Source organism: Cricetulus griseus, chromosome 9 (genome assembly GCF_003668045.3).
Source record: "Cricetulus griseus strain 17A/GY chromosome 9, alternate assembly CriGri-PICRH-1.0, whole genome shotgun sequence".
Taxonomy (NCBI): Eukaryota; Metazoa; Chordata; class Mammalia; order Rodentia; family Cricetidae; genus Cricetulus; species Cricetulus griseus.
The window spans coordinates 26261483-26405661 of record NC_048602.1 but is presented as its reverse complement, the minus strand read 5'-3'; the positions used below and the strand labels follow the sequence as shown (position 1 = coordinate 26405661).

General features: G+C 39.4%; 4 protein-coding genes across 5 annotated transcripts in view; 1 reads left to right on the top strand and 3 right to left on the bottom strand.

The window, feature by feature from the left end:
* LOC100753974 (binder of sperm protein homolog 2) overlaps nt 1-8605 on the bottom strand; it is a 15688-nt gene extending 7083 nt beyond the window's left edge. The window contains exons 1-5 of the mRNA XM_035449188.1: nt 8547-8605; nt 8249-8322; nt 4596-4628; nt 1505-1645; nt 1147-1294 (exon numbers count right to left, since the gene is read on the bottom strand). Coding sequence (XP_035305079.1) covers nt 1147-1294; nt 1505-1645; nt 4596-4628; nt 8249-8322; nt 8547-8605 — 455 coding nt within the window. The remainder of the gene's footprint in view (nt 1-1146; nt 1295-1504; nt 1646-4595; nt 4629-8248; nt 8323-8546) is intronic.
* A 25770-nt stretch (nt 8606-34375) lies between these two features.
* LOC100753164 (bile salt sulfotransferase 1-like) lies at nt 34376-63791 on the top strand. 2 transcript variants are annotated; one of them, XM_027431295.2, is made up of 6 exons: nt 34376-34508; nt 36014-36222; nt 37847-37973; nt 53504-53598; nt 59294-59471; nt 63679-63791. In XM_027431295.2, the coding sequence occupies exons 1-6, from the start codon at nt 34376-34378 to the stop codon at nt 63789-63791; spliced, it is 855 nt and encodes a 284-aa protein (XP_027287096.2). The 2 variants fall into 2 exon arrangements, with proteins under 2 accessions (XP_027287096.2, XP_035305439.1); XM_035449548.1 differs by lacking the exons at nt 53504-53598; nt 59294-59471.
* A 13543-nt stretch (nt 63792-77334) lies between these two features.
* Nucleotides 77335-93215, bottom strand: LOC100752864 (bile salt sulfotransferase 1-like). The gene is made up of 6 exons (XM_027431294.2): nt 93083-93215; nt 91364-91572; nt 89609-89735; nt 85954-86048; nt 80257-80434; nt 77335-77447 (listed from the first exon to the last, which is right to left on the bottom strand). The coding sequence occupies exons 1-6, from the start codon at nt 93213-93215 to the stop codon at nt 77335-77337; spliced, it is 855 nt and encodes a 284-aa protein (XP_027287095.1).
* Nucleotides 93216-111199: 17984 nt separating this feature from the next.
* On the bottom strand, nt 111200-131460 carry LOC113837373 (bile salt sulfotransferase 1-like). Its single transcript, XM_027431293.2, has 6 exons — nt 131328-131460; nt 129609-129817; nt 127858-127984; nt 124206-124300; nt 114126-114303; nt 111200-111312 (listed from the first exon to the last, which is right to left on the bottom strand). Exons 1-6 carry the CDS (start codon nt 131458-131460, stop codon nt 111200-111202), a joined length of 855 nt encoding a protein of 284 aa, XP_027287094.1.
* Nucleotides 131461-144179: the final 12719 nt, after the last annotated feature.

Here is a 144179-nt window from a genome sequence, read left to right as displayed (position 1 = left end):
AATGAATGTCTCAGTCTTCTCTACCGCCCCCAGATCAATATCACATGTGTCTCCTTCCTTAATGGTCTTTTTTTTTTTCTTTCTAAGGAGCGGTCAGAATAGCATGAATCCATGGGGCAGGAGATGTGGCTTAAGAAGACTACATGCATTCCTGATCATAAAAACTGAATATACATTATTTTTATAACAAAATAACTTACGCAGTACACTGTTTGAAAGACATTTAATTCAATGTTCAGTTAAGTTTGTTTTAATCAGAAATCTCATCTGTGGATTCAACCCGTGGTGACAAAGGGGAAAGCAGATTCAATTATATTTTAAAGGCCCCCAAATTGTGTGTGTCTGTGTAGATGCGTGGGAAGATACAAACACCTGTGGAAGGGAGTTCCAGGGGAGGAGAACATAAAGAATGCTGACGTTTCTCTCGTCGTGTGCTGCCTCAGTATTTCAATGGGTATTTATCTTATACTTATTTTGTGACTCAAAACAAGTTTTAAAACAGCAAAGCGATGCATGTATTATGAAATGGCTAATTAGGAATCATTGTTTTTGCGACTATGTTTGGAATCACCTGGGAGATACACTTTCAGGCATGTCAGAAAAGGCTTAACTGAGGAGCAAAAAACTCACCTGAATGTGGGCAACAACAGCTCTTGGACTGAGGCCTCGGACAACATAACGGAAAAAGGAGGAAGCCTGCTGAGTTCTCAATATATATATATAATTGAGCTGTCCTATGCTCACATTATGACACCTTCCACACATCAAAACGTGAACCAAAGTAAACCCTTCCCTCCTTTGTTGAGTTGCTTTCCTTGGTGTTTTTTTTTTACAGCAATGACAAAAGGAACACACAAGATTAATAATCATTAGAGAGCACGTAAAAAGACACCAGCACGTCAGATTTTCCAGTCATCCAATATACACTTGTTCTGGTTGTCTGTATTTGCGTTACAAAGCCAAGCTGAATATTTCTAGCCAGCATCATGTAGCCTGATAAATTCGCTGTACTCAACAGGATGCACTTCACAGGAAATGACTAGGTCACAGCCAGGAGATCTAGATCTCGGCTCCTCATCCGTCAACCTAGTGCTTTGCTCCTTTCATAGCTTATGGGATGCTGACCCGCCTCTCCCACCATCTTACTTGTGAGGAGAACATTGCTTCCACTTTCTATCTTTGTTGTAGTTGTTGGTCAACGAACACCAACTCCGATTCAAAATGTAGCCTTCCTTGGTGCATTCATTGACAGTCTTTTTTCTGAATTGGAAAGGGAAGACACACATTGGAGGATCTGCAGAGAAGATGCATAAAGGATGCATTAAAAACACTGTGCTCAAATCAATCCCTGTGGAGAAAACATTCAGGATTGTCCTATCAGATTGTTTTCAGGTTCTTCAAATTACACAGAGAAGACAATATCTGAACTCAGTTCTTTCTGAGATTCAAAATCTTTCTTCTCTTGGCCCCTGTAATCTGATATGTACCCTTGTAGGACTCTTACCCAGGGCTGTGCAGTAACGCCACCTTCCTTGGAACTGAAAATCAAGGGAACACCAATCAAAGTCACTGTAGTCGGAGATACAACTGTAGTGGAATTCACCACCATAGATGAATGGAAAGACACAGTTAGCAATAGAAATTTCTGGAAAAGAGAATGATTTCAGAATACAAAATAAGATCATATTGGAAAATGACTTTCAGGTTGTTTGTTCTTGAGGTTGATCTTACTCTGTAACCTAGATAGACTTCAAACTCACTCTACATCTGAGGCTTGCTTGTAGCTCATGCTAGTCCCCCTGTCTCAGCTTTCTAAATGTTGTGATTTCAAGCTTTAGCTATCATTCATGACTCAGACTTGACTTTGGGATGTCTATTTTGGGGACAGGATAGCAGTTGTTGTCTCATCATCACCACATATACCCAAAGCTGGTGTCTCTTGCTGCCTTTCATGATTCTGACACAAAATATCTTCAAAATCTCCAAGGGAGCCTCATTTTGTCCCAGAGATGGGTTCAGGTTGGAGAAGCTGGCTTCCTTAATGAAAGTACTTTAGCAGTGAGGGACCCCATTTGTCAGAGTTTATACTCTGATGAGAGTTCCTCTTACCCTCTGTGTTGACTAGCTTTTGTCAGCTTGACACAAACCTAGAGTCACCTGGAAAGATGGAATCCCAACCAAGGAATTTTCTCTGTCTGACTGGCTTGTGTGCATATCTGTAGGGCATTTTCTTGACTGATGATTGATGTAGGGGGCTTATTCCACTGTGGATGGTGTCATCCCTGGGAAGGTGGTCCTGTTTTGTGTAAGAAAGCAAGATGAACAAGCGATGGAGAGCAAGTCAATGGGCAGAATCCCTTCATGTTACTGTCCTCTGCCCCTGCTTGAGTTCCTGCCCCAGTTTTCCTTTTTCCTCAGTGATGGCTTATGATTGCTAAGTGTTATCATAGTAACCAGAAGTAATTAGAATAGAAATTGGTACGGGAGTGGGGTATTGCTTAAAAAGGACTTGATTGTGCTGTTCTTTCTTTTTTCCGTTCAGTCACACCTTTTAAAATTATAGATTCAATGACATAAATACTTAGGATGAAACATAACAGCAAGTTAGACTTCAGGTCACCTCAAGAAAGATAATGACTAAATAGTTGTGGCAAGAAATATAGAAATCCTTGTTAGAAACAAGTATAGATAGCCAATGACCTTTCTGGTTTCACTTCTAGGAATCAGCCCAAGGTAAACTTTCCCCAGAGAGTTGAACTTTCACTCAGGTGTAGGAATGCTTCATATGGTGTTCTTTTTTTTTTTTTTAATATCCTTCTCCCATACATTACATCCCATCTGCACTTTCCTTCCCTGAGTGTTTTGTTCTTTGGGAAGACTACAAAGGTGCTGGGGAGCTTTGGACTGGAAGCAGCATTCTTCCATCATTACTGCCTCTGTTCCTGCACAAGTTCCTTCCCTGACTTCCTTCAATGATGGGCCATGATTGGTAAGTGTAAGCCCCAAACCACCATTTCTTTCCTAAGTTGGTTTAGGTAGTGTTTTATCACAGCAACAGACAGCCAGTAGGACATATATATTTTCCTCTGTCCTGAAAAAAATAAATCTCCAAATCATCTCTCAAAGATCTCATTGCCATTCACATGTTTCTTCTTATTCTCCATCCTCTCTCTTCATCCCCCTCCTCCTCCTCCTCCTCCTACTTGTGCATTTTTCTTTGCTCTGCCTCAGCAATGACTTCTCCTCAGCTGTGACTTCTCCCAACATATTGCTCCATGCTGAAGGGCTCACTTCTAAGCACCAACCCAACCCCACTGATTAACTACGTGCATTCTCCTGTTCTTAGAATAAGAAATAGCTTCAGGTGACTTATGTTCTGACTAACTATACTTCACAATACTTATACATTAAAACCACACATTATGTTTGCATGCCTTATAATTCACGTTTGTAATAATATTAATTGCCTCAATTTAGCCACCCATGGTGTGAACCTACATCCATACATTGTGTTTAGCTTCCTACATATACAATTATTGTCAGTGAAAAAGGGAAAAACAAAGTGCAGAAACTTACATCGTCTTTTCTTAGTGCTAATGGAGAAGGGAGTGTTTTCTTGAGTGACTAAGAGTTGATTACTAAACTGAATCTTTTTTTTTTTGATGCAAACTACATGAGGCTTTATTATAGTTGTTTAACAAGCTAACCCCATGTTAGTTCAGGCCATCCATCTATCAACATGGTGGATGGCTAGGAAAGACAGCTCGAAGTGTCTGCATAGAGATCTTATAGGGCACTGTAAGGGGAGTGTCTAGGAGTATGCACAGGCTCAGGATTGGTTTGCCTCTAGGCTTGGAGGGTTTGCCCTGTGTTGATTGGTCAACTGGTTGTTATGACCCATAGGCCCTCCCAAGGTGGTTGCTATGCTCTGCGTGTCATTGCTGTGCACTTGTCCATAAAGCACACCCAGAGCCATAAAGCATTGCACCACCAGCTAACTTCTGATTGGTTCCTTGACACAAGGCAGGCATCTGACCTCTTAGTGACCAAGGCAACGTCCGACAAGCTCGTGTTCGGCTGTTATGGCTGCCAAAACGGGGAGCTGGTCCCTACAAGGGATGGTGATGCTTCCAGAAGTTCCTCTATTGTACAGGGTTGTTTTGGCTATCCTGGGTCTTTTGTTTCTCCATATAAAGTTGAGAATTGTTCTTTCAAGGCCAGTGAAGAATTGTGTTGGGATTTTGATGGGAATTGCATTGAATCTGTAGATTGCTTTTGGCAAGATTGCCATTTTTACTATGTTGATCCTGCCTATCCAAGAGCATGGGAGATCTTTACATTTTCTGGTATCTTCTTTAATTTCTTTCTTTAGAGACTCAAAATTCTTATGGTACAGGTCTTTCACTTTTTTGGTTAGTCTAAACTGAATCTTTAATGTCTAGTTTTTCTGCTGTAACCCAGAGGAACCCTTCATATCAGAACATAATACAAGAAAAATTATACAACAGAAAAGGGTGAGAACTTTAAAAAGATCTAATTCCTTTTAAGGAGTGGAGGCTAACATCTGAGATTCTGCCGAGCATTGGTTGTCTTACCTTGTTTTGGAGGATGTAAATGAGAGACCAATTCTGGAAGACAGAAGGAATGGGAAAAATGTAAGTCACCTCTTAAAACACTGTACACCCCCCAGCACTCAGAAGGCAGAGGCAGGTGGATCTCTGTGAGTTCGAGACCAGCCTGGTCTACAAGAGTTAGTTCCAGGACAGACTCCAAAGCCACAGAGAAACCTGTCTCGGGGAAAAAAAAACCCACTGCACACCCAGAATAACTATTAAATTCACATCAACATTCTTCAATGTTACATCAAGTTGGGGTTGCATGTCTACTTAGGAAATGTCACATCAAGCTATGAAAAGCCAGGAAGCCCTACCCATCAGATTGAGTTCTTACTCTTCCAAATGTCTTCTCTGGAGTAGGTTAGAGTCATCCACAATATTAAGTACAATTCAGATTCTATTTACTTATTGTTGTTCAGCTTTCAGCTCAGAAAATAGTCTCTGAAGGACAATGATATTTATTGGGGATTTGTAGAACATTGCACTGGGATTACTGGTGTCATAGTAAATGTTAGCCATATGTAAGGGACCTGGGGCAAGGAGAAAAAGTGAGGGGAAAAGTAAAGAGGGTTTTCAGGTAAATTTGGATTGGAATTGTCTTCAGTCACTCATGACCAGGCTGGTGACAACTCAAAAATTCACCAGACACTTGTGGGAAAGTGTGATTGACAGCCCATTTCTATATGAGTATGTATATATCCTTTGGGTACCAATCTGGTATTGAAATTATTTCACTTGTGGGGAAAATGGATTAAGCAATCCCATACTTCAACCAAAAGTACTGATTTTTCTCTCATATGTGGATCATATATATATTATATTTGTCACATTGGATCCACAATTGTGAAACAGAGGGAGATGGATGTTTGTGCTTGTGTATCTTTCTACTTTTATGCAGTTCATAACCCAAACCAATAAATTGGTGCCATCTACTTCATGGGTGTGTCCTATTTCAAATAATCTAATCAAGTAATTTCTCATAAGCATCCCTAGAAACTAATATAATCTAGATAGTTCCTCATAGATATGCCCACAGTGTTGTCTCCTATGTGACTGCAGATCTTGTCAAGTTTACTAACATAATTAATCATCACACAGATTATATGTGACATGAAATCAGAAAGCTGTCTATTCAGGGGAGGAAGGAGATCTACAGAAGAAAGCAGAGGGACATAGAAGACTAGTGATGGAAAAGGATCAATAAAAGCCAAGGATGCATGAAACTCCATAGCGAGAAGACAGGGAAAATGAAACTCCACACCAGCAAGATCTGAAAAGCACAACACAGAGGAGGAAGAGACAGACCTAAACATCTACTTATGTTCGAGACCCTTAAAGAGAAAACAAGAAAATCCCTTAAATAAACAGAAGCAAAAACAAACAAAAGAAGAATAAACAATTCTCTTAAAGAATCTAAAGGAAGCCAAGAAAAAACAACTGAACAAGTGAAGGAAGCACTCGAAACAGTTCAAGGCATGAAAGCTGAGATAGAAACAATAAAGAAAACACAAAAGGAGGCAATGCTGGAAATAGAAAGGCTGGATAAACGATCAGGAACTAAAGATGTGAGGATAACCAATAGATGGAAGGGAGAATCTCAGTAGTTGAAGACCCTCTAGAGGATATATAGTCATTGACCAAAGAAAATCTCAAGTTCAACAAATCCTTAACACAAAATATCCAGGAAAATGAAACTCTATAGAGAGTGGGTAGACATTTGTCAAATTATCTAGCTGACTTCATATTTCACAATACTTACACATTAAAACCAGTCGTTATGTTTAAATGCCTTATAAATAGTATCTCATACAAATTCATATTAGAGAAATTCTGTAGTGAATTAAAACCGTTATTTTGCACGCTAATTATAGAACTAATCAAAAGAATCCAGGTAACCAGGCTATTTCCCCACTGGATCTGAACAGTGTGAACTTGAGAATTTCGGGGGAAACACAAGAAAGACACAATAAAATCACGTGACCATCTTGACCAAAATGAGTGAAACCCACTTCTTAACCTCTTATATTTTTTATCTTGCACTTTCCCTTACACGAAATTTGTTGGGATATGCCGTCATATGATTGGCCTCCTTACTGACTTCACTCTAACTTGGATTATTCTTAGTTCCTTTAAACCATTGGCACCAATGAGAATCGAAATTTTATCTAAGAGCTGAGAATATGTCTCAGTTGATTGAGTGCTTGCAGAGCATGCACAAAGGAGCCCTGGATTTGATCCCAACAACACATAAACAGAGCACTCAGGAGGTAGAAGCTGGAAAATCAGGAGTTCACGGCTATCTTTGTTCACATAGTGAGCAGGAGATCTCCTTGGACTACATGGGACTTCTTTAAAACATAATACTACAAGAACGAAACATTCTAACTCTCTCTTCATGAGACACAAAGTACTCTGTGCTCTGTATTTTTCAAGCTGTCATGCACAAAAAGCCCAACTTTCTTGAGGGCTCTGCATTTCTGTAGACACAGTGCAAGATGCTGGCCATCTGAGAGACTCCTCTTCCTTCCTGATTAGCCCTCACACTACACTTCCAGATGAGAACCCTTGTTCTAGATTGAAGTTACTTGTCTCCTGAGGATACCATTCATACGGTTCAAATTCCAAGAGACATAAAAGGAATCAACATGACATTTCTCCCCACCAAACCTGACCCCAGTCACCCTGCTATCTGCCCTATAGGTAGCCCATGTTTTTTTTTCTACTTTAAAAAAATTTAATGATTTACAATCATTTTACATATCAACCCCCCCATTCCCTCTCCTTCCCATCCTCCCAAGTTCCCTACCTACTCCTCCAACCCACCCCCTTTCACTCCCCAGGGATGGTGAGGCCTTCCATGGGGGAGAATCAGAAAAGTCTGACTCATCATTTGGGGGAGGGCCTATGTCCTCCTCTGTGTATCTGGGGTGAAATAGTATCACTCCATAGTGAATGGGTTCCCAAAGTTCGTTTGTGTACTAGGGATAAGTATGGTTCCACTGTTAGAGGACTTATAGACTGCCCAGGCCTCCTAACTGGCTCCCACATTCAGAGAGTTTGGTTTGGTCCAATGCTGGTTCCCCAACCTTACGATTGGGGTTCATGTGCTCTCACTAGGTCAGGTCAACTGTTTCTGCAGGTTTCTCCAGCATGGTCTTGACTCCTTTGCTCATCCCTCTTCCCTTTCTACAGCTGGATTCCAGGAGTTTGGCTCAGTGCTAGCCCACGTTCTGTGTGTTTGAAATTTCCAGACACTTTAAGTGAACAGCCATCTGAGAAGGCATTAATAAATTAACCTGGTGAAAATATTAGCTGAAACCATATACTATTTATTTTGGGCCTTGCTTCTTTAACAACAAACTTTGCAGAAATTTCTAGATCTAGTATTCCTCCTTCATGAAAATTTCTATTGCCGTGTAAGTACTGAGACCCAGGCTCCTTCACAGATAAAGTCACCTGTTCTGGGCTCACTCAACCAAGGAGGGGAAGAATAACAGTCGAATCCATGGTTCTCTGCTCTCCATTAGGTAGACTGAAAAAGCTGTCTTGGACAGCTGATCGCCAGCCTTTCTGAATCGTCACTTGCTCTGGAATCTCCCCCTTCAACTCTCACCCCTTCTTTTTCACCTCACCTGCATTCAGTCCATGCATGCAGACAGCTAGCGACACCCAGCCCACAAAATGTCTCATCACCTCCAGTTGCCTGCTGATGGCACACACAGGAGCAAACCTGGCCTTTGACTTTATACTCTCCCTTATGCTCCTCCTACTCTGTCTGCTCACACACACACTTCCTCCACAGCAAAGTCCCTTTGTCCTAAATGGCATAGAGTGATTCAACATCCATCTTAGAATGCTCCGTGGTGTCATTCTAAAAATGTTGTCTTTTTTTGCGGGGGGTGGGGGAGTGGGGGTGGGGCTGGATTTCACTTCGCTAACATGACAGCCAATCTGAAAAACTTTGACTTGTTATCTTGTATCGCTATCATTTTCTCTTTGAGACATGGATAGTAAAGTGATACCCATCTATTCATTTGAAAGTATTGACTTTGTGCAATTATGGAACAACTCATTGCATAGGCATAGAAAACAAGGAGATAGCAACCCAGAAGACAAAATCAATTTTCGTTTTTAATCTTTGCCATCTGAGTGACTCTGGAGAGTTGCTTTTGCATCTGGAGGCTAATTGGGGAGAGAAATGAGTACTGTTTGAAGTTAATAATTTTCCTTCATATCATAGCACAGTTTTGAATCAGAACTGTCACAATTCAAAACACACATTCTCCTCTCTCTCTCTCTCTCTCTCTCTCTCCCTCTTCCACTCCCTCTCTCTCCCTCTCTCCTCTCTCTCTTCCTCTCTCTCCCTCTGTCATCCTCTCCCTCCCCCTCTCTCCCTCCCTTCTCCCTCCCTCTCTTTCTCTCCCTCTCCCTCCCTCCCTCTCTCTCCCTCTCTTTCTCTCCCTCTCTCTCCTCCCCCCTCTCTCCCTCCCTCACCCTCTGTCTCTCCCACTGTTACCCCCTCTCTCTCCTCTCTCTCCCTTTCTCTCCCTCTCTCTCCCTCTCTTTCCCTCTCTCACCCTCTCTCTCCTCCCTCCTCTCTCCCTCTCTCACCCTCTGTCTCTCCCACTGTTACCCTCTCTCTCTTCTCTCTCTCTCCCTCTCTCTCCTCTCCCTCCCCCTCTCTCTCCCTCTCTTTCTCTCCCTCTCTCTCTCCCTTTCTCTCTCCCTCTCTTTCTCTCCCTCTCACCCTCTGTCTCTCCCACTGTTACCCCCTCTCTCTCTCCTCTCTCTCTCCTCTCTCTCACTCTCTCTCCTCTCTATCTCTCCCTCTCTCTCCCCCTCCCTCTCTCTCCTCCCCCCCTCTCTCACTTCTGGGAATGAAACGTCCCCTTTTCACACTTCTCATTAGTAGATTGAAATTTGTGGCTGTGAGTTAGCTCAATCTTGAATTATTTATAAGCCTCTTTCCTGCTTGCTGAAGAACATTCTTCTAATCTTCTTTACTGTGCTCATAACTTTTCCCTGTGACAGGGCAGATATGCTCCTGAATATTCATAAAATTATGGAAATTATGATAAACATGTACATAGTGAGTGAGGAGTGGCCTCAAAATTTGCCTTGTGCTACATGCTAAAGGACATTTTGATCAGAGACCAGAACATCTCACCCTCTGGAAAGACTGTGACAAATATCAGATAGAACCCATTATTCCTGTCTTGCTCAACTGAATAGTTATTATGTCCTGAGGCTCTTGTCAGGTTACTAAAGATAATTTTTCCCATTTTCTCAGAGCCAAGGCTGGTACTTTATCAACAGTGCTAGGTAGATTGAAGCAGGTTTGGAAGAGATGATTTTTTTTTTTACTCAATATCACTCTATCATCAGCAACCTCTTCCTGACATAGTCTTTTGAAAAAATAACTTTTCTATTTTAAAATGGACACATTCAGCAGCAAACATGGAAAACAAAGAAAAAGTCAAAGGAAACAGGACAATAAGTCAACTTAAATCTTGCTACACAGAGACAGCATCCATTATGCTTGGCAAGGTCTTTTGCTACTTTTTTCCATGTGTATTTCTCTTATGTTGCTTGATTAAAAATTGTATCGCATTCTGCTTGCAACTCTGTATGGGTTTTTTTCTCACCTAATGGAATGCGAGGCACCTGGCCCACATCAACAAAGATTCTGTGGAACATCTGAAAACATCAAAGTGTGTAATTCTTAACCCTTGAATGCTGCCTTGGTGTGCTCCAGTGGAGATTCAGCCCCCTTGGCAGTAGCTTCATCAAGACCCAAACACCATTCTTTGTATCCTCAGTGGAGGAGCCTCCTCTTTGGAATGTGAAGCTGATGATGTCAAGTGTGTCCTTGACCTTCCAGGTAGGATGCAGAGTTGACCTTCCGGGTAGGATGCAGAGTGCTTCTATTTTCTCAGACTTCTTCCTGATAAGGGTGATCAAACAGCGATATCCAAGATTTATTACTAAGGAATCTGGTTTATTTGCAATTGTTTATGCTTTTATTCAGGTTGGGAGAAAAATTTTACTTGAGTTAAAAAAAAACCTACAAAATGGCAGAGCTGAACTTAAATTCCAAAGCATCTTTATGAATACTACATTTTCAGATCCAAGAAAATGGGCAGTGTGATTCTGATACACATAGAAGGTATAAAGGTTGAATTTTATGTGGAACACAAAAATGAAGAGGCATTGCCATGCACTTGGATTTTACACTTTATTTAAAAGATGGTGGTCTAGACATCGCATGCCCCATCCAACCCACTGAAATCCCAGAGTCCTGGAGGCAGCCTCCCCACATGCCAAAACATCCATCACTGAACCTACTGGGAGAGATGAGTGCCTAGGCCCTGCCCTCACACTAGAACCTCCTTAAAATTAATCAAAGGAGATAAAGAAGGTCATTTCATATTCATCACAGGAAAAATCCATCAAGATGAAGTCTCAAAACTGAACATCTATGTCCCAAATACAAGCACACCAACATTTGTAAAAGAAACATTACTAAAACTTCAATCATACATAAAACCCCACACACTAATAGTGGGGGACTTCAATGCCCCATTGTCACCAGAGGACAGGACTACAGGACAGAAATTTAACAGATAAATAAATGAACTAACAGAAGTTACAACTTAATTGGGTTTAACAGACATCTATAGAACATTTCATCCAAACTCAAAAGAATATACCTTCTTCTTAGTACCCCATGTAACCTTCTCTAAAACTGACCACTTGCTTGGTAACAAAGCAAATCTCAACATATACAAAAAATTGAAATAACCCCCTATATCTTATCAGATCACCATGGTTTAAAGCCAGAATTAAGCAACACTAATTATGGAAACCCTAAAAACTCATGGAAATTGAATAATGCTCAATTGCATCACCTCTGGGTCAGGAAGAAATAAAGAAAGAAATTAAAAACTTGCTAGAATTCAATGAAAATGAAAGCAAAATACCTAAGCTCATGGGACACTTTGAAAACAGTGTTAAGAGGAAAGTTCATAGCATTAAGTGCTTACAGAAAGAAGCTGAGAGCTCCCACACTATTGAGTTAACAGTATACCTGAAAGCTTAGAACAAAAAGAGGCAAACTCACCCAGGAGGAGTAGACACTAGCAAATAATCAAATTGAGGGCCGAAATCAATAAAATATAAACAAAGAGAACAATAGAAAGAATTGACAAAGCAAAGAGTTGGTACTTTGAGAAAATCAACAAAATAGACAAACCCTTATCCAAGCTAACCAAGTCAGAAAGAGAATATCCAAATTAACAAAATCAGAAATGAAAGGGGGGACATAACAACAGACACTGAGGAAATCCAGAGAATTATCAGGTCAAACAATGAAAGACTGTACTCCACAAAGTTGGAAAATCTAAAAGAAATGAACAATTTTTTTGGACAGGTAACACATACCAAAATTAAATCGAGACCAGGAAAACAAATTAAATAGATCTATAACCCTATGGAAATAGAAGCAGTCATTAAAAGTCTCCCAACCAAAAATAAAAGCCAAAGGCCAGGTGGTTTCAGTGCAGAATTCTACCAGCACTTCAAAGAAAAGCTAATACCTATACTCCTCAAACTGTTTCACACAATAGAAGCAGAAAGAACATTGCCAAACTCCTTTTAGGAGACTACAGTAACCCTGATACCCCAAACACACAAAGATGCAACAAAGAAATAGAACTACAGACAAATCTCCCTCAATGAACATTGATAGAAAAAAATCTCAATAAAATACTGGCAAACCAAATCCAAGAACACATCAGAAAAATCATCCACCATGGTCATGTAGATTTCATCTCAGAGATGCAGGCTTGGTACAATATACAAAAATGTAATGTACCATATAATGTAATCCACCATATAAACAAACTGAAAGAAAAAAAGGATAATTTCACTAGATGTTGAAAAATCCTTCTACAAAATCCAACACCCCTTCATCATAACAGTCCTGGAGAGATCAGAGATACAAGGAACATATCTAAACATAATAAAGACAATATATAGCAAGCTGACAGTCAACATCAAACTAAATGGAGAAAAACTGAAAGCCATTCCACTAAATAAGGGAAAAGACAAGACTGTCCACTCTCTCCTTATCTATTCAATATAGTAGTACAAATTCTATCTAGAGCAATAAGACAACAAAAGGAGATCAAGGGGATACTAATTAGAAAGGAAGAAGTCAAATTATATTATTTGCAGATGATATGATAGTATGCATAAATGACCCAGTGACCCCCAAAACACTACTGGGGAACTCCTACAGCTGATAAACACCTTCAGCAATGTGGCAGAATAGAAGGTTAACTACAAAAATCAGTAGCCCTCGTATATACAAATGATAAAGGGGCCGAGAAAGAAATCAGAAAAAACATCACTCTTTGCAATAGTCAAAAATATAAACTATCTTGGGCTAACATAAAATACACAGGAGAAAGACCTGTACAACAAGAACTTTAAGTTCCTAAAGAAATAAATTGAAGAGGATATCAAAAATGGAAAGATCCCCCATGCTCTTGTATAGGTAGGGTCAACATAATAAAAGTAGCAATCCTACCAAAAGCAATCTACTTATTCAATGCAATCTTCATCAAAATTCCAGCACAATTCTTCACAGACCTTGAAAGAGCAATACTCCACTTCATTTGGCAAAGCAGAAGACCCCAGGATAGCCAAAACAACCCTGTACAATAAAGGAACTACCAGAGGCATCACTGTTCCTGACTTTAAGCTTTACTATAGAGCTATAGTCATGAAAACAGCTTAGTATTGGCATAAAAACAGACAGATAGACCAACGGAATTGAATCGAAGACCCTGATATTAATCCACACACTTATGAACACCAGATTTTTGACAAAAAAGCTAAAAGTATGCAATGGAAAAAAAGAAAGCCTCTTCAACAAACAGTGATGACATAACTAGAAGCTAACAAGCACAAGACTGCAGATAGATCTATATCTGTTTCCATGGACAAAACTTAAGTCCAAATGGATCAAAGACCTCAACATAAATCCAGCCACCCTGAACCTCTTAGAAGAGAAAGTGGGAAGTACTCTTGAACTAATTGGTACAGAAGACAACTTCCTGAACATTACACCTATAGCACAGACACTGAAATTGACAATTAATAAATGGGACCTCCCGAAACTGAGAAACTTCTGCAAGGTAAAGAACACAGTCAACAATACAAAATGGCAGCCCACAGAATGGGAAGAGATCTTCACCAACCCCACTTCTGACAGAGGACTGATTTCCACAATATACAAAGAACTCAAGAAGCCTGTCACCAAAACACCAAATAATCCAATTAAAAAGTGGGGCGCAGAACTAAATAGAGAATTCTCAATAGAGGAATCTCAAATGGCTGAAAGGCACTTAAGAAATTGCTCAAATCCTTAGCCATTAGGGAAACGCAAATCAAAACAATCTTGCACTTGTTGATTGGCTAAAATAAAAAAACACCAAGGACAGTTTTTGCTGAAGAGGATGTGGAGAAAGGGGAACATCCCTTCACTTCTGATGGGAGTGTAAAGTTGTTCAGCCACTTTGGAAATCAGTATGGCAGTTTCTCAGGAAAATAGGAATCAGTCTACCTCAAGATCTAGCAATTCCACTCTTAGGCATAAACCCAAAGGATGCATATTCATACAACAAGGACATCTGTTCATCTATGTTCATAGCAGCATTATTTGTAATAACCATAACCTGGAAGCAATCTAGATGCTCCTCAACAGATGAATGGATAAAGAAAATGTGGTACATTTACACAATGGAGCACTACTCAGCAGAAAAATAATGCAATCTTGAAATTTGCAGGCAAATGGATGGAACTAGAAGAAACCATTCTGAGTGAGATAACCCAGTCACAAAAAGAGAAACATGGTATGTACTCACTCTATTAGACATAGAGCAAAAGATTACCAGCATACAATCCACACCTCCAGAGAAGTTAGGAAATATGGAGACATACATAGTTCCCGCAGAGAAGGGAAAAGGCACAAGTGCTCCTGAACATATTGGGAGCATCAGGAGAGGGGGAAGGAGGTAGGAAAAAGAGGAGGGAGAAGAGAGAGGAGAACATGATACATTAGGAAGATTGAGTTGGGGGATGAATAGAGGAGAGCAAGCAAAGAGATAACTTAATAGAGGGACTCATTATAGGTTTAAAGAGAAATCTGGCCCTAGGGAAATGTCCATTGACCCACAAGGATGACCTTTAACTAGGAATCTAAGCAACAGTGGAGAGGCTACCTTAAATGCCCTTCTCATATAATGAGATTGATGACTATCTTAAATGCCATCCTAGAGCCTTCATCCAGTAGCTGATGGGAGCATTAGCAGAGATCCACAGCCAAGCAATGAGCCTAACTCCTGGAATCCAGTTGCAGAGAGGGAGGAGTGACAAACAACAGGGTCAAAACCCTGCTGAGGTATAGGAATCTGGTCTGTGGACCTAAAATGGTAGCCATACCTTTTTGTGTTGCTTAAGGCAGACAGAGGCAGAAAGAGAGGAGCTTGAGGTGTGGCTTTCTTTGGTGTGCTTTTTCTTTTGTTGGGTCAGTGGATCTGGTAGGAAGATCAGGGAAATGTTCCGGCGGTTCTTTGTATTTTTCTGTTTCATCATAAATACCCATTTATGATGTCCAGTGAGATAATTATATCCTTGCCTTCACTGGGGAAACCCACAGAAATAGTTGACCTAAACAAGTGGGAGCTTAAGGACCCCAGATTGACCAGTATAGGTCAGAACCACGTCCCTGAACGTGGGTGTCAGTTGGGTGACCAGGGAAGTCTATGGGACCTCTGGCAGTGGAACCAGTATTTATCCCTAGTGCATGGACTTTGGGAGCCCATTCCCTATGGAGGGCTAATCTCTCAGCCCAGATACATGGGGGAGGGCCTAGGCCCTGCCCCAAATGATGTGACAGACTTTGATGATCCTCCATGGGAGGCCTCACACTCCCTGGGGAGTGGATGGGGGTGGTGGTGAAGGACATGGAAGGACATGAGGGAGAGAAAACTTGGATTGGTATGTAAAATAAGATTGTTTTTAATTTAAATAAAAAGATGAACAACAACAACAACAACAAAGCTGAAACACTGATGCGTTCAATGTCCAATCTATCAAACTATGTAGAGAGAGCTAACATCTAAATTCTGTTCCTACCTCTTACATTATGAGTCTTACAATCATCTGTAACTCCAGCCTTCATTTATGGGGTGAATTGACAGTATTATGGACCTCACAAATTGCATTTACAACACACTGATTTGTTACATGCTATCTGTTTGGAGCCTGAATCTCACTTCTTGTGACATCTTTGTTTTCTACCCTGAGAATCTTGGGTCTTTTCCAGCCAGTATCTTACATTCCTTAGCTGGTCATGTCTAAGATTGCTCTGTTATTAGCAACAATTGCATGAATCAAAATGAGAAACATGAAGATCGTACACATACTATGGAGAAATAAGGTACCAGAATTAATCTCTGTATGTCACTTTCAATAGTAAATTTGAATGTCCGAAAACATCCAGTTCAAGACTATGGTTTCTTGTTTGCCCTAATTGGATTCTCCTGGACTGGGGGATTTCGCACAGGTGAACCTGCTTCAGCAGGCCAATACATCCACATTCTACCGACATCGAAATGCTAGTCCTGCCACAGGGAGGGGTGAGTGTGGGCCTGTCTCTGACCACCTTCAACCTGCCCTTCTTGGAGTCTCCTGGCCTGGGGACTGCATGCAGGTGGGCCTGCCCCTGCAGACCAAGCCATCCAGAGTCTGCCTACATCTCAATGCTAGTACTGCCTGCACCAACCAGGAGAGTCATCAGAGTACTGGACCTGCTTGCACCCACCAGAAGAGAACCTTGGACCTGTATCCACCAGGAGAGGGAGAGACCCCACCTGCACCCACTGGAAGTAGGGATGCAATGACGACAATATAAAAACACATTCAACAACAAAAAGACAAATATGATGCCACCAGAGTCAAGGGGTTCTACACCACCAAGACCTGAACATCCCAACCCAGATGAGGCAGAAGAGAACGACCTTAAAAACAACTTTGTGAAGATGATAGAGACCCTCAAAAATGAAATGAGAAAATCATTTAAAGAAATGGAAAACAAACAAACAAACAAACAAACACCCCCCCCCGAAAAATGAAATGGAAGAAAAAACAAACAAAAACTCAGGAAATGGAGGAACAGACAAACCAAAAAATGCAAGAAATCAACAAAGGCAGCAAGGAAAGCCAGGAAGAAAAAAACAACCAAACAAGTGAAGGAAACAATTCAAACAGTTCAAGGCTTGAAAGGTGAAATAGAGACAATAAAAAACCATGGTCTGAGGGAATACTGGAAACAGAAAATCAAGGTAAACAATCAGGAACTACAGATGCAAGCATAACCAACAGAACACAAGAGATGGAAGAAAGAATCTCAGGCATTGAAGATAATAGATTCATCGACCAAAGAAAATCTTAAGTCCAACAAATCCCTAACACAAAATATCCAGGAAATATGGGACACCGTGAAAAGGCCAAACCTAAGAATAAGAGGTATAGAAGGTGAAGAAACCCACCTTAAAGGTGCAGAAAACATATTCAACAAAATCATAGAAGAAAACTATCCTAATCTAAAGAAAGACATGCCGATGAAAGTAAAAGAAGCTTACAGAATACCAAATAGAGTGGACTATAAAAAGTCCCCTCGCCACATAATAAAACACCAAACATGCAGAATAAAGAAAGAATATTAAGAGCAGCAAAGGAAAAAGGCCAAGTAACATATAAAGTCAAATCGATCAGAATTACACCTGACTTCTCCATGGAAACTCTGAAAGCCGCAAGGATCTGGATAGATATTCTACCAACTCTAAGAGAACACAGATGCCAGCCTAGACTACTATATCCAGCAACGCTTTCAATCAATATAAGTGGAGAAAACAAGATTTAAACAATATGTAACCACTAATCAGCCCAGTGGAGAAGCTACCTTAAATACCCTTCCCTTATAATGAGATTGATGACTACCTAATATGCCATCCTGGAGCCTTCATCCAGTAGCTGAAGGAAGCATTAACAGAGACCCACAGCTAAGCACTGAGCTGAACTCTAGGAATCTAGTTGCAGAGAGAGGGAGGAGTGATGAGCAAAGGATCATGACCAGGCTGGAGAAACCCACAGAAACAGCTAACCTGAACATGGGGTTGCTCATGGACCCCAGACTGACATCTGGGAAACCAGCATAGGACCGAACCAGCCTCCCTGAGCATGGTGTCAGTTAGGTGGCCTGGGCAGTCTATGGGGCCTCTGGTAGTGGATCAGTATTTATCCCTAGTATAGGAATGGACTTTGGGAGCCAATTCCACATAGAGGGATACTTTCTCAGCCTAAACACACTGGGGAGGGTCTAGGTCCTGCCCCGAATGATGTGACAGACTTTGATGATTCTCCATGGAAGGCCTCACCCTCCCTGGGGAGCAGAAAGGGGATGGGATAGGGAGTCAGTAGGGGGCATGGAAGGGTGGGAGGGAGAAGGAACTTCGATTGATAAGTAAAATAAAGCTGTTTCTAATTTAAATTATATATATATATATATATATATATATATATATATATATATATATATATATAGTCTACCCTTGTCAAAAGTTATCTCCAGAGGAAGTCTCTCTCTCTCTTTTTGTTTTGAGAATCAAGACCACCCTGGAATGATAATGTATACAAGAATGTAACAAGACACTAGGGAAATGTCTGGAGAGCTACAAAGATGACACCAATGAACAATCTAAGCGACAGTGGAGAGGCTACCTTAAATGCCCTCTTCTGATAATGAGATTGATGACTGACTTATATGCCTTCATCGTATAGCCTTCATCCAGCAGCTGGTGGAAGTAGAAGCTGACACCCACAGCTAAACCTTGAACTGAACTGAAATCCAGATGCAGAGAAGGAGGACAGATGAGCACAGGGGACCATACCAGGCTGGTGAAACCCACAGAAACAGCTGACCTGAAGAAGGGAGAGCTCTTGGTCCCCAGACTGATACCTGGGAATGTGGGTGTCAGTGAGGAGACCTTGGAAATCTATGGGGCCCCTTGTAGTGGATAAGTAGTTATCCCCAGCATAAGAATGGACTCTGGGAGCCCATCCCACATGAAGGGATATTCCCTGAGCCTAGACACAAGGGGGTTGGCCTAGGCCCTATCCCAAAGGATATGACAGACTTTGAAGATCCCCTACGGGAGGCCTCACCCTTCCTGGGGAGCAGAAAGGGTACAGGATAGGTAGGGTGTTAGTTGGGGGGGCAGGAGAGGAGGGGAGAGAGCGGGACCTGGGATTAACATGTAAAATAATCTTTCTAATTAAAATAAAAAAGAATGTAACAATACTTCATGCCTTATAAAAGCTATGGGGTGTTCATGGTTGCCAGGGGACCTCTTTGAGAAGGCTGCTGTCAGTGATTGGAACAATTTCTCATGTCCTCATCAATGCTGCTGCCACTGGTTGTCCTATGTGCTCAGGCCTTTTTAAGATGTTAGCTATCGTCCTTAAACCAGCCACCCTGATATCTCCCCAGGCTTTCTCCCATCCTAATCAGGCCTGGGAGAATATCTGGGACGGTGCTGGCTAGTTGGGCCCCAGCTTCAGCAACCACTGGTCCATATTCATCAAGAAAAGCCGAAGACCCATTTCAATCTGCATTAATTGAAGACACAAAAGACTCTCCTGCAGTGATAAAATGCAATGATTCTCAACCTTAAAGCTGTGACTCTTTCATTTCATTCCTCATGTTGTGGGGTTCCCCCCAACACTAAAATTACCTTGGTTGCTACTTTGTAACTGCAGATTTGCTACAGTCATGAATCCTGGTGCAAATATGTCTTCTGATGGCCTTAGTCTACCCATACGAAGTTGTTGGTTGGCCCCCCTCCCACAAAAGGTCACAGCCCACAGGTTTTGAATTCTGGGAGAGGAAACTGGTAATAACAGCTGAGCATTGTTGTGCTCAGCAGTTTCTACAGCTGAGTCAGACTGTTAATCTCTTTTCTGCCTTGGAAGCTTGCATAGAAACTTTTAATATTTTGAAAACCAATTCTCTGGGAGGAGGTTTCCAGGTCAGTACTGGTTCCATTCCTCTAAATCCTGTGTACAAATGTATGTAATAGCATGACTGTAATCCCAGAGGTTTGGCAGTGGAAACCAGAGAGTTAGAAATTCAAGGTTTATCCCTTGAATATACTGATTTTGACATGGGGCTACATGAGACTGTCACAAACTCCACACAAAGCAGTTATATTTTAAAAACACCCCCTTTAAAATTTATTCATGTCTAGAGAGATAACTAAGACCATTTTTGGAGAATAGAACAAATAAATTAACAGAAACAATAAACATTTATTTTATGAGATCTTTTATTGTTGTATTAGTATATTTTTTCTTTTAAAAAGTAAATTTTTTTCATTTTATTTTCCTAGAAAAGATCTCATGCAGCTCAGACTTGCCACAAACTCACCCTGAAGGTGAGGATAACTTTGAACTCCTAACCACCCTGTTTTCACCTGCCTCTATTTGCCAAGTGCTAGGATCACAATAATACACCTCGGGAAATTGTGTCTGGTTTTACAGAGTTTGTATTTTGTGTCATATATCCACTAAGGTACAACACTTTCCCAACTACTTGATTTTTATCTTTAATTTCTGTTTATTAATAATTTAGTGTACACAATTACCATACAGAAAAGTTTGACTTACTGAAAAAAAGGATCAGGGTGTGGTCACACATGACTTTAATTTCAGCATCTGTGAGGCAGAATCAGATGGATTTCTGTGTGTTGAAGGATAATATGGTATGCATTGTTAGCTCCATGCCATTCAGGGCTATGTGGTGAAAGCCTGTTTAAATACAACAAGAACAAAGCATGCAAAGTAATGCTTTCCATTATGGTATTTTCTTATTATTTTCTCATTTACTTACCTTTATTTTATATGCAGTAGTGTAAAGGTGTCAGATCCCTTGTAACTGGAGTTACAGAGAGTTGTGAGCTGCCATGTCAATTCTGGGACTTGAACCCAGGTCCTCTGGAAGAGCATTTTGTGCTCTTAACTGCTAAACCATCCCCAGCTCCTCATCATGGTATTTTCCTACTTAGTCCCTACTGACTCCTCCTCCTGCTTCTTCCTACTGACTCCTTCCTCCCCATAGACCTCTTCCTGCTTGCCTTGCACACATCTGTCTGCAGTCACTTCTAAGGCTTCACTTTCATTATGCCCACATCCAGGTTGTATTTTTATTGATTTATTGAAGATGGCTGAGGACTGGACCCTGGGTCTTATGTGTTGGTCTCAGTTGCCATACCTCTGTGGTACACCTCCAATCCTGGATACTTTTCTTCTCAAAGTTTTCATATTATAATATAATCACATAATATCCCCCTTTCCCTTCCTCTGTCAAAGCTCTCTCTTATACCACTCCTTGATGGTTTTCAAATTCATAGCTTTTTCTTTTTATTCTCATTTTTAAAAATTTAAATTAGAAACAAGATCGTTTTACAGGCCAATCCCAGTTCCCTCTCCCTCCTCTCCTCCCCTGCCCCTCACTAACACCCTACCTATCCAATACCATTTCTGCTCCCCAGGGAGGGTGAGACCTTCCATGGGGCTCTTCAGAGTCTGTCGTATCCTTTGGGATAGGGTCTAGGCCCTCCCCCATGTGTCTAAGCTCAGGGAGTATCCCTCTATGTGGAATGGGCTCCCAAAGTCCATTTCTAAACTAGGGATGAGTCCTGATCATCCCGATAGATTTCCGAGGCCTCCTCACTGACACCCACATCCATGGGGTATGAATCAGTCCCATGCTGGTTTCCCAGCTATCAGTCTGGGGACCAAGAGCTCCCCCTTGTTCAGGTCAGCTGTTTCTGTGGGTTTCACGAACCTCGTCTTGACCCCTTTGCTCATCACTCCTCCTTCTCTGCATCTGGGTTCCAGTTCAATTCAGTGTTTTTATTTAGCTGTGGGTGTCTGCTTCTACTTCCACCAGCTGCTGGATGAAGGCTCTAGGATGGCATATAAGGTAGTCATCAATCTCATTATCAGGGGAGGGCATTTAAGGGAGCCTCTCCACTGTTGCTTAGATTGTTAGTTGGTGTCATCTTGTAGCTCTCCGGACATTTCCCTAATGCCTGATTTCTCTTTAAACCTATAATGGCTCCCTCTCTTTTGTTATCTCTTATCTTGCTCTCCTCTATTCTTCCCCCTACACAACCTTCCTGCTTCCTTATGTTTTCCTCATCCCTCCTCTTCTCCCCTTCTCATTCTCCTAGCTCCATCTCTCCTTACCCATGCAGGAATTGTTTGGTAGATATATCAGTTGGTTCTGGGATCCACAGCTCTACATTTTGTGTGGTTGTGGTTTTCTGTAATGGTCTCAGTCTATTTTTAAGGGAAGTTTCATTGATGGTGGTGTGGGCTAAATTTTTTTCTGTATGCATAGCAACAAACATTTATAGAGTAGTTGGGGATTATGTTGGTTTAGTAACTATTGGTTGTAGTCTCCCCTCCAAGATCCATGACTTCACCAGCCCTGGGTAATAGGCTGCGATCCAGTACCTAGCATGATTTCTCACTTTTATTGATCATAAGTCAAATTAGAGAGCTGTTGATTAACACCCATGTATGCGTGTTACTACTCCCTTAAAGTTATCATGTCCTGCCACTGTCATGGTGCACAGGTATTCAGGTAGGTAGGACACTTTGTGGCTTCCCTTCTTTGGAAGCTTGCACAGCTCCCTTTTGGCACAATTAAAGCTAGTCCTTATGGAGGATTCTTTCACATAAGCTTGTGACTTCTGAGCTATGTGTCTGGATTGCATGATGTCTTCAGCAGTCAGGACTTACTTTCTACCCGGGTGGGTTGTTGCTGCAAATAAAGGCAGCAGGAATACCTTATAAGTTTTAGAGGACTCTCAGACAACTCTGTCCAACAACTCAAAAAGAAGACTTCTAATGTCTGGTGTTTGGGTTTTTATGTCAGATAGTCTACGGTACTTTTGTGGAGCATTGTCAGCCCAGGTAGGAAATTTTCATTGAAAATATATATGTATATGTGTTATATGTTGATTGTCTTACAACATTTTTATACATAATCTTAATTTATTATCGTATCTCTTTCTTTTATACTTATTTACACTAATTAGAACACACCCCTGTTTTCCCTATTTTCTGATTCAGATTACTTATAACATGGTATTTATATTAATTTTAATTTAAAAGTTATGTTTATTCATCAAACACTGATATATTTAATAATAATATCAATTTGGGGAAAAGATTCCCAGTATTTTAAAATTCCTCTTCTGGGACAGTATGTCAGTATTTCCAGGAATTCTCATAAATTTCAAAATTTGGATTATTATTTTTTACTGTTTATTTATTTATATTTATTATGTATAGTGTTCTGCCCAGTCCAGAAGAGGGTACCAGGTTACATTACAGACGGTTGTGAGCCACCATGTGGTTGCTGGGAATTGAACTCAGGACCTCTGGAAGAGCAGTGAGTGCTCTTAACCTCTGAGCCATCTCTCCAGCCCTAAAATTTGGGTTATTTTAAACTTATTTCTAACAGGCTTCATGCTCTATTGTCTCAATAGGTAAAATTGTTTAAGGAATAAAATATACTGAAACTGCAAAGACGGTTAAGAGTTTTAGGGAAGTTTGATGCTTTTCCAATGGACCCGAGTTAAATAACCAGCATCCAGGAGGGGCATCTCACAACCTTCTATAAGAACAGGGTGACTTAAATGCCCTTCCTCTATAATGTGACCGATGACTACCTTAAATGCCATTACAGAGCCTTCATCTAGTAGCTGATGGAAACAGAAGCAGAGATCCACATCTAAGAACGGAGCCAAGCTCCTGGAATCCAGTTATAGAGAGGGAGGAGTGATGAGCAAAGGGGTCAAGACCATGATGGGGAAACCCACAGAAACAGCTGACCTCAGCAAGTGGGAGCTCACGACCCCAGACTGACAGCTGGGGAAACAGCATAGGACCAAACCAGGTCCCCTGAATGCAGGTGTCATTTGGGGGGCTTGGGCAGTCTATGGGGCGTCTGGCAGTGGAGCCAGTATTTTTCCCTAGTTCACAAATGGGCTTTGGGCATCCATTCCCTATGGAGGGATACTCGCTCAGCCTAGATACATGGTTAAGGGCCTAGGTCCTGTCCCTAATGATATGACAGACTTTGATGATCCCTCATGGGAGGCCTCCCCCTTCCTGCTAAGTGGATGGTGGTGGGATGGGGGGGGGCGGTTGGTGAGGGTAATGGGAGAATGGGAGGAAGAGAGACTGGTTTTGGTATGTAAAATAAGATTGTTTTTAATTTAAATAAAAATTAATTAAAAAAATAGCCATGCCTAGTGGCCCATTACTTTATTCCAAGTAGTTAGAATGCTGAGGCACCCTGGTCTTCATGGAGATTTTTTTCACCAGCCAGAGTTAAGTAATCAGTCCTTGTCTCAAGAAAACATTTAACAAAACACAAAACCCAAGGAACAGAATATATTCTCTGCAGTGAAGAGAGCACATCTAACTAAAATACATAAAACGAAAGGAAACCGACAGACTAAGGATGCTGTGAAGATCATACCTAAGCTTAGGATTCTAGATAAAGAGAATATCCATGCTGTGAATGTTTAATAAGAAAGGGGTTAAGGGTCAGAGGAAAATGACAAGAAACCATCGGCTGAACAATTAATTTCCAAAAGTGCATATAGCGTATCTGAAATTGTTCGCGGTGATGAAGCGAATATGAAATCACAGCTACTGTGGATCCGTTCAGGAGGTCAGGTAGTCAAAGTCTGTCATTGATCTGTGATCTCTAGGACCAATCCCATACTGACGTGCTCTAACTGCGGGGGGAGGAAGAATTATTCTCTTTTGGGGATGTGACCACCGTTAGGATTTCCGTGCTTCACCACACTCACACACATTTGAGCAGCACTCTCTGGCTTTAGTGGGTAATCTAAGAAAGGCATGAAGTTGGGAGGGTCCTGGTGCTGCCCAGTGCTGTCCACTCATCAACGCTGGCTATTTGCACACATTCGCCTGTGCTAACTTGCAAAAACAACATCCAAGCTGGGCTTGCTGACTATTGAACTATTGATAGTCCTTCGTATTTGGAGAGTTTGGGAACCTCACCTGGGTATCGAAACACTCCTGCCAGCCACTTGTATACAAATCTGCCCTAGTTGGAAACGGTTTTGGGATCTCCAAGAACGGCTGGAGGGTAGTTTGGGGAGGACTAGAGAGAAAGGCCTCCATCTGAGCAACCACGGAGAAACCATTATCCACTTAGGATGAAGAATTGGTGTGAGGATGCTTTTGGTTGACCCGGTCTTCTCTCGGCAAGCCTTCACTGGGCCTCTGTGTGCAAGCCCAATAAAACACGGGTACTTTAAGGGCAACTTTGGTGAATTCAAGCTTTGGGTTTTTTAAGCGGGAGAGTTGGCTCAGGAGTTAGTAACACTGGATGCTCTTCCAGAGGAGCTAGGGATCTGCTGCCATCTTCTGGCCTCTGCAGGCAATGCATGCATGTGGCGCACAGATTAAAAACACCTTCACGTACCATAAAAATAAAATACCAACATCTTCCCTCACCTTTTTTTAAATTGGAACCCTGCAAGGATGGGTAAGCGATTCCTAGCTCCACCTGCCCTGTTGAAAATACTTGCAAATGGTGAACACGTAGGGGTGAGCTTGAAGGGGAAGATGATGACTAGATACGATTTCATTTTCTTCTGTGCATGTATGCAAGTTTGAAAAAAAAAGCACTTAAAAAGAATTACAACTATGCACTGCGAGAGAAGAAGAAGAATGTAAACTTCCAATTCTGTCACGAAAGCTGGCTTTGGAGTCTATTTGCTCTCCCTGGGATCCTGTGTTCCCCCCACAAGACTAGCATTGTGGCAGGTCTTAGGAAGATTTCTTATGTCTCTTCCACTCCATCCGATTTTATCCCCTTTGAAATCAGTGCCTTTGGCATGTTTCTAGGGAACTAATTTCCTAAGCTGAGAAGGTGCACAAGCAGATGGTTAAGAGTGTGGGGATTCTTGCAGCCAGGCCTAATGACCCGAGATCAATCAACAGAAACAGGAGGGCCCAATTCCTAAACATCTTGCTTTGACGCTCACATGCCTCCTATAGCAAGTTAAAAAAGTTAAAAATAACAAAACCAGTGCCACATCCAAGGTCATGGAATTCATCCAAAGATATTTATATTTACTTTTGATTTAATTAAATTTTTAGATCATCCTTGACTTGAAATCACAGCCATCTACCTAATTCTACATTTTTTTTTTTTGCTGCAAACTGCATGAGGCTTTATTATTGTTTAATGAGCTAACCCCATGTTAGCTCAGGTCTTTCACCCACCTGCCATGGCAGATGGCTAGCAAAGACAGCTTGAAGGGGCTGCAGAGAGATCTTATAGGGTACCCTAAGGGGAGTGTCTAGGGGTACGCACAGGCTCAGGATTGGTGTGCCTCCAGGCTTGGAGGGCTTGCCCTGTGTTGATTGGCCAATTGGTTGTTTTGGCCGATAGGCCCTCCCAGGGTGGTTGCTATGCTCTGTGCGTTATTGCTGTGCACTTGTCGGTAAAGCACACCCAGAGCCGTAAAGCATAGCGCCACCAGCTAACTTCTGATTGGTTCCTTGCCATGAGGCAGGGATCTGACTTTCTAGTGACTAGGACAAGGTCAGACAAGCACGTGTTCAGCTGTTAAGCCTGCCGACAGGGGCAGGTATCTGACCTTAGTGACTAAGACAAGGTCAGACAAGCTGTTATGGCTGCTGAAATGGGGAGCTGGTCCCTTCATTCCCCCATTTTTTTTTGAAATTCCAATCATGGAATTGCTGTCTTGCATCCACATGCAAGGGAGTCCCTCCTGACTTGGCATTTTAACCAGGGAAAATGGGCAGTGAATTCTTTGCCATGCTACTTCCTGCTGACTTTGGGACAAAGTTAGGGACCCCAGAAGGTTGAAATGCTAGTCAGAAGCAAAAAAGGAATTTAGGCAATGGGGAATCCATCAAGGGCTTTTGGCAGACTCTGTTGCAGAGACAGGGGGTGTCCACATCAGCTGGACTGGTTCACATGCACAGCAAGTCCAGGGCTCGAAGTATACTTAGAACAGCCTGTAGTCAGCAGCTGATACTCAGATGTCTGCCAGAAGCAGAAACCTGTTTAAGACATGTTTAAACTAGGAACAGAGGTTAAAACTTATTTACTGAAGCCCACAGTGCAGAAAAAGCAGATATCTGGATATCTGTTCTAACAGCAGGAACATATTTATAACTTGAGTCCTAGCAAAAACTACAGATTTGGGCTATAAGCATGTACATTTTTCTTCTATCCAGAGAGCCAGGTATGGATTGGACAGAGGTGCCTTTGGCCTGATGAAAAGACCTTTAAGTTTGTACTTAGATGACAACCAAAATAAACCTAAAAACCTTGAACTTGTGCCTGAACAGTATATAGTCACTACTTTATCATCTAACATGCTAACTATAGTCTATAGTGGATCTGACTGCCTGATGCTGTCAAGTTGACAACCATTAATACTTCAGAGATCTGAGAAGGGTATATTTTATCCAAATCTACTAAAAAGTGACAGAAGCCAGTTAGAAGCCAGTCCTTATACAGTTGGCCACACCCAAGTCTCTCTATTATTGCTGGAGGCAGGTGTCTCAAAGACCAGCAATCTTCGCCAGGCCTACAAGGTGAGAGGTTTTTTTCCTCTCTGTGGAAGAGGGACATGGAAAAGATTGACCTTGTTTTGTCTAGGCAAAAGGGGGTGCAATCAATTTTCCAGTGTCCAGAAGCTCTGTCCACAGTCTCGGCCAGGTCCTGGCAGGTGGCAGGTATCACATCTGAGCATCTCTTTCCTTCACTGGTCCAGGTGCAGGAACTGGGGTGCCTCATAATCTTCTTTGGAGACTTTGGGTCACCGTCAGGATCTGGCAGTCTGTCCGATATTATAAACTTTAAAGATAACAATTTAAATGCCATATTCTGCAGGTCTCTGAAGCATTAGAGGTCTGTCTGTCTGTTTTAGTTACTTGCCCTAAGCACACAAGAAGCATACAGGTGGCTAAGTAAGGTCTTATTTCTGTAGTTAATTTTCAGCCTGACTGTAACTGGTTTTAACTTATTAAAATATTTGAAACTTAGCACAGTTGAATTTAAAACTGATAGAGTTACCTTATATTCCTTAAACAGTAGCTACATGTACTACTGCTTTGCTTAAACTTAACTTCTTTCTGAGACAGGATTTTTCTGTGGCTTTGGAGCCTGTCCTGGAATTCGCTCTGCCAACCAGACTGGCCTTGAACTCACAAAGATCCACCCGCCTCTGCCTCCAAGTGGAGGGATTAAAGGTGTGTGCCACCAATGCCCTAAACTTAACTTCTGAAAACGTAAACTGTAACATCTTATAATAGATTAGCATCTTTTATAAAATAAAAACTTTACATTGTCAGGCTTTGCTTAAAAATAATTCTAAATTGAAGCTCTTTAAGTACAAACATTAATAAAAACAAACATTTTAAAAAACTGGTTTTAAAAAGAAATTTAAATTCCCTTAATGTCTTTCTGTAATATATAGAAGCATTAACATTTTAAATCTTAACTGAAAAGCTTGTTTCTAAGATGGTACCTCTAATTTCCATGTGGTCATCTTTAGTCAAGATGGTAGTTTAAGTATCTTTTTTTAACTTTAGCAAAATCGCTACCAGTCATTTTGTGCCACGTGGCTGGCTACAAAATGGTGGTGACCCTCACCACTTATTTTAGCTACATGCTTGTAACAGAACTTAGGTTATGCCAGGAAACAGAACATTTTAAAACAAGTATACATAATTTACTTGAGAAATAAACAGGACTTTTTAAACAAAATTAACTTAATATGGTTAAAATTTTAACTTATATTACCAGTTTTTAAAATTTACTATTTGTAGACATGAGAAACCATAACAAACAGTTTACATTTTTCTCTTTTAACAACCTTTTCTCTGACCTTCTACAACTTGTTTTAACCCTCTATAACTTTCTATATACCTTTGGTTTATTCCTCTGATTTTCTTAGACATTCTTAGACAAATTTCTCTTTCCCTTTCTCTCTTTATTACTTTAGTAATTCTCTCTCATTTCCCAGTCAACATAAAAATTCTTATCAAAGTCCCTTTTATAGTTTTTAATAACTTTAAGTCCATTTTTTAGAAGTCCGGATCAGGCCAGATAAGTTCATATGCCCCAGCTCCATGTGCTCAAGGCAGAGACGGGGGTGGGGTGGGGGTGGGGGGGACATGGCCAGGCAGATGGTGGCCTTGCAGCCATGTTCCCCCAGAGCAGGGAAACTCCTGCTGTCCCATGGCAGGACAGCAGTTGGGGCAGAGACAGCCCCTCTTCACATGCCTCACAGACCGGCAGGTGAAGACAGAAAAACAGACTCACATCGGCCAGACTCAGCCGTGAGGGCTGCAGCAGTGGTTGGAGTTCAGAGTAGCAGCCTCAGGGGACTCGGCCGCAACACAGCAGATAACACAGATAACAAACCTGCCCAGTCCAACCCTACAAGCCTTACAGAAAACCGTACAGAAACAAAGACTGGAGAAGAAAATTACCTAGTGTGGCGCCACGTGACTCAACAAAATGGGGTGTCGTGGTGGATCCTGAATTGAAAACCAACGATGAAAATCCGGGGAAGGGGGTGGTTAGGATGGAGACAGACACAAACAACAAAAAAAGGACAGACACAAGAGACAGGACAAACCACTTGGCAGACCAAATTACAGACACAGACATGGCACCAAACCAGAATTACAAACAACCCTTGGACTTTTGTCCAGGGTGGAACCAAGGGTTCCAGAAACATGTCTGTTTCTGGGCACGCCTGCTTTCCCTATGGTCCAAATCAAATGACACTCGGACTTTCGTCCAGGGTGTGGCTTCAGGGTCACTGTACACATCTGTTTCCCCCCCGAGGTTCAAATCACAAATCCAAATAACAAATATAAGTCCTGAGCTGGCACAGATCAAATTCAAGTCATGCCACCAAACCAACAAAACAGCAAGAGACATACAGAACATTGAACATATAAGTTGCGAGCTCAAATCATCTTACCTCCAAGATCGAATCCACTCAGGTGAGGGGTGGTCGCAAATCCAGGACGAGCCCCCAAATATTAGACCCCCCAGAAAACTCAGGCCTCCGGGGTCCCAGCCCAGGACTGTGGTCACCCCAATCACCAGGCAGATTTGAAAACTTGCTGCAAACTGCATGAGGCTTTATTGTTGTTTAACGAGCTAACTCCGTGTTAGCTTGGGTCTTTCACCCACCGCCGTGGCAGATGGCTAGCAAAGACCTAATTCTACATTCTTAATGCTAGGATTGAAAGCATGCACCACCACAACTGGCAAAATTGAATATTAAAAACAATGCATTCTAGTGGGTATTAGACATAGAGCAAAAGACAACCAGCCTACAACCCACAACTTGAGAGAAGCTAGAAAGCAAGGAGGACCCTAAGAGAGACATACATCAACACCCGGAGAAAAGGAGAAGGACAAGATCTCCTGAGCAAATTGGGAGAAGGGGGAGGGGAGGAAAGTATGAGGAGGGGAGAACACGAGGGATCAGGAAGACTGAGTCAGGGGAAGAATAGAGAAAGAGAGCAAAAAAAGAGATACCTGGATAAAGGGAGCCATTATAGGTTTAAAGAGAAATCTGGCCCCAGGGAAGTGTTCAGAGATCCACAAGGATGACCCCAACTAAGAATCTAAGCAACATTGGAGAGGCAACCTTAAATGCCCTTCCTTGATAATGAGATTGATGACTACCTAATATGCCATCCTAGAGCCTTCATCCAGTAGCTGATGGAAGCAGAAACAGAGACCACCCACAAACACTGAGACAGATTCTGGAATCCAGTTACAGAGAGGGAGGAGAGATGAGTAAAGGGGTCAAGACCATGCTGGGGGAACCCACACAAACAGCTGACCTGACCAAGTGGAAGTTCACAGACCCCAGTCTCACATCTGGGGAAACAGCATAGGACAAAACCAGGCTCCCTGAATGTGGGTGTCAGTTGGGAGGCCAGGGCAGTCAATGGGGCTTCTGGCAATGGAACCAGTATTTATCCCTAGTGCATGGACTTTTGGAGCCTGTTCCCTATGGAGGGCTAATCTCTCAGCCTAGATACATGGGAAGTGCCTAGATCCTGCCCCAAATGATGTGACAGACTTTGATGATCCCCAATGGGATGCCTCACATTCCCTGGGGAGTGGATGGGGGGTGGGTTGGGGGGTTCGTGGGGGGCATAGAAAGACAGTAGTAGGGAGAGAGAACTGGGGTTGACATGCAAAATAAGGTTGTTTTTACTTCAAATAAAAAGTTTATGCATTTTATTGATTTACTTTGTGTATGGATGCACCCTGAGTTCAGAGACATGTGCTGCTATACCCAAATATAGTCCTTGTAAAGTTGAGTCAAGTCTGTTTGAACTTTGAACTCATCTAGGGCTATAAGGGCCAGGTTTGTGGAGCTTTGCACTTAGAAAAATTACTAACAGTGTGCCTATGTTGAACATCTACATGTGCATTCCTTTCTTTAAAGTGGAGTATCTTATGACCCAAACTATTCTTCTCTCCATTTTCAGTCTATTATTTTCTCTGCATCCTATAGACTCTTCTGCATGACCCTGGCTGTATTCTCCCTCACACCTACAATGAAAACCTTTCCCTCTACCGTACCTAGTTCCCATTTTATGTGTCTTGTGACTGAAGTCCAGTAGAAACATATAGGAGGCCACTTACAAGGGACTCATTTCCCCTTGATTGAACCAAGCTGTTGATTTGACTCTTTTAAGATATGTATGGTATCAATCGTTTGTTTCCACTGGCTTTTGCCACCCACTGTCTTCAATTCCAAATCCTAGAGTCTGCCTCCTTAACTGATTCTTCCTTCCACCTGCGCTAACAATTTTTCTCTTCCTGGCCTACTGGGTAAGTATCGTCTTGGCCTCTCTGTCTACTGGAGCCTCTCATTCCCTCCTGGGTACCTGTCACTGTCACACAACTCTTGGTCTCTCTGTCTCCTGAAGCCTGATAACTTCCATGGGTAACCACCTGGGAATCTCTCTACTAAGACACAGCTCTCTCCCTCTATTTGAACTCTCACTTCCCCAGAAGCCTCCTCCAGTTCACCCCTGCAGATATTTTAAACTTTCCGCTACTCTCCTCTACTTGGTCAGTATCAGACTGAAGCTGCCTTCTTTGTCTCTGTTGTTGTACTACTACAAAAGCCACACTGGTATACCAGAAAGTTCCTTTCACTCTACTGTGTCCCTATCACACGGAAAGGGAGACATCCTCTGTAATTTGGGACATTTGTCTTTGATAAATTTCTCAATCAACTTGGGGATACCCGGATAACTTAACCTTTGGCTTAGTTTGGATAGAGATTTGTCTCTCTTGTTGATTTTCTCGAAAAACCAACTCTTTGTTTAATTGAGTCTTTGTAATGTTTTCCCTGTTTCTACTTTATTGATGTCAGCCCTCCCTCAGTTTGATTATTCCCTGGCATCTACTTCTCTGGGGTGAGTTTGCTTCTTTTTACTGTAGAGCTTTCAGTTGTGCTGTTAATTCTCTAGTGTGACTCTTCTCCAGTTTCTTCATGTGGGCACTTAGTGCAATGAACTTTCCTCTGTAACTGGACTCATAATGGGATTTCCCCTTCTGAAGCAGATGACTATGTCTTTATCTCTGATCACAAACTTATTATGAGTGTCTTCATTTTTTTTAAACCCTCAAGCAAGGAAAGGTATTCTTTCATACCAATGATATTATAACATCGCGAAGTGCTCTTTGTGGGTAATGTTAGGATTACAGCTTTAGCAACCTATTCAGGTTATAGCATCTCTTTAGATGTGTAGAAGTAAAATTTTGGGTATTAGATTTCCATATGGCTTTTAAAAAATGTTTAGCAATAATTATTGGAAGTACTAGGCATATATATATATATGTAGAGAATCATATTTTATCATATATATGTAAATCCCATGTAGTATACGTATATGTGTATATATTAACATGTATTTCAAAGGTATTATGACATTTATATTGATAATATTCCCACTGTTTGCCATGAACTTTATAGGAAAATGCCGGTACCATGCATGAGAAACCTCCTGACAAGTTGTTGGTCAGGATAGTTCAAGAGACCTCCAAAACAATATCAGCTATTTCTGCCCGTGATTGTCACAGAGCTTGAAGACTCGACTCTGTTGCAGAAGCCACAATACAATTCAGACTCAGAATTTGGAGGAATTGAACAGAAATTTACCTAGTGCCTATTCCATGAGAAGTGGATTTAATAAAGTGAAAAATTGAAAAGGGAAAGGAACAATCACTTGACCTATGTAGAGGTGCTATCAATGAACCACAACAAAAACTGGACTGGAAAGATATTCACAAGGGTGCAGTAGTGGGCCTTCCACTTTGGGGCTTGCAAGTGCTGTCTAATTGGACTAAGACCTACTCACCAAAAGGGAAGCCATGCCTGGCACTGTAAACATTCTAATGATGGTTTCTTAAACTAGTACACTTTCTAGCTGTTTTCTAAATGCTTATCTTTACACACACAGGTAAATATAGTTCTTGGCCCTCATCAAAGAAACTCCTTTTTTTTTGCAATATATGGAGACTATCACAGAATCTCACAACTGGTCACAATGCAGAGAATAATTGCCTGAATGGTGCCCAACCCCAACTGATACATTCACAATGGATTCGTTCAACAGAAAGCTTAGGAAAAATCAAAGAGGAGTTGAAGAAAGACCCCCAAGGCATAGAATCCTTGCTGTCAATGTATATCCCCTAAACATGACAGGGAAATACACCTATTAGCTTGCAATAGTATTTTACACTAACGAACCAGCAAAATGGAACTTAGAAGGATGAGCAAATTCTACACCCCTAGAAGAAGGAATGTGGCAAGGCACTGGCTGCCAAAAGACAAGGGATCATCTGCCTTGGGGGGGGGATCGCATATTGCTTGTCCAACCACAAGTGCTCAGCTCAGAATACATTCACATACACACAGAGCTGAATGGACTCTGTAGGTTATATGTACATGGGATCATGTACAAGTATCAATGAAAATTAAAGCAGAGATCATAAATGTGTGAAAGGGAGGCAGGCATTGTTAGGTTAGAGGAAGAATGGGAGTCACACAGTGTACCTAAGGCTCTATGACCACTACTCTTATAAAAGAATTGCACGTGTTAAAATTTTGTATGATCTCTGCTATTTTATGCACATTTCCTACCATTCTGAAAGCTAAATTACATTAGAAAACATTTTAAATTATGCCAAATTTCTATGTCCAAGTGCTTGGAACTGAGTTGCTAGTTTGAGGTTATGAACTCAATCTCACAAATGCTGTGGAATGATCTCTGAAAGAGTTCACAGTTGCCAAATACAACAACCTTTGACTGGTTGTTTCAAAGTCCATTTCTCCCTACCAGTAGCTAGTTTAACAATGAACTATGGAGTGTTAAAAATTTCTTTTGGCTGCACTATAAATTTTACCACTTTGATTTGCTACAAGTGGAGCAGTTGGCTACAGCTGGAATCTTTTAACAGTACCTACAAAGAGCTCCTTTCCATGTCAGGCTACTATTGGTTTGAAGGAATACCTTTCCCTAGTAGAGGGTTTCAAAAAGAAATAATTGAAGAAGTTCGTGATAAGTTTGTGATAGGAGATGAAGACATAATCATACTGGCTTATCCTAAATCAGGTAAGGACCATCAGGAAAGGTGATCCTAAATTGTAGGAGGCAGGTTAAGGCTTTGATTCTCATTCATTTGGGTGATAAATGGGATGCCCTCTGTATCTGATGTTTAAAATGCTCTGTGAGCATGGAGAGTTCTATGTAAGTGCATTTCCACTCAAACAAAGACGTTTTGACTGGTCTGTGTGCGGGGAGGATAAGTTAAGGCAAAATAGCAATGGCAGTGATCCAAACACAGACTGTGACATTGTTGTGTCTCTGCGTGGAAGAGAGAATGGAAGAGAGAGTGGAAGAGGGAGGATGATAAGAGTAAACAGAAGAAATAGCATCAAGAGAAATGGGATGGATGAAAAAATATGGGGAGGAGAGGACACTGTCAGGTAGAAGAACTACCATGAACCTTGTCCAGGTAGTGGACACTCTGACAACACAAGAAAGCAAAAAAGGCATCATGGGTGTTGGGAAAGAGCTGTTGGATGGGTGGCAGAGGCACTGAACATTAGATAAGTATTAGGTTGCTGTGTAGTATGAATAACAAAAACCCAGAGACAGATATTGGGGTTCAAGCTGAAGATCAGAAAGGCAAAGCAGCCAGCTAGCAGCTCTTACCTCTACCAAGGCTGAAATGAAGATCCTGTCTTCCCTTTGACTGGAAACTGAATCTTTATGAGACCCTTTGCCTTTTCCTTATATACCTTGGTAGCGCTGGGCCTAAAGTTGTGAGCTCTGTTATTTTTTTTAGACTGATTCACTCTAGTGTGGCACAGGGTGGTCTTGGACTCACAGAGATGCATTTACCTCTGACTTCAGGGTCCTGGGATTAAAGGTGTGTACCACCACTTCCTGGCATCTATGGCTAACTAGTGTGGTTTGATTTACCTTTTGATCCCCAGTCAAGCTTTATTAGTTATAATCAATATATTGCCACATTGCTGACATCAAAAGTTTAATAACATGGAAAAGCCAAGGACATTGGAATGCATGAAAAACATTTGGACATAAGCCCAGAGAAAGAAGCTAGAGAATTATCCATTGACAAATGAGTATGTAAAGAGAAATACAAGTGTGTGTGGTAACTAGACTCAACAGGATTTATTTACCTGAAAGAGAAACAGTACTCACACATTCACCGCAGCATGAGTGTATCTCAACAGCATTTTATTTAATAAATGGAGCCAGTCTCAAGGACAGATTCTATGATTGCACTGCTGGGAAATATCTGAGATAGTTGAATTCCCTGCACCAGAATGTAGAATGATCATGGCCCAGGATGGAGGGAAAATCAATAGGCTGGTGGAGTGCGTTGAGTATAGATCCTCTGCTTTTCCCATTAAAGCATTGGGAATGTAGAGGATAAATATACTTTGTACTACACCAGTGGACACTGTGAACACCACATGTTTGTGTCCTTGAAAGCATCTGCTCTATAAATTGTATGGGCATATATTCTACTTGAAGTTTTTCACAAGTACTTTTCAAGTGAGTTACCATATCTTTTCCTTCTTGTACAGGGACTAACTGGCTGATTCAGATTGTCTGCTTGATTCAGACCAAGGGGAATCCAGAATGGGTCCAATCTGTTCCTACCTGGAAACGCTCACCCTGGATAGAAAGTAATGGAGGATTTCAAAATTTAACCAATAAGGAGAGGCCGTATCAGATTTCCTCCCACCTTCCCTTCCATCTTTTTCCCAGATCGTTCTTCAGTTCCAAGGCCAAGGTCAGTGTTTATTGGTTGAGAAATCTTGACCAAATGCTCATTGAACTTATTCTACAATGGAGCCCCAGAGCTCTGCCTGAAGTGCAGTCTGATCTGTTTGTGGGGGTTGTGGGAGGGAATCCAGGATTCTCATGCACTAGGTGATGCCTATGTGTCCCCTCCTCAGATTACATCAGAGGACCAGGATGTCAACCACCACATAGTGATCCTGGCCTGATATATGAGATGAAGTTAAATATCAACAAGAGCATTCAGGAAACTATATGTACAAGCCAAGCAGAGTTCAAACTCTCATGTACAGTTAATACTACTCTTTTGCTGTCATCAAAGTCAATTAGCTAATTTTGGTTTTACATAAATCCCATGGCTATTGGGTGAATCACTCAAGGCAGAGTTGCTCATAGGGGAAGCAGGCAGAACAGCACCGATGGTTTAGCTCAAAGGACATGGGTCATCTGGATTCACTGTGACTTGCTGTGTCTACCTGTCCACTGAGAACAGTAGCTACAAGAATCACCTATGTCACTGATAGATGATCCCCAGTGGGATTAGAGCTAGCCAGATTCTGATCTATCTTGGCATCTTGTTAGTAAGAAAGTTCTCTGCAAATGCATCCACCCCAGAACCTAAAAATATTTTATGCTTAAACTACAAAGGCAAACTTAGAGAAATTATCTCTCTTGAAATTATCACAATCAAGTTGTGTCCTGTACGTCTGTCTTATCTGGATTTGGCAAACTCTTAGCTGGAGAAATTGAGGCCCAAGGACATGAATTCTAGAATAATGTCACAAAAAGCATTGGTACAAATTATAGATCTTATTGTATAAAATTATTATTTATTTTCAATTCATTTATTTAATTTTTGAGATTATAATTACACACATCATTTATCGTTCCTCTTCCTCCCTCCAAGTTTACCCACATGCCCCTCCTTTGTCTCTTGTAAATGTATGGTCTCTTCTTTCATTAATTGCTGTTACCTTTACATGATCTACATATTTCTCAATACGTAAATACAATTTGCTTGGTCTGTACAAGGTTACTTGCATATAGGTTTTGAGGTCTGAGGATTTAACACTGTATAACCCATTGCTATGCTTTTCACAGGGGATGCCAATTCCTCTGAATACATTTCTTCATTCCCTGAATGTCTTGGTGTTCACCATTTGGCAAGGATGCACTGGCTTTATGCTCTGTACTGTTACTCTTTTGAGAGTTATGTTTGATAGTCACACTCACAGAAACCGATTGGCTTGCCATATTGCAGCACTCATCGTCCTGTGTAAACAAGGTGTCCTTTCACAGCAGATGCAAGGTCTTTCATTCTGCAAGATATTAATCTTCACACCTATAGAATCAGATGTGGAGTTTTGTTACAGTTGTTTTGTTTTTACAGTATTAGTGATCTCAATATTTTTTGCTGTTTTATTTTTGTGAATCAAAATTGTTTAAAATGATTCTGACTATAAATGTTTTGTACTTACATATATATTTTGTCCATATAAAATAATAAGTGTTTTTAGAAACCCCTTGGACATTTGATTGACATTTCATGTAACTTGTGCTAGTTAGAATGTGGGGAATGTCCATACTGACTTTTATGTACATGTTTTTCATTTAAGATAATATATGTCATCAGAAATCCCAGAGATGTCCTTGTGTCTGGTTATTTTTTCTGGTATAAGACAAACCTTTTCAAGAATCCAGATTCACTGGCAACTTATTTTGATTGGTTTCTCAAAGGAAATGGTGAGTGTTCTGTTTAATATAGGTGTTTGGGAGGCTCAGAGATATTTTTAAGATAAGGTGAGATACAGCTTAAGCTGGTCTTGAATACTCTATAAAGTCAGGGATGACCTCTTGTTATTCTGAATGTCTCTCTTGAGTTCTTGGACTATAAATACCTACTATCATGTGCTTTTAGCCTAATGTTGGGGCTCAAGCTCATAATATCAACAATGTTATCTAACTTGGCTATATTCCTAGACTTTAATACATTCTGTAGTCTTCACTTGGTTCCTTATTATCTCTCTATATTTCACCAGTCTGTGGCTCCAAGGCTCATGACCATTTTGAATGTAATATTGAAGTCATCCTGTTCTCACACACCACTGCATAACAGGGCACAGTCCACAACTTACCCATGACACACCATCCTGGCAACAATGGTGCACCTGGTCTTCCCAGTAATCATTTGTGGTATTAAATGAGAAATTCTCCAAATAGACACTAAAATTTGAACATTTGTTTCCTTCTTGATGACACTGTTTCAGAAGATTTATGAAGCACAACCCTGTAGGATAAAGTATATAATTGAGTGTGGGCTTTGAGAGGTTTTTAATTATTTTTAATTAAATTCATACATTTATTTTATATCCTGACCACAGTTTTCTCTCTCCCCTCATACCATTCCTTCCTTCCCACCTTCATTTCCATCCCACTCCCAATTAACTCATCTGTTTCTGTTCAGAATGGGCATCGACAAAGTATGACATACCAAGTTCAAGTAGGAATAATCTCCTCTGCTCATATTAAGGCTTGTCAATGCAACCTATTATGAGAGTAATAGGCTCCCAAAAGTCAATCAAAGCAATATGGGCAGGCCTTGTTTCCACCACCAGGAGTCCCACAGGTAGATCAAGCTACACAACAGTCACACATCTGTAGAGACCCTAAGTCAGTTCTGTGCAGACTCCTTAGCTGTTGTCAGTCCAAAGGCTTTGAGCTCCTATGTGCTCATGTAATTTATAGTTGTGGATTTTTGTGAGATGACCTTGACCCATGAGGATCATATAATCCTTTATCTGTCTCTTTAATGGCTGTCCTTGAGCTAGGCCTAGTGCTTGTTCTCTGTATCTTTTTCTGTCAGTCACTGGATGAAGGCTCTCTGTTGACAATGTAGGTATTGCCAATGTGATTGCAGGAGATGGACTGTTAAGGCTACCTATGCACCATTGGTTACAGTCTTAGCTTGAGTGATCCTTGTACATTCATGGGACTTTCCCTTGCACCAGGTTTCTACCTGACTCAAAATGCCCCCCCCATCAAGATATCTCTTTCATTCCACCCCCTCCATCCATGCCCTCAACATAATCTGCCATATCCACATCCACACCAGCCCCTAGGCAATCCAGGAGATGAGATCTGTTTCATTTTCCTTTCCCAGACATAACCATGGATCCTGTCCTTCTTTGGGCACTCCTTACTTAACCTCTCTGTGGATGTGTATTGTAGCATGGTTATATTTTCCATATATTTATTGTCCACTTATGCATGAGTACATATCATGTTTGTCTTTCTGCATCTGATTTACCTGACTCAGGATGATTTTTTTCTAGTTTCCACCCATTTTCCTTCGAATTTCCTGATGTCATTATTTTTAACAGCTGAGTAATACTCCATTGTGCAAATGTACCTCCTTTCATTTATCCATTCTTTGGTTGAGGGTCCCATAAGATGTTTCCATATTCTGGCTATTATGAACAACACTGCTATGAACATAGTTCAACAATTGTCCTTTTGGAAAGATTGAACATCCTTTGAGTATATGCCCAAGAGTTGTATTGCTGGGTCTTGCAGTAGATTAGTTCTCAGTTGCAAGTGGAGTTCTTAATTGGTCTAAGTAATAAAACCAGGAGTCAAATATAGAGGAAAATGCTGAAAGAAAAGAGAGAAGGAGCAAACTACTGCTACACCTTACCTCCTTAGCATCTCAGCAGAGAAGAGAGTGAGTTCCTATTTCTCCCTGCTTATATTTTGTTTCTCCTGGTTAGCTCACTTCCTGTCTGTCTTTCTAGACCTCCAGACCTCTATGGTTAGCTAGTGGCAGCTCCATTCTTTGACCTTCAGACAGGCTTTATTTGTACAAGAAAGATATCACCATATGCAGTTTTCTGAGAAAACACCATGTTGCTTTCCAAAGTGGCTGTACAAATTCCCACTACCACCATCAATGGAGGAATGTCCTTTTATATTCACATCAAAAGTTTACATTCATTTTTCCCCAGATTTTTTAAAATTTGAATTAGAAACAAGATTGTTTTACATGACAATCCCAATTCCCTTCTCCCTCCCCTCCTCCCTCACCACCCCCTCCCCCAGCTAAAACCCTACCTATCACATATCCTTACTGCTCCCCAGGGAGGGTGAGGCCTTCTATAGGGTGTCATCAGAGTCTATCGTATCCTTTGGGTTAGGGCCTAGGCCCACCCCCATGTGTCTTGGCTCAGGGAGTATTCTTCTATGTGGAATGGGCTCCCAAAGTCCACACCTATGCTAGGGATAAGTACTGAACTTATCCCTACGCAGGTCCTGTAGATTTCTGAGGTTTCCTCACTGGAACCCATGTAAAAGTTTATATTCTTAAGTCACTTCCAGTTTCTTCTCTGCTTCCTACTTGTAGGTAAAGAGATGGACTCTCAGATTCCTGCTGGGTAGCCCTGACTACCATTTGCTGCCTTTGCTTCCTTTCTCATCATTAATTTTTATTTCTCTAGAATAATAATCCAAAATTCAGCTCTCTCGCTCTCTCAATTACTTATGTTGTCTTTGTTCATGACGTTTTATTTCAGCAACATAAAAATAACAAATGTAAGTTTCTTCCTACCACATTTCTCATTTGTGTATTTTCTTGGTCTTTTTTCATTGGCTTCTCATACACTAGCCTGACTGCTCACCATTTTGTTAAGATGCATCTTTCCAAATATTGTAAATCTTATTTTCTTCTTTGTCAAAAATATTTTCATAGAAAAAGATTCCTTGAACTTTATAATTAGCTTAACTTTTATTGAGATATAATAGTTATATGTAATAAAAAGTTTCATTCTTACTCTAAGGGATAAATGGACCCCAGGAATGGGAAGTGGCATGAACTCCCGAGCTAATTGAGAGCATGAGGGTAGGGGAGTGGGTGCTGCCACAATAAGAGCACAAGAAGAAGAGGAGAGGAGAAGAAATGGAGGAGCAGATATATTGAGTTGGGGGAAGAATAGAGGAGAGAGAGCAGGATGAGAGATACCATATCAGAGGGAGCCACTATAGGTCTGAGAAGAGATCTGGAACTAGGAAGATCTCCAGAGACCTACAAGGATGACACGATCTGACAGTCCAGGCAGTGGACGAGAGGATGGCCTAGAAGCCCTTCCCCTAGAATGAGATTGATGACTACTCTCTATGCTATCCTAGAGTCCTCATCCAGTGGCTGATGGAAGCAGAGACAGACATCCACAGAAATACACTGAGCTGAAATCTGGAACCTAGTTGAAGAGAGGGAGGAATGAAGAACGAAGGGGTCTGTACCAGGTTGGAGAAACCCACAGAAACAGTTGGCCTGAAAAAGGGAAAGCATATCGACCCCAGACGCTTTTTGGGAGGCCAGTACGGAACTAATCCAGCCCCCTGATCATGGATGCCAATGGGGAGGCCACTGCACTCCAGGGAGCCTCTGGAGGTGGACTGGCGTTTTTGCCCTGGTGTGTGTGGGGGACTTCGAGAGCCCATCCCACTTGAAGGGATGCATTCTGTCTCTGAACACATGGGGAGGGACCTAGGCCCAGCACAGGAAGATTTGGTGGACTTGGTGGAGCCCCGGCTGGGGGCCCTACCCTGCCTGGGGAGTGGTGGGTGGATGGGGTGGGGGGTAGGTTGGAGGTGGGGGAGAAGGAATGGGGGTGAGGGGAGGGAGAGGGGAATTACATGTGAAACAAGCCTGTTCCCTAACTTGAATTAATAATAATAATAATAATAATAATAATAATAATAATAATAATAATAGAGAAAAAAAGAAGACTATTTTAAAACAGGAAAAAAAATGTTTCATTCTTACATATATAGTCAACCACCAGGAGCAATCTGGATTTTCTGAGAGAATATACAATCCACTAAAAAAAGTTCCATTCTGATTTGGTATTTTTATCACATTAACAGCTCACTAACCTTTCTAGTTTGTTGCCCTTCTTGTTGATCCTTTTCCTCTTCCTAACTAGTTCTGCTGTATTCTTCCATGTCCTATTTCTTCATGTGTGTGTTTGTGCACCAGTGACGTCTATTGAGATTGCTTACTGGAGGACATGGAAGGAGTCATTTACAGGGACATTGACACCTTACTAGTAGGTACTCTCCTGAAAATAAATCTCTCCTTCCATCAGCAACCACTAACTACCTCTGGACCCTGGAAGGAAGGATCTCCTGAGTCCTGTACCCTAAGTACTGTTAACTGCTTATAAAGCCACAGCAAAGGGTGGTTGCTTACAAGTCCCTCCTATCTGCTTGATAGAGTATTTTAGGGCCCATTCTTGTGTAGGTCTTGTGCAGTAATTACAGCTACTATGAGTTAAAGGTGTTGTATTCATGTAATGGCTAGAAGACAACATTCCACCCCATCTTTAGGTTTTATATAATTTCTGTACCTTCTTCCTCTGTGTTTTTAAAGTATATGGTATTCTAGATGTCTCAGGGTGAACACTGAAAAGGCACTTTATTCTCAGCATTTTGGCCAGTTTTGAGTCCCCAAAATTACCTCTTCTCACTACAAGAAGAAACTTCTTTGACTAAGAAGACAGTAGTGATATATAAGGATGAAAATAGCTGTTTAGATGATAATATGATGTGCACATCAAGTTCATTTAGCAGAACAACAGTGATGTTTTCAACACAAGGATCTGTTCCCTCCCCAGCATGTGTAGTTCACCAAGTAGACTGAATCAGCTTTGAATTCTTCTCAATCCGAAAACAATTGGTTACCCTGATATCACAATTCCCATTACTTCATTGGTGATCTTATCTTGTAAGGCTGCTTAAAGTAAAGGAAGAGTGTCCACAGCTGAGTAATACTGTTGATGACAATCTCCCACTATCAGACTGCATGACACTTTCTGGTCCTATGAGAGCTATTCCGCAGAAAAGCATATTTCAAGCCAATTCACAGCTTGTTTCATTATGTACTGTGACAATTGTTTAAAGACGTCTTTAGAAATAGGTTCTTACCAGCTAGTTTTGGGGGCAATGGACAACAGCAACAATTGCCAGGTTATTTGGATACGGAGGCCTTTTCTAGGCAACAACTCCTAAGGGGGTATTTCAGCACTAGCAATGAAGTTTTAATATAATATCCTATGATTTCTTGGAGCAGTATTGTACTATGACAAACTTTTCAATATTTTAATGAGCTTTCAAACTAATGAGTTTCCATAGGAATTTTTATATATTCTTATTTTTGGTTAATTTTATTCCTCATCCTTTGATTCCATCTTCACATTAACGCACTCAATCTTATATTCCCTCCCTTCACATTTATAGTCTAGGTCTTCCGGAGCCTATACCTGTGAGAAGGAGTGGACTGGGAATGGACTAGGGAGGAGAGGATGGTGGATTGGAGGAGGCAAGGGGAGTGGGAGGAGGAGAAGGGTGTGAGGGGTGAGAGGGAGACTGTAGTTGGATTGTAAAATGAAATCAAAAAATAAAAAAAAGGAAAAAAGGATGTCATTAGCTGTGATTCCATCTCAAAATGAACTTCCTACTTTTCCTCTACTAGTTTCAGAGATTTTTGGTCTTCTATTGAGGGTCTTGATGCATTTGGGATTAGTGTGAATGCCAGTAGCCCCCCTCTGTGTTATGAGTGATTAAGATCTAAATTAATTCTACTAAACATAGTTATCCAGTTTCCAAAGCACCATTTACTGAAAATGTTGTCTTACTTCCAATGTAGAATTTTGCATTTTGTAAAAAATCAGGTGCCTGTAGTTACATGAACTAATAAATGTCTTGGTTTTCTAGTCCATGAATCTACTTATGATTTGTATCAGTGCAGTGCTGGCTTTTATTACTATGTCTCTGAATTATAATTTGAAATAGGATACTAAAGCCAAATGCAATGGAGTCAGAACTAGATTGACAACAGGTAGTTTATTAAAGGGATAGTATTCACGCAAGGGCCAGTGACTAGGATTACACTGGAGCCGGAGTGACCAGCAGATGTACACTCAGCCAGGCAGGAGAGAGAAAAAATGGCTGTGTGCATGCCTCTCTGCTACTTAAACCCTTGTTACGTGGTCAATGTCCAAGTGGGCGTGGTCAGCGGCACCTGTGGCCAGCCCCAAGCAGATGTGGTCAGCAGTACCTCTAAACAGGATTACTCCCTACAATGTACTGTTTTTTTCAAGGATTGGTTTGAGTATTTGGGAGGTGTACTTTCATTTGAATTTATTCTTTGGAAATGTCATACTTTCTATAAATTACATTCTGATTGTTGAAACCTTTCACCCTCTCAAATCACCCTCTCGTGTCTTCTAACCCCCATTTCCTACAATTTTCTTTTAAAACTTTATGTATGTTTATGTGTGACCCATTTAATTGAATCCAGATTAGGATCACCTGTGGGATTGTGGGTTTTGTACTACCCATTGAAACCTAGTTCTCACTTCCAGGGAATAGTAGGGTCCCATGAGTGTTCTCCCCAACCCATGATGCAGCACTGGTGGGTTAGTATTCTGTAGGCTCATTGCAGGCAGCCTCAGTTATTGTAAGATTACGCTACACTTACCCTATTGTGTGCACATGTCGTCATTTTCCAGGTCTTCCCTTCCTCTTTCCACCTTCTGCATTCTTTCTATTCCATCTCTTGTTCTTTTTCCAAAGCCTTATGGTTAAACATTACCTAGTTTATTTGATGTCTCTTTGATTTCTTAATGTAGGTACATTGACCTTTAAACATATCACTTATGAGTGGTTACATTGCGTCTCACAGATTGCAGGATGTAAAATATAATTTTCATTTTATTGTAGGAGTCTTTCTACTCTTTATTTATTTTTTGTTTTCTCAAGACAGGGTTTCTCTGTGGCTTTGGAGGCTGTCTTTGAACTAGCTATTGTAGACCAGGCTGGTGTCAATCTCACAGAGATCCTTGTGCCTCTGCCTCCAGAGTGCTGGGATTAAAGGCGTGCGCCACCAATGCCCGGCTGTTCTACTCTTTATTTCATCAGACTCATTCATCAATAAATTGTGAGTTGTTTAATCTCCATAAGTTTGTTCACCTTCTAAAGTTTCTCTTGTTGTTTATTTGTAGTATTTAATTGCTGTCAGATAGAATGTAAGAAATTATTTCAATTTCCCATTATTTGTTGAGATATTCTTTATGTCCTAATATATGACCAATATATTATATTTTAGAGAAAGTTCCATGGGATGCTGAGACCAAAGACTTTCTGCAGTGTTTGGATACAATATTCTACAGATGTCTTTTAAGGCCATTTTACCTGAGATTTCATTTAATTCTTTTTAATTTCAACTGGGGTGATGTGTTAAAGTTCAGGGCAAGACTACTATAACATCTGGTGCTAACCAATGGCTTTTCTATATGTAATATTTTCTATGTCAAACTGTGTGCACCTGTGTGTGAAACTGTACAATTCTCCCATGCATGGTTGCCCTCATCAGTAGGAAGTAATATTTATCATTTCTCAAAAGATTTGGTTTCAAATCTATTTTGTCAGATAAGATTAGCAACACTCTTATGTTTTCTAGCTCCATTTGCTGTGAGCTTTTTTCCCTCATTTTGTTGTAAGGTTCCATTTGTCTTTTATGACTAAGCTCACCAAATATATAGCTCCTATATTTTGATTTCAGTCTTCTACTATGTGATTTTAATTAAGAATTTTTCATCATTAATATTCAGTCACTACTGAAAGGTGTCAAGTTTGTTCTTATCATTTGGATGACTTTGGCAAGAATCTCAAGGTGTTTTCTTGTTTAACTGTTTCTAATTTGCTCTCCATGATAAAACTCTCTTCCAAAAGCATTGTAGGAGAAGAAAGTGTTTATTTGGTTATACTTCCTTTTTTCCATTAAAAAATTTATTTAATTCTATGTTCCAACTACAGTTCTAACTCACATTCCTACCCCTGGCCTCTTCCTGCTCCCACTAATATAGGTCTAGCATACACTAGTTTACTTCTCACAAGTAAGGGCTACTATGAGGACATCATAGTTTGACACAATATGTTGGGGTAGAGTCATTCCCCTCTCCCATGCATTAACACTGCGCATGGCATCTTACCATAGGGAATTGGCTCCAAAAAACTAGCTCATGAACTAGGATTATATCACGGTCCTACTGCTACTGAGCATGACATCCCACCCTGGGGATTTCCAAGATTCACAACTGTCTCCCACAAATTGAGGGTCTTGTTCAGTCTCCTGGAGTCTCCACAGCTGTAAGTCTAGAGGTCATGAGTTTCCACCAGCTTGCTTCAGCTGTCTCTGTAAATTTCTCCATCATGATCTTGACCCCCCTCACACAAATATTACCTCCTCCATCACTTTGCCTGGATTCTCAGAACTCAGACTCACTTTTGGTTGTGAATTTCTGCATCTGGTTTCATCAGTTACTGGTTGAGAGTTCTATGATGATAGTTGGGGTATTCATCAATCTGATTACAGGGGTAGGCCAAGTCAGACATCCTATCTACTGTTGTTAGCATTCTGAGCGGGGGTCCTCCTTGTGGATTCTTGGGAGTTACCCTATCACCAGGTTTCTCCCTAAGCCCATAGTGGCTCTCTCTTTTAAGATATCTCTTCATTGCTCTTCCATTGCATCCCTCTCCGCCTAGGCAATCTCATTCCCTGGTGTTCTTATCCACCCCCCTGCCACTTATCGCCTCATGCCCACTGTTTGCCCCATAGATATCATCTAATTTCCATTTAAAGGGTGATCCATGCATCTCTCTTAGGGTCCTCCTTGTTACATAGCTTCTCTGGAGCTATGGATTTTTCTCTGGTTATCCTTTGCTTTGTATCTAATATGCACTTATGAATGAATGTTTTCTGTGTTTGTCTTTCTGAATCTGGGTTACCTCACTCAGGATGTTTTTTTTTCTAGTTATGTCCATTTGCCTGAAATTATCATGACATCATCATTTATTACCACTGAGTAGTACTCCATTGTATAAATATACCACATTTTCCTTATCCATTCTTCATTTAAGGGGCATTCAGGTTGTTTCCAGATTTTGGTTATTATAAATAAATGCTGCTAAGAACATTGTTGAGCAAGTGTCCCTGTGGTATGGTTGAGCATCCATTGGATAAATTCACACGAGTGGTTTGCTGGGTCTTGAGGTAAATTGATTCCCAATTTTCTTAGAAACTGCCATACTGGTCTTATATTTATAAAGTGGTCTCCCATGCCAATGCATTTCAGACTGCTTCCCACTTTCTCCTCCATCAGGTTCCACTTAGATTTGAATGTTTCTGAATGGCAGTGGATATGGGTATATTTGCAATCTTCTGCATGTTAACATCCAGTTATGCCACCACTACTCGTTAAAGATGTTTTCCTTTGTCCATTTTTTTTTTACCATTTTGACTGCTTGTAAAAAATCAGGTGTTCATAGATGCATGGATCAGGGTCTCCAATTTGAATTAATTGTCTCTGTGCCAATATCAAGCATTTTTATTATAGCTGTACAGTAGCATTTGCAGTCAAGAGTGGTGATGCATCCAGAACTTCCTTTATTGTAGAGGATTACTTTAATTATTGTGGGTTTTATTGTTTAACCACATGAACTTGAGTATTTTTTTTTTAAGATTTCTGAAGAATTGTGTTTGGATTTTCATGAGGACTGCATTGATTCTGTAGATTGCTTTTGGTTGGATTGCCATTTTTTTTTTATTATATTATTCCTACCTATACAAGATCATTGGAAATTTTTCCATTTCTGATATACTCTTCAATTTCTTGCTTTAGGGACTTAAAATTCTTGTCATACAGGTCTTTCACTTGTTTGGTTAGTATTATCCCAAGATATTTTATAATTGTAACTATTGTAAAGGGTGAGCTTTCCCTGATTTCTTACTCAGGGAAGAAATAATTTGCATATGTGAGCACTATTGATTTTTTGAGTTAATCTTGTATCTGGCCATATTACTGATGGTGTTTATCAGCTGTAGAAGTTCCTAGGTAGAGGTTTTGAATCATTTATGTACGTTATCTTCTCTCTCTCTCTCTCTCTCTCTCTCTCTCTCTCTCTCTCTCTCTCTCTTTGGTTTTTCGAGACAGGGTTTCTCTGTGTAGCTTTGAGTGCCTATCCTGGCACTCACTCTGGAGACCAGGCTGGCCTTGAACTCACAGAAATTCACCTGCCGCTGCATCCCAAGGGGTTTAAAGGCTTGTGCCACCAGCGCCAGGCTATGTATATTATCTTATCATTTACAAATAGTTAAAGTTTGACTTCTTCCTTTCCAATTTCTATCGTCTTGATATCCTTTTTTTGTAATTTTTGCTGTAGCTAGAATTTTGACTATAATATTCAATAGAAAACGAGAGAGTAGACAGACTTATGTTCTTCCTGGTTTTATTGAAATCACATTGAGTGTCTCTCTATGTACTTTGATGTTGACTCTTGGATTGCTATATATTGCCTTTATTATGTTTAGTAATGTTCTTGTATCTTTGATCTCACCAAGACCTTTATCATGAAGGAGTGTTGGAATTTGTCAAAGGCTTTTTCAGAATCTAATGAAATGATAATATGATTTTTCTTTCATTTTGTTTATATGATGGATTACACTGACAAATTTCCATCCATTGAACCAACCCTGCATCTCTGAGATGAAGCCAACTTGGTCATGGTGAATGATTATTTTGATGTGTTCTTGGATTTGGTTTCAGTATTTTATTGAGTATTTTTGCATCAGTGTTCATGTGGGAGATTACTATGCAGTTCTCTTTCTTTTTGCATCTTTGTGTGGTTTGGGTATCAGGGTTACTGTAGCCTCATAAAAGGAGTTTGGCAATGTTCTTTCTGTTTCTATTGTGTGGAACAGTTTCAGAAGTATCGGTATTAGCTCTACTATGAAGTTCTGGTAGAATCCTGGGCCAAAAGCATCTGGCCCTGGGCGTTTTTTTTTTTGGTTGGAAGAATTTTGATGACAGGTTCTATTTCCTTATGGTTTACAGGTCTATTTAAGTTGTTTATCAGGTCTTTATTTAATTTTAGTATGTGGTACATATCCAGAAAAATGTACATTTCTCTTAGATTTTTCAATTTTGTGGATTACAGGTTTTCAAAGTATGACCTGGTGATTGCCTGGATTTCCTCAGTATCTGTTGTTATGGCTCCCTTTTCATTTCTGATTTTGTTACTTTTGATATTCTCTCCATGCCTTTATCTTAGTTTGGAGAAGTGTTTGTCTATCTTGCTGATTTTCTTAAAGAAATTCCTTGTTTTATTGATTCTTTGTATTGTTCTCTTTAATTCTATTTTATTGACTTCAGACCTCAATGTGATTATTTCATGTCACCTACTCCTCTGGGAGAGTTTGCTTCTTTTTGTTTTAGAGATTTCAGGTGTTCTCTTAATTTGATAGTGTGGGATTTCTCTAATTTCTTTATATAGGTGTTTAGAGCTATGGAGTTTCCTCTTAGCATTGCATCCATAGTGTCCCACAAGTTTGGCTATGTTTTACATTCATTCTCATTGAATTCTATGACATCTTTAATTTTTCTTTATTTCTTCCTTGACCCGGGGGTGATTAAGTTGGGCATTATTCAGTTCCATGAGTTTGTGGCTTTCTGGACTTTGTGTTGTTGTTAATTTTAAGCCATGGCTATCTGATAAGATACTGGGGGGTTATTCCAATTTTTCTGTATTTGTTGAGATTTGCTTTGTAACTGACTATGTGGTCAGTGTTAGAGAACATTCCATGAGAAGAAGGCATATTCTTTTGTGTTTGGGTGGAATGTTCTATAGATGTATGTTAATCCCATTTGAGTCATAACATATGTTAGATCCCTTATTTCTCTCTTAATTTTCTGTCTGGCAGACCTGTCCCCCACTGAGAGTGGGGTGTTAAAGCCTCCCACTCTTAGGGTGTGGGGCTGGATGTGCGATTTAAACTTTTACAATATTTTTTTTATGAATGTGGGTGCCCTTGTATTTGGGACACATGTTGAGGATTGAGACTTCTTCCTGGATTTCTCCTGTGATGAATATGAAATATCCTTCATCAACTCTTTTGATTACCTTTAGTTTGAAGTCCATTTTGTTAGATATTAGGATAGCTACACCAGCTTGCTTCTTAGGTCCCTTTGATTTGAAATTCTTTCCTATTCCTTTATTATAATGAAATGTCTGCCTTTGAAGTTGAGGTGGGTGTCTTGTATGGAGCAGAAGTTTGGATCTTGTTTTTTTAATCCATTTTGTTAGCTTGTGTTTTTTTAATAGGTGAGAAGCATACATTGGTTTTAAGGGATCTTGATGACCAGTGATTGTTTATTCTGCTATTTCTTGATGGTAGTGGTGTGTGTGTGTGTGTGTGTGTGTGTGTGTGTGTGTGTCTGTCTGTCTGTGTGTGTGTGTGTGTGTGTGTGTGTGTGTGTGTTTCATTTTCTTAGAATTTGCTGGTGTGTGATCATTTATTGCCTTGCTTTCCTGCATATATCTAACCACCTTGGGTTGAAGTTTTCCTCCCATTGCTTTGTAGGCCTGGATTTGTAGATAGATATTATTTAAAACTGGTTTTGTCATGGAGTATATTGTTTTCTCTATCTATGGTAATTGAAAGTTTTTCTGGATATGGTAGTCTGGGTTGGCATACATGCTCTCTTTGAGTCTGCATAATGTGAGTCCAGGACCTTCTAGCTTTCAGAGTCTCCACTGAGAATTTGGGTGTTATGTGTTACTTGAATTTTTTCCTTTGCAACTCTTAATATTCTTTCTTAATTCTGTATATTTTCTGTCTTGATTATTATGGGGTTGGAGGAAATTTTTTGGTCCAGTGTATTTGGTGTTCATAACATTCTTTTATCTTCATAAGAATTTCCTTGTTTAGGTTGGGAAAGATTTCTTCTATGATGTTGTTGAATATGTTTTCTGTGCTTTTGAGTTGGTATTCTTCTCCTTTTTCTCTCCCTATTATTCTTAGGTTTGGTCTTTGTGTTTCTCTCCTGCCAGTTTCAATGTACTTTCTTTTTTAGTTATCTTATTATGTGGGGACATTCTTTTCTGGTCTTGTTTATGTGATGTCTTAAATCCCTCCTGTATCTGAATTGGCATCTGTTCTGGCAATGCCCACTTATGGGAAAATGGATTATTTTGTTTATAACTCTTGTTTCAATGTATTTTTGATGAGAAGTCTTGGCAGGTGGTTAAAGCAAATGATCACAGTAAAGAGCAGAAAGAAAATTATGTCTACCCTTGCTTTGTTGCCCCCAATATCTTTCTCTTTCTTCATGCTTTCCTGGACTCCCATGTGTAGTGACTGTTGCTGCCCACAATGTGATTCATTATTGGTTAACCATCCAGACAATATTTGAGTGATGTGCCCATGGGTGATATGATCCAATGATTCATTAAAATCTCTTCCAAGGTTATTATAGGTTGCACACCTTTAGTGTATTTAAATCACCTTCTCTCTCTGTTGTTCTTTAATTTTTACACTTTATATACCCCAACAAAATCTTTCTGGCAATACAAAAATTAAGATGTGGTGTCATTCTATTTTTCAAGTAAATGATTATAATGAGTGTAGGGAGACATTGTAGCCCCACCTCCTAGTAGCCCCTACAGGTGTGCCTGGCCACGCCCGTGAGGGTGTGGTCAGGGGAGGTCGAAGATGACTCGGAGAGAATTCTTCTTTTTTCCCTTCTTGTTTTTTATTAGTTCAAGTTAGGGAACAAGCTTCTTTCACATGTAAGTCCCTTCTCCCTCTCCCTCCCCTCACCCCCATCTCTCCTCCCCCACCCCAACCTACCCCACCCCATCCACCCACCACTCCCCAGGCAGGGTAGGGCCCTCAATGGGGGCTCTGCAAAGTCCACCAAATCTTCCTGTGCTGGTCCTGGGCCCTTCCCCATGTGTCCAGGGCCAGAGTGTAACCCTTCACGTGGGATGGGCTCTCAAAGTCCCTTCTTACACCAGGGAAAAATACTAATCCACTACCAGGGGCTTCCTGGAGTGCAGAGGCCTCCTAATTGACATCCATGTTCAGGGGTCTGGATCAGTCTTGTACTGGCCTCCCAGACAGCATCTGGGGTCTATGTGTGGGGAGAGAATTCTTAAGAGGCGACGAAGATGGGGATGCCCCTTCTCTCTGGCCACGCTAGCTTGCGGCCTCTGGGCACATTCTGGCTTGTGTTTGGGCTGGTGTTTATCTGAATAAAGAAATCTTAGCCTTACGGACTATGGATCATCTTTGTGCACACGTAGCACGCAATAAATGAGTATACATAAAACACATGGTTTCCATTTCCCTTACATGCCTAAACATCCTATTATAAACAAAAGACAAATTATCCCATAAACCCACATGTGATCATATCTAAACAACTTATTATAGATTGGTAGAGTATACAAAAGCAAGGTATTTTCTTAGCCAGTTCCTTAACTAGCAGGCTGCATTTTGCAGTTCCAAAGAAAGGATGAGTTACTTTATTTCTTATATTAAAAGATAATCTTGGAAGAAAAATTTAAAGAATCACAAATCTGAACTTTTATATATGAAAACCACTCATTCATCTCTAGTTTAAATCCTCAAGATGCATACCTATACACCCTGTTCTTCAACAGATTTTTACATCAGGAAGCTGATGGCAGAAATATGAACAAGGAATTGAACAACCTATTTGATCCTCAACCCATCCTTATAAGAAAGGCACATTAGCTAATAATACCTGAGCTACTTTGTTCTTGTTCCATCGAATCAATGAGTCCCTCACTTAGCTGTGTGCCTTTCTAAACTTGGACTATTTCTCCAGGTTTTTCACCTCAAAGCTATTAACAATTACATTTTAACCTAAACTTAAGTGATATTTATAGTTTAATTTTAGCTATGATGCATACTGAAAACCACGAACACATCTCTCAACATTAAGATTAAAAAAAAAAAAACTTGGATAACCTAGTGATTGGGTCACAATTGTTTTCTGAATCATTAACCTAAGCCACAGTCTATATGTCTCCTCAAGAGAAAAGGACCCTGTGACATTTCCTTAGTTTTATTTTATAGCTTCTTTAGTACCTGCTGTATCACAGGCAGGGGAAAACCATATATTGCTTTTACCTATATTAGCTTTTCCATTAAGTTTTGCTTCCTGGTTGACCACTATCCTGAAATTTTATTGCCACCTGATGATTCTGTGACATGGCCAACAGCAAAATGTCACATAAATACTGGTTTGAGTTTTCCTAGTAAAACTATCTGCTATTTGTAGAAAAGTGAAGACTATCAGGCAGACCTCACTTTCATTTTTTATAATCAACTCCTTCTTTCTCCTTTCACACAGTGCCATATGGATCATGGTTTGAGCACACTCGTGGCTGGCTGTCCATGAGAGGAAGTGAAAACTTCCTGCTGCTGAGTTATGAAGGCATGAAAAAGGTAACTGCCATTCTTACAGCAACCACACAGCCTCTTACCAGCTCACTCCATGCAGCACCCCACATTCCTCCGTATCCCCATTCCACATTCTTTGTTAGGGTTAGGCTCATGGAGAGCTAAAAGTGAGATTATGCCCTATGTCCTCTTTTGACCTGCATCTGACATTTCCTAGCCAGCCTACTTGTCCACCACCATTTTTCATACACTACTCCTTCCTTAGTTATGGTAGAATAGCTCACACGTGTACTACAGATTTTCTTACGTCATTTTTTATTTGAATTAGAATCAAGATTGTTTTACATGACAATCCCAGTTCCCTTCTCCCTCCTGTCTTAACCTACCACCCTCAACTAAAACACTATCTATCACATATCCTTTCTTCTATTCTTCCCCTGACTCAAACTTTCTGCTCCCTCATGACCTCTGCATCCTTCCTCTTCTTCCCTTCTCATTCTCGTAGCTCCCTCCCCCCTCTTCTCGTGCTCCCAATTTGCTCAGGGGATCTTGACCCTTTCCCCTTCTCCAGGGGACCATGTGTGTCTCTCTTAGGGTCTTCCTTGTTTACTAGCTTCTCTGGCAGTGTGAATTGTAGGCTGGTAATCCTTTACTCTATGTCTAAAATCCACATACGAGTGAGTACATACAATTCCTGTCTTTTTGTGCCTGGGCTACTTTGCTCAGAATGGTTTCATCTAGTTCTATACATTTTCCTGCAAATTTCAAGATTCCATTGTTTTTTTTTCCCACGGAGTAGTACTCCTTTGTGTAAATGTACCACATTTTCTCTATCCATTCTTGAGTTGAGGGGCATCTAGGTTGTGTGCTGCTATGAACATGGTTGAACAGATGTCCTTGTTGTATGAATGTGCTTGTTTTGGGTATATGCCTAAGAGTGGAATTGCTGGATCTTGTGGTAGACTCATTCCCATTTACTTGAGGAGTCACCACACTGATTTCCAAAGTGGCTGTACAAGTTGGCACTCCCACTGGTGGTGGAGAAGTGTTCCTTTTTCTCCAATCCTCTCCAGCATAAACTGTCATTGGTGTTTTTTGATTTTGACCATTCTGACAGGAGTAAGATGGTATTTCAGAGTTGTTTTGATTTGCATTTCCCTGATGGCTAAGGATGCTGAACACTTTCTTATGTGTCTTTCAGCCATTTTAGATTCCTCTATTGAGAATTGTCTATTTAGTTCTGTACCCCACTTTTTAATTGGATTGTTTGGTGTTTTGGTGACTAGCTTTTTGAGATCTTTGTATATTTTGGAGATCAGCCCTCTGTCAGATGTGGGGTTGGTGAATATCTTTTCCCAGTCTGTGGGCTGCAGTTTTGTCTTGCTGACTGTGTCCTTTGCCTTACAGAAGCTTCTCAGTTTCAGGAAATAGACTTTGGTTTCTGATAATTGTGCATTCTTTGTTTTTGTTTTTATTTTTCTTATTATACTTTTAGTATTTAAAACAATTTTCGAAATTTAATCTTATTATGCTTGTATTATTTCCCTCCCATGATTCTTTCCACATCTTATCCCCCTCCTTACCCACCTACCTATAAATTCTTTCTCAACAAACATAAATACAAACTAATAAAAATAACCCTGCCCAAAATAGTAAAACACTGAAACAGACAAAGTTAAGACACGGAACTGTAACCAAGTAAAACGACACAGGCGGGAGGGAGCTAGGAGAATGAGAAGGGGAGAAGAGGAAGGGTGAGGAGGACATGAGGGAGCAGAAAGGTTGAGTCAGGGGAAGAGTAGAAGAAAACAAGAAAGGAGATATCATAATAGAGGGAGACATTTTAGGTTTACAGAGAAATCAAGCACTAGGGAAATGTCTGTAGATCTACAAAGATGACACCAGCTAACAATCTAAGCAACAGAGGAGAGGCTACTTTAAATACCCTCCCCTGATAATGAGACTGATGACTGACTTATATGCCACCCATTAGCCCTCATCCAGCAGCTGGTGGAAGTAGAAGCAGACACCCACAACTAATCACTGAACTGAACTGGAATCCAGATGCAGAGAAAGATGAGTGAAGAGCAAAGGGGTCCAGACCAGGCTGGTGAAACCCATATAAACAGCTGACCTGAACATTGGTTAACTCTTGGTCCCCAGACTGATAGCTGGGATACCAGCATGGGACTGATCCAGACCCCAGGAACATGGATTTCATTGAGGAACCTCGGAAATCTACGGGACCTCCTGTAGTAGTTCAGTACTTATCCCTAGCATAGGTGTGGACTTTGGGAGCCCATTCCACATAGAGGAATACTCCCTGAGCCAAGACGCCGGTGGTGGGCCTAGACCCAATCCCACAGGATATGATAGACTCTGATGACCCCCTTTGGAAGGCCTCACCCTCTCTGGGGAGCAGAAAGGATATGTGATAGGTAGGGTTTTAGTTGGGTGTGTGGTAGGGGAGGATGGGAGGGAGAGGGAACTGGGATTGACATGTAAAATAATCTTGTTTATAATTCAAATAAAAAACAGTAAAACAAGAAAAAAACAAAACAAACAACAAACAAAAAAACGACTCAGGCACACAAAATTGTGGAGTGTATTATATGTTGGACAAATAACCCTGACCATAAAGACTTCCCTGGAATTGTTGATATATCCAGGGTAACTGCATTGGAGAAAACTGATTTTTCCTCTCCCAGATGGTGTAATGACAGTTCAGATGTTAGTCTTTATCCTAATGGCTGTATTTTCATTCATTCATTTTAAAAATTATAGCAAAATAAGATAAAATATGATGAAACAATATTATCACCTCAAAGTTAGACAAGACAAACCTTCAGAAACATAACAGCACAAGAAATGGCACAAGTAGAGAACCACATGTTCACACATTCAAGAAGCCCATAAAACACTAAGCTGCAAGTCCTAATTTATAAGCAGAGAAGTGGTACAGGCTGGCGTGGCACTGTGCAGACTGCTCCAGACTGTGGGTTCATACTAGCTTTTCTCATGGAGATGTGGAGGACCTTGTTTCTTTGGTTTCATTCCTCCTCTCTCACCCTTATACTTTTTCTTTTTCTAAAGAGTTTTCTGTACTCTAAAGGGAAGGATTTGATGGGGACACACCATTAAGGACTGGTGGTTCAAAAGTATCTCACTGTGTGTACTGTCTTCTTGTGAGTCTCTATATTTGTTCCCAGATGCTTTGGGAGAAAACTTCTCTGATGATGGCTGAATAAGCACTAATCTGAGTTTAGCAGAATATCATTAGGACCACATTGTCACTAATTTTTGAGGCCAGTATTATTTGGCTTTAATCGAGGTTCCCAGTCTATCTAGTCTCTGGTCACCAAGGCAGTGTCAAGTATGTGTTCCATCTTGGGGAGTGAGCCTTAAGTAAAATCAGTTATTGGTTGGTTACTCCAGTGAGTTTCGTTCCTAGTATATCTTGCATGAACTACACCATTGTAGAGCAAAGGATTTGTGGCTGGCTTCATGTTTACATTTCTCTTTTGATAGTGTGCAGAGTACCTTCCTTTAACAAAGGGGCTAAAAGTAGGGGTGAAGGCTGGATTCAGGCACAAGCTCATCATCTCCATTTGAAAGAGTATGCAGGTGTTGTATTTAACAATGGGGCCTTGCTGTCAGTTTCTGTAGAACAACCTGTAGTCTTAGCAACAACCTGTGTTGTTTAGAGCTTCTCATGTGATACATTTGGCCAACATCTCAATTAGCTGTTCCCAATCTCAATACTGGAAATATACTTTGGTGACAGGAGATGGCCATTTGGGACACCATCTCCCCCATTAAGTTATATTACTTAGATTGCCTTTACATGTGTGCATGTGTGTATATACACGTATATAAGAAATTTCTTCTATATTAGGTTGTATGTATGTTCCCTCAAATAGTCCCCTTAACTATCTCTCTCCATATATGCTCCCTCAATCTCTCTTATTTCCACCTCCTTATTTGATCTTCCTATTCCAGCCCTTGCCAATCCTTCAATAACTTTTCCTCTGCATTAGGTTTTTAATTATTGTGAGCTGAGGGGACATTTTTCCCTATCCAGTCTATTTGGTGGTTTTTAGATTCTTCAAGAGATTTATTTATTTCTTGAATGTTTTTTTTTGTTTGTTTTTCTTCTATTTCTTTAAGGGATTTTCCCATTTCCTCTTTAAGGGTCTCTATCAACTTCATGAAGTAGTTTTTATGGTCCATCTCTTCTTCTTCCTCTGTGTTGAGCTTTTCAGGTCTTGCGGGTGTGGAGTCCCTAGATTCTGGTGGCGTCACATGGGTGTTTCTGTTGTTGAGTGTGTTCTTATTCTGTCTTTTTCCCATCTCTTCTTCCAGTGGGTGCAGATGGGGCCTCTCTATCTCTTTTTGTCACCCAGTGGCATACATTGGCCAAAACTTCAGTATCTGCAACTCTGGATGGTCTGGCCTCTCCTCGTATTCTCCTCACTCAAACAGAGGGTGGAGGGCAGAGGACAGAGGGGAGGGCAAGAGTGAAGTATTTCCAGACTCAGGGAGAGGTCCTTCCTATCTGGGCGGGTCCACTCTATGCCAGGAGTAGGCCCAGAAAGAACCAAGGAGGGGATGATGGCAAAAGTTGGGGCAGGGGCAGAGCCCACACTTACCTCAAACAGAGGGTGGAGGGTGGAGGGTGGAGGGGAACTATTTGGTGTTCTGTATGCTGCTTTTACTTTGATTGGCATCTCCTCCTTTAGGTTAGGACATTTTTATCCTTGTTGAAAATATTTTCTGTGCCATAGACCTGTGTTTTACTTCTTCTTTCTCTATTCCTCTTATTAGGCTTGGGGTTTTCATAGTGTCCCAGTAATCGTGAATGTTTTTGACAGGATTTTTTTGGATTTCACATTTTATTTGACAAATGTATATATTTCTTCTATGTTGTCTTAAATGCCTGTGATTCTGTTGTCAATCGTTTATATTCAGTTCATAAACATGAGATTTGTGCTTCCATTTCTAGTTCCTAAAATTTTCCTTAGTGGATTTCCTCCAGTTTGCATTTTTTTTTATTAAGTGAGGCTACTTAATAAATTTTTCAGGTAAAATGCTTTTCTGGATATAGAAAGATGACACTTATGAATAGAAATGGGATAGAGGGCATAATAAGGTCCACAACAGGGAAGAGTGCAGAGTTTCCCACAGGTTTCACTTAGTAACCTGTGAATGGAACCACGACTGATGACGTACAACAGCATAAGGTTTGATGTAAATCTGCTGATGAGATTGAGGATTGGACTCTCAAGAATGGCAAGAGAGCTGAAGATCTGCAGTTAGCCTACTCTACCTGCTTTCCTAGCTAGAGCGGCCTGTGGGTTCTTAGGGAGTGTCTTCTGGAATTCAGGACTAGGACAAAGCAATGAGCAAGGAAAAGGAACTTTGGAGGTTAAAATCTATGTGAGCCACCTTAGACAGAGGAATTTGGGGGAGGCAGGCGACAGCAGATGTTTCATACAGAACCATAAAGGAAACCAGAAGTCCAGATTTGGGTGAGCAAATTGAGAGGCAAAGAACTGCATTTAGCCTCCCTGCTTCCATGCCCGGATTTACCTTTGGATTCCCAAGGAATGCTTTCTCATTTCATGGTGCAATTACTTTCTTCATGTCCCTTTTTCGTCATCCATCTATAGTTCCCATCTCTACATCTGTTCTCTCAGATGTTTCTTTTTCTTACCCACATATTTGTTTCTTCTTCATTTAGGACCCAAGGAGAACAATAGAGAAGATCTGTGACTTCCTAGGAAAGAAATTAGAGCCAGATGAGCTGGATATGGTCCTCAAGTACAGCTCCTTCCAAGCCATGAAAGAAAATAAAATGTCGAATTTTAGTCTCATCACAGACGATATTGCTCCTAATGGTTTACTCCTCATGCGAAAAGGTAAAGAAATTTTCTGCTTTCAAAATATGTCAGAACATTTGGATGGCTTTTTGTTCCAAGGAGACTCTAAGAAAGAGTTGGGAATGTTTCATAATTCATTGCATATCAAATCATAGTTTCTCAAAGACCTTATTGGGGAAATTTTCCATGGTGATCTTGTGGGCTTCAAGAACTCTGAAAAAAAAAGATTTGTTCTGGGAGAGAACTTAAGGAATGTAGAGGGTCATGTCCAATATTTTCAATGATAAACAAAATGGTAGACATATTGCAATGAGGCTTTGTAAGATTCCCTGTATCTTAGACCTCAACTGAAGAGAAAATGTTTAATGCATGGGACTAAAGATATATTTGGGATGATAACCACAGAAAACACTTCCTTTTACAGCTGGAAAAGATGAACATGTCAAAGATTGCTGACCTACACTATAAAGACTAAGTGAAATTTTCACCAGTGTTAGAATACGATGGTGTTGGCCAACCTAAATTTGTGTTGCTTCAGGCTCAGGGCTATTCTCTTTTTTTTTCTGAATTGTCTCTCCTGGAATGGGAATATCTATCTTATCTATCTGTGCTCCCTCTCTGTTCTGGGAACAGACCGTGGTTGTGATTTCATAACTGTAATATTGAGAAATTATGTTACCAGAATGAAGAATACACACCTGGAGTATTACCTGAACTTAATTAGTGAATACATGTTGGTATAGGACTCGGGGTTGAAGAAGAAATGAATCAGATGTCGTGTCTTTTTGGATGAATAAAGAAGTTGGGCATAGAGGCAGGATGTGGAGAGATATGGATTTAATTTTCTTCTCTCAATCATTTACATGTTTCAGGCTTAACTTTCACTCCTTCTCCACCATATTAGGCCATAGGATGTAAAGACATGAAGAGTATAAATTGAAGTAAGTAATTTAAAGCTGTCAGCCAGTTACATTTAATACAATACTATTGATATCCACATGAGGAAGTTTGGACTCAAATTTGTGCACACATACATGTCACCTCAAGAATATGTTCATTTGTACACTAAGGACTGAGGCCTCTGGAAGAATCCACTTCTGTTGACAGATAACCTCGTTTGTGCCAGACTCTGTGGAGACAGAGTTATCTGCACTAGATCTGATGGTCTCACTATGAAGAGCAGTTGCCCATTATTGGATAGCTTGTAAGGAATCAGAAATTGGCAGGAGTAAAAAAGTATGGGTTCATAAAAGGCTGTAATGAAATGCTAAAATGAGTGAAGTGACTTGTTTAATAGGAAATATATGGAAAGTAAGAAGCAAAAGTTTTATCAGAGACATACAGAGGCAGATGCAGCAGAATTTAGGTCATGGATCCATGAGGGCAACTCTCATTATTTTCCAGCTAGATTCTTCCAGGATGAGACCACAATGGGATTTTAGTTTAATCTCTTTCAAAACACAGTATTTTTCATGTACCATATATGACAGGAAGATATATATATATATATATATATATATATATATATATATATATATATATTAGATATTAGATATGTCAAAAAAGTTGATCTGATTACATAAGTCATGTATGATTTAATTATCATAGTGATTATTATATGTGACATCCATTTCTTTTACATTTGAAGTAACTTATATTTTAGAGGATTATTTTCATTGTACTAAAACTCATAAGTCACGAGTCTCACTGGAAACCAGGTTATTGAAGGGAGAGGCCAACTTCATTACCCACCCAACCCTGATTCATGACTTCCTGATAGAGGATGCTGATATGGATATGCTGTGAAACACTTTTGAAAAAATAAAATGCTTGAGGATACTTTTAGTCCTTTCCAATCTTACATGATTGATTCCTTCTTTTCAGTATTGAAGGTATGAGAAGATCAACGTTTCATTCATTTCTTACCATTACATATTTAATTCCCTACATCATAATGCATGAAAAGCTGTGTTATGTGTTATGCAGAACTTAGCTGGGAGGCATTCTCTAGCTCTATTTTCCTTGTGTTTTAGTTACTTTCCTCAGGAAACAAGAAAAAATACCTTGTCTTGCCTCTCAAGAGTTACTTTTTATCTGGGAGTTGGTCATCTGGCTAGTAGGATGAATATGGTTTCAAGATTCATGTAATAATTTTCCACAAACAATTTTGATCATCACAATTACATATTTAGATACTGCAGAAAATGCAGACCAGAGAGATTGTCATCCCAATTCAGCTAATATTTAGTTGACAGAAATTTTATGATGACATTGTCACAATCAAGACGTGATAGGAAATTACTTCCCACAAACTTCAAATGTAGTGAACCTCATTAGTTCATGGTGCTGTTTCCTAGACAGAATGTTTGCGATATTAAGCATTTATACTCTTTCCCTGAGAAGACACTAATCTGAGACACAGAGGGAAGAAGACCTAGGTAGAAGTCCACTGTCTTAAGACCAAAAAAGAAAAGCCAGAGAAGGTCTGCACAACAAACTTTTGCGGGAACTAATGCCTCCCAAACTATGAGGAAGTTCCTTCCTTACAAAAGTTAAGTCACCATAAATTGGGTGTTTTTCTGTCCCTTGGCATACCAGAATTTGAGGAGATTTTATAAAGAAGGAATGGAGAGAAATACATGCTTGTATACTGCACAGGATTTTGACATAGTTGGAATTAGAACTTCATGTGTGGACCTGTAAAGACATGTTTCTGTCACAAGGACTGATGTAATTCAGTGGGCAGCCATATTGAATTTGCTGAGATTCTGTTGGCTTGGCTTCCAGTCTGTCTTGTCAGGATCCAGGCATGCTGTGAGAAACATTACCAAAATTTATTCTCATAACGAAGATAATAATAAAGCTGACTGTAGCAATGTATATTATAGTTTCTCAACAGATGACAATGATATAGTCATATCAATTGATGGTATTTTATTTGAATATGCTGTATCAATACTTACCATTTAATTATGAATACTTTATATTTTCTTTTATAACACCACTAGGGATTTGAAGTTAACTTAGATGATACAAAAGAAATGTAATGTGATAAGGAAAAGCATGACTTCTATTGTCAGTCTTTTTGGCTTCAAATCCACATCTGTCACTATCATTTTGTGTAACATCTTAAGGACTAATTTTCCTCATCAGCCAAGTGGGCAAAATGTTAGTTACTTCTTCACTCATTCACGAATGCTTTCAACAATTCCGTATTGTTTATGTGCTGTATTTCTGTTATGATTTGGTAATGAAGCCTTTGGTGTTATTTGAAACATTTTACTTTTTAAATTTATTAGATACATATTTCAGGTTTCTATACAAAAAGGAAATGTGCAAAAGTTTCATACCTATGATAGAAAATAATCATGGATCGGGGTTTCAGAGTTCTAGATGGAAGGAAGACAGGAAGAACAGATCACAGTGTCTTTAATAAGGGAAGAAAAATACAAGAAGTGACTGTATGGGTAACATCAACATTCTAGGGTAAAGAAACACACAGTTCAATGTGAGCAGTTAAACGATTTGACATCGCTATTGTCAAAACTAAAGAAATGCTAGATGGAGTGATGAGAACCAATGTATGATAAAAGGTATTGTAAAAAATATAACATGGATCTTCATGCATCACCAAAGACCATATTGACTGAAACAGATATATTTCCATGTTCTCAGCTGGCAGTAAATGTGCCTCCTGAATCTGATGGAAGGATCATATGAGTAGCCTAAATCTCACAACAGTGTGTATCTCCAGCTTCAAGGTATCTGATACCTCAGACCATCAGTGGAACCTGTATTCATGTGCACATATACACACCTAATTTAAATTAATGATAAGAGATTTTTCTTAATAGTTCTTTGCAAAACTTTTATGAGTAAAGACTAAAATGTAAAAAGAACAATCTGCTTGGATAATTGATACGAGAAACTCTGCTGGGTTGCATAGTGTGATGGTATCATATGTAAGGGGATGCAGGAGTCATCTGGACACATGAAAAGGTGAAGCCAGTTTTGATGCATAGTTGTATAGTTGATATGCTGGGGTAGAAGAAGGTAAGACATTATTTCCTCACAGGAAAGAGTCAGTTTGCATATTATTTCTAGGCATAAGATATTTTCTCCAGGAAGTCACTGGCAGTTCCACTATCAACTGTGTGGTCCTTGTTAAGCAGATGCTAAGAACATGTTAAGGAAGGGTTGAGATCAGTTTAAGATCAACATTAACCCATCTATGGTTATTTTCTAGGCACAACTGGGGACTGGAAGAATCACCTTACAGTAGCCCAAGCTGAAGCCTTCAATAAAGTATTCCAGGAAAAAATGGCCGGTTTTCCTCCAGGGCTTTTCCCATGGGAATGACTTCTTAAGACTTATGTATATAAACATTCAGGCTTACTTTCCTGCACTTGTAGATGTGAATGATGGCACATGGTCATAGAATAAATCCTGTTACTGAATTGTGGAGTTTTCTTTTATTTTTTTTAAAGATATTAATAGTAGCATTAGAAGTAGTGGTAGTAGTATGGAGCAATGGCAGTTCTAATGTGTGTATGTGCATGTGTGTGTATCTCTGTGTGTGTATGTCTTTGTGTGTGTATGTGTGTTTGTGTGTGTGTGTACATTTCTTCATGGGCCAGAAGAGTTCATTGGTTTCCATGGAGTTGCAGGTACATGTTTTGTAATGCTCCTGATTTGTGTTCAAGGAACTAAACTCAGATTCTCTACAAGGGTACTACAGTGCTCTAGAACTCTGAATTATCTCTCCAGCCCTGAAACCTAGAGTTTTGAGTTATAAAATAGTTGCTTATTTTAATACTGGTTTGGTATACTATCAGCTAACACTAATAGGCTTCATGGAATTTTAGCTTAAAAACATTCCTTGTAAGGACTGGCCCAGGATGATGTTGTGGAATTTGGGGAGCCCACGTGGAGGGCCCTACCTTCCATGGGGAGCAGAGGGGAGGGGGAGAGGGGACTAGTGGGGTGTTGGGGGACAGGAGAGAGAGGGAGAAGGGATTGACATGTGAAAAATAATTTTGTGAAAATTAAATAAATAAAAAACAGTCCTTGTAATATTTTAAATGTAAAAAGCAGTATGAGAAACTAAGTAATTTTTATTCTGTCACATTTGGGCAAAAGAAAGAAAGAAATTGTACTTAATTTATTGACCTTGAAACCATATTCAAATAACCTATGGTGTCAGACATTTATAATCTAACAATTCTGCTCAGAATTTTATACTTTTATTTCATGTTTTATTCTTTTTTGGTAAATTTCAGAGAGTGTATAAAATAATGGGCTTCAAACTGAAACTTCATTGCATAATACACATCATTGTAATTTAGTCAACTTTGCTTCTCTACTGCCTAGTCCTGTCCCTTTGCTTCTGTTAATAATTTTTTCTCCCACAAAGTCCTGGTCTGTTTGAATGTTATAGAGATGCACTTATATTTAAATCTGGATTTTCAGAATGGAGAAAGAATGCAATATGCTCTTTCTTTTTATGGTCAAGCAGGAATGTTTTTTCTGATTGATATGATGGAGAATACAGTTAGTACCATCTGGAAGAGTCCAGAGCAGGAAGAGAAAGTATTACATTGAACATGGCCCTCAGAAGATGTCAGGCAATGATGTAGGGGGCAAGAGAGGAGGACCAACAAAGAGAGAGCCTAGATAGATAGATAAATAAATAGACATAGGGAGAGAGAGGGTGTCCAAGAAGACCAAGAGAACCAAGAGGGTGCATCGTCAAACTGGCAAGGTATTATAGGAACCAGAAGCTGGGGAAGGGATCCCTGTGATCTGCAGAAGTTTAGGGTAGACCTGGGTGAGAAGAGCTGAAATTAACCAGCATACAGACCCCTATTCAGACTCAGTAGCAGGTACTTGTCCATGGAGCTTGGAGAACAGTATGCACTTTGGTATGGTAATAGGCCCCACAGTTAGCCATTTTCCCTGAGTTTCTTTGGGGCCTGGCAATACAGACTATTTGTTGATGAAAGGGCCAATGCAATCTATTCTGTGACTCCTTCACATCTAAAATTGAAATATTGTCTGGATTTGGGAATTTTGTAATGCTACAAAAAGGTTAGGTGGAAGGAAAGGAGTGTAGACTTCCCAGTAACTATCTGACCACTTGGTACTAGCAAAATGCAGGGAGCTTTAGAGCAGTCTGAAAATTGTGGTTAAAAACAAGGCTCGGGCCAGTTAGAAATTCCATTGGCAGCATCCAGTTTACATTACTTTTTACATATCTAGGGCTGACTTCGATTTGGAGCAGTTTACAATCTTTACATGATTAAAAAACTGATGGAGAGAAAAGGATGAAAGAAAGGCTATAATGTTTAGGAGCTTACTGGAAAATATTTTCCTTGTCTGTGCCCTTGAAACTTCCAGACCTGCACTCCTTGTAGTTGGTGTATGGATGTAGTCTAAGAGTAGGGGTAGCAGAGAGTTAAAGTGAGAAAGAATCCACTATACCCAGTAGGTAGGTGTGGAAGCTTAAGCAGCTGATTGACAGGATACATAACTGGTGTCTCTTTGACAGGTGACAGGTGGATCCAATCCTTGAAACTTACATAATTTTTTTAAGTTTACAAAGAGATAAATAATTTGGATATATAAGCATTGGGACTACTTATAAGCTGTACTGAAATTCTCACTGTAAAGGAAACAGTTAACAGGCATCTAAAGCAGCTATAGTGGACTGTAGTAGACTCATGCCTTAATGTCACAGCAAAAACTGTCCTTTTGGGTCAAAAGTACGAACATTTTTTCCTCTATCCAGAGGTATGGACATATAAAGATTAGAATGAGATGCTTTCAGCACAGTGAGAAGCACTTTAAATTGGTACCTTGAAAAGAACAAAAGGAATTTAAAAATTTTTGTGTTGCTGGCTTCTTTCTAGCCCGGTACTGCCACCATCCTCAGCCCCAAATAAAAACACAGAGACGTATAGTAATTATAAAACTGTTGGCTGAATGCTAGGGCTTCTTATTTGCTATCTCTGTCTTAATTATTAACCCATTTCTATTAATCTAAGTATTTCCATGTGGTCTTAGTAGAGAAGGGTCCAGACATCTAAGTCCTTTGGCAGTTACACTTTATCTCTTTGTGGCAGGCTTTTGCTGCCTACCTTTCCCAGAATTCTCCTCATCTCCTAGTTCTGCCTGTCTCCCTGCCTCTATTGGCCACAGTCTTTTATTCATCAATGAATAAGAGACACATATACAGAAGGACATTCCCCATCAATTCAAGCTTGTGACTATTATAATAGTTAATATTTTATCAGGGCTAGATCAACAGTTATTTAGAATTCCTTTGATTAATGCTAAAACTCTAAACCTTTAAAATCTTAGTATAATAATAGCATAGAAAGAAAGAAGGAAATATGAAACATTTCTCATTTTTCCATACCATTTACACTCCATAAATCACTTTCTTAGATGCTCTCAACTAAAGATGTCACATTCTCAGACCATTACAACTTGCATTTACACACTTGAATTTACTTCCTTAGACCATCTGCCTTACATATTGTTTCTGTTTCTGGGAAGAGATAATATAACCATGGCAAGTCTTAAAAGGGAAATCACTTATAGTTTCCTAAGTTTAGTCCATGATCATCACGGTGGGAAGCACAGAGGGACGCAGACAGAAATGGTGCTGGAGAAGCAGCTGAGAGTTCTCCATCTTGATCTGCAGGAAAGAGGAAGTAAACTGTCTCCCACCCTGGGCATATAAAATCTCAAAACCTCCCCTCATAGTGAAATACCTCCTTCAACAAAGCTACACTTCCTGATCCCTTCACTCTCTATAGGGAAAGTATTCTGAGGAGGTATCCTAGCCTGAAGGATGGAAAACTGCCAGGGGGAACTGATTCCTGTTGGTGCCTGTGCAAAATTTCAGCCCAACAGACAAACTAACTAGGCTCCAATGATAGCCTTCCTATGGGCAATATAATCTAACAACTTTGAACTGAATAAAACCAGAAGCCTTTCCACCAATAGAGTAAGTTCCACAACACAACATAATGAGAGGAACAAACCAGCAAGGAAGAGATATTAACAAACATTATTTTTGTTGCAGTTGTTGTTATTTTGTATTTTAAGTGTATTTTTTAAATTTCCTTTTGCATTCCAACCATATTTATCCCTCCAACCCCTCCTACTGCTCCTTTGCATTCCCCAAACAACCCTCCTCCACTCCTCCCAATCAGTAAGGGCTCCCATGACGGGTCAACAAAGCCTGGCCCATTAAACTGAGGCAGGACCAACACCCTCTCCCCATGCCTTAAGGCTGAGCATAGCATCCCAAAATAGGGAATAGGCTCCCACAAGCTAGCTCAAGCACCAAGGATAGATGTTCTTCCTACAGTCTAACTGATGTTATTGTATTTTTAATTTTTCATTTGTTTATGTCTCATTTTTAGGTTAGTATACAGACTGGTGCATTTCAGATGTTCTCAAACATGTGTGACACTGTTCTTTGTCTTTTGTATATTATTATCACCTTAAAAAATTTAAATTATGTGTGAGTTTGTTAGTGTGGGTTTATGTGCACATGAGTGAAGTGGCCATGGAGGGCGGAAGTGGTGATCATATCCCTCGTGGAGCTCTGGGAGATGTGATCAGCAGGAAAATCACCTGTGTTCATCCATTCTACTCATGGTCCTAGAAATCCAAGAGTTTACTCCCATGGACTCCAAATGAAAGTGGGGTATTCTTGGCTAACATAAACAAAGACTGCATCTATGAAAGCAGCCAGTGACCACACGCAGTAGGTCAGAAACAGGTGCATTCAGAAATATGTTTAGTCCACTGTTTCGAAAACTTGGAGCCTGAGGAAACAGCATGACAGGTAGAGAGAAAATATTAGGTACTATCCCTGATGCACAGGAAGTTTGGAACAAATTTGCAAATGCTGGGAAGACATTATGAGTAAAACCTGGAGATTATGGAACTATTCCATCTATTTTCTTCCTCCTAGGTTTCCCAGTAGAGGACATCACTTCAGTAGGATCACATCCCAGTATGCTTCCACATCCGCCAGTGCCTGGAGTTCTCCAAAAGATCCAGCCAATTCACGAAACTTAAGCCTCCATATTTTTCAGGTCCGCAGATTGCATTCGGATTTACAACTCTCTTCATATACACAATTGGAAACAGGCTTCCAGGTGCCTCCAGATCCTGCAAGGAAGTTAAGTCTGCATATGCCTCAAAGTGCCCTAATGCACTCAGGAGTTCCCATGCAATCAAGCCTCCAAAATCATCCATCCTATATAGGCTAACAGAGTGTTCATATATCACAAAGTCCCCTACTTCCTCAAGGAAATAAAATGCAAACAAGTTTCCAACGGATATTAGATCCTCAAAGTAGCCTATATCCCCAAGTGACTGCAGGACCATCACCAGAACCAAGACAACCAGTGCATCAAGGTCCTGCAACGATGGAAATGAGATTAGTGATTACAACAGATGCTCTCTTCTTGTGAGGGTTCCATAGGCTTGATGTTTTCTTCCGTCAATATGGTGACAAGCAAGTTTGCTGTGCAGCTACAAAGAACGAATGCAGAAGGCGCACCGTTTACTCCAAGGATCAAAAGCTGCTCCTCAAAGAACATTTTAGTCAATGCATGCACCCAAGCTTTGATCAACGCAAGGAGCTGGCACTCATGATTGGTGTTACTGAGGAAAGGATCCAGGTCTGTATTGCTCTTGTCCCTTTCTCAAACAGCAAAAATAGTTATGGTACCTGTAGGATTATCAGAATCCTACACCTGTGGTGATGCCTCAATGCTTGGGGCGCCTTGGGACAATTGTGGATGGTGGACTTATGTGCATCCCTGGCTGGGCCTGGATATTCATCTTCAATCTTGGTACCATTAAGGAGCTGCATTCTCATTTTGGCAGATTCTCAGGGACCCTACATAAGAGTCCCTTGTAAAACCCCAGACATTCTAGCTAAAGATTCCTTAGTCCTTTTGTGTCAGATAAAAAAGCATTCTACCCTCGTGCCTTCTTCTATAGCCTCAGGCATCTGTGTTTTTGTGGGTAGTTGCTAGGGACGAGGTTTCCATACAGCATGTTCAACTAGGCACACCAGTCTTCTTCTGACATCACATTTGTCTGTTCAGTGTTGGATCCCAGCCCCCATGGGGTCTTTGTGAGTTGCTTGTCAGCCAATAACCACAGGTGCATTCTGTGTTCTAGTCCTGGCTTACAGCCCCGGCCTCACCCCATTACACCTGGGAAAACATGAGCTCTTATTCCACAAGCTCTTTCACCTGGGGTTTTTCCACTGTGCTGTAAGTGTATATAAGGCTGCTCTCTCCCTGGAAAATGGCAGATGAATAAAGATGGAAAGACGCACATAGCACAAGCAGCTGGACGTCTCTGCTTTTAACTAAATCTACAGGCTTTTGCCCAATACACACACTTAGTTGTGGCACGGGCACCACAGTCCAGAACCGGTTTAAGAACCATTGTGCAAAGTACAAACTGAAGAAGGCACAGAATGTTCAAGAAGGACAGCCAGAGAAACTCTAAAGCTGCTTCTTGGTCAAACTTTTCCCATGGTAACTTATCTGTCCTTGTCTCTGCCAATGTAGAGTCCATGACCCCAGGCACATCCATTGTGAGCTCCATTCTCCAACTCAACCACAGTCTGGAAGCATCATATGTAGGCCACTTTCCATGACCTCTGCACTTCTTTTTTTCCACCAGGTGTGATTGAGGAACATCCATAAGAATTTCTAGAAATGCCAGGGAATCAAGGAGGAGAAGCCAGCTGTCACTGTATCAGAACAAGTGTTCATGTCTCCATCAGTGCCCCTGCAACTGGTGGTCCTGAGTGATCACGCCTATCAGATGTTAGCTATCTTCCAGAAACCAGTCCCTCTACTATTGCCTTAGATATCCTCTCATCTTGATCAAGCTTTGGCAATAATTAAGGGTATGGGGCTGGTTGGCCAAGACCCAGCTGCAGGAACCACTGGCCCATTTCTATCAAGAAAAGCCATAGACCCAGGTCAATTGGTAGCATTTCAAGACAAAATACAGTCAGCTCCAGTGATAAAAATCCAGTCTCAACCAAAACTCTTGTACGTCTTCCTCTTGTAGACTCACCTGCAGCTCAAGCTACCACCAAAGATGAAGGCTGCAGCCACAGCCATAGCCCTATATGGAGATGATACTCACAGAAACCTGCATTTCCTGACCACTTCTCAGTTTGTGGCCTCCAGAGAATCCTCATCTCCCTAGATACTGTATTGTTTCCCAAGTATGCTGTTTCCTGACTTTGTCCAGCCACACTCACCCAGACATTATTTCCAAGAACTATTTGTTCCTTGGGAAGACATTGCTAAAAATATTAGAGGTAGCATTGTAAAAATGTGGGCCCAGAGAACCTGGAAACAACCTAGATGCCCCTCAACTGAAGAACTGATAGAGAAAATGTGGTACATTTACACAATAGAGTACTACTCAGCAGAAAAAAAAACAATGGAATCTTGAAATTGTGAGCCCATGCCCAGTGACAAACTTCCTCGTACAAAGCCACACCTAATCCAACATGGCCACACCTTCTAATTGTGCCCCTTCCTATGAGTTTGAGGAACATTTTTTTTTTATTGAAAACACTCCATCAGGCAACTCCATTTTAGGGACTCTTATGACTTAATTGCTCTCTATAAACAGCAAGATATAGAAATAAGGTTCCCAACAAAGAAAAAAAAAAACTCAAATGGATCCTCTGCCAACTCTACCAAACTATGAACGAAGAGCCAACAGCTGAATTCTCTTCCTCAAAACTACATCATGTAGATTATAAATCACTTGTAACTGTATCTTCTAAGGTATGTGATTACCATTTCTGTCCTCCATGGTCACTTCACTCATGTGCACTGAAACTCACAATGACAAACTCAAACATAATAAAAAATTATTATTATGGTAATAATAATGCATGGTAATAATAACAAACCAAAGAACAGTGGCACACATGAATGAGAACATCTGTAATGCACAAGTCTGATATTAAACTAAAAATGAGACATAAACAAATGAAAATTTAAAAAATACAATAACATCAGTTAGACTGTAGAAACAACATCTGTCCTTGGTTCTTGAGCTTGTTGGAGCCTATTCCCCATTTTGGGATGCTACAAGCAACTTTAATGCATGGGGGAGGGTGTAGGTCCTGCCTTAACTTAATGGGCTAGACTTTGTTGGCCCCCCATGGAGCCCTTACCCTTTGTGAGGAGTGGATGAAGGTGGGATGGGGGATGTAAAGGGGCAGGAGGAGGGGTTGGAGGGATAAATGTGGTTGGAATACAAAATGAAATTTAACAAATAAACTTAAAATGCAAAGTAACAACAACTGCAACAAAAATAATGTCAGTTAATATCTCTTCCTTCCTAGTTTGCTGCCCTCATTATGTTGTGTTATGGAACTTACTCTATTGGTGGAATGGTTTCTGGTTTTACTCATTTCAAACTTGTTAGACTGTATTGCCCATAGGAAGGCTTTCAGTGGAGCCTAGTTAGTTTGTCTGTTGGGTTGAAACTTTGTACAGGCACCAGCAGGAATTAGTCTCCCCTAGCAGTTTTCCAACATCCAGGCAGGATACCGCCTCAGAATACTTGCCCTATAGAGAGTGGGGTATGGGTAAGTGGCTTTGATGGAGGTGGTATTACATTGTGAGGGGATGCTCTGAGGTTTTATATGCTCATTCTATGCCCAGTGTGGGAGACAGTTTACTTCCTCTTTCCTGCAGATCAAGATGGAGAACTCTCAGCTGCTTCTCCAGCACCATATTTGTTTGCATCGCTGCTCTGTGCTTTCCACCAGGATGAAGATAGACTAAACTTATGAAGCTGTTGCTTTCCCTTTAAGATTTGCCATGGTTATATTATCTCTTCCCAGAAACAGAAACAATATGTAAGGCAGATGGTCTAAGGAAGTAAATTCAAGTGTGTAAATGCAAGTTGTAATGGTCTGGGAATGTGACAACTCTAGTTGGGAACACCTAAGAAAGTGTTTATAGAGTGTAAATGGTATGAAAATGAGAAATGTTTCACATTTCCTTCTTGATTTCTATGATGTTGTTATTCTAAGATTTTAAAAGTTTGGAGTTTTAACATTAATCAAAGGAATTCTGATAAACTATCAACCTACCCCTGATAAAATACTATTATCATAGTCAGAAGCTTAAATTTGATGGGGCACGTACTTCTGTATATGTTTATCTTATTGGTTGATGAATAAAACACTGTGATCAATAGAGGCATGGAGATAGGTGGAACTAGAAGATGAGGAGAATTATGGGGAAGGTAGGTAGAGTAGGCCACAAAAAGATGACATGTAACTGCCAAAGGGGTTAGAGGTCTGGACCATTCTCTGGTAAGATAAGATCACTTGGAAATACTTAGATTAATAGAAATGGGTTAATAATTAAGACAAAGCTAGCCAATAGGAAGCTCTAGCAAACTCTCTGTTCTCCCACTGCCTTGACCTCTGCTGAGGTGAGTGTCCCCTCTGCTCCCACCTGACTCCTGCCATCACCCGTTCCTTGAATCTTTCTGGGCATGCTTCTGGCATAGAGTGGACCCGCTCAGACAGGGAGGACCTTCCCAAGTCCAGAAACACCTCCTTCTTGATTTTCTGGCTACCCTGACATCTGCTGAGAATACTTCGAGAGGTCAGACCATCTAGAGCTGTAGACAGTTAAGTCTTGACCCATATAGACCACTGGGTGACAAGAAGACATAGAGAGACCCCACCTGCACCCACTGGAAGAAGAGATGGGAAGATGACAGAATAAGAACACACTCAACAACAGAAGGACCAATATGACACCACCAGAATCAAGAGACTCCACAGCAGCAAGACCTGAAAAGCACAGCAGAGAGGAAGAAGAAGAGGTGGACCTGAAAGTCTACTTTATGAAGATAGACCCTTAAAGAGGAAATGAGGAATTCCCTTAAGAAATAGAAAAAAAAACAAACCAAAAAATTCAAGAAATAAATAATTCTGTTAAAGAATCCAAAGAAAGCCAATAAAAAACAACCAAAGAAGTGAAGGAAGCAATCAAAACAGTTCAAGGCATGGAAGGTGAAATAGACACAATAAAGAAAACACAGAATGAGGGGATGCTGGAAAGAGAAAGGCTGGATAAGGGTCAGGAACTAAGAATGTGAGCATAACCAATAGAATACAAGAGATGGAAGAGAGAATCTCAGTTGTTGAAGACTTTCTAGAGGATATACAGTCATCGACCAAAGAAAATCTCAACTCCAACAAATCCCTAACACAAAATATCCAGGAAATATGGGCCACCATGAAAAAGACAAACCTAAGAATAATCATTATAGAAGAAGGTGAAGAAATACAGCTCAAAGGTACAGAAAACATAGTCAACAAAATTATACAAGAAAATATTTCCAACCTAAAGAAGGATATGCCTATGTAAGTACAAGAAGCTTACAGAACATCAAATAGGCTAGACCACAAAAAGAACTCCCCTTGCCAGATACTATTCAAAACACCAAACTTACAGAGTGAAGAAAAAATATTAAGAGCAGCAAAGGAATATTGCCAGGTAACACATAAAGGCAGAGCTCTCTGAATTACACCCAAATTCTCAATGGAAACTTTGAAAGCCAGAAGGTCCTGGATAGATGTCCTACAAACACTAAGGGAACATGGATGCCAACTCAGACAAATGTATGGCCAAATCGTTCAATCAGTACAGATGGAGAAAACAAGATATTCCACAACAAAACCAGATTTAAATAATAGATATCCATAAATCCAGCCCTACATAAAGTACTGGAAGGAAAACTTCAACCCAACAAAGATAACTACACTCACAAAACCATAGGCAATAGATAATCCCACTTTACCAAACACCAAAAGAAGAGGGGGAAATCCACGCAATAACACCACCAACAATAATTTCAAAACAAACAACTAGAAGCAACAATCAACGGACATTAATATCCCTCAATGTCAATGGTCTTAACTTGCCTATAAACAGATACAGGTTAACAGATTGGGTACAAAGAAAGAATTGATCCTTCTGCTCTATACAAGAAACACACCTCAACTTCAAAGACAGACATTACCTCAGAATAAAAGGTTGGGAAAAGATTTTCTAATCAAATAGACCCAAGAAACAAGCTGGTGTAGCAATCCTAATATGTAACAAATTGGACTTCAAACTAAAATTAATCAAAAGAATTGAAGAAAAGCATTTCATACACGGTCACAGGAAAAGGCTATCAAGATTAAGTCTGAATCCTGAATATGTATGCTCTAAATATGAAGGCTCCCACATTTGTAAACAAAACATTACTAAAGCTCAAACCACACAGAAAACCTCACACACTTATTGTTGCTGACATCAACACCCCCTTTCACCACTAGACAGGACCACCAGACAGAAACTTAAAAAGAAACAAAGGATCTAACAAAAGTTATGACCCAAATGGGTTTAACAGATATCTGTAGAACATTCCATCCAAACACAAAAGAATATACCTTCTTAGCGCCATATGGAACCTTCTCTAAAATGGACCAAAGACTTGGCCACATAGCAAACCTCCAGAGATACAAAAAAATTGGATAACCCTATGTATCTTATCAGACCACTATGCTTTAAAGTTAGAATTCAACAACAACACAAATTGCAGAAAACCTACAAAACCATGGGAATTGAATAATGCCCAATTGCACCATTCCTGGGTCGAGGAAGAAATAAAAAAAGAAATTAAAGACTTCCTAGACTTTAATGAAAATGAAGATAGAACATACCCAAACTTACGAGACACTTTGAAAGCAGTGCCAAGAGGAAAGTTCATAGCACTAAGTGCCCACATGAAGAAACTTGAGAACAGTCACACTAGCGCATTGAAAGAACAAATGAAAGCACTAGAACAAAAAGAAGTGAACTCACCATGGAGGAGTAGATGCCAGGAAATAATCAAAGTGAGGGCTGAAATCAATAAAGTAGAAATTAGGAAAACATTGCAAAGCATCAACGAAACAAAGAGTTGGTTCTTCGAGAAAATCAACAAGATAGACAAACCTTGATCCAAACTAACTCTTGTTTTCTTTTTAAAAATTTTTTATTTGAATTACAAACAAGATTGAATTACATGACAATTCCAGTTCCCTTTCCCTCCCCTCCTCCCCATCATCCCTCAACTAAAACCCTACCTATAGCATATCCTTTCTTCTAATCTACACCTGACTCAAACTTTCTGCTCCCTCATGACCTCTGCATCCTTCCTAATCTTCTCTTCTCATTCTCGTAACTCCCTGCCCCCTCTTCCTATGCTCTCAATTTGCTCAGGGGATGGTGACCCTTTCCCCTTCTCCAGGGGACAAAGTTTGTCTCTTTTAGGGTCCTCCTTGTTTACTAGTTTCTCTGGCAGTGTGGATTGTAGGCTGGTAATCCATTACTCTATTATTATCATACCAAAGTGGATGCTGTTCTACAAACTCCATGTGCAAGTACCTTCTACTTAGTCCAAACAGTATCTGTATCCTGGTTAATTAAAGCACATCTCACCCAGCCTTTACCTTAAACTTCTGCAGAAACAGGGTTCTCTTCCCCAGCTTCTGGTTTCTATAATACCTTGCCAGTTTGACCATGAACCCTCTTGGTCCTCTTGGTCTTCTTGGCCTCTCTCTCTCTCTCTCTGTCTCTGTCTCTGTCTCTCTCCCTCTCTGTCTCTCTCTCTGTCTCTCTCTGTCTGTCTCTCTCTGTCTCTCTCTGTCTCTCTCTGTCTCTCTCTCTCTCTCTCTCTCTCTGCTCTCTTTTTTGGTCCTCCTTTGTTGCTCCCCACCTCATGGCCTCATCTCTTCTGATGGGTATGTCCAGTTAAAAACTTTCTCTGCTTTGGACTCTTCCAGATGCCCATGGCTGTATTCTCCATCCTATCAAGTAGAAAAATCTGTTTAACCATAAAAGGAAAGACCATATTACAGTTTTCTCCTTTCTGAAAATCCCGTTTTTAATACAAGTGTATCTCTATAATATACAAACAGAGCAGCACTATGTTGGAGGAGAAATTACTAAGAGAAACAAAAGCACAGGATGGGGTAGTAGAGAAGCAAAATTGAGTAAATTATAATGATGTGTATGTATGCATCAAAGTTTCAATATGAAGCCTACTATTTTATACACCCTCTGTAATTTACCAAAAAAGAATAAAAATGAGACATAGGTACAATATAGTGAGCAGACCTGTTAGATTATAAATGTCTGACGCCACAGGTTATTTGAATAAGGATTCAAGATCAATGAATTTAATACAATTTATTTTTTCCCAAATGTCATAGAGGAAAAATTAGTTTCTTATACTGTATTTTATGTTTAAAATATTACAAGGTCTGTTTTAAAGCTGAAATTCCAAGCAACCTATTGGTGTTGCCTGATAATGTATAGCAAAGCAGTAATAAAGGAAGCAAATATTTAATGACTCAAACTCTAAATTTCAGGGCTGGAGAGATGATTCAGAGGTCTGTAGCACTGAACTAACCTTGTAGAGAATCTGAGTTCGGTTCCTTGGACCCCAATCAGGAGCATTACAGAACACGTAACTGCAACTCTGAAGGGACAGATGAACTCTACTGTTCCATGAAGAAATACACACACACACACACACACACACACACACACACACACACATGCAGGCACCCACATACACACACCTTACAACTACCATTAATCCAGTACTTCTACCACTATTTCTAATGCTACTACTAATATCTTAAAAAACAAAACTCCACAATTCAGTAACAGGATTTATTCTATGACCACATGCAGTCATTCACATGTACAAGTACAGGGTAATAAACTTGTCTGTCCATATATGATTTAAATGTTTTAAGAAGTTATTCCCATGGAAAAAGCCCTGGAGGAAAACCAGCCATATTTTCTTGGAATACTTTGTCAAAGGCTTCAACTTGCTCTTCTGTAAAGTGATTCTTCCAGTCCCCAGTTGTACCTAGAAAATGTGAAGCAGACACATAAATGGGTTAATGATGATCCCAACGCTGGTCTCATTTCTTCCTTCACATGTTCTTAGCATCTGCTTAACAAGGACCACACAATTAATAGTGGAACTGCCAGTGACTTCCTGGAGAAAATACCTTATGCCTAGAAATAATATGCTAACTGACTTGTAGCTGTGAGGAAATAATGTCTTAACTTCTTTTATCCCAGCATACCAACTATACAGTCTAACAGCATCAAAACGGGCTCTAAGTTTTGCATATCCAGGTTATTCCTACATCCCCTACACCTGCTTCCATCACACTGTCCAACCCAATGGAGTTTCTTATGTCAATTATCCAAGCGGATTTCAATTGCTCTTTTTATATTGTAGTATATTTTTAAAGATTAAAACCAGACACATTTATTTGTTCAGAATATTCATTTTTTAAAGTTAGCTAAGATGAAAAATGGTTTACATTACAATTATTTTTGTGACAACCCAAAAGCTCAAATTCCATACTAAGGATGTATAAAAACAAACAGACTAATAATATGTCCATCAAACCATCAATGACAGTTTTCTCTTTTTCTCATGCCGTAGTCTCCTTGGGAGGTGGGAGTGAGAAGTAGCATGCTATTTCCATTTCTTGTAGCTTATGATTTAGTTCAAAAACTAATAAATCCCAAATTATTCACACGAATTTTAAATGCTGTCTTGTTTATGTCTGACAACAGACTTTTCTCTGAAACTTTAAAACTTACAATCTTTTCTTTGAAACATGAAAAGACATGCTATCCCTCCTGAGTTACATACGCAGCGTATATATACTTTCAAACATTTTCTCATATCACAAATTACACATTCATAATTCATGTCTTGCTATTTGCATTGAAGCAATAGCTCTTTATGCCTGGTTTGTGTGTTTCCATTACTCTAGAACTTATTACTTTTCAATAAAGCGTTATCTAATGATTTCTCAAATTATTTAATAAATGAGCCAAAGCAATCATTGTGAAAACAAACACAGTAACTTCTTCTTTCCATCTTTCATCTTATGTATTTCCTATCAGCCATATTATTTCTCTTCTTTAGGGTGCTGACAGATTTTCATCTCTGTAATCTCAGCTGGAGATGGCTCAGTCGTTAAAGGTTAGGCTCACAACCAAAAATGGACATTTTAGTTTTTATTTACAAAAGTTCTGCAAAGTATGCAAGGAACTTTTGAAATGTCTTTTATCATTAATTTTAATTGTGTGTGTGTGGGTGAACATGAATACAGGAGCCTCAGGCAGTTTTGGGTATGAGATCATTGAAGCTGGAGATACACACTTTTGTGAGATACTTGCTAATCATGTTATCCTTCCATGACACGCAGGAGAACCAGCTACTGCCATCCAAGAACATCTAAAAATATCTGTTTCAGTCAATGTGGTGTTTGGTGAAGATCTACATGATATTTTTGCCATACCTTTTACCAAACATTGACTCTTATCCCTCCATGCTAGTATGTCTTTGTTTTTGACATAGAGATGTCAAATTGTGTAATTGTTCACATTGCATTGTGTGTTTCTTCACCCTAGAGTGTTGACGTTCTCCAAATTGTCACTTCTTGTACTTTCCTTCTCTTATAAATGACACTGTGATCTCTTCTTCTTTCATCCTTCCATCTGGAACTCTGAAGCCCCCATCCTTGCTCATTTTGACACATTTCCTATTTGTATAAGAGCCTGAAATATCTATCTACTATATTTGAAAAGTAAAATGTTTCTAGTAACATCAAAGTCTTCACTATGGAATCCTCCCAGAAATATAGCACATACTCAATATTTAATTTTTGAAAGCATTTGTGAATGTGTGAAGAAGGTACTGGCCTTTTCCCCATTTTGTGGATGAGGAAAATTATTACTTGAGATATTACCCCAAATGATAATTTTGGATTTAGATGTCAAGCCAAAAAGCCTGACAATAGAAGTCATGTTTTTCCTTATCACATTACATTTTCTGTATCATAAAGTTAACTTCAAATCCCATGTTATTATAAAAGAAGACATAAAATATTCATAATTAAATGGAAATTATTGATAAAGCATACTCAAATAAAATACCATGAATCGATATGACTATAAGATTGTCAAGTTTTTAAAGATAGGTCATTCTAATATACATAGCTACTGTCAGCTTCATTATTATCTTCCTCAATGTTAGAGTTATTAAACCACAACCACATGTGCTCCCAGCATAGAGATGGAGCACACACATTGATAAGACGGATATTCCCATTGCAAGAGGGACAACACAGTAAAAATAGAATAGCACTTAGCCTGAAGCAATCCAAATTTATGTTGACTAATACCATCAGATTGTAACACTGGTGAAAATTTCACCTAGTCTTTATAGTGAGGGTCAGCATTGTTTGACACATTCATCTTTTCTAGCTGTGAATGGAAATGTTTTCTGTGGTTATCATTCCAAATATATCTTTGGTCCCATACATGAAACATTTTATTTACAGTTGAGGTCTAAGACACAGTGAGTCTTACAAAGCCTCATTGTAATATATCTACCATTTTTTTTACCATAGAAAGTATTGGGCATGGCAGTCTACATTCTTTAAGTTCTCTTCCAGAACAAATCATTTTTTCCAGAATTCTTGAAGCCCATATGATCACCATCTAAAATTCCCCCAAAAGGTCTTTGAGAAACTATGATTTGATATGCAATGAATTATGGAACATTCCCAACTCTTTCTTAGCGTTTTCTTGAAACAACAAACCCTCTAAATATTCTGACATATTTTGAAATTAGAAAATTTCCTCACCTTTTCTCATGAAGACAAAACCTTCATTTACCATACCTTCGTTGATGAGACTAAAATTTGACATTTTGTTTTCTTTCATGACATGGAAAGAGCTGTACTTGAGGACCATATCTAGCTCCTCTGGATCTAATTTCTTTTCTAGGAAGTCACAGATCTTCTCTATTGATCTCCTTGGGTCCTAAATGAAGAAGAAACAAAAATGTAGGTAGAAAAGGAAACATCTGAGCGAACACATGCAGAGATATGGACTATGGATGGATGATAAAAAAGGGGACATGAAAAGAGTAATGGCACCATAAAACAAGAAAGCATTCATTGGGAACCCATAGGTAAAGCTGGGTATGGAAGCAGGTAGGTTAAATGCAGGTCTTTACCTCTCAATTTGCTCGCCCAATTCCAGTCTTCTAGTCTCATTGACAGTTCTGTGTAGAATATGCAGCAGTTTCCCTCCTCCATATTTGTCTGTCTAAAATGGTTCACATAGATTGTAACCTCCAAAGTTCCCTTTCTCTACCCATTGCTTTGTCCTAGACCTGAGTTCCAGAAGGCACTTTCTGAGAACACACAGGCCAGTCTAACTAGGAAATCAGGTAGGCTTACTGCAGATCTCAGCTCTCCCTCCATTCTTACAAGTCCAATGGTCAATGTCATCAGTAGTTTTATATCAAAACTCCTGCTATAGCCTGTCCTCAGCCGAGATTAGTGCTTATTCAGCCATCATCAGAGAAGCTTTCTTCCAAAGCAGTTGGGAATAAATATAGAGACCCACAGACACATAGTACACAGTGAAATACTTTTGAATAATCAGTCCTCAATGATGTGTGTTCAACAAATCCCTCCCTTTAGAGCACAGACAACTGTTTAGATAAAACGAAATAGTATAAGAACGAGAGTAGAGTTCCACATTCACCTACCCCATATCTGACAGAGGGCTGATATCCAAAATATACAATGTACTCATGAAGCTAGCCACCACAACACCAAACAATGAAATTAAAAATTGGTGTTCAGAACTAAATAGAGTATTCTAAATAGAAAATCTGAAATGGCTGAAAGACACTTAAGAAAGTGCTCCAAATCCTTGACCATCAGAGAAATGCAACTCAAAACAACTCTGACATACCACCTCACACCTGTCAGAATGGCTAAAATAAAAAATATCAATGACAACCTATGCTGGAGAGGATGCGGAGAAAAAAGAACACTCCTGCGAACTTGTAAGACTACTTTGGAAATTAGATCGTGGTTACTCAGAAAAATGGGAATCAGTCTACCTCAAGACCCAGCAATTCCTCTCTTGGGCATATACCCAAATACTGCACATTCACACAACAAGGACATATGTTCAACCATGTTCATAGCAGCATTGTTTGTAATAGCCAGAACCTGGAAGCAACCTAGATGCCCTTCAACTCAAGAATGGATAGAGAAAATGTGGTACATTTAAACAATGGAGTACTACTCAGCAATAAATAAATAAATAAATAAATAAATAAATAAATAAATAAAAAAGCAACGGAATCTTGAAATTCGCAGGCAAATGGATTGAACTAGAAGAAACCATCCTGAGTGAGGTATCCCAGTCACAAAAAGACAAACATGGTATGTACTTATTCATATATGAATTTTAGACATAGAGCAAAGGATTGCCAGCCTATAATCCTCTTCACCAAAGAAACTAGGAAACATGAAGGACTCTAAGGGATAAATGGACCCCAGGAATGGGAAGAGACAGTAACTCCTAAGCTAATTAGGAGCATGAGAGTAAGGGAGAAGAGGAGGGGAGAGGAGGAAATGGAGGAGCAGAAATATTGAATTGGGGCAAATAGAGGAGAGCAGGATGAGAGTTACCATATTAGAGGGAGCCATTATAGGTCTGAGGATAGATCTGGCACTAGGGAGTTTTCCAGAGACCTACAAGGATGACACGAACCGACAATCTAAGCAATGGTGGAGAGGATAACCTAAATGCCCTTCCCCTATGATGAAATTGATGACTACTCTTTCTGCCATCCTAGAGCCCTCATCCAGTGGCTGATGGAAGCAGAGGCAGACACCCACAGCTATATACTGAATTGAACTCTGGGACCTAGTTTAAGAGATGGAGGAATGAAGATCAAAGGGGTTGGTATGAAGCTGGTGAAACCCACAGAATCAGCTGGCCTGTACAAGTGGGAACACATGGACCCCAGCCTGCTGTCTCAGAGGCCAGTATAGGACGGATCCAGACCCCTGAACATGGATATCAATTAGGAGGCCTCTGCACTCTAGGGGGCCCCTGGTATTAGATTAGTATTTTTCCCTGGTGTCAAAACAACTTAAAGACCATCCCACATGAAGGGATGCACTCTCAGCCTGGACACATGGGGAGGGACTAGGCCTGGCCCAGGATGATATGGTGGACTTTGGGGAGCCCCTGTCTGGTTTCTTACCCTGCCTGGTGAGTGGAGGGTGGGTGGGGTGTGGGGTAGGTTGATGTTGGGAGGAGGGCGGGAGGGGAGAGGGAAGGGGAAGGGATTGACATGTGAAATATGCTTGTTTCTAGTTTAAACTAATAAAAAATTACATAAAAAGGATAAAAATAGATAGGAAAGTAGAAAATGAATGTATAGATTTTTGTGTCATTTTCTCTAAAATACAGTTCAACCATTGTTTTGTATTAATTATATGTCTTATAAGTAATTTAGAAATGATTTAAAATATATATAATGTATGTAAGTTGCAGGACAGTGTGTCAATTTATATAATGGACTTGAGAATCCATTGGTTTTTGTATCTGTAAATGGCTCTGGTCCTGGAGTCAGACACTCACAAATACCAAGTGATAACCCTAATGTAAAATGATAAATCATCATTTTCAGTTAATATCATTGAAAAAAAATTATCCATTGGTTAAGACCAATGTTGAAATGTCCCTAGAAACTACAAGAAATAACCCTATTCAACTAATAATTTTAAGTAGTGGTTACGGCATGGTTGCTTAAGGATGATAGCCTTGCTATCAGCCACCTCCACTATACCTATATTCAAAGGAAAATGGTGGAATTCCCACATATATTCAGTCACAAAACAATAACCAATCATCCCCACCAGATTGCAGCAAATGAAGTTCTGTTTTTTGAAACTCTTGCCACTCCTAAAAATCAGCAGCAAGCTGTTCACTTTTCATGGCACCTGTAACAGTTTTGTTGGATTAGAATTCTAAAACAACAAATGCCTCAGAATTCTAGTAATAATAATCACCCTATTTTTCAGTGTGCAGAAATAATCTCTGTTGTTTCTACTTATTAAAGTTCACATATTCAAATACATACTTTGAAAGTTGATTTGCTGATTTCATGGCTTTCTAATTGTCTGAACTATTTTCTAAAATAAATCTAAAGATTATACTCTCCCAAACCATAACTACTGGATTAATAACATTTCTTCTTGAAAAGTTGTTTGTGTTGTTGCATCCAATTTGAAGATCATGTCTTTGAAATAACACATGCATACTTTGAAAGAACTCACCAAATTTAGAACTACTTATCTATTATTACATCCAAATAAAATCATCAACCAAAATAAAAATTTGTTCTGTTTATAAAAAAGAGTGAGAGAGGAGGGAAGTGACACACAAAAAATGAGGTCCTCCCTATCACCATGATCAAAGGTAGTATGAACCCACAGACTGGAGCAGTATGCATAGTGACACACCAGTGTATACCACTTTTCTATACTACCTTCTTATTAATAAGGTTTCCAGCTTAGTGGTTTTTGGGTTTCTTAAATGTGTGAACATGTGGTTCTCTACTTGGGCCTTTTCTTACACTGTTCTATTTCTGTTGGTTTGTCTTGTTCAATTTTGAGGTGAAAATATTGTTTCATCATGTTGTATCTTATTTTATTATATATTTTTATAAGAATGAATGAAAATATAGGCACTAGGGTAAATGTTAGCAGCTGATCTGCTATTTATACCTGCTAGGAGAGGAAAAATCAGTTTTCTCCAATGCAGTGTCACTGGGTATACCAACCATCCCAGGGAAGTCTTCATGGTCATGGTTACTTGACCAATATATAATAGACTCCAGAGTTTTGTATGCATGTGTCCTTTATTTGGTTACAGCTAAGTGGATTAACTGTTTTCTGTATCAGTGTTTTACTATTTTGGGCAGTGTTGTTGTATTAGTTTATATTTCTGTTTGTTGAGACAGAGTTTAAGGTTAGGTGGGTCAGGAGGGGTATAAGATGTGGAAGGAATCATGGGAGGGAAATAATATGAACATAATAATATTAAATTTAAAAATGTTTTAAATACTAAAAATATAATAAGAAAAATAAAAACAAAACTAAAGAATGCACAGCTATCAGAAAACTTCATCAACATCAGAGTCTATTTCTATAAGATAAATAATAGCTATGAGGCTGTTTCTTATCCTTCTTAACTAACTTTTTTAACAATTCTAAAGATGAGCTAGTGTTTTTCTGACAGATTGTGTGCTTAGTGTAATTTTCTTGCACAGTTAAAAGTAAAACTGATATCTTTTCTGTGATATGTAAATGATGTACTATTGATTGGGTGAGGCCAAGCACACCTTTAGCGGCTCCTAGGAGGCAGGGCTACAGTGTCTCCCTACAATGTGCCTTTCACCCATAACTTCTGAACCACTTAAACTTTTGAGCTGCTGATTAAATAAGAATATTTTTGACCTTACATGTTTTATTACATTATATTTCCACCATTATAGAAAGAATTTTTTGACTACATGAAAATACAGTAAAATATGAATTTAAAAATCATTTTCTTAATGATCCTTTGAAATAATGTCTCTTAAATCCAAGGATGACCTCAAGACTACCATACAACCAAGCATGACAGAGAATCCTTGAATCTGTCTCTATCTCCAAGGTCTAGGTTTAGAGTCATACAGCACCCCGCCAAGATATTTTTTAAATTTTAAAATAAGAGATATTTGAGTCACACACAGTACTTTACCATATTTCTAGCCTTCAGTGGGGCATTTCAATTAAAATAAACCTACCTTAATCAGATAAGTGTGTAGCCTACCAGTTTATATAGACATATGCCATTATGTAATATTGAAACATTTTTATATTCTTCAATAAAACTTTTGAAATCTCCAGTGTATTCTAGTCCACCATGCAGAGCCTCTGTAGTGAACAAAACAGGACTACATCCTCCCCAATTGGCTACATCCTGTACACACTTGGTCAGATTTGAATCTCACACAGTACTGTTCATGTGACTCCAGCATTTGCACACTCCCAGTATTCAGAGGTGAATTTCATATCTTTCTTCTTCTTCTTGTGATCAAAGGATAATGAAATACATTTGGGCACAAGAGTGGAATGACCATGATTTGCCCATTTGTCACTAACAACTAGGTTATGAGATGTATGGGATGAGTTGCATGAACAGAATTTTTTATAAAAAGTCTGTATCACAATTGTGAGATATTCCACCCTAACTCAGGGTGGAATAGGGTAGGGAAGAAGAGGGTGATGGACAAGTAGGCTGGATAGGTAATGCCAGATGCAGGTCAAAAGGGGACATAGGGCATAATCTCACTTTTAGGAACTCTCCATGAGCCTACTCCTGACAATGTATGTGGAGTGAGGGTATGGAGGAATGTGTGGTTCTGTATGGGGTGAGTTGGTGAGAGGCTGTGTGGTTGTTGTAAGAATGGCAGTTACCTTTTTAAAGTCTTCATAGCACAGTAGCAGGAAGTTTTCACTTTCTCTCATGGACAGCCAGCCACGAGTGTGCTCAAACCATGATCCATATGGCACTGTGTAAAAGGGGAAAGAAAGTGTTGACTACAAACAGTGAAAGTGAAGTCTGCCTGATAGTCTTTGCTTTTCTGCAATTGGAAGATAGTATTACTATGAAAAATCAAACCAGTATTTACAGTACTGAATGTGACCATTTGCTGGTGGCCATGTCACAGGATCAGCAGGTGGTAAGAAAATTTCAGGATAGCAGTCCACCAGGAAGCAAAACTTAATGGAAAAACTAATATAGGTAAAAGCAAGATATGGTCTGTGGCTTAGATTAATGATTCAGAAACCAATTGTGACCCAGAAGTTAAGTTAGCTAAGGTTCTTTAATTTTCATCTTGAGAGATGTGTTCATGGCTTTCAGTATGCTTCATAGCTGAAATTAAAGTATAAATATGAATTAACTTTAGCTTAATATGTTATTGTTACTACCTTTGAGGAGAAAAATCTGGAGAAAAAGTCCAAAATTTAGAAGGGCACATATGTGAGTGAGGGACTCATTGATGAGAAGGAACAAGAATAAAGCAGCCCATGAGTTGTGCCTTTCTTGTAAGGATGGGTCAAGGATCAATTAGGTTGATTATTCCTTGTGCATATATCTTCCATCACCTTGCTGATATGGACATCTTTTGAACAATGGGGTGCATGGGTATGCATCATGAGGACTAAAAATAGAGATGGATGAGTGTTTTTCATATATAAAAGTTTAGATTTATCTGGCATTGTGGAAACATCCAGAGATCTACAAGTTTGACCCCAAATAACAATTAAAGCAATAGAGGACAAGCTAGCCTAAATGGCCTTATTCAATGATGAAACTGATGATTAATTTATATGTCATCCTAGAGCCTTCCTCCAGTAGCTGATGGAAGCAGAAGCAGACACCCACAGCTAAACCCTGAGCTGAACTCCTGGAATCCAATTGCAGAGAGGGTGGAGTGTTGAGAAAAGGGGTCATGACCAGGTTGGAGAAATCCACAGAAACTGCTGACCTGAACAAGGGGTTGTTCTTGAACCTCAGACTTGGCTTGGAAACCACCATAGGAGTGTTCCAGACCCCTTGAATGAGGTGAATCAAATAAAGTTATGCATTAAATTTGCATGACACCATTAATAATCAAATCAGTGAGCAGATTGAGGGGAATTAGTCATCTGATTGAGAGGGAGAGAAAAAGAAATGGGAAATGGTCGATGAGGGATGGAGGAAGAGAGAGAAAGTGACAAGATTTTATACATGGATATTCAGACAATATGCAAGGCCATAGAAACTTATGGTTAATGAAATCATTTTTATTTATTTATTATTTTAAATAGAAAGAAGATTATTTTACATGTTAATCCAAGGTCCCTCTCCCTTCCCTCCTTCCCTGTCCTCCAAACTAACACCTTACCTATCCCATAAGCTTTCTGCTCCCCAGGGAGGGTAAGGCCTTCTGTAGGGGGTCATCAAAGTCTGTAATATCCTTTGGGATAGGGCCTAGACCCACCCCATTGTGTCTAGGCTCAGGGAGTATGCCTCCATGTGGGATGGGCTCCCTGAGTCCATTCCTACCATAGGGAAAAGTACTGATTCTAGAAGGAGCCCCATAGATTGAAGACAACGTATGGAAGACCTCACCCTCCCTGCAGAACAGAGAGGATATGGGATAGGTAGAGTATTAGTTGCGGGACCAGGGAGGAGTGCAGAGATAGAGAGACCTGGGATTGACATGTAAAAAAATTTTCTTTCTAATAAAAACAAAAATAAATAGGAAAAAAGAAATAAACTGGTGTGCCAAACTAAGTAGAGAATTCTCAACAGAAGAATCTAAAATGGCTGAAAGACACTTAAGAGTGCTCAACATCCTTATCCATCAGGGAAATACAACCTAAAACAACTTTGAGATAACATCTTACACTAGGTAGAATGGTGAAAATCAAAATCACCAATGACAGTTTATTCTGAAGAGTATGTGGAGACAGAGGAACGCTCCTCTATTGTTGGTGGGAGTGCAAACCTGTATGAACACATGAGATCCTACTACTCCCTGCAAGTGACAACTAGGTTTCAATGGGTACTACACACCCCTCAATCCCACAGGTGATCCTAATCTGGATTTAATGAAATGGTCCACAAGTAAACATCCATAAAGTTTTAAACGAAAATTGTAGCAAATGAGTTTTAGAAGAAATGAGAGGCTGTTTAGAGAGGGTGAATGGTTTCAACAATCAGAATGTAATTTACACAAGGTCTGAAATTTCGAAAGTACAAATTACATACGAAATTCAAATTAAGGAATACCTCCCAGATACTCAAACCAATCTTTGAAGAATAAAAGCAGCTAGGGTGTCTGCATAGAACTGACTTAGGGTCTTTACAGATTTGGGACTGTTGTGTAGATTGTTCTACTTGTGGGAATCCTAGGGGTGGAAACAAGGTCTGCCTGTATTGCTTTGACTGACTTTTGAGAACATATTACTGATCATATGTTGCATTGACCAGGCTTAATAGGAGCAGAGGAGTTTAGTTCTAATTGAACTTGATATGCCAAGCTTTGTTGATGCCCATGCTGAGGCATGACCCTTACTGAACAGAAACCGATGTGTGAATTGGGAATGGGTTGGAGGGGTGGTGGGAGGAAGGAATGGGATGAGAAGAGGGAGAGAAAATTGTGATCAGGATATAAAATAAATGAACAAATTTAATTAAAATAATTTAAAAACCTCTCAAAGCTCACACTCAATGATATACTTCTTCCTACAGGGTTGGCCTCATAAATCTTCTGAAACAGTGCCATCAAGAGGGAAACAAGTGTTCAAATTTTAGTGTCTATTTGGAGAATTTCTCATGTATCACCGCAAATGATTACTGGAAAGACCAGATACACCATTGTTACCAGGATGTTGTGTCATGGGGTAAGCTGTGGATGTGCCCTGTTATGTGGTGGTCTGTGATAACAGGATGACTTCAATATTACATTCAAAATGGTGATGATCCTTGGATAGAGCCACAGAGTATTTGAAGGTAGAGGGATATTAGGGAACCAAGTGTAGACTACAGAATATATTAAAGTCCAGGAATGTAGTCAAGTTAAATAACATTCTTGATATTATGAGCTTGAGTCCCAACATTATGCTAACAGGACATGACAGTAGGTATTTGTAGTCCAAGAACTCAAGAGGGAGATTCAGAATAATAAGAGCTTCAAGGAAGGACTTTGGGAGCCCATTCCACGTGGAGGGATGCTCTCTCAGCATGGACGCTTGTGGTAGGGCCTACGCCCTGCCCAGATTGATATGACAGACATTGGGGATCCTACATGGAGGGCCTTACCCTCCCTGAGGAGCTGAGGGGGGGAAGGTTTGGGGGGCTGTTGGGGAGTGGGAGAGGTGCAGAGGGAGAGGGAGAAGGGATTGCCATGTGAAGCAGCCTTGTTTCCAATTTGAACTAATAAAAAGATTGGGATAAAAAAAGAGCTTCAAGGTCTTCCCTGACTATGTAGAGTGTTCAAGGCCAGACTAAGTTATATCTCACCTTGTCCTAAAATGACTCTGAGCCTCCCCAAAAACCTATATTAAATAGGACACTCACCCTTTCCTTTGAGAAACCATTCAAAGTAAGTTCTCAGTGAATCTGTATTCTTGGCAAGATTGGTCTTATTCCAGAAAAAATAACCAGACACAAGAACATCTCTTGGATTTCTGAGGACATATATCATCTTAAATGAAAAGACATAAAAGTCAATATGGACATTTCCCACATTTTAACTAGCACAAGTTATATGAAATGTCAACCAAATGTCCAAAAGTTTCTAAAAACACTTAGTTATACTTGGACAAAATATATATTAGGTATAAAATGTTTATAGTCAGAATCCCTTTAAACAAATTTATTTGCTTTACAATTAAGGAACAGTAAACAGGTTGAGATCACTAATACCTTAAAAACAAAACGATTATAACAAAAATCCAAGATTGATTCCACAGTTGTAAAGATTAATATATTACAGAGTAAAAGACCATGTATCTGCTGTGAAAGGAAGATGTGCTTACAATGAGCAATGGGTAGTGTGTTAAATTTGTCTGCAATATGGAAAACCAATTGGTTTCTATAAGTGCAACTTTCAAATATGAGTCTCAAAAGAATAATGGTGCAGAACATAAAGCCAGTCTGTCATTGCCAAATGGTGAACACCAACACCTTCAGGCAATGAAGAAATTTAGAGTCAGAGGGATTGACTTCCCCTGTGAAATCATAGCAATGGGTTATACCTTGTTAAATCCTCAGATCTGAAAATAGGCATTCAAGTAACCTTGCATATACTATGCAACTTGTATTTACATATTGAGAAATATGTAGATCGTGTACAGGTAACAGCAATTAATGAAAGAAGAGACCATAAATTTAAAAGAGACCAAGTAGGGGCATGTGGGGGTAAGCTTGCATGGAGGAAGAGGAAGGATAAATGATATTTGTAATTATAATTTCAAAACTTAAATAAATAAATTGAAAATGACTAATAATTTTAATAAAATAAGATCTATATTTTGTACCAATACTGTTTGTGACATTATTGTAGAATTCTTGTCCTCAGGTCAATGTCTCCAGCTAAGAGTTTGCAAAATCTAGATATGACAAACAGATAGGACACAACTTGATTGTGATAATTTCAAGAGAGATAATTTCTCTAAGTTTGCCTTTGTAGTTTAAGCATAAAATATTTTTAGTTTCTGGAGTGGGTGCATTTCCAAAGAACTTTCTTACTAACAAGATGCCAAGATAGATCAGAATCTGGCTAGCTCTAATCCCACTGGGGATCATCTATCAGTGACATAGGTGTATCTCATTTCTACTGTTCTCAGCAGACAGCTTGACACAGCAAGTCACAGTGGATACAGTGACCCATGTCCTTTGAGCAATGTCCATGACTAAACCAATGGTGCCTGTTCTGCCTGCTTCCCATAGGGCAACCGTGCCTTGAGTAATTCACCCTATAGCCATTGGGTTTATGTAAAACCAAAATTAGCTAATTGACTTTGATGGCAGCAGAATTTTGTATTAACTGAACATGCGAGTTTGAACTCTGCTTGCCTTGTACATATAGTTTACTTTATGATGGTGTTGATATTTAACATCGTCTCATATATCAGCTCAGGATCACTATGTGGTGGTTGACATCATGGTACACTGTTGTATTCTGAGGAGGGGACACACAGGCATCCCCTATTGCATGAGAATCCCAGATCCCCCCCCCCACAACCTCCACAATCAAACTGAACATCAGGCAGAGCTGTAGGACCCATCAGTGAGGATTTGGTCAAGATTCCTCAACCAAGGGACACTGACCTTGGCCTTGGAACTGAAGAAAGATCTGGGAAAAAGATGGAAGGGGAGGTGTGAGGAGATCAGTCGTGGTCCTTCCTTATTGATTAATGCTTGATATCCGATTTCTGTTTCTACCCAGGGTGAGCGTTCCCAGAAAGGCACAGATTGGACCCACTCTGGATTCCCCTTTTTCTGAATCAAGCAGACAGTCTCAATCAGCCAGTTAGTTCCTGAACAAGAAGGAAGAGATATGGTAACTCACTTGAAAATTATTTGTGAGAAAGCATCAAGTAGAATACGTGCTCATACAATTTATACAGAAGCTGCTTTCAAGGACACAAACATGTGGTGGCCACAGTTTAAAATGGTGTAAAGTATGGTACAAAGTATGGTACAAAGGTGTAAAAATGGTACAAAGTATATGCCTTGTCTACATTCCCAGTGCTTAAATTGGAAAAACTGAGACGCTGTACTCAGTACACTCCACCTGCCTACTGATCTTCCATGCATCCTGGGCCATCATCATTCTACATTTTTGTGCAGAGAATTCTACTCTGTCAGATATTGCCCAGCAGTCCATTCGTGGAATCTGTCTGGCTCCATTTATTAAACAAAATGCTGCTGAGATACATCCATGCTGCAGTGAATGTATGAGTATAGCTTCTCTTTAAGGTCTATTAATCATGTTGCATCTAGTTACCGCACAGACCTCTATTTCTTTTTACATGCTCATTTGTCAATGGATATTTCTCTATTGTCTTTCTCGGGGCTTATTTCTGAATCTTTTTCACGCATTCCAATGCCCTTGACTTTTCCATGTCATTGAACTTTTGATGTCAGCAATGTGGCAATGTATTGTTTACAATTAATAATGCTTGACTGGGATCAAAAGTTAAATCAAGTCACACTAGTTAGCCATAGATGTCAGGAAGTGTTTTACACACCTTTAATTTCTGAACTCTGAAGGCAGAGATAAATGGATCTCTGTGAGTCCAAAACCACCCTGTGCTACACTAGAGTGAATCGGTCTAAATGAGTAACTCTAAGCCTATCACTAGCAAGGTATATAAGGAAAAAGCAAAGGGTCTCATGAAAGATTCAGTTTCCTGTCCAAAGGACAACAGGATCTTCATTTCAGCTTTGGTAGAGTTAAGAGCTACTAGCTGGCTGCTTTGCCTTTCTGATCTTCAGCTTGAACCCCAATATCTGTCTCTGGGTTTTTGTTATTCATACTACACAGCCACCTAATACTTATCTAATATTCAGTGCCTCTGCCACTCACCGAACAGCTCTTTCCCAACACCCATGATGCCTCCTTTTGGTTCCTTGTGTTGTGAGAGTCTGTCCATTACCTGAGTTTCATGGCAGTTATCCTACCTGACAGTGTCCTCTCTGTCCCATATTCTTTCATCCACGCCATTTCTCTTGTTGCTATTTCTTCAGTTCATTCTTATCATCCTCTCTCTTCCACTCTCTCTTCCACACAGAGACACAACAATGTCTTGGTCTGCCTTCGTATCCACTTCCAGTGCTATTTTGCTTCAACTTATCCTCCACCCACACAGACCAGTCAAAACGTCTTCATTTGAGTGGAAATGCACTTAGACAGAACTCTCCATGCTCACAAAGCATTTTAAATATCATATATAGAGAACACCCCATTTATCACCCAAATGAATGAGAATTAAAGCCTTAATCTTCCTCATACAACACACGATCACTTTTACTGATTTTCCTTACCTGATTTAGGATAAGTCAGTATGATTGTGTCTTCATCTCCGATCACAAACTTATGACGAATTTCTTTAAGTATTTCTTTTTGAAACCCTAGAACAGGGAAAGGTATTCCTTCAAACCAACAGTAGTCCGTCATGGTGAAGAGCTCTTTGTGGTTGCTGTTAGGATTCCAGCTGTAGCCAACTGTTCCACTTAGAGCAAATCAAAGCAATATAATTTATAATGTAGACAAATAAATCATTAACATTCCATAGCTCATTGTAAAACTAGATACTGGTACAGAGAATATATTTTGTAACAACCAGGCAAAGGTTGTTCTATTAGGCAACTGTGAACTCATTCAGAGGTCATTCTGTAGTATTTGTGAGCCTGAGTTCATGGCCCCAAACTAGAAACTCAGTTACAAGTATTAGGACATAGAAATGGGACATAATTTAAAATGTGTTCTAATGTATTTTAAGTTTCAGAATGGCTTGAAATGTGTATATAACAGGGATCATACAAAATTTTAACATGTACAATTCTTTTATAAGAGTAGTGGTCTTTTATGAGAAGGTCTTACTGCCTTAATTGCTCTGTATATTTCCCACTCTCCCTCTACTCTAACAATGTCAGCCTCCCTTTCTCATATTTATGATCTCTTCTTTATTTTTCATTGATACTTGTACATGATCCCATGTACATATAACCTAAGAGTCCATTTATCTATGTGTGTATGTGAATGCATTCTGAGCTGAGCTCTTGTGACTGGACAACCGATATGTGATTTCCCCCCTAAGGCAGATGATTCTTTGTGTATTGGCTTCCAGTGCCTTGCCATATTCCTTCATCTAAGCGTAAGGCCATATAGAATTTACTCATCCTTCTAAGTGCCATTTTGCTGGTTCTTTAGTATAAATATGCAATTGCAAGGAAATAGGTGTATTTCCTTGTCAAGTCTAGGGGTTATACATTATCATCAGGGATCCTATGCCTCGGGGGTCTTTTTTCTAATCCTCTTTGGTTTTTCGCAAGCCTTGTGTTGAAGAGATTCATTGCAGATATATCTGTTGGGGTTGGGCACCATTCTGTCAATTATTCTCTGCATTTTGTCCAGTTGTGAGATGGTTTAATGAGGGCTGAGAACTATACCTGTGTTTCTAAAGACAGGCATTTAGAAAACATCTAGAGTGTATACTAGTTTAAGAAACCATCATTAGTCACCCTTTACAATTGCCATAAACAACACGAAATACCCTGGGGTAACACTAACCAAAAATCGGAAAGACCTGCATCTTAAGAATTTTGAGTCTTTAAAGAAAGAAATTAAAGAAATATCAGAAATTGGAACCATCTCCCATGTTCTTGAATAGGTAGGATCAACATAGTAAACATGGAAATCTTGCCAAAAGCAATCTACAGATTCAATGCAATCTCCATCAACATCCAAGCATAATCCTTCACAGATCTTGAAAGAATAATTCTCAACTTTATATGGAAAAACAAAACACATGATTCTCTACACACACACACACACACACACACACACACACACACACACACACACACACACATATATATATATATACATATATATATGTATATGATTATATGCCTGGTGTTTCCCATTATTGTTACTAAACATGTTTTGAAAAGCCATATGGAAACATAATATTCTAAAGTTTACTTCTCCACATCTAAAGAGATGCTACAACCTGCATAGTTTGCTATAGCTGCAATCATAACATTACCCTCAAATAGCGCTTCGTGGTGTCATAATAACTTTGGTATGAAAGAATATCTTTCCTTGTTCCTAGGGTTTGAAAAAAATTGAACACCCATAATAAGTTTGTGATCAGAGATAAAGACACAGTCATATGCTTCAAGAGGGGAAATCCCATCCTACACACACACACACACACACACACACACACACACACACACACCTAAGTGAAGATCACAAATATGGGCAAGGAAGGGAGGCACTGGAGGAGGAGAGGGAGGGTGGGGTCATCCAGTGAAGCAAAGGCAATGTGAGCTCCTCAAAACACACTCCATGATAATAAAAAATAATGGTATGTGACAAGATTTCATATGAACTCTCACATTTTTTTTCACATTTGAAACCAATCTGAAAACTAAAGTGTATTAGAAAACACTTTAAATGAAGTCACATTTCACGATCCTACCACTAGTTACTGCATTTCTAACTTGGGGTCATGAACTCAGGCTCAGAAATGCTGCAGAATAATCTCTGAATAACTTCAATCTGAATAACTTCAGCAGCCTTTGGCTGCTTGTTTTTGTAATGGTATCTCCGCTGCTCATGGCTTTCCCATCTCACAGTTCCAATACCACACTGAGCTCTCATTAGTCCTGGTGACAGTCGGTGTTCTTCCTTAATGTCTTACCACAGAGTATTAAAGCTTTCCTATCTTTGAGGCCAGAACATGTAACCTAAGTTGCTTTGGAACACAAATTGCCCAAGAAGAAGCAATTGTGTAGGATTCAGAGAGCCACCAATCTGAAAAGACAGCATTAACCCTAAAGCCTGTCTTCCATATCTTCTCCAGCTTGCTAAATCTCTGGATGAGAGGAAGAAGTGCAGCACAAATCTTTCCTCAGGGCAGGTTCTCTCCCCTCTGTCAGCAATTTTCTCTTGTGTATGCCCATCTTTCTCATCAATCCACACGTTCCTCATTCTCTGGGTGTCTGTGCTAAGGTCCCTTTTGAAGTTCTCATTCAAGTTAGTGTCTGACAGTATCAGTCTTATTTTCCTCTTGGCCATTGGTTGCTGAGTGTGAGCATTGACTCAGATCCAACAACCTGCCTTAATTTCATTTCATGTACTGTGTTAATATGCCCCAAGAAAATGAACCTAAAGGGAAAGGGTTGGTTTGCCTCATAGTTATACTACACAGCCTACCATTGTGTGGAAGTTAAGGCAGAGAATCTTGAAGTAGCAAGTCACATCACAACAGACACAGGCTACTGTGGAACATTTATTGGACCATTGTACCAGTCACATACTCGAGTGCTATAGTGTACTTGGCTTTGAAGTACTTTTTTTTGCAAATAAGCAGTGTTTCTTATCTGACATTTATGGAGTTGCTTTTATTATCAGAGCTTCAGCATATTTTCCTGAATGACTTCAGTAACAAGACACTCAAGGCAAACAAGGAAGTATTTTAATTGCCAACAGCTTCTTAGATAACGTGTTCTTTCTGACAACTCCTAGATCAGACCAAAGGTTCTGGTACATGGAAATTGACTTTCTAAAACAATAATAAAATACCTGTTCCAGGGTTACTCAGGCTTCAATTCACTGTGATTGTTCTCCTTGCATCTTCCAATTTTTAGTGCATCCTTCAATGTCTTTCCTTTTTCAGTCATCTCACCTGAAGCAGTTACTGACATTTGGCACACAACCTGTGTGGCTCAAAAATGTGTGTTCCCGATGCTCCATGCCTGAGGTGAAGTACATTCACATGTAAGGGAGATGATAAGATTGGGCATTGACATAAGGAATTTCCCATTTCAGGCAGAGAAATATGTACAGTTGCTAAAATACTTTTCAAAAGGAAATGTATTGAAAAACGAAAGAAAAACAGCTCAATGGGATTTTAGTACTGATTAAGTGGCATTGATATTGTTTTCAGGCAACTATTTCTGTTTAATTAATATTGACAGTGTCAAAAGTGTTATGATCTTTGAGGAAGGCTCATCAAAGTAGAGAAACTGTACTATGAGAGATCTGGTCTTTCTGTAAATTAATTCTCAATGCTTTGGAGATGCTACAAAATGAAGAGTAAAAAAGGCCCCATCTTATGTGGAAAAGGTAAGAAGAAGGTTATTCTAGCAAAGAATTGCCAGTTGGCAGAGGCGAATTTTGTCTCAGAGGAAAATAAAAATGTTTTAGAGTAAAGCAAATATGAAGGATCAAGACTCTGGAATCTACTCTTCTTCCTTTAGATGAAAGAGTCTAAGATTAATCATATTGGATTAGTTAATGTAAACCAGTGAGAGATATGCATGTTATCTTTTCCACAGTGGAACCTGGCAAAGGGGATAAAAAATATGAGCCATTTAATCCTGTCAGCAATGGAATAACTCATCAAGAAATTAATCGAGAATGGTGACTCTGTATAAGAGGTTGAACACATGCTTCTTCCAGTACTGCTAGCTTATATTTGGCTGAGATTAATAAACTTACATTGTCTCTATAAATTACTTGTTGTAAAATAGCCACTAGGGTATATGGCACTCTTAACCTCAGGGAAAATGGAGATAATTTTGGAAGCAGTAGATTAATGTCTTGTAGACTTATGGTACTCCCAGGAATTATAATTGAAGATTAGAAAGGACAAATTAAATTGTGGATTATGTAAAAAAAGACGGTGCCAATAGAAGCTAGTGGTAGAGTTTATCAATTTCTATTACTCTCATATTCCAAAGATAAAGCAGCACCAAAATGTAGGAAGGTGGGTTTGGAAGACCTGGAATAAAGGTATTTAGATATGTTGTTATCAGTGATGAGAAGCCATTGTTGAAATGACAAATAAATGGCATTGAGAAAATGAAAGGCCATACAGGTTGTTCAGCAGCAACCCAAAGTTGTAGTAGGGGCCACTTGTAGAATACTAATTGCTCTACCTTTAAAATGGTTAGCTAGTAGGCATGTTTGTGTGGAGCAGTGGCCCCTAACTAAAGAAAAATTGCAGGCACTTGAGGAGCTAGTGAAGAATCAGTGAGATGCTAAACACATTGAGGAAACTGCTAGTTCTGGGAATTCTCCCATATTTGAAATAAAATGAAATCTGGAAAACGGAAAACGTTAGCTAATTTAAGAGCTGTTAATAAAGTGATTCAACCTATGGAATATTCACAGCCTGGAATTCTTTACCCTCTTGATTACCTAAAGATTGACCTATTATAGTAATTCATTTATGCATTTTCCTTTACTATCCCTTTACAAGAACAAGATAGAGATTTGCTTTTACTATGCTTACTTATAATTCCCAGCCTGTAAAGAGACACTAGGGAAAAGTTCTTACACGAGAAACGTTAAACAGTCCAACTTAATGTCAATTTTTGTGCCTCAACCACTGTAAATGATCATAAACAATTTTATCAATCCATTACTTACCATTAAATGGATGATATTTTGTTGGATGCTTCTAATACAGATACCATGGAAAGTGTGTTTAATGAAGCAGAAGAAAAATTATTCATTGGGGATTACTAATTTCACTTGAGATGTTATGGAGAGGGATTTCTGTAGACTATTTACAATTTAAATTAAGTCAAGAGAAAATTCAACCTCAAAAGGTTAAGATCAGGATAGAACAATTGCAAACTCTTAAAGATTTTCAAATATTATTGGGAAATAGTAATTGGATATGACCCACTATTTGACTAACTACTCCAGAATTAAGTAATTTATTTCAAATTTTGCATGGTAATTCAGATTCACATCGTGTGTGATATCTAACAGCTGAATCAGAGATAGAACTGACCAGAAAGGAAAAAAAATTACAAAAGGAATATCCAGATCAATTAGATCTATACCTTGAGTTCATTTTAATTATTTCTTCTTTTTTATATCCTTTTTCTTTTTTAAATTTAAAAACAAGCTTAATTTTCATGTCAATCCCAGTTCCCTTCCCCTCTCTGCCTCCCCTGACTCCACCAACCTGCAATCCCATTCCCTTTTTGCTCCCTAGGAATGGTAAGGCCTTCCATGGGGGAATCTTCAAAGTCTGTCATATCATTTGGAGCAGGGCCTAGACCCTTCCTGGTGTGTCTAGGCTGAGAGAGTATCCCTCTATGTGGAATGGGTTGCCAAAGTCCATTTATGTACCAGGGATAAATACTGATCCACTACCAGAAGCCCCATAGATTAGCCAGACCTCCAAACTAACATCCTCATTCAGGGAGTCTGGGACAGTCCTTTGCTGGTTTCCCAGCTATCAGTCTGGGGTCCATGAGAAACCTCTTGTTCAGGTTAGCTGTTTCTGTGGGTTTCTCTAGAGGAGAGCAAGAAAAGAGATACCATAATAGACGGAGTCTTAGAGGTTTAATGAGAAATCAGGCACTAGGGAGATGTCCAAAGATCTACAGGGTTGACCACAAGTAAGAATCTAAGCAATAGTCGAGGGGCTACCTTAAAAGCCCTTCTCTGATAGTGAGATTGATGACTACCTCATGTGCCATCCTAGAGCCTCCATCCAGTGGCTGATGGAAGCAGAAACAGACACCCACAGGCAAACACTGAGCTGAACCCTGGAACACAGTTGCAGAGAGGGAGGAATGATGAGCAAAGGGGTCAAATGATTTTGTTTTCTACCAATTCCCCTACTTGAATTATTATGTAAATGGATGATATTATTTTTAATGGACATTTTAGCCATCAAGCAGAGTGAACATTTTAAAACCTACGTGGAAAGTATTAGCACTAATCATAAAAGGAAGGATAAGACACTGTCAGTTGTCTAGAATGGGGCTCCATTTGAAATTGTAGTATCCAACACTAATGGTAAAATTATGACTAGTGTTTATTAAGGATGACTGGTTAGGAGACTATGGTATTTACTTAGGAGAAATCAACAACAAACATCCCAAAATTAAATTAATTAAATCTATAAAAACAACAGAATGTATAGTTCTCTATGAGAGGGAAAATATCACCTATTTTTGGTGCTCTTTGATTTTATACCAGTGGGTTTGAATTAGGAATGTCTTGTTATTATGCAGGAAACATTAATAAATTAATTCAAGGTTCATGTGTTTCAACTACAAAATCAAATTCAGAATTATATGATGCTCTAGTGGTTTTATTAGGATTCAATGAGTCTCAAAAATTACTAATTCTCAATATGCAGAAAAGTTTGTATTAGATATATAAAGAGCTGAACTTGTTCATGATAATGCAGAATTAACTTTATTATCTATGAAACTACAACAAAAACTTGGGCCTACTTGTTCTTTATGAAATCAAATTCATTTGCCTACAGGAAATAATCCTAAAGGTACACAAAGAAATGAAATTTAGCCAATAAGTGTATTTTATTTAGCACTAGTTGGAAAACCAATATACACATCATTTTATTGATACATAGTCTGGGTTTCAACAGGCATCCACTTTGGGTTCTGAAGAGAATTATTCTGTAATTACACATGTATTGTATGCAATGGGTACAATGGGTAAACTGATACAAATTAAAACTGATAATGTCCCTGATTTTCTTTCAAGTAATGTGAAACATTTGTTTTGCACATTATAACATAAGTCACCTTACAGGGATTCTGAATAATCACACATACAAGCAATATTTTTCCCATGACATCAACATTTTATTGTTCAGCCATTCCTTCTTGACAGCCTAGGTTATATCATTGCCTATGCCATCAATGCTTATGACATATACACTTATGTAATGTGGTGTCATCTATCCTCTTTCCCCCCCCAATATTGGGGTTACAAGTGTGCACACCCTGCCTGGTTTTTTTCATGTAGCTTCTGGGATTTTTTTCTTTTTTCTTTTTTTAATTTGAGTTACAAACATGATTGAATTACATGACAATCCCAGTTCCCTTCTCCCTCCCCTCCTCGCCTACAACCCCTTCAACTAAAATCCTACCTATAGCATATCCTTTCTTCTAATCTACACCTGACTCAACCTTTCTGCTCCCTCATGACCTCTGCATCCTTCCTCTTCTCCCCTTCTCATTCTCATTGCTCCCTCCCCCTCTTCCTATGCTCTCAATTTGCTCAGGGGATCGTGACCCTTTCCCCTTCTCCGGGGGACAAAGTTTGTCTCTTTTAGAGTCCTCTATGTTTACTAGTTTCTCTGGCAGTGTGTACTGTAGGCTGGTAATTCCTTACTCTATGTTTAAAATCCTATATGAGTGAGTACATATCATGTTTGTCTTTTTGTGATTGGGTTACCTCGATCGGAATGGTTTCTTCAAGTTCCATCCATTTTCCTGCAAATTTCAAGATTCCATTGTTTTTTTTCTGCTGAGTAGTACTCCATTGTGTAAATGTATCACATTTTCTCTATCCATTCAGTAATTATTTCTGCTGCTGCAGTTTCGGTTTCTGGCTCTACAGCAAGTACAGTGTTTTCAATATCGTTCTGTTGTGATGTAACTTCAATGTCAGGAGAAGATGGCTGTATGTCTGAACACATGCTGATGGTTCTGTGTCTCCGACACTGCTGTCCAATGGCCCAATCAACCCATTCTACACATCCCCTGAAAATGAGCTCAATGACACCGACTCGACGATTGGCTTGGCTGACGTCACTCATATGGGAAAATAACCCCCTGTTACTCCTTTTTGCTTCCTTCTATCCCTTCCTACTACTTTCCCATGGCTAACCACTCTCCTCCCTTCCCTCCTTTGACCTTTGATAGGGCTCCTCTTATTATTTTCCTTTGGCCTTTGGACCTTTAATCGACTTGTGGCCTTTGTCAAGCAACAAGTGGACTCTGCCACTAAGGCTGTCCTGGTCCAATACCTACCCAATTTCCTACGGCCAGCTTCAGAGGTGCAGACCTAGATGGTACTGCAAGGAGACCTCGTCTTCTGAGGAATATGCCTGTGTGCAATGGGGTCGATGTCCTAAAGCTTCCCCACCCCCACAAAAGGCATTGGGACAGTCCTGCCTTTCAGATGGCTCCAATAAGCTGTCCCAGAGAAAAATGTCTGTATAAAATCCACATAGATTCTCCAACTGGGGCCAGGCCTCTATCCTCCTCTGCTGAGAAATTTGGCCAGTTCTTTTTATACAAGGAAGGGGGAATATGTTGGGAGCCGAATCTCAGGGCTTGGCATGAGATCCTAGGCCATGCTTGGCAGGCCACATAGTTAACCTTTACATAGCAGCTCCTTAGAACCTCAGCTCAAGAAAAGAAACAACTTAACCTAGTCCTCCACTCACCGGCTCATTCACCTAGGCAACCCCTTCCAGGACCTCTTACTCATAAACTCTTTACCCTGCCAAACATGCTTTTTGTGGCTTCCTAATATCCTGCCTATTACTAACACCTGGTGTGCAAACAAGCCATTCTTCCCCTCCCCATATCCTGATTATATAAGTTAGCCTGAGAAAAGTAAAGTTTGCCACTTGATCAGAATCCTGTCTTGTGGTCGTTCTTTCTGTGTCTCTTGTCCCCATTCCCTATTCCTGACTCTCTTGCCCCAGGTTGACGTCCTGCAAGTCGAGACAACATCTAAAGTGATAAGGGCATCCTTTGAATGGAACTGTGGAAATTGATTCTATTTCTAATGAATCTATTCAGTGGCATGGAGTTGGGATGTCAGGCTCTCTCTTGCAATTTGGCAATTCAGTTCAGACTAATTTGTGGAAATTAGCAAGTGATTTTTCCCTCTTAAAGCATGGGAAGGTGCATTAAACAGTAAAGATTATAAGTTTACTTTGTCCTTGAGTTTAAATCAAAGTCACCCCTATGCAATATATGTACCATTACCTTATTTGACATGTCCTGTGAAATGGCACCCTAATTACTGCACTATCCCTAGTGAACACAGCACTCTTCAGACCTGTGTTCATTCAAATACCTTTTTACATGTAAACTTCTGAGAGCAAGGCAAGCAGTCTCGATGCTGAAGACACTGTTGAGGCCATGATAACTATCACTTGTGCTTATTCTATTTCCCATTCTGAAGACTGTCATTTTGTCTTATTGATAGTGTCTTTTGCCTTGTAGTGCTTTTCAGTTTCAGTAGGTCCCATTTATTGATTATGTGATCTCAGTGTCTGTGCTCCTGGTATCATATTTTGGTAGTTGTCTCCTGTTCCAATGCATTCCAAGTTACTCCCCACTTTCTTTTCTAGCAAGTTCAATGTAGCTGGATTCATGTGGTATTTGATCCACTTGGGTTTTTGTTTTGTGTATGGAAATTGATATGGATCTATTTGCAATCTTCTGCATGTTAATATCCAGTTATGCCCGCATTATTTGTTAAAGAGGTTTTCTTTTCCATTTTACCATTTTGGCTTCTTTGTTAAAAATCAGGTTTCCATAGGTGTGTATTGATATCAACATCTTCAACTCAAATCTTTTGACCCAACTGTCTGCTTTCATGCCATTATCAAGCTGTTTTATGACTGTATATCTATACTGGATCTTTATGTCAGGAATGGTGATGTATCCAGAAGTTTCTTTATCACAAAGTACTGCTTAAGTATTCTGTTTTTTTTTTCATATGAAGTTGAGTATTATTCTTTCAAGGTCTGTGAGGAATTATGCTGGGATTTTGATGGAGATTGAATTGAATCTGTAGATTGATTTTGCTAACATTGCCAATTTTATTATTTTGATTTTACCTAACCAAGAACATGGGAGTCTTTCCATTTTCTGGTATCATCTTCAATTTCTTTCTTTAGGGACTTAAATTTCTTCTCATACAGGTGTTACATTTGGTTCCCACATGGTACCCCAAGATATTTTATTTGTGACTATTTTAAATGGTGATTTTTCTTTCATTTCTTTCTCAGCCATTTATCAGATATATATGGGAAGACAACTGATTTTTTTTAGTTAATCATGTATCTCCCAACATTATTGAAGCTTTTTATCAGCTGTAGGAATTTCTGGGTAAAGTTTGTGGGGTAACTCATGCATACTATCACATAATCTGTGGATAGTGGTAGTTTGACTTCTTCCTTTCCAATTTTTATCCATTTGGTTTCCATTTGATATCTTCCTAATGTAGCTAGAACATCTAGTAGTATATTGAACAGATATGGAGAGGGTGGACAGCCTGATTTTCATGGAATTGCTTTGAGTTTCTCTCCATTTAGTTTGATGTTGGGTGTGGGATTGCTGTATATGACCTTTATTGTTTTTGTGGATGCTCTGTGTATCACTGATCTATACAGGACATTTACCATGAAGGGGTGTTGTATTTGTTGAAGGCTTTTTCAGCATCTGTTGAGATGATCATAGTGTTTTTCTTTCAGTTTGCTTATATTGTAGATTAAATTTACAGTTTTATATGTGTTGAACCCAACATGAGTCTCTGAGATGAAGCCTTTTTGGTTATTGTGGATGGTGAGGTCACCAGAGATCCACAACTTCTTATATGAACAGCTTAAGGAGATATAAGGTCTTCTTCTTGTTTCCTTGTGTAAATACACTCATATACACATATCTTCCAACAATTCCCCATCAACCATGAAGGTACAATGTAAAAATAGGCAGGTCTGGTGGCTCAGTAGATAGAGTGCTGCAGCAGGAAGATTACAATGAGTTCAAGGGAAGCCTGCTCTCCTTTTTGATATATCTACAAGCTAGGGTTATGCAGTCAGTCCCTGTCTCAAAAATGCTTAACAAAACACACAAAAAAACTAGAAGATACAATGAAAAACACATCAAATTAAAATACATAAAAGATTCAACAATTCCTCTATAGGCATATACCCAAGGATGAACACTCATTCAACAAGGACATTTATTCAGCTATGTTTGTAGCAGCATAATCTGTAATAGCCTGATCATGGAATCAACCTAGATGCCCCTTACCCAAAGAACGGATAAAGAAAATATGGTGCATTTACACGATGGAGTAAAAACCATGAAATCTTGAAAATCTAAGGCAAATGGATGCAACAAGAAGAAATAATCCTGAGTGAGGTAGCCCTGATAAAGAAAGAAATGCTTGGTACGTATTCTCTCCTAAATGGATATGAGACTTGCAGCAAAGGATAACCAGCCTACAAGTCACAACCCCAGAGAGGCTAGGAAACAATGAGAACCTACAAGAGACATTCAATGGACCCCTTTGCAAATGAGAAAGGGACAAGAACTCCTGTGTAAATTGGGATCACAGGGGTAGTGGGAGCAAGGTAGGAGAAAGAGGAGAGGAGAAGGGAGGGTGGAGGAAAACCTAAGGTATCATGAAGGTCAAGTTGGGGGAAGAACAGAGAAAGACAGCAAGGAAAGAGATACCTAAATAGAGGGAGGCATTATGTGCTTAAAGAGAATTCTGACAGTTGGAAATGTCCAGAGATTTACAAGGATTTTCCCAACAAACCATCAAAGCACTAGTAGAGATGCTACCTTAAATAATCATCCCATATAATGAGATTAATGATTACCTTGAATGCCATCATAGAGCATTCATCTAGTAGCAGATTCCCAGGTAAGCAGTATGCTTACTGAAATCTGGTTGTAGACAAGGAAGAGTGATGAGCAAAGGGGTCAAGACCATATTGGTGAATCCCACAGAAACAGATGGTTTGAACAATTGGGAGTTTAGGGACCCCAGTCTGTCAGCTGGGGAACCAGCATAGGACTGAACCAGGCCCCATGAACATGAGTGTTAATTGGGGGGGGGAGGTTAGACAGTAAATGTTGCTCTCCAGCCACAAGGCTGGCCAAATGGTCTCTTTGAAAAAAATTAGGAAGATATCACAAAAGTTTTGTTCATGTACCCTGCATGACTCTAAATCCAGCATGACATAGGTGACATTGCCAAGGCATGATGTCAGCTTGGGATATAAACCTGGCACCCTGAATCACTTTTGCAACATTTTTTGTTTGTTGTTCCTTCCTAGGTACAGAAAACACTTAGGCCATTTTTTTCACATGTGGTATGCTCAGCTGAACACTGTAGTGCCTTAGCCAGTACTTTTACTTTTATTTCAGGCAAGATCCAACCACTCATTATGTTTTTCAACAAAAGCCTTATGTCTTTGGCAGCATTAAACTTGCTAGATGTCAGAGACTTTCAAAATCTGTTAGGTGTATCTGTCTTTGATCTCTTATCTGGTTCTTAAGAAATTTTTGGGTTACCTCTTTAGTGAGGGAATGTAACGATAGCAGTAAAGACTCTTTTCTTCTGATCAATAGACAATTCTTCCTGTTGAACTGACTAGAACCCCAGGTCGCCCTGCAAACCTAACATTTCATATATTCCTTATCAGTTAATGAGCTTTGTAAGGATTTTTTTTATTCCCTCCATGTCCCCCACCTCTCCCTTCCTCATATCCTCCTCTCTCCCTTGATTATCTTAGAACTCCCTCTGTTGGCCAGATTGGCATTGGACTGGGAGATCTGCCTACCACAGGCTGCCAAGTGCTAGAAATAAAGAAATACCTGAGAGATATTTTCATACATACATATCGTGTATTTTGGGGCACAGTAAGGGACCTAGCTAAGGTACCACTACTCAGGATATTACAATTACCCCTAGTAAGGCAAGGTATCCTTAAGTCAGTCTGTTTAGATTTATTTTAGATACTGAATTTCCCTTTCCCATATTGCCACACACCTACCATAGTCACTGCAAGACAAAGAGACATGGGATTCATCATTCTGGCAGAGGACCTGGGCTAAGTTCCCAGTGCCCACACCAGGTCACTTAGTTTTGAGTGTTATGAAGAGACACCAGGAACACAGAAACTCTTCTAAAGGAAGACATTTAATTGAGGCTTGCTTGCAGTTTCAAAGATGCATTCTATTGGCATTTTTCTGGGAAGCGTGGTGGCACACAGGCTGTTAAGATCCTGAAGGGGAAGCTGAAAGTTCTACATTCAGATATGCAGTCATCAAGAAATGAGAGTGACATTGGACCTGCCTTGAGCACTGGAAATTGTGACAAACTTCCTTGTACAAAGCCACACCACTCCAACATGGTCACACCTTCTAATTGTGCCCCTTCCTATGAGTTTGAGGAACATTTTTTTTTATTGAAAACACTCCATCAGGCAACTCCATTTTAGGGAGTCTTATGACTTAATTGCTCTCTACAAACAGCAAGATATAGAAATAAGGTTCCCAACAAAGAAAAACCAACTCAAATGGATGCTCTGCCAACTCTACCAAACTATGAACGAAGAGCCAACAGCTGAATTCTCTTCCTCAAAACTACATCATGTAGATTATAAATCACTTGTAACTGTATCTTCTAAGGTATGTGATTACCATTTCTGTCCTCCATGGCCACTTCAACTCATGTGCACTGAAACCCACACTGACAAACTCAAACATAATCAAAAACTTTAAGGTAATAATACCATACCAAAGAACAGTGGCACACAAATGAGAACATCTGTAATGCACCAGTCTGATTATTGACCTAAAGATGAGACATAAACAAATGAAAACTTAAAAAAAATACAATAACATCAGTAAAAACAACATCTTGACCTAGCTTGTTGGAGCCCATTCCCCATTTTGGGATGCTACTTGCAACTTTAATGCATGGGGGAGGGTGTAGGTCCTGCCTTAACTTATTGGGCCAGGCTTTGTTGACCCCCCCCCATGGAGCCCTTACCCTTTGTGAGGAGTGGATGAAGGTGGGATGGGTGATGTAAAGGGGCAGGAGGAGGGGTTGGAGGGATAAATGTGGTTGGAATACAAAATGAAATTTAACAAATAAACTTAAAATAGGAAGTAACAACAACTGCAACAAAAATAATGTCAGTTAATATCTCTTCCTTCCTAGTTTGCTGCCCTCATTATGTTGTGTTATGGAACTTACTCTATTGGTGGAAGAGATTCCAGTTTTACTCATTTCTGTATTGCCCATAGGAAGGTTTTCAGTGGAGCCTAGTTAGTTTGTCTGTTGGGTTGAAACTTTGTACAGGCACCAGCAGGAATTAGTTTCCCCTAGCAGTTTTCCAGCATTCAGGCAGGATACCTCCTCAGAATACTTGCCCTATAGAGAGTGGGGTATGGGCAAGTGGCTTTGATGGAGGTGGTATTCCACTGTGAGGGGATGCTCTGAGGTTTTATATGCTCATGCTATGCCCAGTGTGGGAGACAGTTTACTTCCTCTTTCCTGCAGATCAAGGTGGAGAACTCTCAGCTGCTTCTCCAGCACTATATCTGAGGTGAAGAAGGGCATTTTATACTCATCACAGGAAAAGGCTATCAAGACGAAGTCTCAATCCTGAATAAGTATGCCCCAAATATGAAGGCACCCACATTTGTAAATGAAACATTACTAAATCTCAAACCACACATGAAACCTCACACACTTATTGTAGATGACTTCAACACCCCCCCTCTCACCACTAGATAGGCCTACCAGACAGAAACTTAACAAAGGATTTAACAGAAGTTATGACCCAACTGGGTTTAACAAATATCTTTAGAACATTCCATTCAAACACAAAAGAATATACCTTCTTCTCAGTGCCACATGGAACCTTCTCTACAAGTGACCACATACTTGACCACATACAAACCTCCACAGATACAAAAAATAATTGGAATAACCCCCTGTATCTTACCAGACCAGTATGCTTTAAAGTTACAATTCAACAACAAAACAAATTGCACAAAACCTACAAATCTATGGAAATTGGAAAATACCCAATTGCACCATTCCTGGGTTGAGGAAGAAATAAAAAAGAAATTAAAGACTTCCTAGACTTTAATGAAAATGAAGACACAATATACCCAAAGTTATGGGACACTTTGAAAGCAGTGCTAAGAGGAAAGTTCATAGCACTAAGTGCCACATGAAGAAATTTGAGAACAGTCACACTAGAGTATTGACAGAACAAATGAAAGCTCTAGAACAAAAAGAACCAAACTCACTACAGAGGAGTAAACACCAGGAAATAATCAAAGTGAGGGCTGAAATCAATAAAGTAGAAACTAGGAAAACATTGCAAAGAATCAATGAAACAAAGAGTTGTTTCTTCGAGAAAATCAACAAGATAGACAACACTTCATCCAAACTAAGCCTTGTTTTCAACCAAAATTTTCAGACTGCTCCAAAGCTCCTTGCATTTTGGTAGTACCAGGTGGTCACACGGAAACTGGGAAGCCTGCACTACTTTCCTTCTGCCTAACCTTTGTTTAGTACTACAAAATTCCCAGGTCCTGACAATATCCTAATTTCAGATATGAAGGAGTTACAGAATAGATTACATTGGCCCTTTCATCAACAAAAAGGCTGGAATTCCAGGACCAAAAGAAACCTAGGGCCAATGGCTAACTGTGTGGCTTATTGTCATACCAAAGTGCATCCTGTTCTCCAAACTCCATGTACAAGTACATTCTACTGAGTTGAAACAGTAATCTGTATCCTGGTTAATTTCAGCACCTCTTACCCAGCCTCTACCTTAAACTTCTGCACAACACAGTGTTCCCTTTCCCAGCTTCTGGTTTCTATAATACCTTGCCAGTTTGACCATGAACCCTCTTGGTTCTCTTGGTCTTCTTGGCCTCTCTCTCTCTCTCTCTCTCTCTCTCTCTCTCTCTCTCTTTCACTCTCTCTCTTGTCCTAGTTTGTTGCTCCCCACCTCATGGCCTGGTCTCTTCTGATTGCTATGTCCACTTAAAAACTTTCTCTCTCTGCTTTGGACTCTTGCAGATGCCCTTGGGTGTATTCTCCATCCTATCAAGTAGAAAAATCTGTTTAGCCATAAAAAGAAAGACCGTATTATTCTTTCACCTTTCTAAAAATCCAGTTTTAAATACAAGTGCATCTCTATAATATACAAACAGAGCAGCACTATGTTGGAGGAGAAATTACTAAGAGAAACAAAGCACAGGACTGGGTAGTAGAGAAGCAAAACTGAGCAAAGTATAATGTGTATGTATGCATCAAAGTTTCAATATGAAGCACATTATTTTATACACCCTCTGTAATTTACCAAAAATAAAAATAAAAAAATGAGACTTAGGTATAAAATAGTGAGCAGACCTGTTAGATTATAAATGTCTGACACCATAGATTATTTGAATGAGGATTCAAGATAAATGAATACAATACAATTTATTTTTCCCAAATATCATAGAGGAAAAATTAGTTTCTTGTACTGTATTTTATCTTTAAAACATTACAAGGTCTGTTTTAAAGCTGAAATTCCAAGCAACCTATTGGTGTTGCCTGATAATGTATAGCAAAGCAGTAATAAAGGAAGCAAATATTAAATGACTCAAACTCTAAGTTTCAGGGCTGGAGAGATGATTCAGAGGTCTGTAGCACTGAACTAACCTTGTAGAGAATCTGAGTTCGGTTCCTTGGACCCCAAGCAGGAGCATTACAGAACATGTAAATGCAACTCTGAAGGGACAGATGAACTCTACTGCTCCATGAAGAAATACACACATACACACACACACACACACACACACACACACACACACACACACACACCTTAGAACTACCATTAATCCAGTACTACTACCACGACTTCATTTTTTTTGATTTTTTTGTACAAAGTCTTATTTATTTATTTATCTATCTATCTATCTATCTATTTATTTATTTTATACATTTGAATTAGAAACAAGATTTTTTACATGACAATCCCAGTTCCCTTCTCCCTCCCCTCCTGCTACAACCCCCCAACTAAAAGCCTACCTATCTCGTATCCTTTCTTCTAATCTACACCTGACTCAACCTTTCTGCTCTCTCATGACCTCTGCATTCTTCCTTCTCTTCCCTTCTCATTCTCGTAGCTCCATCTCCCCTCTTACCATGTTCTCAATTTGCTCAGGGGATCTTGAAACTTTCCCCTTCTCCAGGGGACAAATTTTGTTTCTTTTAGGATCCTCATTGTTTACTAGTTTCTCTGGCAGTATGGATGGTAGGCTGGTAATCCCTTACTCTATGTCTAAAATCCACATATGAATGAGTACGTATCATGACTGTCTTTTTGTGATTGGGTTACCTTGCTCAGAATGGTTTCTTCGAGTTCCATCCATTTTCCTGCAAATTTCAAGATTCCATTGTTTTTCTTTTTTCTGATGAGGAGTACTCCATTGTGGAAATGTACCAAAATTTCTCTATCCATTCTTCAGTTGAGGGGCATCTAGGCTGCTTCCAGTTTCTGGCTATTACAAATAGTGCTGCTATGAACATCGTTGAACAGATGTCTTTGTTGTATGAATATGCTTCTTTTGGGTATATGCCTAGGAGTGGAATTGCTGGGTCTTGCGGCAGACTGATTTCCATTTTCTTGAGGAGTCGCCATACTGATTTCCAAAGAACTACCACTACTTCTAATGCTACTACTAATATCTTAAAAAACAAAACTCCACAATTCAGTAACAGGATTTATTCTATGACCACATGCAGTCATTCACATGTACAAGTACAGGGTAATAAACTTGTCTGTCCATATATGATTTAAATGTTTTAAGAAGTTATTCCCATGGAAAAAGCCCTGGAGGAAAACCAGCCATATTTTCTTGGAATACTTTGTCAAAGGCTTCAACTTGCTCTTCTGTAAAGTGATTCTTCCAGTCCCCAGTTGTACCTAGAAAATGTGAAGCAGACACATAAATGGGTTAATGATGATCCCAACGCTGGTCTCATTTCTTCCTTCACATGTTCTTAGCATCTGCTTGACAAGGACCACACAATTAATAGTGGAATTGCCAGTGACTTCCTGGAGAAAATACCTTATGCCTAGAAATAATATGCTAACTGACTTGTAGCTGTGAGGAAATAATGTCTTAACTTCTTTTATCCCAGCATACCAATTATACAGTCTAACAGCATCAAAACGGGCTCTAAGTTTTGCATATCCAGGTTATTCCTACGTCCCCTACACCTGCTTCCATCACACTGTCCAACCCAATGGAGTTTCTTATGTCAATTATCCAAGCGGATTTCAATTGCTCTTTTTATATTGTAGTATATTTTTAAAGATTAAAACCAGACACATTTATTTGTTCAGAATATTCATTTTTTAAAGTTAGCTAAGATGAAAAATGGTTTACATTACAATTATTTTTGTGACAACCCAAAAGCTCAAATTCCATACTAAGGATGTATAAAAACAAACAGACTAATAATATGTCCATCAAACCATCAATGACAGTTTTCTCTTTTTCTCATGCCGTAGTCTCCTTGGGAGGTGGGAGTGAGAAGTAGCATGCTATTTCCATTTCTTGTAGCTTATGATTTAGTTCAAAAACTAATAAATCCCAAATTATTCACACGAATTTTAAATGCTGTCTTGTTTATGTCTGACAACAGACTTTTCTCTGAAACTTTAAAACTTACAATCTTTTCTTTGAAACATGAAAAGACATGCTATCCCTCCTGAGTTACATACGCAGCGTATATATACTTTCAAACATTTTCTCATATCACAAATTACACATTCATAATTCATGTCTTGCTATTTGCATTGAAGCAATAGTTCTTTATGTATGGTTTGTGTGTTTCCATTACTCTAGAACTTATTACTTTTCAATAAAGCGTTATCTAAAGATTTCTCAAATTATTTAATAAATGAACCAAAACAATCATTGTGAAAACACACACAGTAACTTCTTTTTTTCATCTTTCATCTTATGTATTTCCTATCAGCCATATTATTTCTCTTCTTTAGGGTGCTGACAGATTTTCATCTCTGTAATCTCAGCTGTAGATGGCTCAGTCATTAAAGGTTAGGCTCACAACCAAAAATGTATATTTTATTTTTTATTTACAAAAGTTCTGCAAAGTATGCAAGGAACTTTTGAAATGTCTTTTATCATTAATTTTAATTGTGTGTGTGTGGGTGAACATGAATACAGGAGCCTCAGGCAGTTTTGGGTATGAGATCATTGAAGCTGGAGATACACACTTTTGTGAGATACTTGCTAATCATGTTATCCTTCCATGACACGCAGGAGAACCAGCTACTGCCATCCAAGAACATCTAAAAATATCTGTTTCAGTCAATGTGGTGTTTGGTGAAGATCTACATGATATTTTTGCCATACTTTTACCAAACATTGACTCTTATCCCTCCATGCTAGTATGTCTTTAGTTTTTGACATAGAGATGTCAAATTGTGTAATTGTTCACATTTCATTGTGTGTTTCTTCACCCTAGAGTGTTGACGTTCTCCAAATTGTCACTTCTTGTACTTTCCTACTCTTATAAATGACACTGTGACCTCTTCTTCCTTTCATCCTTCCATCTGGAACTCTGAAGTCCCCATCCTTGCTCATTTTGACACATTTCCTTTTTGTATAAGAGCCTGAAATATCTATCTACTATATTTGAAAAGTAAAATGTTTCTAGTAACATCAAAGTCTTCACTATGGAATCCTCCCAGAAATATAGCACATACTCAATATTTAATTTTTGAAAGCATTTGTGAATGTGTGAAGAAGGTATTGGCCTTTTCCCCACTTTGTGGATGAGGAAAATTATTACTTGAGATATTACCCCAAATGATAATTTTGGATTTAGATGTCAAGCCAAAAAGCCTGACAATAGAAGTCATGTTTTTCCTTATCACATTACATTTTTTGTATCATAAAATTAACTTCAAATCCCCAGTGTTATTATAAAAGAAGACATAAAGTATTCATAATTAAATGGAAATTATTGATAAAGCATACTCAAATAAAATACCATGAATCGATATGACTATAAGATTGTCAAGTTTTTAAAGATAGGTCACTCTAATATACATAGCTACTGTCAGCTTCATTATTATCTTCCTCAATGTTAGAGTTATTAAACCACAACCACATGTGCTCCCAGCATAGAGATGGAGCACACACATTGATAAGACGGATATTCCCACTGCATAGGGACAACACAGTAAAAATAGAATAGCACTTAGCCTGAAGCAATCCAAATTTATGTTGACTAATACCATCAGATTGTAACACTGGTGAAAATTTCACCTAGTCTTTATAGTGAGGGTCAGCATTGTTTGACATATTCATCTTTTCTAGCTGTGAATGGAAATGATTTCTGTGGTTATCATTCTGAATATATCTTTGGTCCCATACATGAAACATTTTATTTACAGTTGAGGTCTAAGACACAGGGAGTCTTACAAAGCCTCATTGTAATATGTCTACCATTTTTTTTTACCATAGAAAGTATTGGGCATGACAGTCTACATTCTTTAAGTTCTCTTCCAGAACAAATAATTTTTTTCCAGAATTCCTGAAGCCCATATGATCACCATTTAAAATTCCCCCAAAAGGTCTTTGAGAAACTATGATTTGATATGCAGTGAATTATGGAACATTCCCAACTCTTTCTTAGCGTCTTCTTGAAACAACAAACCCTCCAAATATTCTGACATATTTTGAAATTAGAAATTTTCCTCACCTTTTCTCATGAAGACAAAACCTTCATTTACCACATCTTCATTGAGGAGACTAAAATTGGACATTTTGTTTTCTTTCATGACATGGAAAGAGCTGTACTTGAGGACCATATCCAGCTCCTCTGGATCTAATTTCTTTCCTAGGAAGTCACAGATCTTCTCTATTGATCTCCTTGGGTCCTAAATGAAGAAGAAACAAAAATGCAGGTAGAAAAGGAAACATCTGAGAGAACACATGCAGAGATAGGGACTATGGATGGACGATAAAAAAGGGGACATGAAAAAAGTAATGGCACCATGAAACAAGAAAGCATTCATTGGCAACCCATAGATAAAGCTGGGTATGGAAGCAGGTAGGCTAAATGCAGGTCTTTACCTCTCAATTTGCTCGCCCAATTCCAGTCTTCTAGTCTCATTCACAGCTCTGGGTAGAATATGCAGCAGTTTCCCTCCTCCATATTTGTCTGTCTAAAATGGTTCACATAGATTGTAACCTCCAAAGTTCCCTTTCCCTACCCATTGCTTTGTCTGGAACCTGAGTTCCAGAAGGCACTTTCTGAGAACACACAGGCCAGTCTAACTAGGAAATCAGGTAGGCTTACTGCAGATCTCAGCTCTCCCACCATTCTTACAAGTCCAATGGTCAATGTCATCAGTAGTTTTATATCCAAACTCCTGCTATAGCCTGTCCTCAGCCGAGATTAGTGCTTATTCAGCCATCATCAGAGAAACTTTCTTCCAAAGCAGTTGGGAATAAATATAGAGACTCACAGACAGACAGTACACACAGTGAAATACTTTTGAATAATCAGTCCTCAGTGGTGTGTGTCCACCAAATCCCTCCCTTTAGAGCACAGACAACTGCTTAGATAAAACGAAATAGTATAAGAGCGAGAGTAGAGGTCCACATTCTGCCCTCTGTGCTGCAGCGGAAGCCCGAGCCTCAGGTGACCCTGGGCATTGCTCTGCCCCCACCTCCAGCCTCCCACATCAACGCCTTGTCACTTGTGCCTGAACACCCCCACCCAGACAACAGTGGACCTGCCTAGACCGGAAGGCTCACCCTGTGTCTGGACACACCTCACCCCTGTCTACACTCTGCCCTCTGTCCTGCTGCAGGCGCCTGAGCCTCAGGTGAGTCTGGGCACTGCTCTGTCTCCCAAATTCCCCCATCAACCCCTGCTAGCTTCTGCTTGAGCCCACCCAGGCAAGAGTGGACTGCCCAGGCCAGGAAGGCCCACCCTGAGTCTGGACACATTCCACCCTTTTCCACCCACCACCATCTGCCATATGTCTGCTGCCAGAGGCTGAGCCCTCTGCCTGCCACATGAGAGAGGGAAAGCCCCACCTGCACCCACTGGAAGAAGGGATGGGAAGATGACAGAGTAAGAACACACTCAACAACAGAAAAACCAACATGGTGCCACCAGAAAGCTGAAATAGACACAATAAAGAAAACACAGGATGAGGGGATGCTGGAAATAGAAAGTCTGGATAAATGATCAGGAACTAAAGATGTAAATATATGCAATAGACTTCAAGAAACGGAAGAGAGAATCTCAGTTGTTGAAGACTCTCTACAGGATATACATTCATCGAGCGAAGAAAACCTCAAGTCCAACAAATCCCTAATACAAAACCCCAGGAAATATGGGACACCGTGAAAAGGCTGATCCTAAGAATAATAGGTATAGGAGAAGGTGAAGAAATACAGTTCAAAGGTACAGAAAACATATTCAACAAAATCATAGAAGAAAACTTCCCCAACCTACAGAAGGATATGCCTATGAAAGTACAAAAAGCTTACAGAACACCAAACAGATTAGACCACAAAAAGAAGTCCATAATCAAAACACTAAACCTACAGAATAAAGAGAAAATATTAAGAGCAGCCAAGGAAAACGGCCAAGTAACATATAAAGGCAGACCTATCAGAATCACACCGACTTCTCAATGGAAACTTTGAAAGCCAGAAGGTCCTAGATAGATATCCTACAAACACTAAGGGAGCATGGATGCCAACCCAGACTACGGTACCCAACAAAACTTTCAATCACTATAGATGGAGAAAACAAGACATTCCATGGCACAACCAGACTTAAAAAAATACATATCCACAAATCCAGCACTACAGAAAATCCTGGAGGGAAAACGCCAAAGCAACAAAGATAACTACACTCACAAAAACATAGGCAATTGATCATCCAAACACAAAAAGAAATAGGAGGGCAAAATACACACACAATGCCACCGCCAACAATAAATTCAAAACAAACAAGAACCAACAGTCAATGGACATTAATATCCCTTAATGTCAATGGTCTTAACCTGCCCATAAAAATATGCAGGCTAACAGATTGGGTATCCTTCTGCTGTGTACAAGAAACACACTTCAACTTCAAAGACAGATATTACCTCAGAGTAATTGTTTGGGAAAAGATTTTTCAATCAAATGGACCCAAGAAACAAGCTCTTGTAGCAATCCTAATATCTAACAAGTTAGACTTCAAACTAAAATCAATCAAAAGAGATGAAGAAGGGCATTTTATACTCATCACGGGAAAAGGCTATCAAGATGAAGTCTCAATCCTGAACATCTATGCCCCAAACACGAAGGCACCCACATTTGTAAATGAAACATTACTAAAACTCAAACCACACATGAAACCACACATAGTTTATAGTAGGAGACTTCAACACCCCCTTTCACCTCTGGACAGGACCACCAGACAGAAACTTAACAAAGAAACAAAGGATCTAAAAGATGTTATGACCCAACTGAGTTTAACAGATATCTATAGAACATTCCATCCAAACACAAAAGAATATACTTTCTTCTCAGAGCCACATGGCACCTTCTCTAAAATTGACCACATAGTTGGCAACAAAGCAAACTTCCACAGAAACAAAAGAATTAAAATAACCCCCAGTTTCTTATCAGATCACCATGCTTTAAAGTTAGAATTCAACAGCAATACAAATTGCAGAAAACCTACAAATTCAACCCAAAGCAACATTCCTGGGTTGAGGAAGAAATAAAAAAGAAATTAAAGTCTTCCAATAATTTAAGGAGAATGTCAACACAACATACTCAAACATATGGGACCCTCTGAAAGTAGTGCTAAGAGGCAAGTTCATAGCACTAAGTGCCCACATGAAGAAACTGGAGAAAAGTCCCAACATTAGAGAATTGACAGAACAACTGAAAGCTTTAGAGCAAACAGAAGCAAACTCACCTTGGAGAAGTAGATGCCACGAAATAATCAAACTGAGGGCTGAAATCAATAAAGTAGAAACTAGGAAAACATTACAAAGAATCAATGAAATAAAGAGTTGGTTCTTTGAAAAGATCCACAAGATAGACAAACCTCTATTTAACCTAACCAAAGGGCAGAGAGAGCAGGCTAATTAACAAAATCAGAAACAAAAGGGGGATATAACAACGGACACTGAGGAAATCCAGAGAATCATCAGGTCATACTTTGAAAACCTGTGCTACACAAAATTTGAAAATCTAAACGAAATGGACAATTATCTGGATAGTTATCACTTACCAAAATTAAACCAAGAACAGATAAGCAAGCAGTTTAAATCGACCTATATCCCCTAATGAAATAGAAGCAGTCATCAAAAGCCTCCCAACCAAAAAAACTCAGGGTCAGATGGCTTCACTGAAGAATTCTACCAGAAATTCAAACGAAAGCTAATATCAGTACTCCTCAAATTGTTCCACACAATAGAAGCAGAAGGGGCATTGCCAAACTCATTTATGAGACTACAATCACTTTGATACCCAAGCCACACAAAAATTCAAATATAAAAGAGAACTACAGACCAATATACCTCGTGAACATTGATGCAAAAATACTCAACAAAATATTGGTGAATTGAATCCAAGAACACATCAGTAAAGTATCCACTATGATCAAGTAGGCTTCATCCCAGTGATGCAAGGATGGTTCAACATACGAAAATCCATCAATGGAATCCACCATATAAACAGACTGAGGAAAAAAACCCACATGGTCATCTCACTAGTTGCTGAAAATGCCCTTGACAAAATCCAACGTCCCTTCATGATAAAGATCTTAGAACAGGAATAACAGGAAAATATCCAAACATGATAAAAGCAATATACACCAAACCAACAGTCAACATGAAACTAAAGGAAGAGAAACTCCATGTGATTCCTTTAAAATCAGGTACAAGACAAGGCTGCCACTCTCTCCATACCTCTTCAATATTGTACTTGATGTTCTAGCTAGAGCAATAGGACAAGAAAAGGAGATCAAAGGGATACAAATTGGAAAGGAAGAAGTCAAATTTTCACTATTTGCAGATGATATGATAGTCTACATAAGTGACCTGAAAAACTCTACCAGGGAACTCCTACAGCTGATAAACACCTTCAGCAAAGTAGCAGGATACAAAATTAACTCAAAAATCAGTAGCCCTACTATAGATAGATGATAAATCCAATGAGAAAGAAATCAGAGAAACTCTTCACAATATCCACAAGCAACATAAAATATCTTGGGGGTAATACTAACCAAATAGTGAAAGACCTGTACAGTAAGAACTTGGAGTCTTCAAAGAAAGAAATTAAAAAAAGATACCAGAAAATGAAAGATCTCCCATGCTCTTGGATAGGTAGAATCAACATAGTAAAAATGGCAATCTTGTTAAAAGCAATCTACAGATTCAATGCAATCCCCATCAAAATCCCAACATAGTTCTTCATAGACATTGAAAGAACAATACGAAACTTTATATGGAAAAAGAAAAAACCCAGGATAGCCAAAACAACTCTGTACAATAAAGGATCTTTTGGTGGCATCACCATTCCTGACTTCAAACTCTATTACAGAGCCATAGTTCTGAAAACAGCTTGGTATTGGCCCCCAAAATACACAGGTAGACCAATGGAAACGAATTGAAAACCCTGATATCAACCCACGCACCTATGAACACCTTATTTTTGACAAAGATGCTAAATCTATACAATGGAAGAAAGATATCATCTTCAACAAATGGTGGTGGCACAACTGGATTCCAACATGCAGAAGATTGCAGATAGATCCATATCTGTCACCAGGCACAAAACTTAAGTGCAAATGGATCAAAGATCTCAACATAAATTCATCCACACTGAATCTTCTAGAAAATCTACCTTGAAAAATTGGCACAGTAGACCACTTCCTGAACATTACACCAAAAGCACAGACATTGAGATCTGTATTTAATAAATGGGACCTCCTGAAACTGAGAAGCTTCTATAAGGCAAAGGACACAGTCCGTAAGACAAAATGACCACCCACAGAATGGGAAAAGATTTTCACCTACCCCACATCTGACAGAGGGCTGATATCCAAAATATACAATGAACTCATGAAGCTAGCCACCACAACACCAAACAATGAAATTAAAAATTGGTGTTCAGAACTAAATAGAGTATTCTAAATAGAAAATCTGAAATGGCTGAAAGACACTTAAGAAAGTGCTCCAAATCCTTGACCATCAGAGAAATGCAACTCAAAACAACTCTGACATACCACCTCACACCTGTCAGAATGGCTAAAATAAAAAATATCAATGACAATCTATGCTGGAGAGGATGCGGAGAAAAAAGAACACTCCTCCATTGCTGCTGGGAGTGCAAACTTGTAAGACCACTTTGGAAATTAGATGGAGGTTACTCAGAAAAATGGGAATCAGGTTACCTCAAGACCCAGCAATTCCTCTCTTGGGCATATACCCAAATACTGCACATTCATACAACAAGGACATATGTTCAACTATGTTCATAGCAGCATTGTTTGTAATAGCCAAAACCTGGAAGCAACCTAGATGCTCCTCAACTCAAGAATGGATAGAGAAAATGTGGTACATTTATACAATGGAGTACTACCCAGCAAAAAAAGCAATGGAATCTTGAAATTCGCAGGCAAATGGATGGAACTAGAAGAAACCATCCTGAGTGAGGTATCCCAGTCACAAAAAGACAAACATGGTATGTACTTATTCATATATGAATTTTAGACATAGAGCAAAGGATTGCCTGCCTATAATCCTCTTCACCAAAGAAACTAGGAAACATGAAGACTCTAAGGGATAAATGGACCCCAGGAATGGGAAGAGACAGGAACTCCTAAGCTAATTAGGAGCATGAGAGTAAGGGAGAAGAGGAGGGGAGAGGAGGAAATGGAGGAGCAGAAATATTGAATTGGGGCAAATAGAGGAGAGCAGGATGAGAGTTACCATATTAGAGGGAGCCATTATAGGTCTGAGGATAGATCTGGCACTAGGGAGTTTTCCAGAGACCTACAAGGATGACACGAATCGATAATCTAAGCAATGGTGGAGAGGATAACCTAAATGTCCTTCCCCTATGATGAGACTGATGACTACTTTTTCTGCCATCCTAGAGCCCTCATCCAGTGGCTGATGGAAGCAGAGGCAGACACACACAGCTATATACTGAATTGAACTCTGGAACCTAGTTTAAGAGATGGAGGAATGAAGATCAAAGGGGTTGGTATGAAGCTGGTGAAACCCACAGAATCAGCTGGCCTGTACAAGTGGGAACACATGGACCCCAGCCTGCTGTCTCGGAGGCCAGTATAGGACTGATCCAGACCCCTGAACATGGATGTCAATTAGGAGGCCTCTGCACTCTAGGGGGCCCCTGGTATTAGATTAGTATTTTTCCCTGGTGTCAAAACAACTTAAAGACCATCCCACATGAAGGGATGCACTCTCAGCCTGGACACATGGGGAGGGACTAGGCCTGGCCCAGGATGATATGGTGGACTTTGGGGAGCCCCTGTCTGGTTTCTTACCCTGCCTGGTGAGTGGAGGGTGGGTGGGGTGTGGGGTAGGTTGATGTTGGGAGGAGGGCGGGAGGGGAGAGGGAAGGGGAAGGGATTGACATGTGAAATAAGCTTGTTTCTAGTTTGAACTAATAAAAAATTACAAAAAAAGGATAAAAAATAGATAGGAAAGTAGAAAATGAATGTATAGATTTTCGTGTCGTTTTCTCTAAAATACAGTTCAACCATTGATTTGTATTAATTATATGTCTTATAAGTAATTTAGAAATGATTTAAAATATATATAATGTATGTAAGTTGCAGGACAGTGTGTCAATTTATATAATGGACTTGAGAATCCATTGGTTTTTGTATCTGTAAATGGCTCTGGTCCTGGAGTCAGACACTCACATATACCAAGTGATAACCCTAATGTAAAATGATAAATCATCATTTTCAGTTAATATCATTGAAAATAAATTCTCCATTGGTTAAGACCAATGTTGAAATGTCCCTAGAAACTACAAGAAATAACCCTATTCAACTAATAATTTTAAGTAGTGGTTACGGCATGGTTGCTTAAGGATGATAGCCTTGCTATCAGCCACCTCCACTATACCTATATTCAAAGGAAAATGGTGGAATTCCCACATATATTCAGTCACAAAACAATAACCAATCATCCCCACCAGATTGTGGCAAATGAAGTTCTGTTTTTTGAAACTCTTGCCACTCTAAAAATCAGCAGCAAGCTGTTCAACTTTTCATGGCACCTGTAACAGTTTTGTTGGATTAGAATTCTAAAACAACAAATGCCTCAGAATTCTAGTAATAATAATCACCCTATTTTTCAGTGTGCAGAAATAATCTCTGTTGTTTCTACTTATTAAAGTTCACATATTCAAATACATACTTTGAAAGGTGATTTGCTGATTTCATGGCTTTCTAATTGTCTGAACTATTTTCTAAAATAAATCTAAAGATTACACTCTCCCAAACCATAACTACTGGATTAATAACATTTCTTCTTGAAAAGTTGTTTGTGTTGTTGCATCCAATTTGAAGATCATGTCTTTGAAATAACACATGCATACTTTGAAAGAACTCACCAAATTTAGAACTACTTATCTATTATTACATCCAAATAAAATCATCAACCAAAATAAAAATTTGTTCTGTTTATAAAAAAGAGTGAGAGAGGAGGGAAGTGACACACAAAAAATGAGGTCCTCCCTATCACCACGATCAAAGGTAGTATGAACCCACAGACTGGAGCAGTATGCATAGTGACACACCAGTGTATACCACTTTTCTATACTACCTTCTTATTAATAAGGTTTCCAGCTTAGTGGTTTTTGGTTCTCTACTTGGGCCTTTTCTTACACTGTTCTATTTCTGTTGGTTTGTCTTGTTCAATTTTGAGGTGAAAATATTGTTTCATCATGTTGAATCTTATTTTATTATATATTTTTATAAGAATGAATGAAAATATAGGCACTAGGGTAAATGTTAGCAGCTGATCTGTTATTTATACCTGCTAGGAGAGGAAAAATCAGTTTTCTCTAATGCAGTGTCACTGGGTATACCAACCATCCAGGGAAGTCTTCATGGTCATGGTTACTTGACCAATATATAATAGACTCCAGAGTTTTGTATGCATGTGTCCTTTATTTGGTTACAGCTAAGTGGATTAACTGTTTTCTGTTTCAGTGTTTTACTATTTTGGGCAGTGTTGTTGTATTAGTTTATATTTCTGTTTGTTGAGACAGAGTTTAAGGTTAGGTGGGTCAGGAGAGGGATAAGATGTGGAAGGAATCATGGGAGGGAAATAATATGAACATAATAATATTAAATTTAAAAATGTTTTAAATACTAAAAATATAATAAGAAAAATAAAAACAAAACTAAAGAATGCACAACTATCAGAAAACTTCATCAACATCAGAGTCTATTTCTATAAGATAAATAATAGCTATGAGGCTGTTTCTTATCCTTCTTAACTAACTTTTTTAACAATTCTAAAGATGAGCTAGTGTTTTTCTGACAGATTGTGTGCTTAGTTTAATTTTTCTTGCACAGTTAAAAGTAAAACTGATATCTTTTCTGTGATATGTAAATGATGTACTATTGATTGGGTGAGGCCAAGCACACCTTTAGCGGCTCCTAGGAGGCAGGGCTACAGTGTCTCCCTACAATGTGCCTTTCATACATAACTTCTGAACCACTTAAACTTTTGAGCTGCTGATTAAATAAGAATATTTTTGACCTTACATGTTTTATTACATTATATTTCCACCATTATAGAAAGAATTTTTTGACTACATGAAAATACAGTAAAATATGAATTTAAAAATCATTTTCTTAATGATCCTTTGAAATAATGTCTCTTAAATCCAAGGATGACCTCAAAACCACCATACAACCAAGCATGACAGAGAACCCTTGAATCTGTCTCTATCTCCAAGGTCTAGGTTTAGAGTCATACAGCACCCCGCCAAGATATTTTTTAAATTTTAAAATAAGAGATATTTGAGTCACACACAGTACTTTACCATATTTCTAGCCTTCAGTGGGGCATTTCAATTAAAAAAAAAACATACCTTGATCAGATAAGTGTGTAGCCTACCAGTTTATATAGACATATGCCATTATGTAATATTGAAACATTTTTATATTCTTCAATAAAACTTTTGAAATCTCCAGTGTATTCTAGTCCACCATGCAGAGCCTCTGTAGTGAACAAAACAGGACTACATCCTCCCCAATTGGCTACATCCTGTACACACTTGGTCAGATTTGAGTCTCACACAGTACTGTTCATGTGACTCAAGCATTTGCACACTCCCAGTATTCAGAGGTGAATTTCATATCTTTCTTCTGCTTCTTGTGATCAAAGGATAATGAAATACATTTGGGCACAAGAGTGGAATGACCATGATTTGCCCATTTGTCACTAACAACTAGGTTATGAGATGTATGGGATGAGTTGCATGAACAGAATTTTTTATAAAAAGTCTGTATCACAATTGTGAGATATTCCACCCTAACTCAGGGTGGAATAGGGTAGGGAAGAAGAGGGTGATGGACAAGTAGGCTGGATAGGTAATGCCAGATGCAGGTCAAAAGGGGACATAGGGCATAATCTCACTTTTAGGAACTCTCCATGAGCCTACTCCTGACAATGTATGTGGAGTGAGGGTATGGAGGAATGTGTGGTTCTGTATGGGGTGAGTTGGTGAGAGGCTGTGTGGTTGTTGTAAGAATGGCAGTTACCTTTTTAAAGTCTTCATAGCACAGTAGCAGGAAGTTTTCACTTTCTCTCATGGACAGCCAGCCACGAGTGTGCTCAAACCATGATCCATATGGCACTGTGTAAAAGGGGAAAGAAAGTGTTGACTACAAACAGTGAAAGTGAAGTCTGCCTGATAGTCTTTGCTTTTCTGCAATTGGAAGATAGTATTACTATGAAAAATCAAACCAGTATTTACAGTACTGAATGTGACCATTTGCTGGTGGCCATGTCACAGGATCAGCAGGTGGCAAGAAAATTTCAGGATAGCAGTCCACCAGGAAGCAAAACTTAATGGAAAAACTAATATAGGTAAAAGCAAGATATGGTCTGTGGCTTAGATTAATGATTCAGAAACCAATTGTGACCCAGAAGTTAAGTTAGCTAAGGTTCTTTAATTTTCATCTTGAGAGATGTGTTCATGGCTTTCAGTATGCTTCATAGCTGAAATTAAAGTATAAATATGAATTAACTTTAGCTTAATATGTTATTGTTACTACCTTTGAGGAGAAAAATCTGGAGAAAAAGTCCAAAATTTAGAAGGGCACATATGTGAGTGAGGGACTCATTGATGAGAAGGAACAAGAATAAAGCAGCCCATGAGTTGTGCCTTTCTTGTAAGGATGGGTCAAGGATCAAATAGGTTGATTATTCCTTGTGCATATATCTTCCATCACCTTGCTGATATGGACATCTTTTGAACAATGGGGTGCATGGGTATGCATCATGAGGACTAAAAATAGAGATGGGTGAGTGTTTTTCATATATAAAAGTATAGATTTATCTGGCATTGTGGAAACATCCAGAGATCTACAAGTTTGACCCCAAATAACAATTAAAGCAATAGAGGACAAGCTAGCCTAAATGGCCTTATTCAATGATGAGACTGATGACTAATTTATATGTCATCCTAGAGCCTTCCTCCAGTAGCTGATGGAAGCAGAAGCAGACACCCACAGCTAAACCCTGAGCTGAACTCCTGGAATCCAATTGCAGAGAGGGTGGAGTGATGAGAAAAGGGGTCATGACCAGGTTGGAGAAATCCACAGAAACTGCTGACCTGAACAAGGGGTTGTTCTTGAACCTCAGACTTGGCTTGGAAACCACCATAGGAGTGTTCCAGACCCCTTGAATGAGGTGAATCAAATAAAGTTATGCATTAAATTTGCATGACACAATTAATAATCAAATCAGTGAGCAGATTGAGGGGAATTAGTCATCTGATTGAGAGGGAGAGAAAAAGAAATGGGAAATGGTCGATGAGGGATGGAGGAAGAGAGAGAAAGTGACAAGATTTTATACATGGATACTCAGACAATATGCAAGGCCATAGAAACTTATGGTTAATGAAATCATTTTTATTTATTTATTATTTTAAATAGAAAGAAGATTATTTTACATGTTAATCCAAGGTCCCTCTCCCTTCCCTCCTTCCCTGTCCTCCAAACTAACACCTTACCTATCCCATAAGCTTTCTGCTCCCCAGGGAGCGTAAGGCCTTCTGTAGGGGGTCATCAAAGTCTGTAATATACTATGGGATAGGGCCTAGACCCACCCCATTGTGTCTAGGCTCAGGGAGTATGCCTCCATGTGGGATGGGCTCCCTGAGTCCATTCCTATCATAGGGAAAAGTACTGATTCTAGAAGGAGTCTCATAGATTGAAGACAACCTATGGAAGACCTCACCCTCCCTGCAGAACAGAGAGGATATGGGATAGGTAGAGTATTAGTTGGGGGACTAGGAAGGAGTGCAGAGAGAGAGAGACCTGGGATTGACATGTAAAAAATTTTCTTTCTAATAAAAACAAAAAAATAGGAAAAAAGAAATAAACTGGTGTGCCAAACTAAGTAGAGAATTCTCAACAGAAGAATCTAAAATGGCTGAAAGACACTTAAGAGTGCTCAACATCCTTATCCATCAGGGAAATACAACCTAAAACAACTTTGAGATAACATCTTACACTAGGTAGAATGGCGAAAATCAAAATCACCAATGACAATTTATTCTGAAGAGTATGTGGAGACACAGGAACGCTCCTCTATTATTGGTGGGAGTGCAAATCTGTATGAACACATGAGATCCTACTACTCCCTGCAAGTGACAACTAGGTTTCAATGGGTACTACACACCCCTCAATCCCACAGGTGATCCTAATCTAGATTTAATGAAATGGTCCACAATTAACCATCCATAAAGTTTAAAACGAAAATTATAGCAAATGAGTTTTAGAAGAAATGAGATGCTGTTTAGAGAGGGTGAATGGTTTCAACAATCAGAATGTAATTTACACAAGGTCTGAAATTTCGAAAGTACAAATTACATACGAAATTCAAATTAAGGAATACCTCCCAGATACTCAAACCAATCTTTGAAGAAAAAAAGCAGCTAGGGTGTCTGCATAGAACTGACTTAGGGTCTTTACAGATTTGGGACTGTTGTGTAGATTGTTCTACTTGTGGGAATCCTAGGGGTGGAAACAAGGTCTGCCTGTATTGCTTTGACTGACTTTTGAGAACATATTACTGATCATATGTTGCATTGACCAGGCTTAATAGGAGCAGAGGAGTTTAGTTCTAATTGAACATGATATGCCAAGCTTTGTTGATGCCCATGCTGAGGCATGACCCTTACTGAACAGAAACCGATGTGTGAATTGGGAATGGGTTGGAGGGGTGGTGGGAGGAAGGAATGGGATGAGAAGAGGGAGAGAAAATTGTGATCAGGATATAAAATAAATGAACAAATTTAATTAAAATAATTTAAAAACCTCTCAAAGCTCACACTCAATGATATACTTCTTCCTACAGGGTTGGCCTCATAAATCTTCTGAAACAGTGCCATCAAGAGGGAAACAAGTGTTCAAATTTTAGTGTCTATTTGGAGAATTTCTCATGTATCACCGCAAATGATTACTGGAAAGACCAGATACACCATTGTTACCAGGATGTTGTGTCATGGGGTAAGCTGTGGATGTGCCCTGTTATGTGGTGGTCTGTGATAACAGGATGACTTCAATCTTACATTCAAAATGGTGATGATCCTTGGATAGAGCCACAGAGTATTTGAAGGTAGAGGGATATTAGGGAACCAAGTGTAGACTACAGAATATATTAAAGTCCAGTAATGTAGTCAAGTTAAATAACATTCTTGATATTATGAGCTTGAGTCCCAACATTATGCTAACAGGACATGACAGTAGGTATTTGTAGTCCAAGAACTCAAGAGGGAGATTCAGAATAATAAGAGCTTCAAGGAAGGACTTTGGGAGCCCATTCCACGTGGAGGGATGCTCTCTCAGCATGGACGCTTGTGGTAGGGCCTACGCCCTGCCCAGATTGATATGACAGACATTGGGGATCCTACATGGAGGGCCTTACCCTCCCTGAGGAGCAGAGGGGGTGATGGTTTGGGGGGCTGTTGGGGAGTGGGAGAGGTGCAGAAGGAGAGGGAGAAGGGATTGCCATGTGAAGCAGCCTTGTTTCCAATTTGAACTAATAAAAAGATTGGGATAAAAAAAGAGCTTCAAGGTCATCCCTGACTATGTAGAGTGTTCAAGGCCAGACTAAGTTATATCTCACCTTGTCCTAAAATGACTCTGAGCCTCCCCAAAAACCTGTATTAAATAGGACACTCACCCTTTCCTTTGAGAAACCATTCAAAATAAGTTCTCAGTGACTCTGTATTCTTGGCAAGATTGGTCTTATTCCAGAAAAAATAACCAGACACAAGAACATCTCTGGGATTTCTGAGGACATATATCATCTTAAATGAAAAGACATAAAAGTCAATATGGACATTTCCCACATTTTAACTAGCACAAGTTATATGAAATGTCAACCAAATGTCCAAAAGTTTCTAAAAACACTTAGTTATACTTGGACAAAATATATGTTAGGTATAAAATGTTTATAGTCAGAATCCCTTTAAACAAATTTATTTGCTTTACAATTAAGGAACAGAAAACAGGTTGAGATCACTAATACCTTAAAAACAAAACGATTATAACAAAAATCCAAGATTGATTCCACAGTTGTAAAGATTAATATATTACAGAGTAAAAGACCATGTATCTGCTGTGAAAGGAAGATGTGCTTACAATGAGCAATGGGTAGTGTGTTAAATTTGTCTGCAATATGGAAAACCAATTGGTTTCTATAAGTGCAACTTTCAAATATGAGTCTCAAAAGAATAATGGTGCAGAACATAAAGCCTTTCTGTCATTGCCAAATGGTGAACACCAAGACCTTCAGGCAATGAAGAAATTTAGAGTCAGAGGGATTGACTTCCCCTGTGAAATCATAGCAATGGGTTATACCTTGTTAAATCCTCAGATCTGAAAATAGGCATTCAAGTAACCTTGCATATACTATGCAACTTGTATTTACATATTGAGAAATATGTAGATCGTGTACAGGTAACAGCAATTAATGAAAGAAGAGACCATAAATTTAAAAGAGACCAAGTAGGGGCATGTGGGGGTAAGCTTGCACGGACGAAGAGGAAGGATAAATGATGTTCGTAATTATAATTTCAAAACTTAAATAAATAAATTGAAAATGACTAATAATTTTAGTAAAATAAGATCTATATTTTGTACCAATACTGTTTGTGACATTATTGTAGAATTCTTGTCCTCAGGTCAATGTCTCCAGCTAAGAGTTTGCAAAATCTAGATATGACAAACAGATAGGACACAACTTGATTGTGATAATTTCAAGAGAGATAATTTCTCTAAGTTTGCCTTTGTAGTTTAAGCATAAAATATTTTTAGTTTCTGGAGTGGGTGCATTTCCAGAGAACTTTCTTACTAACAAGATGCCAAGATAGATCAGAATCTGGCTAGCTCTAATCCCACTGGGGATCATCTATCAGTGACATAGGTGTATCTCATATCTACTGTTCTCCACAGACAGCTTGACACAGCAAGTCACAGTGGATACAGTGACCCATGTCCTTTGAGCAATGTCCATGACTAAACCAATGGTGCCTGTTCTGCCCGATTCCCATAGGGCAACCGTGCCTTGAGTAATTCACCCTATAGCCATTGGGTTTATGTAAAACCAAAATTAGCTAATTGACTTTGATGGCAGCAGAAGTTTGTATTAACTGAACATGCGAGTTTGAACTCTGCTTGCCTTGTACATATAGTTTACTTTATGATGGTGTTGATATTTAACATCGTCTCATATATCAGCTCAGGATCACTATGTGGTGGTTGACATCATGGTACACTGTTGTATTCTGAGGAGGGGACACACAGGCATCCCCTATTGCATGAGAATCCCAGATCCCCCCACAACCTCCACAATCAGACTGAACATCAGGCAGAGCTGTAGGACCCATCAGTGAGGATTTGGTCAAGATTCCTCAACCAAGGGACACTGACCTTGGCCTTGGAACTGAAGAAAGATCTGGGAAAAAGATGGAAGGGGAGGTGTGAGGAGATCAGTCGTGGTCTTTCCTTATTGATTAATGCTTGATATCCGATTTCTGTTTCTACCCAGGGTGAGCGTTCCCAGAAAGGCACAGATTGGACCCACTCTGGATTCCCCTTTTTCTGAATCAAGCAGACAGTCTCAATCAGCCAGTTAGTTCCTGAACAAGAAGGAGGAGATATGGTAACTCACTTGAAAATTATTTGTGAGAAAGCATCAAGTAGAATACGTGCTCATACAATTTATACAGAAGCTGCTTTCAAGGACACAAACATGTGGTGGCCACAGTTTAAAATGGTGTAAAGTATGGTACAAAGTATGGTACAAAGGTGTAAAAATGGTACAAAGTATATGCCTTGTCTACATTCCCAGTGCTTAAATTGGAAAAACTGAGACGCTGTACTCAGTACACTCCACCTGCCTACTGATCTTCCATGCATCCTGGGCCATCATCATTCTACATTTTTGTGCAAAGAATTCTACTCTGTCAGATATTGCCCAGCAGTCCATTCGTGGAATCTGTCTGGCTCCATTTATTAAACAAAATGCTGCTGAGATACATCCATGCTGCAGTGAATGTATGAGTATAGCTTCTCTTTAAGGTCTATTAATCATGTTGCATCTAGTTACTGCACAGACCTTTATTTCTTTTTACATGCTCATTTGTCAATGGATATTTCTCTATTGTCTTTCTCTGGGCTTATTTCTGAATCTTTTTCACGCATTCCAATGCCCTTGACTTTTCCATGTCATTGAACTTTTGATGTCAGCAATGTGGCAATGTATTGTTTACAATTAATAATGCTTGACTGGGATCAAAAGTTAAATCAAGTCACACTAGTTAGCCATAGATGTCAGGAAGTGTTTTACACACCTTTAATTTCTGGACTCTGAAGGCAGAGATAAATGGATCTCTGTGAGTCCAAAACCACCCTGTGCTACACTAGAGTGAATCAGTCTAAATGAGCAACTCTAAGCCTATCACTAGCAAGGTATATAAGGAAAAAGCAAAGGGTCTCATGAAAGATTCAGTTTCCTGTCCAAAGGACAACAGGATCTTCATTTCAGCTTTGGTAGAGTTAAGAGCTACTAGCTGGCTGCTTTGCCTTTCTGATCTTCAGCTTGAACCCCAATATCTGTCTCTGGGTTTTTGTTATTCATACTACACAGCCACCTAATACTTATCTAATATTCGGTGCCTCTGCCACCCACCGAACAGATCTTTCCCAACACCCATGACGCCTCCTTTTGGTTCCTTGTGTTGTGAGAGTCTGTCCATTACCTGAGTTTCATGGCAGTTATCCTACCTGACAGTGTCCTCTCTGTCCCATATTCTTTCATCCACGCCATTTCTCTTGTTGCTATTTCTTCAGTTCATTCTTCTCATCCTCTCTCTTCCACTCTCTCTTCCACACAGAGACACAACAATGTCTTGGTCTGCCTTCGTATCCACTTCCAGTGCTATTTTGCTTTAACTTATCCTCCACCCACACAGACCAGTCAAAACGTCTTCATTTGAGTGGAAATGCACTTACACAGAACTCTCCATGCTCACAAAGCAGTTTAAATATCATATATAGAGAACACCCCATTTATCACCCAAATGAATGAGAATTAAAACCTTAATCTTCCTCATACAACACATGGTCAATTTTAGTGATGTTCCTTACCTGATTTAGGATATGCCAGTATGATTGTGTCTTCATCTCCAATCACAAACTTATGCCGAACTTCTTTAAGTATTTCTTTTTGAAACCCTAGAACAGGGAAAGGTATTCCTTCAAACCAACAGTAGTCCGTCATGGTGAAGAGCTCTTTGTGGTTGCTGTTAAGATTCCAGCTGTAGCCAACTGTTCCACTTAGAGCAAATCAAAGCAATATAATTTATAATGCAGACAAATAAATCATTAACATTCCATAGCTCATTGTAAAACTAGATACTGGTACAGAGAATATATTTTGTAACAACCAGGCAAAGGTTGTTCTATTAGGCAACTGTGAACTCATTCAGAGGTCATTCTGTAGTATTTGTGAGCCTGAGTTCATGGCCCCAAACTAGAAACTCAGTTACAAGTATTAGGACATATAAATGGGACATAATTTAAAATGTGTTCTAATGTATTTTAAGTTTCATAATGGCTTGAAATGTGTATATGATAACAGAGATCATACAAAATTTTAACATGTACAATTCTTTTATAAGAGTAGTGGTCTTTTATGAGAAGGTCTTACTGCCTTAATTGCTCTGTATATTTCCCACTCTCCCTCTACTCTAACAATGTCAGCCTCCCTTTCTCATATTTATGATCTCTTCTTTATTTTTCATTGATACTTGTACATGATCCCATGTACATATAACCTAAGAGTCCATTTATCTATGTGTGTATGTGAATGCATTCTGAGCTGAGCTCTTGTGACTGGACAACCGATATGTGATTTCCCCCCTAAGGCAGATGATTCTTTGTGTATTGGCTTCCAGTGCCTTGCCATATTCCTTCATCTAAGCGTAAGGCCATATAGAATTTACTCATCCTTCTAAGTGCCATTTTGCTGGTTCTTTAGTATAAATATGCAATTGCAAGGAAATAGGTGTATTTCCTTGTCAAGTCTAGGGGTTATACACTATCATCAGGGATCCTATGCCTCGGGGGTCTTTTTTCTAATCCTCTTTGGTTTTTCACAAGCCTTGTGTTGAAGAGATTCATTGCAGATATATCTGTTGGGGTTGGGCACCATTCTGTCAAGTATTCTCTGCATTTTGTCCAGTTGTGAGATGGTTTGATGATGGCTGAGAACTATATTTACCTGTGTTTCTATAGACAGGCATTTAGAAAACATCTAGAATGTATACTAGTTTAAGAAACCATCATTAGTCACCCTTTACAATTGCCATAAACAACACGAAATACCCTGGGGTAACACTAACCAAAAATCGGAAAGACCTGCATCTTAAGAATTTTGAGTCTTTAAAGAAAGAAATTAAAGATATACCAGAAAATGGAACCATCTCCCATGTTCTTGAATAGGTAGGATCAACATAGTAAACAGGGAAATCTTGCCAAAAGCAATCTACAGATTCAATGCAATCTCCATCAACATCCAAGCACAATCCTTCACAGATCTTGAAAGAATAATTCTCAACTTTATATGGAAAAACAAAACACATGATTTTCTACACACACACACACACACACACACACACACACACACACACACACACACACATATATATATATATATATATATATATATATATATATATATATGCCTGGTGTTTCCCATTATTGTTACTAAACATGTTTTGAAAAGCCATATGGAAACATAATATTCTAAAGTTTACTTCTCCACATCTAAAGAGATGCTACAACCTGCATAGGTTGCTATAGCTGCAATCATAACATTACCTTCAAAGAGCGTTTCGTGGTGTCATAATAACTTTGGTATGAAAGAATATCTTTCCTTGTTCCTAGGGTTTGAAAAAAATAGAAAACCCATAATAAGTTTGTGATCAGCGATAAAGACACAGTCATCTGCTTCAAGAGGGGAAATCCCATCCTGGATGTCCAGTCACAAGTGCTCTGCTTTACATCCACACACATACACACACACATCTAAATGGAGATCACAAACAATATGAGCCATTTAATCCTGTCAGCAATGGAATACCTCATCAAGAAATTAATCGAGAATGGTGACTCTGTATAAGAGGTTGAACACAGGCTTCTTCCAGTACTGCCAGCTTATATTTGGCTGAGATTAATAAACTTACATTGTCTCTATAAATTACTTGTTGTAAAATAGCCACTAGGGTATATGGCACTCTTAACCTCAGGGACAATGGAGATAATTTTGGAAGGAGTAGATTAATGTCTTATAGACTTATGGTACACACAGGAATTATAATTGAAGATTAGAAAGGAGAAATTAAATTGTGGGTTATGTAAAAAGGACGGTGCCAATAGAAGCTAGTGGTAGAGTTGATCAATTTCTATTACTCTCATATTCCAAAGATAAAGCAGCACCAAAATGTAGGAAGGTGGGTTTGGAAGACTTGGAATAAAGGTATTTAGATATGTTGTTATCAGTGATGAGAGGCCATTGTTGAAATGACAAATAAATGGCATTGAGAAAATGAAAGGCCATACAGGTTGTTCAGTAGCAACCCAAAGTTGTAGTAGGGGCCACTTGTAGAATACTAATTGCTCTACCTTTAAAATGGTTAGCTAGTAGGCATGTTTGTGTGGAGCAGTGGCCCCTAACTAAAGAAAAATTGCCGGCACTTGAGCAGCTAGTAAAGAATCAGTGAGATGCTAAACACATTGAGGAAACTGCTAGTTCTGGGAATTCTCCCATATTTGAAATAAAATGAAATCTGGAAAACGGAAAATGTTAGCTAATTTAAGAGCTGTTAATAAAGTGATTCAACCTATGGAATATTCACAGCCTGGAATTCTTTACCCTCTTGATTACCTAAAGATTGACCTATTATAGTAATTCATTTATGCATTTTTCTTTACTATCCCTTTACAAGAACAAGATAGAGATTTGCTTTTACTATGCTTACTTATAATTCCCAGCCTGTAAAGAGACACTAGGGAAAGTTCTTACACAAGAAATGTTAAACTGTCCAACTTAATGTCCATTTTTGTGCCTCAACCACTGTAAATGATCATAAACAATTTTATCAATCCATTACTTACCATTAAATGGATGATATTTTGTTGGATGCTTCTAATACAGATACCATGGAAAGTGTGTTTAATGAAGCAGAAGAAAAATTATTCATTGGGGATTACTAATTTCACTTGAGATGTTATGGAGATGGATTTCTGTAGACTATTTACAATTTAAATTAAGTCAAGAGAAAATTCAACCTCAAAAGGTTAAGATCAGGATAGAACAATTGCAAACTCTTAAAGATTTTCAAGTATTATTGGGAAATAGTAATTGGATATGACCCACTATTTGACTAACTACTCCAGAATTAAGTAATTTATTTCAAATTTTGCATGGTAATTCAGATTCACATGGTGTGTGATATCTAACAGCTGAATCAGAGATAGAACTGACCAGAAAGGAAAAAAATTACAAAAGGAATATCCAGATCAATTAGATCTATACCTTGAGTTCATTTTAATTATTTCTTCTTTTTTATATCCTTTTTCTTTTTTAAATTTAGAAACAAGCTTAATTTTCATGTCAATCCCAGTTCCCTCCCCCTCTCTGCCTCCCCTGACTCCACCAACCTGCAATCCCATTCCCTTTTTGCTCCCTAGGAATGGTAAGGCCTTCCATGGGGGAATCTTCAAAGTCTGTCATATCATTTGGAGCAGGGCCTAGACCCTTCCTGGTGTGTCTAGGCTGAGAGAGTATCCCTCTATGTGGAATGGGTTGCCAAAGTCCATTTATGTACCAGGGATAAATACTGATCCACTACCAGAAGCCCCATAGATTAGCCAGACCTCCAAACTAACATCCTCATTCAGGGAGTCTGGGACAGTCCTTTGCTGGTTTCCCAGCTATCAGTCTGGGGTCCATGAGAAACCTCTTGTTCAGGTTAGCTGTTTCTGTGGGTTTCTCTAGAGGAGAGCAAGAAAAGAGATACCATAATAGAGGGAGTCTTAGAGGTTTAATGAGAAATCAGGCACTAGGGAGATGTCCAAAGATCTACAGGGTTGACCACAAGTAAGAATCTAAGCAATAGTCGAGGGGCTACCTTAAAAGCCCTTCTCTGATAGTGAGATTGATGACTACCTCATGTGCCATCCTCGAGCCTCCATCCGGTGGCTGATGGAAGCAGAAGCAGACACCCACAGGCAAACACTGAACTGAACCTTGGAACACAGTTGCAGAGAGGGAGGAATGATGAGCAAAGGGGTCAAATGATTTTGTTTTCTACCAATTCCCCTACTTGAATTATTATGTAAATGGATGATATTATTTTTAATGGACTTTTTTAGCCATCAAGCAGAGTAAACATTTAAAAACCTACGTGGAAAGTATTAGCACTAATCATAAAAGGAAGGATAAGACACTGTCAGTTGTCTAGAATGGGGCTCCATTTGAAATTGTAGTATCCAACACTAATGGTAAAATTATGACTAGTGTTTATTAAGGATGACTGGTTAGGAGACTATGGTATTTACTTAGGAGAAATCAACAACAAACATCCCAAAATTAAATTAATTAAATCTATAAAAACAACAGAATGTATAGTTCTCTGTGAGAGGGAAAATATCACCTATTTTTGGTGCTCTTTGATTTTATACCAGTGGGTTTGAATTAGGAATGTCTTGTTATTAAGCAGGAGACATTAATAAATTAATTCAAAGTCCATGTGTTTCAACTACAAAATCAAATTCAGAATTATATGATGCTCTAGTGGTTTTATTAGGATTCAATGAGTCTCAAAAATTACTAATTCTCAATATGCAGAAAAGTTTGTATTAGATATATAAAGAGCTGAACTTGTTCATGATAATGCAGAATTAACTTTATTATCTATGAAACTACAACAAAAACTTGGGCCTACTTGTTCTTTATGAAATCAAATTCATTTGCCTACAGGAAATAATCCTAAAGGTACACAAAGAAATGAAATTTAGCCAATAAGTGTATTTTATTTAGCACTAGTTGGAAAACCAATATACACATCATTTTATTGATAAATAGTCTGGGTTTCAACAGGCATCCACTTTGGGTTCTGAAGAGAATTATTCTGTAATTACACATGTATTGTATGCAATGGGTACAATGGGTAAACTGATACAAATTAAAACTGATAATGTCCCTGATTTTCTTTCAAGTAATGTGAAACATTTGTTTTGCACATTATAACATAAGACACCTTACAGGGATTCTGAATAATCACACATACAAGCAATATTTTTCCCATGACATCAACATTTTATTGTTCAGCCATTCCTTCTTGACAGCCTAGGTTATATCATTGCCTATGCCATCAATGCTTATGACATATACAATTATGTAATGTGGTCTCATCTATCCACATTTCCCCTCCAGTATTGGGGTTACAACTGTGCACACCTTGCCTGGTTTTTTTCATGTAGCTTCTGGGATTTTTTTTCTTTTTTCTTTTTTTTTTGAGTTACAAACATGATTGAATTACATGACAATCCCAGTTCCCTTCTCCCTCCCCTCCTCCCCTACAACCCCCTCAACTAAAATCCTACCTATAGCATATCCTTTCTTCTAATCTACACCTGACACAACCTTTCTGTTCCCTCATGACCTCTGCATCCTTCCTCTTCTTCCCTTCTCATTCTCATTGCTCCCTCCCCCTCTTCCTATGCTCTCAATTTGCTCAGGGGATCGTGACCCTTTCCCCTTCTCCGGGGGACAAAGTTTGTCTCTTTTAGAGTCCTCTATGTTTACTAGTTTCTCTGGCAGTGTGTACTGTAGGCTGGTAATTCCTTACTCTATGTTTAAAATCCTATATGAGTGAGTACATATCATGTTTGTCTTTTTGTGATTGGGTTACCTCGATCGGAATGGTTTCTTCAAGTTCCATCCATTTTCCTGCAAATTTCAAGATTCCATTGTTTTTTTTTTTTCTGCTGAGTAGTACTCCATTGTGTAAATGTATCACATTTTCTCTATCCATTCAGTAATTATTTCTGCTGCTGCAGTTTCGGTTTCTGGCTCTACAGCAAGTACAGTGTTTTCAATATCGTTCTGTTGTGATGTAACTTCAATGTCAGGAGAAGATGGCTGTATGTCTGAACACATGCTGATGGTTCTGTGTCTCCGACACTGCTGTCCAATGGCCCAATCAACCCATTCTACACATCCCCTGAAAATGAGCTCAATGACACCGACTCGACGATTGGCTTGGCTGACGTCACTCATATGGGAAAATAACCCCCTGTTACTCCTTTTTGCTTCCTTCTACCCCTTCCTACTACTTTCCCATGGCTAACCACTCTCCTCCCTTCCCTCCTTTGACCTTTGATAGGGCTCCTCTTATTATTTTCCTTTGGCCTTTGGACCTTTAATCGACTGTGGCCTTTGTCAAGCAACAAGTGGACTCTGCCACTAAGGCTGTCCTGGTCCAATACCTACCCAATTTCCCACGGCCAGCTTCAGAGGTGCAGACCTAGATGGTACTGCAAGGAGACCTCGTCTTCTGAGGAATATGCCTGTGTGCAATGGGGTCGATGTCCTAAAGCTTCCCCACCCCCACAAAAGGCATTGGGACAGTCCTGCCTTTCAGATGGCTCCAATAAGCTGTCCCAGAGAAAAATGTCTGTATAAAATCCACATAGATTCTCCAAGTGGGGCCAGGCCTCTATCCTCCTCTGCTGAGAAATTTGGCCAGTTCTTTTTATACAAGGAAGGGGGAATATGTTGGGAGCCGAATCTCAGGGCTTGGCATGAGATCCTAGGCCATGCTTGGCAGGCCACATAGTTAACCTTTACATAGCAGCTCCTTAGAACCTCAGCTCAAGAAAAGAAACAACTTAACCTAGTCCTCCACTCACCGGCTCATTCACCTAGGCAACCCCTTCCAGGACCTCTTACTCATAAACTCTTTACCCTGCCAAACATGCTCTTTGTGGCTTCCTAATATCCTGCCTATTACTAACACCTGGTGTGCAAACAAGCCATTCTACCCCTCCCCATATCCTGATTATATAAGTTAGCCTGAGAAAAGTAAAGTTTGCCACTTGATCAGAATCCTGTCTTGTGGTCGTTCTTTCTGTGTCTCTTGTCCCCATTCCCTATTCCTGACTCTCTTGCCCCAGGTTGACGTCCTGCAAGTCGGGACAACATCTAAAGTGATAAGGGCATCCTTTGAATGGAACTGTGGAAATTGATTCTATTTCTAATGAATCTATTCAGTGGCATGGAGTTGGGATGTCAGGCTCTCTCTTTCAATTTGGCAATTCAGTTCAGACTAATTTGTGGAAATTAGCAAGTGATTTTTCCCTCTTAAAGCATGGGAAGGTGCATTAAACAGTAAAGATTATAAGTTTACTTTGTCCTTGAGTTTAAATCAAAGTCACCCCTATGCAATATATGTACCATTACCTTATTTGACATGTCCTGTGAAATGGCACCCTAATTACTGCACTATCCCTAGTGAACACAGCACTCTTCAGACCTGTGTTCATTCAAATACCTTTTTACATGTAAACTTCTGAGAGCAAGGCAAGCAGTCTCGATGCTGAAGACACTGTTGAGGCCATGATAACTATCACTTGTGCTTATTCTATTTCCCATTCTGAAGACTGTCATTTTGTCTTATTGATAGTGTCTTTTGCCTTGTAGTGCTTTTCAGTTTCAGTAGGTCCCATTTATTGATTATGTGATCTCAGTGTCTGTGCTCCTGGTATCATATTTTGGTAGTTGTCTCCTGTTCCAATGCATTCCAAGTTACTCCCCACTTCCTTTTCTAGCAAGTTCAATGTAGCTGGATTCATGTGGTCTTTGATCCACTTGGGTTTTTGTTTTGTGTATGGAAATTGATATGGATCTATTTGCAATCTTCTGCATGTTAATATCCAGTTATGCCCGCATTATTTGTTAAAGAGGTTTTCTTTTCCATTTTACCATTTTGGCTTCTTTGTTAAAAATCAGGTTTCCATAGGTGTGTATTGATATCAACATCTTCAACTCAAATCTTTTGACCCAACTGTCTGCTTTCATGCCACTATCAAGCTGTTTTATGACTGTATATCTATACTGGATCTTTATGTCAGGAATGGTGATGTATCCAGAAGTTTCTTTATCACAAAGTACTGTTTAAGTATTCTGTTTTTTTTTTCATATGAAGTTGAGTATTATTCTTTCAAGGTCTGTGAGGAATTATGCTGGGATTTTGATGGAGATTGAATTGAATCTGTAGATTGATTTTGCTAACATTGCCAATTTTATTATTTTGATTTTACCTAACCAAGAACATGGGAGTCTTTCCATTTTCTGTTATCATCTTCAATTTCTTTCTTTAGGGACTTAAATTTCTTCTCATACAGGTGTTACATTTGGTTCCCACATGGTACCCCAAGATATTTTATTTGTGACTATTTTAAACGGTGATTTTTCTTTCATTTCTTTCTCAGCCATTTATCAGATATATATGGGAAGACTACTGATTTTTTTTTAGTTAATCATGTATCTCCCAACATTATTGAAGCTTTTTATCAGCTGTAGGAATTTCTGGGTAAAGTTTGTGGGGTAACTCATGCATACTATCACATAATCTGTGGATAGTGGTAGTTTGACTTCTTCCTTTCCAATTTTTATCCATTTGGTTTCCATTTGATATCTTCCTAATGTAGCTAGAACATCTAGTAGTATATTGAACAGATATGGAGAGGGTGGACAGCCTGATTTTCATGGAATTGCTTTGAGTTTCTCTCCATTTAGTTTGATGTTGGGTGTGGGATTGCTGTATATGACCTTTATTGTTTTTGTGGATGCTCTGTGTATCACTGATCTATACAGGACATTTACCATGAAGGGGTGTTGTATTTGTTGAAGGCTTTTTCAGCATCTGTTGAGATGATCATAGTGTTTTTCTTTCAGTTTGCTTATATTGTAGATTAAATTTACAGTTTTATATGTGTTGAACCCAACATGAGTCTCTGAGATGAAGCCTTTTTGGTTATTGTGGATGGTGAGGTCACCAGAGATCCACAACTTCTTATATGAACAGCTTAAGGAGATATAAGGTCTTCTTCTTGTTTCCTTGTGTAAATACACTCATATACACATATCTTCCAACAATTCCCCATCAACCATGAAGGTACAATGTAAAAATAGGCAGGTCTGGTGGCTCAGTAGATAGAGTGCTGCAGCAGGAAGATTACAATGAGTTCAAGGGAAGCCTGCTCTCCTTTTTGATATATCTACAAGCTAGGGTTACGCAGTCAGTCCCTGTCTCAAAAATGCTTAACAAAACACACAAAAAAACTAGAAGATACAATGAAAAACACATCAAATTAAAATACATAAAAGATTCAACAATTCCTCTATAGGCATATACCCAAGGATGAACACTCATTCAACAAGGACATTTATTCAGCTATGTTTGTAGCAGCATAATCTGTAATAGCCTGATCATGGAATCAACCTAGATGCCCCTTACCCAAAGAACGGATAAAGAAAATATGGTGCATTTACACGATGGAGTAAAAACCATGAAATCTTGAAAATATAAGGCAAATGGATGCAACAAGAAGAAATAATCCTGAGTGAGGTAGCCCTGATAAAGAAAGAAATGCTTGGTACGTATTCTCTCCTAAATGGATATGAGACTTGCAGCAAAGGATAACCAGCCTACAAGTCACAACCCCAGAGAGGCTAGGAAACAATGAGAACCTACAAGAGACATTCAATGGACCCCTTTGCAAATGAGAAAGGGACAAGAACTCCTGTGTAAATTGGGATCACAGGGGTAGTGGGAGCAAGGTAGGAGAAAGAGGAGAGGAGAAGGGAGGGTGGAGGAAAACCTAAGGTATCATGAAGGTCAAGTTGGGGGAAGAACAGAGAAAGACAGCAAGGAAAGAGATACCTAAATAGAGGGAGGCATTATGTGCTTAAAGAGAATTCTGACAGTTGGAAATGTCCAGAGATTTACAAGGATTTTCCCAACAAACCATCAAAGCACTAGTAGAGATGCTACCTTAAATAATCATCCCATATAATGAGATTAATGATTACCTTGAATGCCATCATAGAGCATTCATCTAGTAGCAGATTCCCAGGTAAGCAGTATGCTTACTGAAATCTGGTTGTAGACAAGGAAGAGTGATGAGCAAAGGGGTCAAGACCATATTGGTGAATCCCACAGAAACAGATGGTTTGAACAATTGGGAGTTTAGGGACCCCAGTCTGTCAGCTGGGGAACCAGCATAGGACTGAACCAGGCCCCATGAACATGAGTGTTAATTGGGGGGGGGAGGTTAGACAGTAAATGTTGCTCTCCAGCCACAAGGCTGGCCAAATGGTCTCTTTGAAAAAAATTAGGAAGATATCACAAAAGTTTTGTTCATGTACCCTGCATGACTCTAAATCCAGCATGACATAGGTGACATTGCCAAGGCATGATGTCAGCTTGGGATATAAACCTGGCACCCTGAATCACTTTTGCAACATTTTTTGTTTGTTGTTCCTTCCTAGGTACAGAAAACACTTAGGCCATTTTTTTCACATGTGGTATGCTCAGCTGAACACTGTAGTGCCTTAGCCAGTACTTTTACTTTTATTTCAGGCAAGATCCAACCACTCATTATGTTTTTCAACAAAAGCCTTATGTCTTTGGCAGCATTAAACTTGCTAGATGTCAGAGACTTTCAAAATCTGTTAGGTGTATCTGTCTTTGATCTCTTATCTGGTTCTTAAGAAATTTTTGGGTTACCTCTTTAGTGAGGGAATGTAACGATAGCAGTAAAGACTCTTTTCTTCTGATCAATAGACAATTCTTCCTGTTGAACTGACTAGAACCCCAGGTCGCCCTGCAAACCTAACATTTCATATATTCCTTATCAGTTAATGAGCTTTGTAAGGATTTTTTTATTCCCTCCATGTCCCCCACCTCTCCCTTCCTCATATCCTCCTCTCTCCCTTGATTATCTTAGAACTCCCTCTGTTGGCCAGATTAGCATTGGACTGGGAGATCTGCCTACCACAGGCTGCCAAGTGCTAGAAATAAAGAAATACCTGAGAGATATTTTCATACATACATATCGTGTATTTTGGGGCACAGTAAGGGACCTGGCTAAGGTACCACTACTCAGGATATTACAATTACCCCGAGTAAGGCAAGGTATCCTTAAGTCAGTCTGTTTAGATTTATTTTAGATACTGAATTTCCCTTTCCCATATTGCCACACACCTACCATAGTCACTGCAAGACAAAGAGACATGGGATTCATCATTCTGGCAGAGGACCTGGGCTAAGTTCCCAGTGCCCACACCAGGTCACTTAGTTTTGAGTGTTATGAAGAGACACCAGGAACACAGAAACTCTTCTAAAGGAAGACATTTAATTGAGGCTTGCTTGCAGTTTCAAAGATGCATTCTATTGGCATTTTTCTGGGATGCGTGGTGGCACACAGGCTGTTAAGATCCTGAAGGGGAAGCTGAAAGTTCTACATTCAGATATGCAGTCATCAAGAAATGAGAGTGACATTGGACCTGCCTTGAGCACTGGAAATTGTGACAAAATTCCTTGTACAAAGCCACACCACTCCAACATGGTCACACCTTCTAATTGTGCCCCTTCCTATGAGTTTGAGGAACATTTTTTTTTTATTGAAAACACTCCATCAGGCAACTCCATTTTAGGGAGTCTTATGACTTAATTGCTCTCTACAAACAGCAAGATATAGAAATAAGGTTCCCAACAAAGAAAAACCAACTCAAATGGATGCTCTGCCAACTCTACCAAACTATGAACGAAGAGCCAACAGCTGAATTCTCTTCCTCAAAACTACATCATGCAGATTATAAATCACTTGTAACTGTATCTTCTAAGGTATGTGATTACCATTTCTGTCCTCCATGGACACTTCACTCATGTGCACTGAAACCCACACTGACAAACTCAAACATAATCAAAAACTTTAAGTTAATAATACCATACCAAAGAACAGTGGCACACAAATGAGAACATCTGTAATGCACCAGTCTGATTATTGACCTAAAGATGAGACATAAACAAATGAAAACTTAAAAAAAATACAATAACATCAGTAAAAACAACATCTTGACCTAGCTTGTTGGAGCCCATTCCCCATTTTGGGATGCTACTTGCAACTTTAATGCATGGGGGAGGGTGTAGGTCCTGCCTTAACTTATTGGGCCAGGCTTTGTTGACCCCCCATGGAGCCCTTACCCTTTGTGAGGAGTGGATGAAGGTGGGATGGGGGATGCAAAGGGGCAGTAGGAGGGGTTGGAGGGATAAATGTGGTTGGAATACAAAATGAAATTTAACAAATAAACTTAAAATAGAAAGTAACAACAACTACAACAAAAATAATGTCAGTTAATATCTCTTCCTTTCTAGTTTGCTGCCCTCATTATGTTGTGTTATGGAACTTACTCTATTGGTGGAAGAGATTCCAGTTTTACTCATTTCTGTATTGCCCATAGGAAGGTTTTCAGTGGAGCCTAGTTAGTTTGTCTGTTGGGTTGAAACTTTGTACAGGCACCAGCAGGAATTAGTTTCCCCTAGCAGTTTTCCAGCATTCAGGCAGGATACCTCCTCAGAATACTTGCCCTATAGAGAGTGGGGTATGGGCAAGTGGCTTTGATGGAGGTGGTATTCCACTGTGAGGGGATGCTCTGAGGTTTTATATGCTCATGCTATGCCCAGTGTGGGAGACAGTTTACTTCCTCTTTCCTGCAGATCAAGATGGAGAACTCTCAGCTGCTTCTCCAGCACTATATCTGAGGTGAAGAAGGGCATTTTATACTCATCACAGGAAAAGGCTATCAAGACGAAGTCTCAATCCTGAATAAGTATGCCCCAAATATGAAGGCACCCACATTTGTAA

Excerpts from the sequence above, each read along its gene's own strand:
- LOC100753164 (XM_027431295.2), top strand. The coding sequence starts at position 34,376 with ATGTCAGGCTACTATTGGTTTGAAGGAATACCTTTCCCTAGTAGAGGG. Across the intron at positions 34,509-36,013 it reads ACTGGCTTATCCTAAATCAG|GGACTAACTGGCTGATTCAG; the intron begins GTAAGGACCATC and ends CTTCTTGTACAG. Across the intron at positions 37,974-53,503 it reads TTGGTTTCTCAAAGGAAATG|TGCCATATGGATCATGGTTT; the intron begins GTGAGTGTTCTG and ends CCTTTCACACAG.
- LOC100752864 (XM_027431294.2), bottom strand. The coding sequence starts at position 93,215 with ATGACGGACTACTGTTGGTTTGAAGGAATACCTTTCCCTGTTCTAGGG. Across the intron at positions 91,573-93,082 it reads ACTGACTTATCCTAAATCAG|GAACTAACTGGCTGATTGAG; the intron begins GTAAGGAAAATC and ends CTTCTTGTTCAG. Across the intron at positions 86,049-89,608 it reads ATGGTTTCTCAAAGGAAAGG|TGCCATATGGATCATGGTTT; the intron begins GTGAGTGTCCTA and ends CCTTTTACACAG.
- LOC113837373 (XM_027431293.2), bottom strand. The coding sequence starts at position 131,460 with ATGACGGACTACTGTTGGTTTGAAGGAATACCTTTCCCTGTTCTAGGG. Across the intron at positions 129,818-131,327 it reads ACTGGCATATCCTAAATCAG|GAACTAACTGGCTGATTGAG; the intron begins GTAAGGAACATC and ends CTTCTTGTTCAG. Across the intron at positions 127,985-129,608 it reads TCTTCAGTTCCAAGGCCAAG|ATGATATATGTCCTCAGAAA; the intron begins GTCAGTGTCCCT and ends TTTTCATTTAAG.